Source organism: Pteropus medius, unplaced genomic scaffold (assembly GCF_902729225.1).
Source record: "Pteropus medius unplaced genomic scaffold, Ma_sr-lr_union100, whole genome shotgun sequence".
NCBI lineage: Eukaryota > Metazoa > Chordata > Mammalia > Chiroptera > Pteropodidae > Pteropus > Pteropus medius.
Genome location: NW_024349799.1, coordinates 13,347,100 through 13,491,278, shown reverse-complemented (window position 1 = coordinate 13,491,278; position 144,179 = coordinate 13,347,100). Strand labels below are relative to the sequence as shown.

General features: G+C 36.8%; 4 protein-coding genes, 1 long non-coding RNA gene, 1 other non-coding gene and 5 pseudogenes across 7 annotated transcripts in view; 4 read left to right on the top strand and 7 right to left on the bottom strand.

The window, feature by feature from the left end:
• TAOK1 (TAO kinase 1) overlaps nucleotides 1-38,740 on the bottom strand; it is a 143,682-nt gene extending 104,942 nt beyond the window's left edge. For both annotated transcript variants that reach the window (XM_039886180.1, XM_039886182.1), the window contains exon 1: nucleotides 38,605-38,740. The gene's annotated coding sequence lies outside the window, so the exon portion shown is untranslated. The remainder of the gene's footprint in view (nucleotides 1-38,604) is intronic.
• A 69-nt stretch (nucleotides 38,741-38,809) lies between these two features.
• LOC120620999 (translation initiation factor IF-2-like) lies at nucleotides 38,810-48,674 on the top strand. Its single transcript, XM_039886201.1, has 2 exons — nucleotides 38,810-39,898; nucleotides 48,213-48,674. Exon 1 carries the CDS (start codon nucleotides 38,846-38,848, stop codon nucleotides 39,605-39,607), a length of 762 nt encoding a protein of 253 aa, XP_039742135.1. The 5' UTR covers nucleotides 38,810-38,845; the 3' UTR covers nucleotides 39,608-39,898; nucleotides 48,213-48,674.
• Nucleotides 48,675-64,976: 16,302 nt separating this feature from the next.
• LOC120621381 (uncharacterized) lies at nucleotides 64,977-65,095 on the bottom strand (annotated as a pseudogene).
• A 2,241-nt stretch (nucleotides 65,096-67,336) lies between these two features.
• Nucleotides 67,337-67,452, top strand: LOC120621286 (uncharacterized; annotated as a pseudogene).
• A 16,704-nt stretch (nucleotides 67,453-84,156) lies between these two features.
• LOC120621182 (transcriptional activator GLI3-like) lies at nucleotides 84,157-91,198 on the bottom strand (annotated as a pseudogene).
• A 6,102-nt stretch (nucleotides 91,199-97,300) lies between these two features.
• On the top strand, nucleotides 97,301-97,419 carry LOC120621301 (uncharacterized; annotated as a pseudogene).
• A 478-nt stretch (nucleotides 97,420-97,897) lies between these two features.
• LOC120621003 (uncharacterized) lies at nucleotides 97,898-99,723 on the bottom strand. The gene is made up of 3 exons (XR_005658058.1): nucleotides 99,684-99,723; nucleotides 99,485-99,573; nucleotides 97,898-98,535 (listed from the first exon to the last, which is right to left on the bottom strand). It is a non-coding gene; the product is annotated as an uncharacterized LOC120621003 (long non-coding RNA).
• Nucleotides 99,724-101,213: 1,490 nt separating this feature from the next.
• On the top strand, nucleotides 101,214-127,859 carry NUFIP2 (nuclear FMR1 interacting protein 2). The gene is made up of 5 exons (XM_039886538.1): nucleotides 101,214-101,690; nucleotides 102,196-103,023; nucleotides 106,142-107,863; nucleotides 118,766-118,798; nucleotides 120,839-127,859. The coding sequence occupies exons 1-5, from the start codon at nucleotides 101,312-101,314 to the stop codon at nucleotides 120,889-120,891; spliced, it is 3,015 nt and encodes a 1,004-aa protein (XP_039742472.1). The 5' UTR covers nucleotides 101,214-101,311; the 3' UTR covers nucleotides 120,892-127,859.
• Nucleotides 127,860-129,983: 2,124 nt separating this feature from the next.
• Nucleotides 129,984-130,102, bottom strand: LOC120621397 (5S ribosomal RNA). Its single transcript, XR_005658144.1, has one exon. It is a non-coding gene; the product is annotated as a 5S ribosomal RNA (ribosomal RNA).
• Nucleotides 130,103-130,586: 484 nt separating this feature from the next.
• On the bottom strand, nucleotides 130,587-137,114 carry CRYBA1 (crystallin beta A1). Its single transcript, XM_039886204.1, has 6 exons — nucleotides 137,084-137,114; nucleotides 135,183-135,247; nucleotides 134,060-134,178; nucleotides 132,723-132,864; nucleotides 131,171-131,313; nucleotides 130,587-130,734 (listed from the first exon to the last, which is right to left on the bottom strand). Exons 1-6 carry the CDS (start codon nucleotides 137,112-137,114, stop codon nucleotides 130,587-130,589), a joined length of 648 nt encoding a protein of 215 aa, XP_039742138.1.
• Nucleotides 136,186-136,301, bottom strand: LOC120621302 (uncharacterized; annotated as a pseudogene).
• Nucleotides 137,115-144,179: the final 7,065 nt, after the last annotated feature.

Below are 144,179 nucleotides of genomic sequence, written 5' to 3'. Positions count from 1 at the left end.
TCGAGACTGAACCGCAGCCCCTATCGCATAACCCAGAGGGCCCCTGCCCCCATATCTTCCGAGACCAAACACTGCGGGGCCCCAAGAGAATATGAGCAAATGGTACCAAAACTGTCGCTAACACTGACAGGGATAGAGACTGAGGGTAATGAGCATGATTAAACATCTATAAGAAAAAAAAGGCATTACTAAGGCTTTATATAAAGCAGGGATCCAAGAGGCTTAAATGCTACCTACTAGAAACCAGAAGAAAAGCGGCTTCTTTGCAACAAGCTAAATCTTCTTTCGGAGGAGGGGTGGGGCGGCGGGGGAGGGAAGCAGAATACACTTCCATTAATGCCCAGCCAGAGAAATAGTCCATTAAACACCATGAACAACCAAGGTGCCAAAGTATCTCAGAAAGACAAAAATCTCCAGAAAATAAGCTTACAGACGTAGAAATATGTGACTTAAATGACAAAGAATTCAGGATGGTACAATATCAACAATTTCAGGAATTGAAAAAAACAATTAGATGAGCAGAATGAGTTCTTTAGCAAGGAGACTGAAACCTTCTAAAAGGACATAATAGAACTTCTGGAGATTAAGAACACACTGCAAGAGTTTAAAAATGAAATAGCAAGCTTGGGAAATAGAGTCGACCAAATAGAGGAAAGGGTCAGTGATATCAAAGACAGAAATCTAGAAATAAATAAGAAGGAAGCAGAGAGAAAATGAAGAATGAAAAATAATGAAAAAGAAATAGAAGAACTAGCTGACACCAACAGGAGAGGAAAGAAGAAGAATGGGAATTCTCGAAGATGAGGAAAAAAAGCAGCAATTAGAAAGCATTTTCAGATAAATAGTGGACTAGAATTTCCTAAATCTAAGGAATGAGCTGGAGCTTGGAAATCAAGAAGTCAAAAGAACACCCAATTATCTCAACCCAAAAAGGCCTTCACCAAGACACACTGTATTAAAATGATCAAAAAACGGTGACAAAGATAGAATTCTCAGGGCAGCCAGGGAAAAGAAGATGGTAACCTATAAAGGAAAACTCATTAGATTATCCTCGGACTTCTCAGCACAAATCTTACAAGCCAGAAAGGAGTGGAATCAAATATTTAAACTATTAAGTGAAAGGAACTACCAACCTAGAATAATGTCTCCAGATATGAAGGAGAAATAAAGACCTTTCCAGATATACAAAAAAGAAGGAATTCTCCACTATAAGGCCTGCATTACAGGAAATACTGAAAGGGGTCAAGGGGTCAGCTCACCTAAAACAAAATGACAAAAAATACACATAAGTAGGAGTCAAAGCGTCTATCAGGCAAATAGAAGCAGAAGAGTTCAATCCTTACTAAGAATGGCATTAAAAGCTTTAAACAATAAGAAGATATTTCCTACAGCAAGACAGTAATGAATGTTCAGCATAAATATGGACAAATTGAGATAACAATGACTAAAAAGGGGAGGATTCAAAAATTCAAATTCGCAAAAGGGGAATGGAGATAAGGCACGTGCAGAAAAAAAATGAACAACTGTATATAAAAAAATGTGTGTGTGTGTGTGTGTGTGTGTGTGTGTGTGTACGCACATACTACTATTCTTTAAATATTGGAAATGGTAACCACACGCCAAAGATTCAGAACTGAAGTATATAACATAAAACAAGAAGGACCAGAGGGAAAACCCATAAAAGCCAAACAAAATAAAGAAAACAAAAACACAAGGACAAAGAAGCAATGGAAACACCGAGCTACCAGAAAGCAAAAGATAAAATGGCTATAAGAAGACCTCATATTTCAATAATCACCCTAAATGTAAATGTCTGAACTCACCAATAAAAAGGAACAAGTTGCAGAATGGATAAAAAAATAAAATAAAACCCAACCATATGCTGCCTCCAGGAGACACACCTCAGCTCCAAAGACAAATATGGATTCAAAGTGAAAGGCTGGAAAACGATATTTCAAGCAAATGGCATTCAGAGAAAAATGGGAGTAGCAGTACTAATATTGGACAAAATAGACTTCAAAATAAAAAAGGCAGAGAAAGATACTAAGTGATGCTTCATAATGACAAAGGAAATCATGCACCAAGAAAACATAACACATTATATCTATGCTCCCAATCAGGAAGCCCCAAAATATGTAAAGCAATTACTAAAAGAACTAAAGGGAGATAAAGACCAAAACACTATCATAATGAGGGACCTAAATACTCCTCTGTAGGATATGGACAGATCATTCAAACAGAAAATCAATAAAAAAAATAACATCCTTAAACGACACATTAGACCAACTGGACAAAACTGACATTTACAGAGCCTTTCATCCCAAAACAGCTGCTTATACATTCTTCTCTAGTACACATGGAACATTCTCAAGGATTGACCACATACTGGGACACAGAGATAGCCTCAACAAATATAAGACGATTGAAATCATACCAACCATATTCTCTGATCATAATGCTCTGAAACTAGAGATCAACTGCAAAAAGAAATCAGGAAGACCACAAATACATGGAGATTAAACAACATGCTGTTGAAGAGATACATAGAAACGAATGATAATGATAGCACAACATATCAAAACTTTTGGGACACGGCAAAAGCGGTCATAAGAGCAAAGTTCCTATCATTACAGGCCTACCTCCAAAAACAAGAACGAGCCCAAATAAACAACCTAACACTTCATCTTTAAAAACCAGAAAAAGAAGAACAAATGAAGCCTAAAGTCAGCAGAAGGAACGAAATCATCAAAATTAGAGCAGAAATAAATGAAATTGAAAACAGAACAAAACAAAAAAACAATAGAAAAAATAAATTCAACAAAGAGCTAGTTCTTTGAGAAGGTTAATAAAATTGACAAACCCTTGGCTAGACTCACTAAAGAAAAAAGAGAAAGGACACAAACAAAATCAGGGATGAAAGCGGGGAAATTACGACAGACACTGCCGAAATACAAAGGATCATACAAGAATACTACGAAAAAGTATATAACATTAAATTTAATAACCTTGAAGAAATGGACCAATACTTAGAAAAATACAACCTTCCTAGACTGAATCAAGAAGAACTGGAAAATCTAAATAGACCGAACAGCAGTATGGAAATTGAAACAATCATCAATAACGTACCAAAAAGTAAAAGTATAGGACCAGATGGCTTCACCAGTGAATTCTACCAAACATTCCAAGAAGATTTAATACCTATTCTCCTCAAACTCTTCCAAAAAATCAAAGAGGAGGCAATGCTTCCCAATTCATTTTATGAGGCCAATATTACTCTGATACCAAAACCTGGTAAAGATAACACAAAAAAAGGAAACTACAGACCAATATCTCTTATGAACACAGATGCAAAAATCCTAAATAAGATACTTGCGAACCAAATACAGCAACATATTAAAAAGATTATACTGCACGATCAAGTGGGCTTCATCCCAGTGGCACAGGGATGTTTCAACATATGCGAATTGATTAATGTGATACACCACATAAACAAATTAAAAAATAAGAATCATATGACCATATCGACAGATGCAGAAAAAGCCTTTGACAAGATACAGCATCCATTTATGATCAAAACGCTTAACAAAATTAGTATAGAAGGAAAGTACTTTAACATAATAAAAGCCATATATGACAAACCCTCAGCCAGCATTATACTTAATGGTGAAAAATTGAAAACTTTCCCTCCAAGATCAGGAACAAGGCAAGGCTGTCCACTATCGCCACTGTTATATTTCATGTTCTTGGATTGGAAGAATCAACATAGTTAAAATGACCATATTACCTAAAGCATTCATTATACAGATGTAATGCGATCCCCATCAAAATCCCATTAGCATTTTTTAATCATCAGATTTGTATGGAAACACAAAAGACCCTGAATTGCCAAAGCCATCCTGAGAAAAAAGAACAAGGCTGGAGGCATCACTCTGCCCAACTCAAATTATACTACAAAGTGACAATATTCAAAACAGCATGGTACTGGCAGAAAAACAGACACACAGACCAGTGGAACAGAATCGTGAGTCCAGAAGTAAACCCATATTTACATGGACAAACAATTTTTGACAAAGAAGCCAAAATCATACAGTGGAGAAAGGAAAGCCTCTTCAATAAATGGTGCAGGGAAAGCTGAAAAGTCACCTGCAAAAGAATGAAACTAGACTGTTGTCTATCATCACACACCAAAAGTAACTCAAAATGAATTAAGGACCTGAATATAAGACCTGAAACAATAAAATGCATAAAAGAAAACATAGGAAGTAAAGTCAAGGACCTTGGACTTAAAGAGGATTTTACGAATTTGACCTCAAAGGCAAGGGAAGTCAAAGCAAAAATAAATGAATGGGGCTGCATCAAACTAAAAAGCTTCTGCTCAGCAAAAGAAACTGTCAACAACATAAACAGACAACCATCTGAATGGGAAAATATATTTGCAAGCAACGACTCCGATAAGGGCCTAATATCCAAAATATACAAACAACTCTTACAACTCAGTAACAACAAAAAAACAAACGATCCAATCAAAAAATGAGCAGAGGACCTGAACAGACACTTCTCCCTAGAAGACATAAAAATAGCCAACAAATATTTGAAAAGATGCTCAACGTTGCCAGCTATTAGGGAAATGCAAATCAAAACCACAATGAAATACCATCTCACACCTGTTAGAATAGCTATAATCAACAGGACAGGTCATAACAAATGTTGTAGAGGATGTGGAGAAAAAGGAACCCTCATACACTGCTGGTGGGCCTGCAAATTGCTACAGCCACTATGGAAAACAGTATGGAGGTTCCTGAAAAAACTAAGAATTGATCTACCATGTGATCCAGCAATCCCTCTACTGGGCATTTACCCCAAAGACCTGAAAACCCATATTCGAAAAGATATTTGCACATCAATGTTCATAGCAGTATTATCCACAGTGGCGAGGACATGGAAGCAATCGCAGTGTCCTAGAATAGATGATTGGATAAAGAAGCTGTAGTGTATATATATACACAATGGAATATTACTCAGTCGTAAGAAGAGATGAAATACTGTCATTTGCAACATGGATGGACCTCAAGATAATTATGGTATGCGAAATAAGCCAGACAGAAAAAGTTGAAAATCACATGATATCACTTATATGTGGGATATAAACCTAAAAGCAACAAATGAACAGGACAAACAAACAGAGACTCATGACTCATGGTCATGAACAATAGACTAGTGGTTACCAGAGGGTAGGGGAGAGGGAAAAGCGGGAAGGGGAGAGGTATACAGGATAAAGGTCAAATGTGTGGTTTCAGAAAGAAATCTAACTATGGGAGGTGGACACATAGTGTAAATATATACTGTTAAAGTATACAGCTGAACCTTATTAGATTTCGTTAACTAACGTCACCATAAAAATAAAAAAAAAACTATTACAACTAATAAATTAGTTCAGCAAAGTTTCAGAATACATCAATACATAAATATCAGTTGTACTTCTATACACTGGTGATCAACATTCTGAAATAAAATTAAGAAAAAAATTCCATTTACTATATAGGATGAAATTTATAATGACACTAAATATTTTTCTACTTTCTTAGACTTTAGACATGTGTTTTAAATGCTGTAGGCAGTTTTGAAAGTTTGTCCGGTAAAGTAATAAATGATGCCTTACTTTTCCTTTTTGACAATTTATAAATCCCAACCTATGGAAGCAAATTCAAAATATCCTATATCTTAATATTAAATAATTCATCAAAGGTCTTAAACTGAAATCTCTGCAGGAGCTAGGCAGATAACAAATTAGCAAAATGGATAGTGTTAGAAACACATCAAGAGTGTATATGCCTCTTTTAAAAAAGACAGTCCCCATATGGGTCCAGTCGGTTATTGCCAAATAAAACAGCAACACTGCAGGAACTTGTCCCAACTGATTAGGAATCATATCCTAGAAAGAACACACACAAGTCTTCTGTTTTACAGAATCTGAAATTTCTGAAAATCTCATTTTGTTACACCCTACATATTAAATCTAAAAACGTAAATAAATCCTTATTAGTAATTTGCCTGTTTTTTTGTTTTGGGGTTTTTTTTCCTCTTTTTCATTCAAGCAGACTGCAGGGAAAACCACTCACATTTGTAAACTGTAAAATATATAACTATAAACTAATGTACAACAGATATCTCTGAATGGATTATGTAGATAATCGTCCTACTACAGTTTGCTACAACAAATAATAGTATAAAAATATACAATGCAAAAAAACAATTTTTAAAATTAGAGATACTTAAGTATCCACTATTAGCAAAATATTATAGGAAGGAGAAATACAAAGGAGAGTAACATTCACAAAGTCCATTCTCTTATAAACCTTAAACTTTTGAATGAGAAATGGGCCAAGAATATACGTAACTATGAAAAACCAATACACAAGTGACTACGCCTTGAGAGACACAAAACTATAAGTTTAGAAAAGAGAGACTATCTTTCTTCCAGATGAGGGGTAGACAAGAAAGGATACATGACAAGTACAATATATGAACTTGGAAAAACACAAAAATTTTGAAGACATACCCTCCCCTCCCCCAACTGCACAGGCATCCCACATAGAGTAAAAGCATAAGAAAAAGTTCGGAGGGATGCATACATATACAAAACTGTCTCCAAAAAGATAATTTTAAAAGCTGATACAGGGGCTTGCTTCTAAGGACTGATGTTGAGAGACTATGAATGTTGTATAAAGAATTCGACCAGTTTTTCCTCCTGGTTCTGAGGAAGGGAAACTGAAACCTTGGAATTTCCCAGGTAATAAGCATAAGTCTTTGTTATTCAAGGCCAGTCTGTTGCCAGTGACTTAATCAACCATGCCCACATAGTGAAACCTCAATTAAAACTCCACATTGAAGCATGTGTGAGTTTCCTGGTTGATGGGGTGATACTTCCTGACTTGACAAAGAGAGGAAAATGGCAGCTCTGCATTTGTAACCCTCCCAGACTTGGCCCCAGGAATCTCTTCATTTGGTTGGTCCTGATTTGAATCTTTTATAATTAAACTGTAACAGTTGGTAGAGGAGTTTCCTGGGTTCTTCGATTCATTCTAGCAAATTATCAAACCTAAGGGGAGTCATGGGAACCCCCTGGATTTGTAGCCAATTGGTCAGGAGTGTGAGTGGTCTGGGGAACCCAAGAACTTGTAGCTGACATCTAAAATGAGAGTAGTCCTGTTGGGGACCATGCCCTTAAACTTGTGGAATCTGATCTCCAGGTGATTAGCATTAGAACCAAATTGTATTTTAGACAGAAAGGAAATATATTTTACATCTGATTTTATCATTCTTTCCACATTTAAGTAGTAATTTTTATGTTTTGTACTTTTAAGTTTTCATTTATTCCTTTCCAAGATGGCTACAAGGACAAGGTAGAATACATGTGAAAGTACACTATAAAATTATAAAACCCTACATAAATGTTAATACAGTTAAAGAGAACTGGACTAAAATAAGTCATTTCAAATGTATTCTGTGATATGCACCAATTTTCTTGTACCTACAAAAACTGTCTCTGGAAAGATACTTGGAAACTGATAGCACTAGTGGCCTCTGATGAAGGGACTCAAGAGCCTGAGACAAAACTGGTAGGGAGACTTCACTATTCTGTGTTTTTTGAATGGTTAATGTTCTTATTTAAAACCAAAAGTTAAAATTAAAATTCACTTTGCAGCCATAGCATTTACATGAAACTTAGTACCAAAGAAAGTTTAATATTATCTTAATTTGCAACTTTCCACATGCTCTTGCCTCTAGTGTTCTCCTATCCTCATCAACAGAGATTGAGAACTAGAAAAGCAATTGATATAACCACTAAGAATTATTTACAGTACTTGATGAGTATCTAAATGCTAACTGATAAGAGCCTCTCTTTCCAATTGTTTCTCTTTAATAAGATCATATGGCACTGCTACTTTTCCATTCTTTCATTGTTTAATAATGTAACCACTATTATAGGAGGGGAAAAGCAAGCTACAGCACAGTGTTACAATGATGCAAAATTCTGTTAATGTCTCACTCACACATATACTTTTATTCCCTCAAGTTTGGAAAGGTATAGACCAAAATGTTGATAGTTGTTATATGTGAGTGCTAGGTTTTATAGACTTATTTCCCTCATTTTGCTTATCAGTATTTCTAGTGTAGTCAGTGTAGTTTGTGTGAATTTTTTAAATGCAAATAAAATAGAATTGAAACAATTTTTGAAAGTGTTAGAAACAAATGCAAGGTAGGAATGAAGCAGAAATTTTTAAAATTTAATATCATAACTAAAAATTTATAAATGTTACAACTCTGCAAAGGAGAAAGATTTTTGCTTAAATTTTTAAAGTTTCCAGGCATACACTGAAAAACATTCTTCTAAAAAATTATTGGGTCAAAGATTTGGGGGGGGTCAGAAAAGACTGTCAAACTATTTAGATAGCTACAATTTCACGCTAACAAATTAGAAAATCTCACAGAGATGATTTTCTGTCAAAACAAAAATGAGCTACAAAACTAACCTGAATTCTTCAAAATGCCATGAAAGATAAAAAAAAGACCAGGGAAATGTTCTAGAGATTAAAGGAGACTAAAGATATATGGCGAATAAATGCAACGTATAGTCCTGGATTGGGGCAGGGAGATCCAGCTTTAAAAGACACAACTGTGACAAAATGGAATAACCTGATAAGAGTACTGCACTGTTAAATTTTCTGTCTGTGGCAATTTTTGTGCTTAAATAGGAGAATGTCCTTGTTCTCAGGCAACACACGCTTAAGTTTTTAGTCGTGGCTACAACTAATTCAAAAGTTCATTTAAAAATTGTGTGTATATGTAATATAGCAATAGTTATTACCAGTGAATCCTCATAAAGAGTACAATGGATATTCATTGTACTAATCTTGCAATTTTTCATTTAGTTTTATATTTTTCGAAATAAAAAATTGGGAAGGGCATGGAAAAACTGAAAACAATCTTAAGCCCAACAGTTTAAAACAATTACTAAAAATTGCCCAAGGGGTAAAAAACCATAAGAGAATAAACAGAAAGAATAACAAAGTGTTACTTCCAATTATCATTTAGAACTTGATAGTTTTATTGGTGAGTACTGTCAAACTCCAAAGCAGAAAGGTTAGGAAAACTTTTAATTTGTTTTGATGTTTGTGTAATCCTAATAACAGGGAAAAAAGCCAGCAAAATGAGAAAAGTCCACCAACCAATTTTACCTTGAATTCATATAATGATGGTATTTCAATAGAATATTCAACAAATACTGGAACAATGCTTAAATTTGAAATTACAGATATGAATACTGTCATTATCCTCTCAATACTCCTCCCCCATACCTATGGAAGACATTGCTAATCCACTACAGCATTCTTCAAAGTATAGATGCAGTTATACAGCCCTTATCAGCATTCATAAATTTTATTAGAACTGAAATAGAATATAAAACCTATTTCTCATTTCCAGGTTTTCTACTTCAAAAAAACTAAATTAGATTCTTATACCTTATATATCATATGACAATGAGAGATAGAGTGATGAATTTAATCAGAAACAAAAACTGGAAAAAAAGTTGAAATTTTTATTTCATACTGGAAAATATAAAAATAAGAAACCCCAAGAAAAAAGAGTAGCTAATATCTATGTAAATTTTAAAACACAGTTTTCCCAAAACACGGTTGAAAATTAATAGATAAACCACGAACTACTAAAAATATTTTCAAACTAGTTTATATTAATACAGGATAGCAATAAAGAAGTCAAATAAATAAAATAATATCAACAGGCAATCCTCAAATAAGGAATACACCAAGTAAGCTCACTTTACACTAAAAAAATCACACCAATAAAAACAAATATGAAAACAAATAATATTTTTAGAAAATTGAAATTTCAAGAACTTTTTTAATGGCAGCACCCAAGGCTCTCAAAAGTACATTCTCATACATTCATAAGAATATATGAGATATAAGAATGTATAATGATTGCTGTTTCTAGAAAGCAATGCAGGACTAAGTGCCAAGAACCTTAAAAATAGTCTGTCCTTTGACTCAATTCTACTTGTAGGAATTAAAGAAAAAATCATAATAAATATGTTCATAACAGCATTATTTATAAGAGCAAAACAATTAGAGATGATCTAAAGGTCTATCACTAGAGGGAAAAGTAAGCGAATCAATGTGACAAACTTCTATAAAGCCATTTTTTAAATTTCGTTTTCAAAGACTATTTATGGTATGCAAATGTGGTCATAATAAAAGCTTTAATAACAGATTGAATATTTTGTATAAATGCAACTTTTAAAAACTATATAAGTAACATTTATTATTATGTCCTACGTATTAAATTACATCATTTCTTTTTTCTTCTTAAAGGCACTACTAAATAGCTCTTAGGTAGAGATATGAGGATTAAGATTTTACACATAATATACAAAGTACCTGGCACATAGCAAACCGTAATGTTTACTTTCATTATCCCCATATTACTGATGTGAAATTCAAGATTCAGAGAAATCAAATGATTTGCTAAAATCACATAACTAATAAGTGGAACAGAAATCTGAACCCAGGGGTTTAATTCTAGAATTCCTATTCTCAACTACTACACTGTATATTGCCTATACATTAAAAATACAGAGAAGCAACAGTAAAGGAAATACACCAAAACGGTGATATCTCTATGTGGCAAAATCGAGGATGGTTTTAATCTTCCAAATGTTCTACATCTATACATGATTTACTTTTAAAACTTTTCCAGAGACCTTTAAAATATCAGTAACAAACACAAATACCAACATTACAATATCTAGAAGTTATAAAATCTGCATGAAAAGCTTAGTCTTGTTAGTTATAGTGGCAACATATTTTCTGATAAAGGGAAACTACTGATCTAAGCACAATAATCAAAATTCAATAAACTTAGAATAATTTTTAACTTATTTAAGAAATATTAGTCACATCTTTATTTCCAAGAAAATTTAAAGGGAATAGTTCAAACAATCGATATGCCTAAAGGTATAAAGTAATACTGTGGTGATTTATCAGTGCCGCATCAAATTAATATGATGGAGAAATAAAGAAAAAAAAACACTTTCCTTCTGGTATAACTATGCCTATTAAAGATCTACAGTAACTTGGATATTTGTAGTTTAGGTAAGCCAATAATAATTCTTTCATTACTAAAAGGAAGGAAATATTTAACTTCAATATTCAAAATAGATTGCTTTTAAATTGTTATTTTAGATTCGGATTAGCCCTTTCAGCCCTCCTTTTACTAATCTTTCCCCCAGGGTATATTCTTAGTTAGCCATTCTCCAAAAGAGAACTGTCCTAACATACTCACCTTAGTTGCTTTCTAGATTGAAGAATCTTTTCCCAGTCTCATCAGCTCTAATAACTGAGAGTCAAACTCTATTTACATGACTTTTTTATTACCAGTAACTCAAGAGATAACTGATAAAACCCTGGATAAGTATTAATCAGCTTTGTTATTAGGGACAAAAGAATGGGTAGCCCATTTATTTACTATGTAGAAAGTTCAATGGTACTATAAAATTATGTATTTGACATCTCCACTTGAGTATCTTAAAGGCACTTCTAACTCAACATAATATAGTTGCTTAAACCAATGTGTCCTATGTAAAATAAAGTGAACCAACCTAATGTATTCAATTCAACAATTTGGAACCTAAGTATTATTTTTTGATACCTCCCTTTCCTTCACTCTTAACCCAATCCATCACCATGTCTTGTAGACTGGTCCTAAATCTTTCTCAAATTGGCCCACCTTCCTCCATCTCCACAATCACCTCCTTATTCCATCCAGGCTACCACTTTATCTCATTTGACTACTTACTATAACAGCTTCCAGAAGGGTGACAATGCATCCACATTTGGCCCACCCTCCTCCATTAAGTCTACTACAACCGAATGACCTTTCGAAATGAAAATCTGATTATGTCATTCCCTCTATTTAAGTGTTCAATGCCTTTACAACTGTACTTTGGTTGAAACAAAAATCCTTAATGTAATGTTCTAGGAATTGTGAGGTCTCACCCTACCTACCCCCATTAGCCTCATCTCCTTCCAACTTCCTGTGCTCTGAAGACACAGGCCTCACAGTTTATCATCATGCTCCTCTTTCCATAGAGTCCTGAACACACAGTAAGAAAGAACACAGGTTCTGGAATCATATTATCTAAGTTACTAAGTTGGATTTGCCACCATACGAATTGTTGGCAGTTAATTTGATGGGCAAGTGACAATCTCTGACCTCAGCTTTCCCATCTCTAAAATATGGGCTATCATAATACTTGGCATGAGGATTTTGTGAGGGTTAAATGAAATCTGTGTTGAGAACACAGTGCTCATAACCCAGTAAGCATTGCATGCCAAACTCCTCTTTCTTCAATTTCTGGTTATTACCTGGTTATCATTTCCAGTGGGAAATTTTTCCCAACCCAACTCTTCTTTTAGGCACAGTTAATCAACTGTGTGTGTGTTAGTATGTGTGATGCTTCCATAAGATCTGCTTACTCAATTAGCACCTACATCATCTTACTGTACTGAATTACTTGTTCACATAACTATCTCACGCTACCACTAGGTAAGTTCCTTAAAGGCGGAGGCTATCATTTCTTTGATTCTTATATACCTAACACAATGTCTCTCGTAGATAGTAGGCATTCAAGAAATGTCAGAGTGGACAATGAAAAATATGGTTTTAAAAAGCACAAGTTGTGAAAGTATATATAAAATTTTGGTATGCATTCATATTTTATCAAAGGGTGGTCCACAGCCACCTGTATGAGAATTGCCTACTGTTTTTAAAATGCATACTCCTGGGCCCCTCATCAAGCCTAAATATGAATTTCTGGATGCATGGTGTAGAAATTTGCAAATTTTTTATAAGCAGTTTTTGATGAGCCAAAGGTTGAGAGTTGCTGGATTAGAATAATGAAAGCTAACACAATTATTAAATGTAAATTTAAGACAATGAATAACATAATGGTCAATCAGATATTATACATCAGTGTCCTTAAAAGTAACAAAGCTATTTAATTGAATCTACTATTGAATCAAAACTGATTATTTATAAGCCAAGTCTATTAGTAGGTTTTGTTCAATAATTTCTAAATAGGAGAATCTGAGGGATAAAATACAACTGTCTTAAGATTATTTCCAATATCACAGTCTCCCTAACACAGACCTAGCTTAGAAGTAGAAAGGAGCAACAATTTAAAATACAAACAATTTAGCCTATACCAAAATCATCCTCAAATCTGAGAATAACCAGCAAAATATAAACTATTTTGGATTCTTTAAAACAGATTTGCTCTCGATTATCTCCATTATAAATTCCACTATATGAAAACCCAATTTTACGTTATATTTCTAAGGTTTGTGCCCTCCCTAGTATTCTCAAAAGAAAAGGCAGATGTCCTGGTTTAGCAATATACATGTTTTATGGCTTTCCTTCCAATCATCGCACAACTAAATAGACAACTTGTTAATATTTAGAGAGAATGGGTCGAAATACAAACCCTGCCTTTTTGTCATTTTTGTTCAAATGGAAGATAAAGCTCTTGTGAGGTTTCCTAAATCTCAATATAGTTTTCTTCTAATACTAAAGTAAAATTACAAGATCAAAATTGAATTCTTTTACTGCCAACAAAATCTGGTATATTGATTAGATCTTATAATTTCTTTCCTTCAAAATAAAAATAGGCAACATTGTATATGAGATACAAACAGACTCAGAACATTAAAGACAAAAGGTATTTTAGATAACCTTTAAGTCAATATTTATATTATGGATGAGGGCCTAAAGAGTTGAATGATTTACTTAAGATCACAGTAACAAAATTGGAACTAAAAATCTAAATTTACTAAATGCAATGTAGTATCCTGAATTAGATCTTGTAATAGAAAAAAGGACATCAGTGAAAAATATGGATAAATCTGAAGTCAGAATTTGGTTAATAGTATTATATCAACATTAGCTTGCTAGTTTCAACAATTATACCATGGTTATCTAAAATGTTAACATTAGAAAAAGTAGAGAACTTTGTGCTATCTTTGTAATTTTTCTGTAAGTCTAAAATTGTAAAAGAAAAATAAAAGGCTTATTTAAAAAATTATAAATCTAAAATTAACTTCTAATCTAGAATGCTTCCCTTTCGATTCCATAAAAACCCCCAAACATAAAAGCATTAAATTCTAGTACCAAGAATTCAGAGGCAACAAAGTACTGCACCTCCCTAAAGCATCTCCTAATCAAAAAAAAAAATGAAATCTTCTCTGTTTTTGTTTAATAATGAAGGGAACATTCACATTGAATTCCTCTTATATTGCAGGCATTTTGCTTATTTTATTGAATTCTCACAACTGTCCTAAAATAATTATCAATGCAAGTTATATTTGAGGCTCAGAGAAGTAATTTGTTCACCATAACATAGCTGGTAAGTAACAGAACCAGGTTTCTGCTATACCTCATCATCACCTTTCTCCCAGTCACCTACCAGCGGTCCCCAACCTTTTTGGCACCAGGGACCAGTGCTCCTATAAGAATCCAGTGCCTGATGATCTGAGGGATGGAGCTGAGGCAGTGATGTTAGTGCTAAGGAGTGGCTGCAAATACAGATGACACTTCTGGAAACATTTTCCAAAATGCAGTACAGGGAAGGGGATTCCAAGTATGGAAGTCTCTCTAACTGAAAAGACAGAGATCAGAGTTCAGTTAGGCCAAACAACAGAAATAGAGAAAGTGGGCTTTTTAGGGATAGAATTCCAGAACTGTTTAGTGGATGCCTTCAGTATTTGACTGAATACTAAGTAACACATGCACAGGGTAAAACTCCACAATGCCAGGGAAAGAACTGTTAGGTGGCTGAATTCCCAGAGGTCACACAAGGTTGGGAGATAGAATTCCAACTCAACCACAGAGGAGAGTCCTTGTTGAAGACCTGGAGCACTCAGTAGAGACCTCAAAAGGGTCATACCTTAATAACAGAGCTAAATTAGCCCTGGCATAAAAACTTTTCTAAATTCACTTTAACAAAGCTTAAAAACAGCCTTGAGAGGATCAAGTTCAGCCACAAGTAACTGCCAATCAAAACGAAGTATAACATTTTTTAAAGATAGACAAAAATAGTCAGTATACAGAAAAGTAAAACAGACAATATATTATACTCAATTAAAAATTAAAGACATACCAAAAAAACACGACACATTAGCCATAATCAGCAGAAAATTTGTTAAATCTACACAAAGGAATGAAGAGCAATAGAAATGATAAATAACATGATATAAATATAAAAGAACTTTTTAAAAGAACTTTTAATTATCTTTAAAATATAATGGACTGTTAAAAGCAAAAACAATAATGTAATCTAGAGTTTTGAACATACATACAAGTACAAAGTATGACAACAATAGCACAAAGGATTAGAGGGGGAAATAGAAGAATGCTGTTGGAAGGTTCTTACATTATAAGTAGTATATTATTTGAAAATGAAATGTGATAGGGCCTATTGTAACCCTCGAATAACCACTTTTAAAAATTATGACTTGTTGAGCCAATAGTAGAGATAAAAATTGAATAAGTATACTCAGTCCAAACAAGACAAGGAGGAAGGGCAAAATGAACCAAAAGATGGGACAAACAGAAAATGAATAGCAAGAAGGAATATTTAAACACAGCCATATTGTTATTTTCACTAAATGTAAATGGTCTAAGGATACTCCAAATAAAAGAGATGGTCAGGATGTATAGAAAAAGCAATTTAAAAAGGCAATTTAAAAGAACTGTCAACAAAAAATTCATTTTAAATATAAAGACAAAAATAGGTTAAAAGCAAGGAAGAGATACAATGCAAACACTAAGGTTAACAATACTGGAGTAGCCCTAGGTATGTACCTAAAAGAATTGAAAGCAGGGTCTTCAAAAAGATACTTGTACACCAATGTTTGTAGCAGCATTATTCACAACAGCCAAAGGTATAAGCAACTCAAATATCTATCAACAGATGAATGGATAAACAACATGTGATATATACGTATAATAGAATATTATTTAGCCTTTTAAAAAGAAATAAAATTCTTGAGACATGCAACAGCATGAATGAGACATCAAAACATTATGTAAGTGAAATAAGCCAGTCACAAAAGGATAAATACTGTATGATTCCACTTATATGAGGTACCTAGAATAGGTGAATTCAGAGACAGAACGTGTAATAGAGGTTATGAGGGCCAGAGGAGGAGGAAATGTGAGTTATTGTTTAATGAATACATATTTTGTTTGGGATGATTAAAAAGTTCTGGAGATGAATAGCAGAGAGAATTGCACAACACTGTGAATATACTTAATGTCATTATTGTATATTTAAAAATGGTTAAAATGGTAATTTTATGTTATGTATATTTTACCATAAATAAAACAAAATGCTTAAAGAGTGCTGGAGTGGCTAAATTACCAAAGGACCATTCAGAACAAAGAATATTACCAAAGATAAAAAGGGATGTTTCATAATGAGAAAAAGACAATTCATCAAGAACACAAAACAATACTAAAAGTGTACACGCCTAATAACGAAGCTTCAAAATACATGAAGCAAAACTGAAAAGAAAAATAGACAATTGAATAATTATTGATGGCAATTCAACATTCCTCTCTATAACTGAGACAACGGTAAAATTAATAGATATACAGAAACTTAAAAAACATTCAAATTAACTTGACCTAACTCATATTTATAAAGCACTCAATCCAACAAATGCAGAACACATATTATTCTCATGCGCTTATAAACATTAGCCAAATCTGAACATACACTGGGCCATAAAACATGTCTCAATAAATATAAAAAATAATTAAATTCATATAAAGTATGTTCCCTGACCACAAAATTAAATTAGAAATTAAATCAGGAACCTTCCTAAATATATGGAAATTGAACATTCCTAAATAACACAGAGTTGACCAAAGAGTGGGACACAAGGAAAATTAGAAAATACTTTGAATTGAATAAAAGTGAAAACATGTTATATCAAACTTTGTGGTACATTGCTAAAGAAGTACTTAAAGGGAATTTTATGACATTAAATCCTTATATTAGAAAATAAGGTTTGAAATCATAATAAAATGTACAATAAAAATGAAAACAGAACAAAAGAAACCAATAGAGAAAAATCAATTTCACCAAAATCTAGTTTTTTGAAGATAAAATAGATAAATCCCTAGCCATACTGACCTAGAAAAAAAGAGATAAGATACAATTTATCGTATCAAGAATTAAAGAGAGGCTATCATTAAGATCCCATAGACATTAAAAGAATAAGGAAATATGAATAATTTTTACCATTAAATTTGATAACTTAGATGAAATGAACAAAGTCCTGAAAAACACAAACTATCAAAGTTAACTCAAGAATAGATAATTTAAATAGCTCTGTTTCCATTAAATAAACCTGAATTTGTAGTTAAAAGCCTTCCCACGAGAAAACTTCAGGCCCAGAGGGTTTCACTGACAAAAAAAAAAAAAATTTGTAACTTTACATCAATGAAATCTGGCAAACACTATATTAACCAAGTGAGGACAGCTAACATCACCAGTATCATGAGGATATCATGTACCTCCTAGACATGATACAATGAGAAAGGCACTACATTTCCATGGTATTCTCTCCCCAAAACCATCACCTCTAATTGTGAGAAAAACATCAGACAAACCTAGACTGAGGGACATTATTCAGGATAGCTAGCTAGTACACCTCAAGACTATCAAGGTCATGAAAAACAAGGACAGAAAGAACGAGAAACGGTCACATTCCAGAGGCAACTGTGACAGAAAAGAGAATATTAATGAAAAACCTGGTGAAATCCAAATACAGTCTGGAGTTCAGTTAATAATATACCCACATCAGTTTCTTAATTTTGGCAAAAGTACCATGAAATGCATAGTCTCAGGATATTAACTAATTACAAAGGGGAAAGTGGTCATTAAAATGGAGAAATGCGGCAGGTAACCACTTTAAGCAAATGAACCAGTTTAACATCAACAGTAATAAGACATACCAACATCAGATATCATATCCCTGATATGCTGCACTGAGAAGGGCACAATACCACTCTGTAGTATTCTTAACAAAAATACATACCCTCAATCTAATCATAAAAAAACACCAAATAAACACAAATTGAGACATTTTAAAATTAACTGACCAGTACTCATCAAAAGTAGCAATGTTGATTTAAAAAAGTGTCAAGATTGAAAAAAAGTGTCAAGGTCATGAAAGACAAGGTACCATCACAGTCTGGAGGAGACCAAGGACACACAATAACTTGTAGTGTGAGATCCTGGAACAAAAAAAGGTTATTAGTAGAAAAACTGGTAAATTCAACTTAGGGCTGAGGTTAAGTTCATAATATTAAACCAATGCTAATTTGCTTGTCCTGGTAATTATTCTATTATTATGTAAGTTTAGGAGAAGCTGAATGAAGGGCATATCTAAACACACCACTATGCAATTTTTCCATAAGCCTAAAATTAGTTAAAAATCTAAAAACTACATTCCATTATATCTGAATAAAGCTGGGAAAAAATATATAAAAAAATGCCTGACTCTTTAGTGAAATCTCCAAAGTTATAAGCCCTTATCTACTGAGAGCTATGTATTAAAATAATATTCTAACATTTACTTTGATTTCTATAATTAATCCTTGAAAGAATATTAAATTTTCACAATACTTATTCCTTTACAGTTAATAAATTTTATGGTATATCAGAATATTAGAAAATTGAGAAATGCATTTTATTCTAAACAATTATTTTAACAGTAAAGTAAAAAGAAAATTATCACAGAAAAGAGGGGCAAAACATCCTTTAAAAATGTAAAAATTTCATGGGAGAAATATCAGTTTTGACCATATGCTAAAATATATAATTATCATAGCAAGTCATTAACATTAAGGTTTAATAATGATCCACATTCCAACATTCAAATATATACAATAACTCATGGGGGAAGACTGACTGACTACAAGATCAGCATTCTTATTTCTATCAAGCTCGTCAGCATTCTTATTTCTATCAAGCTCGAACCAACTTGCTTTCATATGACACAACCAGACAATATCAAAAACAACCAATAAACCAAAATAAGCATAATTTGTTCAATATTTACTAGGCCTTAACCAAGTCCCATGCACTGTCCTAGATGCTGAGAATTCAGAAATGATTAAGTGGGAGAGGCAAATATAAAAACAATTATTGTCATTTATCATTTATTAAATAACAAAAGATGAGTAAAAAATACCTGCCTGCCTCGAATAAGCTTACCCCTTTTTGAAAATTAATGAGTTCAAAATTTGCCTCTCTAAAATACCAAGCATGACACTAAATATAACTCGGAGGGAAACTAAAATCTCAAATTTCATTCAACATAGCTTTAAAATTAAACCAGGCTAAAAAATGACAAATAGATACCTTCAGCTTGCATTAAGCCACTCAATATGATCTACTGTTTATGTCGTATTAATTTCTAATATAAAACCACCCCTTTTATGATGATCCAATTATTTTCTTTAAAACTTCTCATGGAATAACTAGCTTTTTTCCATTAAATCTAATAGATACTGAATCTTACATGTGACTATTTCTCTCCTTTGAAAAAAGGCATGGAAGAACAAATTCTCAGTCCACCTCTTTCAACATTAATATCATGAAGATATGTTAAAGATAACAATTCTCCTGTTGAGTGTTCCTATCATAAAAATAAAACAACAATAAAAAAAAAAGAAAATTTTCGGAGGTGATGGGTAAGTTTAGCATCTTGATTGTGGTGAGGTATGACAGGTGTATACTTATGTCCAAACTCATGAAAATGTATACAATAATATATACAATTATTTGTATATCAATAAACCTTAAGAGTAAATATCATGGATACTTTCAGAGCATTTTACTAGAGGACTCATCTTGTTATCCTACCTTTATTTTAACCTGCTTATTTTTGTTATTTATTAAATACAGGTTTTACATTACTAACCTGAAATCAAGTAATTTAATGTGTGACTTCAAAAACTGTTTTATGCATCAAATTCAATGAGCATCTTTCAGTGCCAAGTTAAAGGACAATATTCAAATATTTGAAGAAAAGCCCTAAAATTATTTCATCTGCACTGAAATTTATAACTGTATATAATGTTTGAAGGGGTCTTAAACTCTTTCAAAGTTTAAACTAGTCTACTATATCTCCTCTTTTAAATTAATCATAGTACTCTGTATTTGTACCAGTCTGGCAATTATATAGTAACACCAAATATTTTACATCTTCTAAGATTTTTCTTACCATCTCAAGTACATCTCTTTGAGAAGCAAAAGTTTATTTTATATTTTCCCAAAGAAGATGTAGAAATGGCCAAAAAGCAAATTGAAAACATGCTCAACATCATTAGTCACTAAGGAAATGCACATCAAAATCACAAAGTGGTAGCACTTCACACCCACAAGGATGGTTTATAATTTTTTTAAAAAGTAACAGAAAATAACAACTGTTAGAATAGATGTGAAGAAACTGGAACCTTTGTCCACTGCTGGTGGGAATGTAAAATGGTTCAGCCACTGTGGAACAGTTGTCAGTTCTTCAAAGTTAAACACAGAATTACCATATGACCCAGCAATTTTATTCCTAGGTATACACCGCAAGAACTGAAAACAGGTACTCAAAGAAGTACATATACACACGTGTTCAGAGGAATACTATTTACAATAACCAAAAGGTAGAAACAGCCTAGATGTCCATCAACAGATGAATGGATAAATTGTAGTATATACATAAATAGAATATTATTCAGCCATGAAAACGAAATACTAATACGTGTTACAAAGCGAATAAAGCTCCAAAACATTATGCTAAGTGAAAAAAAAAAAAACCATACAAATAGTTATACAATATATGATTCCATTTATCTGAAATATCCAGACTAGGCAAATCTACAGAGATAGAATGCAAACTGGTCGTTATCAGGGGCAGGCGAAAGAGAAGAAGAGGAAACAACAGCTTAAGGAGTAAAGGGTTTGTTTCTATGGTAAGTAAAATGCTTTACTTACTCTAGAATAGAGGTGGTGGTTGCACAATACTAAATGTACTAAATGCCACTGAATTGTTCACTTAAAAATTATTAATGTTATGTGAATTTTTTAAAGTTTATTTTAACCATTTGGGATAGAAATATTTCCTAACTGTATTAGATACTTTTATAGTTGTGTTTCCCTTTTCATAAAGCAAAGCACACTGAACATACTACTGTTTTCCTGTAACTCAGGATCATCACTGTGAATAATAATGACTGCACAAGTAAGTCATTCCGCTTCTGTCTTAATTATCTTTGAGCCTCAGTTGTCTCATCTGTAAAATGTCATATTTTGGCTAGATCACAGGAGCTTAATGTTTTTCATTTGTAAAACTTCATTTGTGCACTTTACTGTTTGTATATTCTACCACAACTGGAAAAAAAAAAGACACAAATAGTTGCCAGATGATAGTGTACCTTTGTAAGTTAGAATGGGTAACAGAAGGGTGATGTGTTAGAAGAGAAATCTTACAGTAATATGTAAGAGGAACTAAAATGAGAGCAGAAAAGAAAGATTTTTAAGTCATTTAAAAGGTAATAATACCAGCTAACACATATAACACAATGTGCCATATGCTGTTCTATGAGCTATACATATAATGGCATTGAATCCTCTTAAGAACTCTGTGTGACAGGTATTACTATCCCCATCTGACAAATGATGAAACTGAGACTCAGAGAGGTTTGCAATTTGCTCAAGGTCACAGAGCAATGAGAACATCCATGATAATAAACTTTCTCTTTCACCACTCCAAACCATATAATACCCATGAATATAAAAATAAAACAACAAAACAAAACAAACTAAAAGTGGCAATCTTAACCTACCAGTGGAAACGAGAACTAAAACAATGCTTACAGGGATGGAGTGCATCCAGCAGCAATATCCCTTTTCCCCATCCTGTTATCTTCAATGTCAGTACCATCCTCTCACCAATTTTAGTCATTATTCCCACTTGACTATAAATCTCACTCAGCAAGGGCACCATCTGCATAATCAATCACCCTTATGTCCCCTACTCCTAAAATAAGGTTTCACAAAATAAAAAGTAGCTTCTCACAAGAATAAAAATGCTCAATAGCTTCACTAGGGTGATGGTTACAGCCACTGAGCTATAGATTAAAAATGTGTGAATTTTACTGCAAGTAAATTACCTTGGTAGAGCTGACTTAAAAAAAAAAACATGTTACTAACATTGAAACAGGTAGGAAATTAAGGAGAACCTCTTGGAAGAGGAAATGAAAATGATCCATTTATTTTAGATATATTGAACCTGATGTGTCTATGGATATCCAAGAAATACAAGAAATCTCAGGTAGGCAGATGGATATAAATGAAGGGTTTGGGAGAGGCAATGGAAAGAGAGAAAGAAGACCAAAGAAAGAAACAAAGAAAAGTATCAAGTGCTAAGAGACATCTACAGTTAGGAAAAGTCAGAAAGAAGAAACAATAAAAAATATATTTTTAAAGAAAGGGGTGGTAGTGCTAAGCATTGTAAGTGGAAGACATAAAGGACCACACATAAATGTAATCTCCTTGCGAATTCTAAACCTGTCTTTCATGAACACCTTTTTTTCCCCTAGCACTTAACATAGTACTTTGCACACAGGGAGAGAGTCTCTCTAAACTCAAAGTCCCGTTCCCCAAAAATCTAATAAACAAATTAGAAAAATTTTTTACTTTTTCTGTGCACACTAGAGTACTAAGTGAAGAAAACACCAATAAGTTACATATTCTAAATTAGCCAAGTGCACCATACAGTTAACTTGCTAACAGTAAACTTTTCAGGTCTCTCCTTCTCAAACTTTTGATGAAGTAACTGTAAATGTTTACTGTTCTTCTACAGACTTACATAATAAGGGGTTATTTTCCCCTATGCCTAATCCATCATTCAAATGTTTAATGCCAACTATCTTTGAAAGGATACAAAAGAAATGTGGTTGCCTATGGGAAGGAGTACAAGTTGGGTATAGGACATGTATGACACGATAACAGTTTTCATGTTGTAACTTTTTGCTTATTTTGAATTTTATGCCATGTATAACTTATTCTAAGTAACTTTTTTCCATTATTTAAGGCTTTTCTGATTTTAAGGCAAAAGCTGATTTTCCAAAGACCAACTGGGCCCCAACGTGCAAAGATAGCTTGGATACTGGAAATGCTTTAATTAACTTCTCAAGGGTTTCCCCATTATAGAGGCTTAGCTCTACCCATTAACTTCATGTCAAAGTACTGTCAGCCTCTCAAAAATAAGCACTTTCCTTCCAACAGAGGTAAGAAGACAGTTTTACAGATCAGATTTGTTTCCTTTAATCTTTCCTAAGGCTTTCTTACAAAAATCCCTACTTCTGACTCAGGCTTCTACTTCACTTTCTATTCCTAACAGCCAGACGCCCTCTTATTCTAATTACCAACACCCCCACGACTAGCAATTCACCAACCTGAAAGGAAACTTTAAGAGTAAGAGAGAAGTAAATCACATACACTAGCATTCCATATATATAAAGAACTGATAAAAGATTCTCACACTCAAAATAGGTAACCTTAGAGAACAGGTTTAGCAGAGCAATCCAGGCAGAAATCAGATAGAAGTTGGTTAAAAAAAATAATAATAATTAATGGACAAGAAACAGCTTTTAAACCCGTGAATCTTTAAAATGCAGCGAAATAGTGTAAACTTGTGAAATTTCAGAAACAAATCTTAGAGAAAAATGTCGTTTACAAGAAGAATACATATCACTGCTATATCATTTACGTCTAATTAACAATATGTGATTGATTAGCCAATCAAAAAGGTTTTTTCTCTCTCCACCCTACTGCCAAGTAGGTGCTACTCAACCAAGTAAAGTACAATTAGCTCAGGCTTTAGACACACTTCTAGCTCCATCACTTACTGGTTATGTGATCTTAAATGAGTTATTTAACCTCATGAATATCAGTTTCCCCACTATAAAATAGGACTGCCATCTACCTTGCAGGAATGTTGTAAAAAATAAAAATATATCTTAAAGTACCTGGCATACAGAAAATGCTCAATAAATGGTAGCTCTTATTACTAAGATTCTTACCACAAATTTCAACATAATTCACTTTTTACAAGACTAAATACGCTGTAACTCAACATATGACAAATATTTACCATGGTTGAAATATTTCAGTTCTCTTCAAGACACATCGTAGGACTGCACACTTCCCTATCCCCTGTGGAATCTCTTACAGTCATATGACTTGTTTTAGCCAATGAACAATAAGCCAAAATGTCAAGACCCTCTTCTAGGTACTCACTTTAAGAACCAGTAATCAGCAACCGCGTCCTTCGCATTGCCATGGAGAACATGGAACAGTGTGTTGAGATGAAGTTTCCATCATCCTGAGACCTTGCATATCGAGAACAAGCAGAACCCCTCACCAATCCACACTATACATATAGCACGCAAGCAAAAACTTTGTCCTATTAAAAGCTACTACATTTTTGAATTGTTACCCTAACATAACCTGGTCTCTCCTGATATACAACCAAAGCCAAAATCATTATCTTTCCCTTGTTACCTTACAAAATAGTCACCCACAACATATCCTTTCCCCTACCTCTAGGAAGACCCCAATTCCATCAATTTTTCTAACTTAATCTCTCTCAAATCCATCATGTCAGCTCTAATACTTATTTAGACTTCTGTAATAACCTCTTAAGCTCCTGTTCTGCCCTTCTATTCTCTATAATACCTCCAGAGTATTCTTTTTAAAACATAAATCTTATTATATCATACATCTGCTTTTATGTAAATTTCACATCAATTAGGAATACAGCAAAAACTGCCCTTCAAGAAATAACTGTAAGATATGCTAGAAATGTTCCATATCTTCTTCTGCTTGGAGGTTACATGAGTAACCTCTGCAAAAAATTAAACACTTAATATTTATGCTCACATTTAATATTTATGCACTTTGCTGCATTAATTATGCCTCAATTAGTTAAAAGAAAAAAAAAGTCTCCAAAGTACCTTTTCAGCTTCTTTTTACCAAATTAATCCATCCAAACCTTGTAAATTGCCTATAGCCACAAACTATTAGTAATCACCCTCTTAGATATTGATTTTTCATGCTCTCAGGTATATAATACCCTTTCGCTCCTACTTTTCCTCAAGACCCATATACAATCTCACTCCCTCAGGAAACATTCCATCTAAACATCCCTTAATTCTACTTCATTTGTACTATAACAGCTCTTTGTACATTCCATTTATGGTAACCTTAGCATTCATTACACCAGTTGGTCTCAATCAGAGGTGATTTTGTTCCCCAAGGGACATTTGGTAATGTCTGGAGACATTCTGGATCATCACAACTGGGGGGAGGGAGTGCTACTGGCATCCAATGGGAAAAGGTCAGGTACGCTGAAAAATATCCTATACTACACAGCACAGATCCCCTTAACAGTGAATTATCCACCTAAAACGTCAAAACTGCCATGGCTGAGAAATCTTGCACTGCATTATTGTATGTATTTGTTTGCAAGTCTATATCCCTACTAAATTGAAGAAGGGATCAAGTTTTCCTCATTTCTGTATCCTGGCACAGTACCTAGCAAAGAACACTTAAAAATGTATACTATAACATCTATTATTCTCAAACTATTCCAAAAAATTCAAGAAAAGGGAAGGCTCCCAACTCCTTTTATGAGGCCACCATTACCTCGATTCCAAAACCAAAGACATTACAAAAAAAGAAAACTATAGGCCGATATCTCTTACGAACATTGATGCAAAAATCCTCAATAAAATATTAGCAAACTGAATTCAGCAATACATTAAAAATATCATATACCATGATCAAGTTGGATTTATTCCTGGAATGCAAGGTTGGTAAAATATCCGCAAAACCAATTAATGTGATATACCATATTAACAAATCCGAAGATAAAAACCATATGATCATATCAACAGATGCAGAAAAAGCATTCAACAAAATTTAGCATCCATTTATGATAAAAACTGTCAGCAAAGTGGGAATATTGGGAATATACCTCAACATAATAAAGGCTACATATGACAAAACTACAGCTGACATCGCACTCAAATGAGAAAAGGCTAAAAGCATTTTCCTTAAGATCAGGAACAAGACAAGAATGCCCACTTCAACACTGTATTAGAAGTCCTAGCCATAGCAATAAGACAAGAAAGAAATAAAAGGTAACCGAATTGGAAAGGAAGAAGTAAAACTCTCCTTATTAGCCAATGACATAATAGTGCATATAGAGAACCCTAAAGAATAAAGATTAGAACTGATCTATGAATTCAGTAAAGTAGCAGTTCACAAAATAAATGTTCAGAAATCAGTGGCATTTTTATACCCCAATGATGAACTTTCAAGAAAAGAATTTTTTTTATGGTGACATTGATTAATGAAATCCAGTAAGTTTCAGCTGTACAATTTAACAGTAAGGCATATATATATTTACATTGTGTGTTCACCTCCCATAGTTAGATTTCTTTCTGTCACCACACATTTGACCTCCTTTACCCCATCTACCTGCCCCCTCTCCTCCCCCCTACCCTCTGGTAACCACTAGTCTATACACCATGTCCATGAGTCTCTATTTGTCCTGTTCATTTGTTGCTTTTAGGTTTATATCCCACATATAAGTGATATCATGTGATTTTCACCTTTTTCTGTCTGGCTTATTTCGCATAGCATGATTATCTCAAGGTCCATCCATGTTGTCGCAAATGGCAGTATTTCAACTCTTCTTACGGCTGAGTAATAGTCCACTGTATATATGTACCACAACTTCTTTAGCCAATTATCTATCATAGAACACTTCGGTTGCTTCCATGTCCTGGCCACTGTGAATAATGTTGCTATGAACATTGGTGTGCAATTAAATATCTTTTCGGATTTTGGTTTTCAAGTTTTTGGGGTAAATACCCAGTAGAGGGATTGCTGGATCCCATGGTAGATCGATTCTTAGTTTTTTCAGGAACCTCCATACTGTTTTCCATAGTGGCTGTAGCAATTTGCAGTCCCATCAGCAGTGTATGAGGGTTCTTTTTTCTACGCATCCTCTCCAACATTTGTTATTACTTGTCCTGTTGATTATAGCTATTCTAACAGGTGTGAGAGGGTATTTCATTGTGGTTTTGATTTGCATTTTCCTAATAGCTAATGACGTTGAGCATCTTTTCAAATATTTGTTGGCCATTTTTATGTCCTGTAGGGAGAAGTGTCTGTTCAGGTCCTCTGCTCATTTTTTGATTGGATCGTTTGTTTTTTTGTTGTTATTGAGTTGTAAGAGTTGTTTGTATATTTTGGATGTTAGGCCCTTATCGGAGGCATTGCTTATAAATATATTTTCCTATTTGGATGGTTGTCTCTCTACATTGTTGACGATTTCTTTTGCTGAGCAGAAGCTTTTTAGTTTGATGTAGTCCCATTCATTTATTTTAGCTTTAACTTCTCTTACTTTCAAGGTCAAATTCATAAAATCCTCTTTAAGTCCAAGGTCCTTGAATTTAGTTCTTATGTTTTCTTCTATGCATTTTATTGTTTCAGGTCTTATATTCAGGTCCTAAACCTATTTTGAGTTAATTTTGGTATGTGGTGATAGACAACAGTCTAGTTTCATTCTTTTGCAGGTGGCTTTCCAGTTCTCTTTCCAGAAAGAGAAATTAATAAAATTATCCCATTTACAATTGCATCGAAAACTGTAAAATACCTGGGAATCAAATTAACCAAGGAGGTAAAAGACCTGTTCTCAGAAAATTATAAGTCATTGAAAAAAGAAATTGAAGAAGATACAAATAAATGGAAGCATATACTGTGCTCATGGATAGGAAGAATCAACGTCATTAAATTGGCCATACTACCCAAAGCAATCTATAGATTCAAATGCAATCCCCATCAAAGTACGTTTTTCAGAGAACTAGAACAAATAATCCTAAAATTTATGTGGAGCCATAAAGGACCCCAAATAGCCACAGCAATCTTGAGAAAGAACAAAACTGGAGGTATCACACTACCTGATATGAAACTATAAGACTACAGTAATCAAAACAGCATGGTACTGGCATAAAAACAGATACATTGATCAATGGAGCAGAATAGAGAACCCAGAAATAAATCCCCACCTATACGTTCACTTAATATTTGACAAAGGAGGTAAGAATATACAATGGAGTAAAGACAGTCTCTTCAACAAATGGGGTTGGGAAAATTGGACAGATACATGCAAAAAAAAAAAAAAAAAAAAAAAGAACACCTTCTTCCGCCATATACAATAGACTCAAAATAGATTAAAGACTTAAATGTAAGACCCAAAACCATAAAACTTCTAGAAGAAAACATAGGCAGTAAACTCTCTGATATTACTAACAGTAATTCCTTTTCAGATATATCTCCCCAGGCAAGGGAAACAAAACAAAAATAAACAAATGGGACTACATCAAACTAAAAAGTTTTTGTACAGCAAAGGAAACCATCAACAAAACAAAAAGATAACCAACTGATTGGGAGAAGGTATTCACTAATAATACATCTGATAAGAGGTTAATATCCAAAATATATGAAGAACTCATACAACAACAAAAAAAATACAATTAAAAAATGAGCAGAAGACCTGAACAGATACTTCTCCAGAGGGAATACAGATGGCTAACAGATATACAAAAAGATGCTCAAGGTCACTAATCATCAGAGAAAGGCAAATTAAAACCACAATGAGATATCACCTCACACCTGTCAGAATGGCTATCACCAATAAATCAAAAAACAAGTGTTGGCGAGGATGCGGAGAAAAGGGAACCCTCTTACATTATTGGTGGGATTACAAATTGGTACAAAAGCTATGAAAAAGAGTATGGAGGTTTCTCAAAAAAATTAAAAATGGATATACCTTTTGACCCAGCAATTGCAATTCAGAGTATTTATCCAAAGAAAACCAAAACAATAATTCGTAAAGATCTATGCACCCCAATATTCATGGCAGCACAATTTACAATAGCCAAGACTTGGAAGCAACCTAAATGCCCATCAACAGACGACTGGATAATGAAGTTATGGTTCATATATACAATGGAATAATACTCAGCAATTAAAAAAATGAAATCCTACCATCTGCAACAACATGGATGGACCTAGAGGTTATTATGCTGAGTGAAATAAGTCAGACAGAGAAAAGATGAATACCATGTGATTTCACTTATAGGCAGAATGTAAGGAACAAAAAGAACAAACTAATCAAAAACAGACTCATGAATATAATGGACAATTTGGTGAAGAACAGAAGGGAGGGGGTTTGGGGGTTGAGAGAATGGGGTGAAGGGTTAAAGAAGTACAAATTAGTAGTTGATAAATGGTTATGGGGATGGGGAGCACGGCATAGGAAATGCAGTTAGCATTAATATATTGACTAGGTGGAAAACCAAAGGAGAGAAGGAGCAATTAGGGGGATAGTTTTTTAAACTATATAAATGTCTAACCAATGTACTGTATACTTGAAACTAATTTAAATAAATTTTAATTTTTAATTTAACGTATAATAAATGCGTCATTACTGAACCTATTTTGATAAGCAGAGTGCTTAATGTAGCACTCAAAAGTTATATAATAAATACTTGTGTTATTACTGAATCTTATTTTGATACCAAAGCTACATAGCTTACTGGCTAAATAAACTAGTAGTCTTTAAATTTGAATTCCATCAATTACTACTTTGATTTGGTATTTTCATAGTTTCATACCGACAAACCATACATTTTTATGACACAAAGAATATTTTTTCCAGTTTTATTGAGAAATAACTGACACACATCACTATATAAGTTTAAGGTGTCCAGCATGACGTTTTGGTTTACACATTGTGAGATGATTACAATAAGTCAACATTCATCATCTCATATAAATACAATTAAAAAAGGGAAAAAATGTTCTCTGTGTGATGGAACTCTTAGGATCCAACACTTATCAACTTTCCTATACATCATACAGCAGTGTTAATTATAGTCATCATGTTGTACATTATGTCTCTAATATTTATAACTGAAGTTCGCACCTTTTAATTACCTCTTCCAACTCTCCCTCCCCCGCCGCACCCTCCTAACTCTGGTAACCACAATTCTGATCTCTTTTTCTATGAGTTTGGTGGGGTTTTGTTTGTTTTTACTAGATTCCACATATAAGTGAGATCATACAGTATTTGTACTTCTGACTTATTTTACTTAGTATAATGCCTTCAAGGTTCATCCATGTTGTTACAAATAGGATTTCCTCAGCTTTATGGCTGAATAATATTCCATCATATATATAAATATACATCACAACTTCTTTATAAATTCACTCATCAATGGACACTTAGGTTGTTTCCACATCTTGTCTACTATAAATAATGCTGCAATGAACATGGGCGGGCCCGGGGCTGGGAGTGCAGATTTTTAGTGTTTTTCTTTCCTTTATATATATTTCCAGAAGTGGAATTGTTGGATCATATGGTAGTTCTATTTTTGATTTTTTGAGGAACTTGTATACTGTTTTCCATAGTAGCTATAACAATTTACAATCCCACTGGCAATGCATAGGAGTTCCTTTTTCTCCACATCCACATCCGGCATTTGTTCTCTCTTGTCTTTTTGATAGTGGCCAGTCTTACAGGCATGAGGTGATATCTCATTGCGGTTTTAATTTGTATTTCCCTAACAACTAGTGATGTTGAGCATCTTTTCATACACCTGTTAGCCATTTGTATAGCTTCTTTGGAAAAATGTCTATTCAAGTCCTTTGCTCATTTTTAATTGGATTATTTGTTTTGTTTTGTTTGCCAAATCTTAAATTACAACCTATGTGAATACATCAAGAAAGTGATAAATTGAAATTGATTTCTATATTAAGTTAAGCATGAGTAAACCAAATAGCTCAAAAACTATGCTTCAAAAGAATTTTGAAAAGAACACTTTTTAAAAAATGTTTTAATCTTATATTACAATGCCACCTGAATAAGATAAAGTAAAATAATGGATACTAAAATGTGTGATACCATTTTACCTAATTTTAATATAATGTGTTAAAAAAAAAAACAGAATGGTGTTGTACTTTAACATATTAATGGTCATAAACAATTAAACAGTTTTTGCATTATTTAATAACATTAGAATCATTTTGTTAATGACTGGATTTACTATCTCAAAGATAGTCGTAAAACACATTTTAGATGTTTACTTATTGTATCTACTTCACCATTCCTACCATACTATATTCCATGTCATCACCTGGAAGGTTTAATGAAAATCTTTATTTACAAGCCTCCTAAATTAACCAGATGCCTTGTAAAATTTAGCCATTTAGAATTGACAGACTATAAAATATTGAGAGGCTAAATTCTCTAATTTAAGGTAAATTTTGGAAAGAATGATATATTATTAAAATATCTACAGTCCATAATTGATAAATAAAAGTTCTTTATGAGATTCCTATTTAAAGTTCTCAAAACATGACTTCCAATATAAGTTTCTTCTTGTTGATCAAAAAATTTTTTTCAAAAATCACATTTAGACCTCCTTACAGCACAAAATCCAATTCAATTCCAACACTAAAACTACTAAATGAAAAACAAAACATAACCAAAAAACTCCATCATCTTTATCATTTATTTGATAATTAAATAATAAACAGCATCTACTTCATATGAATTCAATCAGAAAAATAAATATATTTATTTGGTAACAATCCATTATTTAAGGTTTTGATGTAACATCTTTTACTATAGCAGTAAACTCTTGTAAAACTTATTCTTCTAACTTACCAAATTATCTAATACCTATACGAAAACAAAATTCATGTATCAGCATTTTAATTTTTGTCTAAAACCATGCTATTCTTGAACACAGTTCTCTCCAACCAGTTCAGTATACATTAATATGTATACATATGTATAATCAGTTCAATCAAACTGTCACATAAACACATATCCATATTCTATAATTTCTACTGCTAGCAATCAAGTTCCTCTCCTACAGGACATTTCTTCCCTACATAGAGAATTTTCACACCTTCCTTCTAAAAATCCTTTTACTCTTAAAGTTTTATGGCATTACTTATAGAAGTGAACATTCATACATAATACACAAAAATATTTTGTCAGTACCTAAACTGAAGACAAAAGGATCTTTTCATTTCTCTATTTTCAAATTATTCATGCTTTTCTGGATAATGGAAAAATTTTCAACAATAACAATTATATATTAAAGAATCTGAAAGTGGGCACATTACATTGTCCCTCTGGGACTCAGGATTCTTTAAAGAAACCTACTGAAATACTGTCCTCCTGCAATGTGATGATCCTGATAAAACATCACAATCATCATTGACCACTGACACATTTGAGATTATTTAAAACACTATATATTAAATACTCAAAACATACCATAAAGTGTTTCTGTGCCACAAGGAAGAGTAAAGTTTCCTTATCAAGTACAACACAGGTTACTTAGTAATTTTAGTCTTAACAATCAAGGATATGAATGCTTTTGGCAAAGGGATAAAGCTTTTCCAATTTTAAGTGACACTAAACTCCCAAGTATAAAAAAGGAAAAACCTTGACCTTGTTTAGTAATGCTATTCATCAACTTTTTCTGAAATCTCTCTGTGTGAATAAATCAATCCAAAATATAAACTAGAGACTATCACTAGTAGATTAAAAACATCAACTAAAACATAAAAATATGGTTAGATGTAATGGATTGAAGCACGTTGAAATTTTAAAAATACAGGTGACCCTTGAACTACACAGGTTTCAACTATGCAGATCCATTTATACGTGAAGTTTTTCTCAATAAATACCTGTACTGTTTTCAATCTATGGTTGGGAGTCCATGGATGCAGAGGGCCTACTGCATGCACTGATCTATGCCAGGGGACTTGAGCATCCACAGATTTTGCTATCCTTAGGGAGTTCTGAAACTAACCCCCCTCAGATACCAAGGGACAACTTAACTTCTGGGAGAGTCAAAAGTTATACATAGATTTTCCACTGCATACGACACTGGCGCCCTGAACACTCATGTCATTCAAGGACCAACTGTATACTTAATATACTTATTTAATACATTTAAATAGGCACATAATCTTATTAAAACATATATTGCAGTTAATATTTTTGAATCAAATCTACTGAATAAAAATAAAAGATATTTTCTTAATATGCACCAAATTGCTTTTTTTTTAATTCTGCAATTCACAAGAAACTTACACAAGTAGGATATGTCACTAGATATGGGATAACACATTTTCCTCAATACAAAAACCTCAGAAGCTACCATCATACCCAAAACTGGTGGTAACCTGCCCGAGATCTTTCTGGCAGATTCCTCGGTAACCTACAAGCTTTGAGACCTAAGAAAGGTAAATATGTACAACTACCAAAAAGACTAGCAACTAGAATCAGGAGAGACTAAAAGTATAGTTGAAAAAAAAAAGAATAAAGATATTCATACTTCAAAGACATGAGATTAAAAGTAAAAAGGATGAGTTGGAAAAGAAATTTCGAAAAAAATCAAAATACAGGGGAAAAAATGCTTACCCTCACTTACATATCACATACTGATAATTCACATTATTTTTCATTAAAAAAAAAAATTGTTATTGTGACCCACCAAACTGAATTCACAAGACACTAATGGGTCACAACATAAAGTCTGAAAAGCACTGGCTTAGAGGAACTGACAACTATAAGGTCCTTGCTTTCCTATATCTAGTTTGAAAAAACCATTCAGGAGGTGGAAAAAATGATAAGATGGAATCCCTCCAGAGCAGGGACTGTGCCTCACTGGCACATAATCATCAGTTAATGTTTGCTGAATTAATACACTGTGGAATATAAAGCATTTTCAAGGTGAGGACACACCTACAAAGGATACCTTAAAAAAAAAAAATTAGGAAAGCATGAGTACTTAGGATGCCTTCAAAACCAGGGATTGTGAAAAGAGCTTCAGAAGGTAAAGGAGTGAGATACTAAATGATTCTTAAATAAACAAATGAAGTACCAAAGGGAAAGGAAATTTCATTTTTTAGGATAGGCTTTATATCCAGCAAAGGAAAAAGAAAATCTCTTGTAGAACTGTATAGGAGTCCATTATAAGTGCAAAACGTTTGCAAGCTACCCTGGTTAGAAATTCTAACCATTTCTTTCAAAAATATGTCAAGCTCCAAATGTATAAATCCAAATTCAAATCAAATTACGGAATGCATATATTTTTAAATATTACCCCCCTCATAGTCATTTGTAAACATTTAATAAGCAGCTAGTGTGTGCTAGCCAAAAATTTACAGAGTGCTTACTATGTATCAGGCAATACATTAAGTAGTTAACAAGGGTTATCCCATTTAAATACCTAACAACCTTGTAAAGTGGATATTACCTTCATTTTATGAATGAGGAATGTCAGGCTTAAAAAGTTACATAAAGAAGTTACACAGCTAATAAATGGTAAAATTAAGGTATATTAAGTGCCAGTTTTATTATTACTGGTGGCTGCAAATCAGAATATTCTGTTCCATTCCATTATTTGGTAATGCTTTTCTCAGAAACTAAATATTGCATGTCTTTCTGAATGAAGTGATTCATCTACTTCTAAATCTGTATAACACTATTATACTGAATAATTTTATCAAAAGAAAAATTAGCCCTCAACTTTAAAGATAAATTGGAGACCAATTAAATGTAATTATTTGTAAATATCACTGACAGTGGCATTTTTAACAGGCTATATATTATGCAGAGTATTTAGTAACCTCTACTTTTATTTACGTGCCAGGTACTTATATTTTGAAAAACCTTTCCACCTTTTATGGGCCACTTATTTTGTCACTAGGTAAGAAGATGCAGCCTTAGACTGTATTTAAAAACAAAAAGCCTGTTTCTAGCATAAATGGAAGAGACTGATATAAAAATAATTGTTACCAAATGTTGACAGAACTGAAAATAATGTTTTTATTTAACTGAAAACATTATTTTCCCAACTGAAAATGTTTCTAGTCCATCGACACAACTTTGTAATTCACGTTGATTTTTTAGAAGAAATGGGACATCTCTAATGAAATTAAATATTAATTTTTTTATCTCTAAAAATTAAAATACTTTAATCCACAATGGAATATAATGGAATGAAATACAGATTTGTATCTTTTTAACATACATTTTAGAATGTGAAATCTTGAAGAGTATCAAAATACAATCAAGCCATGAACAAGTACAGAAACCTAAAGGCAAATAACATACATTGGCACTCTGTTTAATGAAACAATCTCAATTCTATGCAAGACTTGACTACGGAAATAACACTTTTTAGAAGATATTCATTTATATATGATCTTGAACAGCAGCCCTTAACTAATACTAATTTCAAAAAGGTTAAATTAGTATGAGTGCAATTATTATAAGAGACTACTGTTAACCAACATGAGACCCAATGGAAGAATTAATATTAATTGGTAATTGGAATAACAGGTTAACCTCAACTCTAATTTCAATACCAATAGCTGGTCCCTATATAACCTTAGGATTTACTAAGCATTCATATCTACTAAGTACCAGTGAATTCTTAAAATAAATTATATTCTTTATGGTTAGTTAAGAGCATCCAGTCTCTCTGGTATTCTGTAACTAACCAGTTTCTTTCTTTTTAGTGGGATGGCAATATAACATGAGACCAAATATGTATATGCCTTGATATACAGAAAGCTTATTTTATACTAACACATATTCAATCAATTGCCATATTCACAGTTCTTCCAAAATCTATATTATAGAAAATACGATAATTATTGTCTATTCAGTTCATTCATACTTTTGGTCCTATGCACTGTTGTATTTCTTAAAAACCTCTCACAGTTTAAACTTGTTTGAGAAACTATTCTTTAGTTTGGAAGGAAGTTTAGTTACTGTTAAGATAATCTTATACTATTCAAAGCCTTTAAACAAAGCTGAGTCTTAGAAATTCTTCCATCTATAAAACATAAGAATTATAGCCAAATTAACAAATCAGATATCAGAATGACAAAAATTAAGTCATTAAAAGAGAATCCAGAAAAAGGACCAGTTGTGAAAGAACAGGAAGTGATGCACACTGTCATTTTGTAGATGAACTATTTAGAAACATAAGTAGTACCATGCTAATCTGAAATCAACCCAGACTAAGAGCTCTCAGTATTCCTTTCCGACAGTGGCATCAGAGGTCAGCTGAAATAACCCTCGGGGTTTTTCCTTAATAATGAATTTATCTAATTGATCAAGAACATATTTTTACCACTTTTAGTAGAATTCCTTCCAGCTATGGAAAACAAGGTTTCTTTTCAGCTGTCCTAAAGAGTACCTCTTAGTTCTAACATGCTGAAATACAGTAGTTTACCTATATCCTGTGTACATCCTTAAGTTTTGTAGCCTTTCTTGATAAATTCTCTCTGCCTGCATCTTTCCAAGATAAAAAGTCACTCTTTACTGAACAGTATGCATGGGTTCATACATGCTAGTGTATATAAATTAATTATCAACAACAAACCATAACATAGAGGATTAGACTTTACAGAATAATTTGCCGTATGGGGGAGACTATACACCACTACATGCAGCTTTGTGCCATGAAATAGATTCAAATGAGAAGCGCTGTTAAAGTTAAAGTAAATTCAGTTGAAAATCAAAAAAATAAAGAAAACAAGGAGAATTCCATTTTGAGGAAACAGTAAAACTGATTTAATATACCATTAATGTCTCCCTATATCAAAGTTATGAAATAAGATGACAGAAACTAAATTAGTGCCTAACACTACTACTATCTTTAAAGCTCTGTCTTAAAATAGGTTTCAAAATGCAAAAACAACAACAACAACAACAAAGCTCTTATGGCCAATATTAAATGCAGATGGCATCTGAAAATATTTAAAAATAAATCACCCAAAAAATGAAGCTTAAACACCAAATACAACTTGTTAATAAAATATCAAGACAACTCGTATCTATACATATTTAGTCATCTCCATCGCTTTGTGAAAAATTTAATTCTATGAATATTCATATATTGAACATTTTGAAATCACTTCATCAGTAAATTTAAATATTTTTTTAAAAAGTTATCAACAGTAGACTTCAAGACTGCTTTTTGATCACAAAAAGCACTTGGCAACACACTTCCAGAAAGTCAAATTTTTTATTCTATTTATTTCTACTCTACTAAGGACAAAACCAAGTACTACTGTAAACCAGATAAGAAGATGTCTTAAATATGGTATGAAGCAAAAGTGGAAAAACGACTTATTTACTACAGAAAAGGGGTACAGATCTTATCACAACATAATTAGGCAAGTTAGTGTTTATTTTTTCATTTCCTTAAGAAACAAAACACTTGCAACAGAAAGATATGTAACCTAAACATTTTCGAAAAATTCCAATTTCGATGTTATACAAAACATTAACCCTAAAAATTCACAGCTCAAGAAGGAATGTCCATCAGACGGCCTGTCTGTATGCAGTAATCTTTAATAATTCTTCAAGAACTACAAAAGTCATAGGAAGAAAATGTGAGGGAAGTGAGGGGGTAGGGAGTACAAAATTATTTTACTTTAATCCTAACGAAAACGGAATATGCGCTCTTTCTCACACACACACACACACGAAACGTCAATCCAATGTTTAAAAGAGACTGAGACATAAAAACTGTTCTAACATGGCAGGGTCCCTCTCAAGAGCCCATATCCCCCAACAATAACAACAGGAATAGATATACTTCCCAGGGACAGACCTCAGGGGAAGAGTATTAAACTGATACTGTTATCGATTTAAAGCCAAAGGAAAGAGAGTAACCTTTCCAAGGAAAGCGCCATTTCTTCCCTCTCCTGCTCTCCCTCCCTTCGGGGTACACACGGGCCTGTGTATGAAGAAACTGCCTTGGACTTCTGCAGCACTGCAGTAGACTAAAGGATGAGGAAGGGGGAAGGGTAGGGGGGTGAGAAACGCTTTCATTACCCCTACAGAAAAGAGGTATAGATTTCCTGGGGGGTGAGGGCTGGAATCAACCCAGGAGGCTAACCAGAACAGACTCTCTTCCCAAGAATACACAGACACTACAAAGGAGAGGGAGGAGCAGAGGGACCAGAAGGGAAAGGGACCTCGCGCCTTTTAAACTGGGGTGCACGTCAACTCAGTCTCCCTCTGAGGGCCACACCTTCTTCGAGACATCCCCTTCCACCACTCCTTCCGCTGACCCTTAAGAAAGAGAAATGTAATTGCTCTTGTCCCTCAAAACAGGAGGGCGTCCAGCTCACCAGCGACCCACCCACAGAATCACAGACCATCCCTAGTCTCCCCACCCCACCCCACTCACATCCCTTCTTCCGCCAGAGGCCAGAGTGGGCCGAATTTCCCCGCCCCCTCCAAGTCTCTTTTCTCAAAGCAGAGGTGCCCTTACCCTTTCGCCGGCAGATCTGGGGCGGAGTAGGCAGGCGCAGCCCCCTACAGCGCTCAGGTAGCCGCTACACTGGAGGGCGAGGAGTAAGGAGGAGGAGGGGGTCTGGCGACACACTGCCGCCCCCCCCACCCCGCGGAGCCCCAGCGAGCAGCCCAGCCCAACTCTGCGACAAGGGGCGGGGGGGGGGGCCAAGGGACGACCGGGGTCGAGGAGGTGCCCTCAGCGCTTGGGCTCAGCTAAGATGGCGCGGGGAAGTGCAGGGAGCCGCTGCCGCTTCGGGGGAACCGGCCCGGGCCTCGGCCGCCTCCCGTCCGCACACAGCCGAGGCCCTGTCGGTCCCCCGTCGCGGCCCCTCGGCGGGCGGGCCCACGCACAGCCCTCTGCCACCACCACCACCCCTGGGAAGGGGGCGCTCACAAAGGGAAGAGAGGCCGCGGGCCGCCCGGCCGGCGGCGGGGCGGGGTCCCCAGGGGCCGGGAGGCCTCAGAGGTTCGTGGGTGCCTCGCGCTCTCGGCCCGCGAAGGGCGCAGGCAGGCGGGACCCCTCCTCTCTTCTCAGGCAGGCGGCGGCACCGACTCACTCTCTTTGCCACCCTCCCTCTCTCTACCCGAGCCCTGAAGCCACAGAGCCCGGCCGCTGCCCAGGTTCCCCCCCCCTTCCCCGACACCACTCCCCTCCTCCAGACAGTCATCCCAGTCTCCGATCTCGCGAGATTTCGCGCCTGACAGGCCCGACCTCGCGCGAGACCCGACTACGTACGCGTGCACGCCCTCACGGGAGCGCGCGAATACCTTCACTGGGCGGAGTCTCCCGAGTGGCCCATGCCCCAACCTCTGTCCAGCCTGGCTTCGCTCAGCTGGCAGAGCTTCTATGCCACGCGGGCGTCAGGTGCATTCATTTCACCCTGAAATCTGAGAAAAAAGAGCTTATCTGCTCTCTTTCCTTCTTCCCACTCCCAAAGATCCGCCCCAGACTAACCCTGAGATTGAGAAGTTTGCCCTGACATGTAAAATATCCCATTCTTACACACCTTAGTTAACCCCTCCGTGGAATTCAGAGGTAAAGTGGTCAGTGTAACCAGTATGTAATTAAGTTTTAGAGATTCTAATGGTTTATAATAATTTTTGGAATAGTATTAAGAGTTAGAAATCAAAACCATCCTGTATGTTGGTAATGATAGGAAAGAGACAAATTCTTGAAAAGTTTTTATGGATTTTTTTAGTAGATGAGTGGTGAGAAGTTTTTGGAACAAGAGCAGTAAACAGAGTCCTAAGAGTCGTAATGCAAGAAAGAGGTAAGCTCATTTTTTATGGTGAAAACTTTTTTAGAGGAAAACCCCTTCAGTGGACCACAAAAAGCAATTTTATTCAATAACTAAAAGGTGTGCTTAAAGAGCAGTCATAAAAAATCTCAATTCTTCAATCAATTAAAAAACTGAAATAAATAGATCTGTTGAGTGAGACTTGTGAGTAAAAATGTACTCTAGAACAGTTATTGGAAGATAAACTCAAAATAAACTGGCCATGATCAGAAAAACAAACTCTGTTTCAATGGGATATACATATAATTTGTTCTGTATATTCCCTCTCATAGTAAGTAAGAGTCCTATGAGCCAGTCATTTCTCTTTTCATGGTCAACCACTATATGGTCAATCACTGTCAAATAGCAACTGCCCCTCAGCATAAAAAATATGCCCTAGTTTCTCCTTCTTTACATCTCCCCCGCTTCACAGCCAAGCTTCTTAGAAAAGTTGCCTATCTTCCCACCTCTACAGGAACTGACCTTGCTGAGGTCCAGAGTGAGCTTCTAGTTGCCATGTCTAGTGGAGTCATTTAAATCCTTTTCTTCTTGACATCTGCATTATTTGACATAGTTGATACTCCTCCAGTCTTGAAACTGTGTTCCTCCTTGGCTTTTTCAACACCACTCAACACCAGTTTCCCTTCTATCTTCCCACCCCCAAGGCCTCTCTTCCTCCACCCATCCCTTAAATGATGCCCCTCCAATCCTTATCTTTCTTCTGAAAATGTTATAGCAAGAATATTCTCTTCTCATTATTTCATACATTTGGGAATGGAGATTCAGCTTTTCCCATGGTATTTATTCTTATTTTTTTTTACGGAAAATTTCAAACATACACAAAAGGAGTAAGATAGAATAATAAATCTCCATGTGTCTATCACCCAGCTTCGACTATTATCAATACTTTATCATTCTTTTCTCACCTATTTCTTTACAACTCCTGATGTATTTTTAAGTAACTCTCTAGTAAACATATCGTAACATTTCATCTGTAAATACTTCAGATGTATCTCTAACAAAGGCTTTTGTTGCAACAAAATCACAATGTGATCACACCTTTACAATAATTATTTAATATCATTTAATACCCAATCCATGTTTAGTTTTTCCCAATAGTTTCCAAAAATATTTTTTATAGTCTATTTATCTGAATCAGGATCTGAACAAGTTCTACACTTTGGATGTGATTGATAAATATACCTCTTAAGTCTCTTTTCATATATAACAGTTTCCCTTTCTTTTTCTTCCTTCCTTTCTTTGTCTTCCTTCCTTTCTTTTTCTTCCTTCCTTTCTTTTTTGTGTTCAGTTCATTTGTCGAAGAAATCAAATTATATATCTTGTAAAATTTTCCACATTCTGAGCTTAGCCAATTGCGTCCTCATGATGTTATTTCACATTTGCTTCATTACCCACATATTTTATAAACTGGCAGTTAAATCTAAAGGTTTAATGTTGTATAGGTGGTGTTTTTATATTTTATATCTGCTACTACCTTATTCTCACATTTACCTCTATCTCTACCACAAATTATAGCACCCCCTACCTCCCCCCCTGTTTCCCTAGCACATAGGGCATCATAACAGTCCCTGGCTATCATCATCATCATCATCATCATTATTATTATTATTATTATTATTATTATTCCAGGTCTGTGCTTATGATCTGATGCCAATAGGCCTTTGCTCCTCAGTTCTTCAGCCACACACACACACACACACACACACACAGAGGCTTATCTCAACATCACATTTGTTCAACAAGAAAGCATCATTAGTAGATATTGCAAAACTTATCAATTATTTAATTTTTAAAATTGTGTCAAAAAATTGCATTCATTAATGATAGGAAAATAATGTCAATATTGTCAATAATGTCAATGGTTACAGATATTGCTCATTCTGTGGGATGACCTTATGAACATTTCTCCGACTTGTCCTCTTCTTCATCCCCACTGCCTCTGCTATGGTGGTTCATACTTCGGTTTCTCACCAGGGGTACTGTAATTGCTTTCCAGATACTCTCCTTGATTCCCAGGGTGCCCCATTCTCTATACTAAGGTGAATGGCTTTAATCTTCCAAAGATGCAGTTTCTAAAAGCTGAGTGTGTCATTTCTCTACTTAAAACTCTCCCATGGCTCCCCAAAGTCCTCCAAATAAAATCCAGACAAAACCCCTGCATATTTCTCTAGCCTTATTTAGGATGTTCCTGCCTTCCTGAAACTGTTCTGCTAACTGCTAATATGCTGTCTCTAGGATGCAGCACTGCATTCCTCTGCCTGAAATGTCTTCTCTAGTTGGCTAATAATCCTTCCAGATTCAACTCAAGGGACACCTCCCTGACAGGCCTTCTCAAAGCTCAGTTAGGTATCCTTTGAGCCTGTATATCAGAGTCAAAAACTGTGGGGAGAATAGGTATCAACCATGTTTTGACCTTGATAAAAGTTACCCAAGCAAAGACAAAAACACAAATAAGCTCTTTCTAAACATCTTGTTTAATCCTCACAACAAACTTATGAGAAGGGTCATATTATTATTACCTCCATTTTATGGTAAGGAAACCAGGGTTCAGAGAGCTTATGTCACTTGCCCAATATCACCAACTAATAAATAAGTGGTGAACTAGAATTTGAACCCAGTTGTGAATGAATCCAAAGCACACTCTCTCTCTACCATATTGTACTCCTAGCACCACCAACCAAGGAAAGTGTGATGCCATGTACACATTTCTAGTGTGTGTAAAAGATGCTTGACCATGTGTAATGTCATTGTATTTGTTGTCACAGACATATCTGTGTATGAAAAGATAACTTGTAAATGCGTGGGTAGGTACTCTGATATAGTATCTATCCAATAAGAGTATCTTTTCAGTATTGTCACTCAGTAAGAGATCAAGTCATGTTCAGCTCCACATAACAAATACTTGTTGAATTTCTACTGTGTGTTAGGCTTAAGTAAAATACAGAAGAGGCAAATGAAAATAACGTTTATAGAGTTATTCTGTGCCAAGAACTTTATGAAGCAAGTGCTTTATGTTCATTATCCCTTTGAACTTCCCAATTACCCTAAAAGAAGCATAATGATGATGATTCCCATTACAGAGGATGAAAGCTCAGAAAAGTTAAATAACTGTGTAACATCACATGGGTAGTAAGTGAAGAACTATTAGATTACAGTTTCAATCTTAAGACCCTGTTTTTCTCGCTACCTCCTAGTCCCCTTCTTCTCCATACTAAGAACTCAAAATCCTACTAGAGAGATAAGATGTGCACACACAAAACATTTAAATAACGATGCAGAACGACCTATCAGCAAGTGATGCACTGTATCGGACCTTGATTTTACTTTTCTGGCCTCAGTTTCCTTTCTAACTGAAATGGACTAGAATTATCTCTAGAGTCCTTTTAGTTCAAAAATCTATAATTACAGGAATGATGCAAATAATGTGTACAGAAAACTCGAATTCTGAATGTGTGTGTGTGTGTATGTGTGTGTGTGTGTGTGTATACATGCGTACTTAGAAACAGAAAGAAAATACTTCTTTGGGTGTTTTACCAGACTCTTACTAAAATCTTCATTGGTCATGATGATATCTTCACCCAGCATTAGCTAGTATATATACTTTTTGCAATTACATTGTGATTACTTATGAAAATCTCTATTTCCTCACAGAAGGCAAAAACCAAAAAAGCTGAGTATATAAGAGGGTAGTTGGTGAGAAGGACATGTCTTAGAATTTCCAGTTTAGAAACCATGGGTGAGGCTGATAATCATTGAGTAGATAAATTTACTGGATGCCCATTCAGTGCATCCTGGGCTGTTATCAATGCTTCCATATATTTTGTCTTTAGGCCCCAGGACCAACTAAGGCAGGTTACAGTCTGGCTGTCATACGTCACTCAGGCATGTCTACAAATGGCTGCCTAATAAGCAAGCATGGTTTCACAGGCTGAAAAAGAAAGCTCATCAGGTACAGAGTTGTTCTTGAGCTCTGCATTCCCATGTAATTGGATCCATTTTTAAAATGCCAATCTTTTAAAAATGCCTGCACATGGAGGTAGCAGATTCTTCTATTTCAGCCTACAGGAATAATAAATGTTGGGCCAAGATCCCGTAAGGAAGATAGAATACAATTCAGTTTAAGAAAGTCCTGACCTAGAAATCTTCAGTCTCAGGTGTCTATCAGATAAGCATCTGCAGTGAGCCATGAATAAGTTAAAGCAGCTGCACCAGAGTCTAAAAAATATCCAACGCTGAAGATGTCAAGTAATAGATGTGAAGGTAGCGCAGCAGTAGTTAAAAAGATTGATGTGGAGTCCCACCTCCATCACTTTCTAGTGCCAGTGACTACGTTACTTTGTTGATTTAATAACCAGGCTGAATTCCTTTCCTCATCATCTGACATGGGATTAATATTACCTTCCTCAGATGGTTGTGTGAGGATTAAATAAGATAATATGTAAAGTGCCTAGCCCACAGAAAATGTTTTAAAGTGTTAGCTCTTATTTTGTATGTGTAAGAAGGTAAATATTCATCCCACTGCTCTGACACTACCCTCTGACAGGCACCCCATGATCAGTGCATCATGATTGTCTGGGACATCTGTGAATGTGGGAAGGGTTGGACAGCATGTTTGTGGACTGAGAGGTTTTTGAAATGTATCTTCGAGACCAATTGGTGATTTTGTCATGTCCTTCTCTTTGACTGATGTCTGCCAGTATTGAAAAAAAAACTACACAAATTTCTACTAGAGTTGTACCACATAGGATATGAAACAGAAACAGCTAGCAATTAAAACAAAATAAGTTAATATTTTATTGTCCCTGGGCCTCCTCTTTAGCTTTCTCTTTACTGGGTAGTAATTCTATGCTAGTAAGAAGTCTTTTGGTTGAATGTGACCGTTCAACTCACTTTAAAGAGAAAAAAATGGAAATTTATTAGACCCTGTAATTAAAAAGTCCAGTGCCTTAGGAATGAAAAGAATTTTGTTAGGTGCTTGTCTCTTTCTGTCTCTCCATTTTTCTCTCTCCACACACTACACCCAGCTCCCAGTCACTTGGATATTTTTCTAATAGATTAGATGTTGTTATAAGGTTGTCTGTATTTGTATTAGGAGGAGCAACTGGGGGGCTCAGGTGCTTCCCACTGCTGCCACCTAGTTTAATATAGCCCAGCACTGCTCTCATTGGTACTGTCTATACACAGGAAATGAATCAAGGAGATTTCTAATATTGCTTTTAACCAAATACTTTTATTGACATATTGTATTGTGATCACTAGTGACATGAGCCCTTGTACCAAAGTTCAGGTTTATACCACTTAAACTTGCCTGCTATGTGACCTTTCCTATACAATCAACTGTCTCCTACCTGCTGAGCAGGTCTAATCTAATTATCAGATGGTACCGCATAAATGATTATCATGACACTAATCCTTTATTTCTCTTTATAAATATTCTGAACACAGAAATGTTACATTGTAAATGTAGAAATTGAAGGCATTTGGGACTTTGTGAGGATGAGCAGACCAGAATTTGGGGCTTATGGACCACAGACATGTTTCCATAAGAAGTTTAAGCAGGCTTCAGATAGAACATGCTGAGGAGAACTTTTATTGTTGTAGTTTATTTCATACAACAGAGGGAGGCTGAACTGGGGTGGGAACAAAGTGGAGTGGAAGGAATAGCAACAGAAATTTATATTTACATCATCTCAGTTTAATGATCCTGAAGGTAAAGGAAAGCTTCTCACTCTCACATAATAATATATAAAATCCAAAGGAATAGCTCTGAGTTGTCCAGCTTGGGCCCTGTGTCATAGGTCCCTCTGTGGGCTAGTCACTTCACCAAAGGGTAAGATGTTTTGATTGCCCTTGCTGGGGTTGTGTGTCTACCTTGTGGCAAGAGGCTTAGAGTAACAGCCTCACAAGAGCAACACAGAAAGGTAGAGAGGAATTCCCCAAAAGAATATAGGATGCTTTTTGCCAGAATGAGAGAGAGAAATTCTGGACAGACAAAAACAGATATTCACTACATTAGAATAGAACTGCTGGTAAGACCAAATGATATGGTTTTGTGGGGATGCTAGCTAGAGTAGGATATATTAGCATTTGCTATGATCAGATAAAAGAAAGCAACTATCACCTGGTTACAGTAGAACTTTCATATCTATGACCTCTTTTGTTCTTCACCATAACTCTGAGAAATGGGTAGGGCATAGTCATTTTACAGAATATACTTTTGAGACTCAAGTAACAGAGAAGCACAGCAGAAAACACATGGTTCACATGTCAGGACCAGGTGAAAATCTGGTATGTATATCAGTTTGGAAAGCAGGTACCTTCCAGACATTCTTGGAACCTTAGACAACCCTGAAAATATCTGGCATATGCAGGAACCCAGAAGTTGCCCATCAGCCAGGCACATAGTGTCAAGGTGACAGCAACTTCCTGGGAACCCTAGCATGTGTGTGCATCTTTTCCTAGAGTTCTCTATCATATAACCATTGCAATTATTATCCTATACATTGCAGGCTAACTGTTTCCATTCACTCATTTTTATTTGCACTTCCCATATCTAACCCAATTTCTGGCACATAGACAACTCACAATAAATGTTTATGGAATAATTGAATTGATAGATAGCAAACATTCATCAAATGTCAATTATGTGCACTATGCTAGGCTCTGTGGATATGAAAATAAGATACTATTCCTATTTTTGAGATCATGGCCTAGTGGGAAAGGCCAACGAATAAACAGTTCTAAGTCATTTTGGATTGTAAGTAACAGAGAACCAGACCTAAAGTAGTTTAAGAAAAATGGAATATTTTGGCTCATACAAGCTAAGAGGTACGAGGTCCAGAGTTAGGGCTTAAATGTTCTGGTTTCATTTCCAGGACTTCCACTGTGTTGCCTTTGGTCTGGGGCTATACAAGAGGTAGCAGCAATTCCAGTCCTTACATCCTATCAAGGCATAGAATACAGTGGTTCAAAGTGAAAACTGGTTTGACACCTGGCCTCACCACCTACTGGTTATGAGACCTTTAGCAAGCTAATCAAAACTCTGTGTCTTAGTTCCACCATTTGTAAAAAGAAAACGATAATCATACTGACCCATCATAGTTATTGTGAGGAGTAAAGAAAAATTCAGTATTCAGAACTCTCTCTGGCATAGAATAAGCATTCAATAATGTTAATTATTACATTATTATTATCATTACTGTGCTCAGAAAATTTCAGGAGAAAAATAAGAGGGTTTTTCCCCCCAAAATGCCAGGGAAAGTCATATTGCATTATATTGGCTTTAATTGGATCATGTGCCATTCCCTAAGCCAGACCTAGGGAACTAGCATACACTGCATACATTGATGGCTTAGACCTGATAAACAAGTTCTATCTCTAGAGTGCAGAGTAAAGTCAACTTTACAAGAACCACACAGACTGTGAGTAGAGGAGAGGCTGGTTCCCAGCAACTAAGGTAAAATGACCAGAAACAAAGGCAATGGATGATAGGCAGCAAAAACAAGATGAGCAATACAACAGGCTTGCTGATAGTCTGACCAGTACTATGATCAAGGTAAGCATGAGAGCCCATCTGAGGAGCTTTAGCCCCATACTGGGAAGAACTGACGTCTTTATTCGATTAAATATGTCCCCTAATCCCAAAGTGGTTTAGGTAAAATATACATAACAAAATTTACCATTTTAAACATTTTAAAGTATACAGTTCAGTGGCATTAAGTGCATTCTCATTGTTGTGAAGCCATCACCACTATCATCCATTTCTAGAACTTTTTTCATCTTCCCAAACTGAAACTCTGTACCTATTAAACAACAATTCCCCATCTTGCCCCTGCCCCCCGTCCTAGCTCCTGGTAACCGCTATTCTACTTTCTGTCTATAAATTTGACTACTCTGTATATCTTATGTAAGTGGAATCATATAATACTTGTCTTTTTGTGACTAGCTTATTTCACTTAACATAATATCTTCAAGGCTGATCCATGTTGTAGCATGTATCACAATTTCATTCCTTTTAAAGATTGAATAATATTCCATTTTTGTTTATCCATTTGTCTGTCAATGGACCTTTGGGTTGCTTCCACCTTTTGGCTATTGTGAATAATTCTGCTATGAACATAGGTGTACAAATATCTAAGTTCCTGCTGTCAAGATTTTGGGTGTGCAGAGGTTGAGCAATGATAGAAAAAGCAACTTTATTAACTATTTCTTTCTCTTTTTGAAAACTATGTTAAATTCCCATACTACCATGCTACATCTGCCTTCCCACTTCATTGTCAAACCGTAGAGTCAGCCCTTATTGCTGAGGATATACGTGAATACAGAGTTTTCCCCATCACCACCACTGGACTCAACGATCTGCTTTGGAATTGGATACTGCACTGAGAGAGCTAGCTTTCCTCTCAGATCGGACTCTTTGAGTAAAAAGAGAAGTTTCGGACTGAGAAATTTTGGTTCCCTGGGAGAGAATATGCCAGCTGTGAGAAGCCCGGAGTTCTAAACTGTCAGATGGTGACTGCCTGTGAAACTTGTCAAGATTCCTGACAGCTCAGCTGAGAACCTAATTACCAGTTACAAAGAGAGACAGGAAAAACGTGTTGTCAGAGTACGCCTGGTCAGAGAGAATGAGGTACAGTGTCCTGGCCTCATCATCAGCCTCCTTCTTGTTTCAACTAGAGCAAAACACATTAGTATAATTGACATTACACATGTTTATTATCTGGAACAAAGGAACCATGTCAAACCACAGCCTTGTGTCAGCTGAGTCTTTAGTAATCATATAAATTGAACAGTGGCATCTGACCTGGTTGTACAAATACTTCTGGTATTCTCAGTGCCAAGAATGATACCAAACCATATTTAACCTTTCTCCTGGAGTTTACACAAACTTCAACCAATCCTCCTTTCTTGAAGTGAAGAGAAGCAGTGATCTTCTGTTCTGGTGAAGCCCAGAGAGGGATAATAACTTACCTAAAGTCACAGTCAATCAGCAACCCTGCATTTTATCTTCCAAGGAAAATAGATTAGTATCGACCATGCTCAGGAGCAACGTGAGGAAACCAGCAATCTTCACCAAGAATCCCTAAATTGGGGAAAAGTAACATTAGTATGTTCACATGCTAGTTTTTCCAAAGTCTTGGTCCACAAGTCTTACTTCAATTTATCAGCAACACCTGACCATGGATGCTAACTTTCTCAATGGGAAAACAAAAAACTTTTTCAGACCCTTAAAAGTCAGGGACCTGGCACTTACAGCAGCAGGAGGTAGGAGGAAAGAAAAAGAGTTAATATTACTAGACATATCTATCATGTTCCAGATATTATGTTTTACCTCTGTCTAATTTAATCTGTAAACCAACTGGCTAAGTAGATGCAATAATATACATCTTCAAATGCCATACCCCAAGCTCAGAGAGGTTAGGTAAATTGCCCAAGATGACACAGCTAGTAAGTGGCAGAGCAGAATTTTTTTATTTTAGTGTATTTTATTCAGTTTTTGGAACAGGGCTTGGAACTTACTTCTCTCTGGTTCTTTGTAATGCATTATGCTACCTCAGTAGAAGTACAGAAACTAAAGGGATTTCCAAGAGATAAAACTGGTAAAATCAGCCACTCTGAGCTTACAGTGCATTTGATTTTCTTATACATGTATGGATTCGAATTGCCTGGTTACTTTACAAAGAAGGCATTCAGCAAATTACTCTGTCAGATTCAAAGATACTACAAAGGATAGGGAACAGGGATGGAAAATGGGAGGAAACAATGGAGAAGACATGAAAGAGGAGAAAGAAGGACCAGGAGGGGATATGACTGGGAAGAATTTTCAGGGGCCTTCCACCAAGACCCAAAGAAACAGTGTAGAGCTGATACTCTTTTTTGCTACACTCACCATTTATTTTCTCTTCTCCTATAAAAGGATTAGCAGGATGGGCTCAGTGGGAAAAGAGGCCCCTGTGGGATCCTGTTACCAGCCATCTGTGTTCTGTTCTTTACTTTTGAACAAGACAGCTCCAAAACTCTGAACTGGAGAGGGAGTTGGAGCTGCATACAGATCAGCAGAGCTGTTGCTAACAGCTCTGACGCCTGCCGGATGACTCAACCCTCTGTGCCTGGCAGAGTCAGCTGTGGTCCCCTGGAGCCTCCTACTCTAGGGAGAAAATCAGAGATGTGGGAAATGACTTGGAGAGAGGATCAAGATCCTTGATCTTGGGCAGGAATTCAGGCTGGAAGGATAGGTAGGGGCACCTTGAGTCTTCACTTAAGAGTTCTGGCTGCTGATGGGGGAAGGAGTAAAAGTGTCAGTGAGGAAAGCACAATTCTTTATAAATTTTAGCTGCTCTGCAAGAAGAATATGCTGTCTGGAGGATGGCAGCCAGCAAAAGCCATATGGCTGTGTCACCAGGAATTCAGCCCAAGCACAAATCTCACTCACTTCCCTGGTAAATTTTACTCAGGTAGAGGCATCTCCTGCTGTTCTGTCACTTCGGAGGAACCCAAGGACTCTTTCTGTCCTTATCCAGGGCCATTAATACTTAAGAACATTATCATGATAAACAGTTGCTACCTTTAGACCTCTCCCCTGGTTACTCACTCAGATCTCTAAGATAGGGGCAATGAAGAGGAAGTTACTTGTACGTTGTGCCAGGAGACATCTGGATTTACCTTATACTAATACATAAACACTCTGCTTCACTGACAACCCCCTTCAATAACCCTAGGCTTCCTCAAAGAGCTTTCCTTTCAGTTGGCTCCTTATCACTCCCTCACTAATGAACAGCCCCCAAAGTTTGGCTTTCTGTTCCCATGGCAACTCAAAGGAACTGGTTGAAACTGCCAATAAAGGCATCTGCAAGAGCTCCCTAAACCAGGACTTCGTTCAAAACAATGGTGCAAAGTGGAATCACCACTCTATCCACTTTCCCTGCCACACCACATACACACCCTCAATTGTCAGTTTTATGGAGAGACTAAGTTATTAGAATAGCTGAGAAAGTGGTTGTTTTGGCCAATGAAAGGTTTTCATGTTCTAATACAATCTTTTCTTTAGATATTAGCCTAGAAATCTGACTAAGCTACCTGGTATTAGCACCTCTAAGGGCCTGTGAGTTTACAAAATATATCTGTATGTGCCTTCTACTTATACTTTATCTGTAACTATGGGAAAAATCTACAACTACTGGCTGGTTTCCCACAAGGGGTGAGAGGTTTCCTGATGTTCTCATATATGTGTGAAAGTGCTTTGTACCCTGTATAGCAGTGTTCAAATACTTCTATTGACTACTATTCCCTGTCCACATTCCCTTTTAGTTCAAGGCCATGTTGTGTTAGACTCTGGAGCCAAACTTCCTAGTTTGAATCCTTTCTCTACTCTTTACTTTGCACTTTTGGCAAGGCTTTCTCTGTGCTTTACTTTCTCCTTCTGTGAATTGCAGGAAATAATAGTATTTACTTCAGAGGGCTTTCATGAGAATTAAAAAATTAAAATATGTAAAGTACTTAGAACAGTACCTGGTTTTATAGATCAAGTATGCCTCTAGACAGAGTATGCTACTGAGAAACACAAACAAGATACCCTGTTCTCAAAGAGTTCACAGTCAGATATCCACATGGTAGAGATAGACAAACCAATAATTATAGGTAATGTGACAAGCACTTCTCTAAATGGAGAGAGAACAGAGAAGGGGGCCTAGAAATTCAGCCTTGAGGAATGCGTGGGTTTTCCCAAAACAAAGAAAGGCTTATCAGTTAGACACTCTGGGTTCCAAAGGACAACTCACTCCATTTAGCCTAACAGTGTTATTTTAAAGATGTATGTCACAAGAAGCCAGGAAAACTAACAGCCCAGCAGAGCATTTTAGGTATTTTCATGCTAATGCACAACCATAAGCGTGACCTAGCTATTCCTCTCCTGGCAGGGCCTCTCTTAACACTATGAACTGTTTCCTTATTCCTCACTTTGTTTTTATTTCTATTTTTCAATTATAGTTGACATTCAATATTATATTAGTTTCAGGTGTACAGCATAGTGGTTAGACATTTATACAACTTACAAAATCTTCACTTCGTACTCATGTTCTCTACCTCATAGTTGCTATTTCCTTGTAGCTGTAGCTTGCCTTGACCCCTCACGATTCTGAGCTTATCTCATGGTTTTTCTTTCTACACTATTTTAGCTCTTGTTCTTGTCATTTATAGCCACATTTTCTCCTTTTTCTAACTCAAATTTTAGAGAATGAGAAGAAATCTGATTGACCTACTTCTTTTTTGGTACCAGGCATGTTGTAAGTTGCTGACCAGGTTCTTGATTGTCCACCTTTGCATCAGATGCCAATTCTGGTTCAGTCAGCTAAGGCAAAAGTACCTCCATGAACTGTATGTAGCTATGGCTATCTAAGACCTACCTCTTCAACAGAGGCTGTAGGTTGCAAAGTTTCCCATGGCAAAGAAATATGAATGTAGCAGTCCTAATGTTCTGTTTAGAACAGAAAGAAGAAATAACATATGCACAGAGCATGTAAAAGGAAGTTCGGTGGGTCTAGAGTTGATTCAACAGATATTTACAGAGGCATTGCTAAATGTCAGTCACTATGCCAGGAGTCGATACCGAATACCATGACAAATGTTATATAGACTGCTATAGGAATCTACTGCAGGGCCACCTGACCCAGATATGCAGTGTCAAGAAAGATTTCTTAGAGGAGATAAACTCTACTTTGCAACCAGAAAGAGGAGCAGGATTTCAAAGAGCATGGCATATTCCAGGGTCTGAAAATAGCTTAATGAGGATGCCAGAAAACAAGAGGGAATAGCAAGAGGCAGGCAGGGAACACATTGTTCAGGACCTAATAATCATATAGCTACCATTTATTGAACAGAAAACTGAACACTGTGTTAACCATTTTATGTATATTACCTTATTTAATCCTCCCAACAGCCCTTGTGAGGCAGGTAATTATTCACATTTTTTTCAGATGGAGAAACCAAGACTCAGTGAGATTTAGTAACTTTCTTTTTGTTACTTAACTAGCAAGTGCCCAAACTGCTAAATTATACTTACTGTGTGGGTCATATTAAGGATTAAGAGCACTGGGAAGTCATTGAAAAGTTTTAAGCACATTTGCATTTCAGAAAGATTACTTTTGATGTAGAATATAAAATGGATTACAGGGAGCAAAGAGGGGCATAGGAAAACCCCTCCGGTTTCTATTGCAGACCACGTGAGAGGCAACAGTAAGGTGGACTAGGTTGATAACAGTGATATGGGTGTAGTCATTCATTTGTTACTTTAATCAATAAATATTTACTGAATTTCTACTAAGAGTGCTTGCTAGGTCCTAAGGCTATACAGACAAATAAGGTAGATGCGGTCCTTGCCCTCACAGAGTTTATCTGAGAGATAGAATAGACAGAAATTAGTGGAGTTGAATGTGGGAGTGATAGAAAAGGGAGAGTTTGGGATGATCTACTGGCTTGTAGTTGGCCCCAATGCCCTTGCACTTTCCACCTCACTACTTCCCCTAGAATTGTGAATGTTCAGGGAGGGAGCAGAAGACAATTTGGAAAGAACTTTGTATACCATTCTCATCAGCTCAGACTTTGTTCTGGAGACTTTAGGGAGCCACTAAAAATGTGTAAGCAGAGAAGTGGCTTAATCAGATGTACATGTTATCAAGATCAAGATTTATCCCTCTAAAACGTAGAATTCCTCCAGGGCTGAATAGCCGATTTGAGAGAGTGAGAATGCTTAAATCTTCTTTTCATATTCTACCCTCTAGTGGTAAGAGGAAAAACAGCAAGTTCCAACTCCACAGTTTTGTAAGGAGCACCCAGCTTTGATTTGCCTTGAATCTCACAGCTCCTTTGTATCTCCGTTCTGTTGCTCAGTCTTCAACAGAGACCATCTATTTACTCTGATTCCCCCAATGCCATGGACACAGCTCTGTCTCTGTATAGAGAGCCCTCTTCTGAGAATTCTCACCAGCCTGGTTTCCAACCTCCCACCACAACCTCCAAACTCTTCCTCTTTTCAGTGCACTGGCAATGCATATCTCTCAGTAGGCAGCCATTAAGAGACGGCAAAGTCTACCACTGCTGCCCTCAGGTGGGAACCTAAGGAAGTGCATGTCGCACTCCCCCTGGAACCACTTCTCAGAAAGTCAATTCTTAAACCTTGGTATCTTATTGAGCATCCGCTTCATTTACAACTGAGTTATAAAAGGATAGTGTCCCCTCCTGCTCGCCGGCTCAAATATAAGAAAGCAACGTGGAAGATAAAAAAGCAGGAGCTCCTCTCCATAAATTCAGCGTTGTCACCATGCCACTACCAGCAACAGACTCAGAAAACAACTTTCCCAAGGCTTGAAGATAGAGAGTAAGGCAGATGTAGGGTAGTCTTTTAAAGGATGTCACTGCTTTACTTGAAAAGAGATGTTTTCTTTGCCTCACACCTTTTTTCTCATCCCTTAGCCCCAGAGTCCCTGTGCTTCTAAGACGGAGCTCTGATAATGTCCATTGTAATGAGTCTTATTAGTCTACATAGCTTGGAAATAAATACTGGAATCACTTCTCAAAAATCCGGGTTGATTTAAACACCCTCTGGAGATGTTCCTTTGGCATCCCCACCAATGCTAATGAACTTGGGCCACAGTCTCCTCCACTCATTGACCCAGCACTTAGTGGCAAAGTGATTCTTTAAATCTAATCTCAGCTAAAACAGCTCTTCTACTTGCTGAAAGGGTGATTTTGTGAATTAAATGCTGGTGCCGTTTTTCTAATTTAGCGCATATACACCACCTACAGACAATTTATTCCAGAATTTCTTTTAAAGCCGAAGGCTTTAAGATTTCTGACCGACAGATCCCTCTTCCATTCAAGCCTTCTATTCACCCAGGAATTTGTGATGGAAATAGTACTGCTGGCTAGAGTAATGGCATACCAGTGCAGCTGAGAGCTGAGTGGCTGTTGCCAAGGGGGTGAGAGTGTTTGTATAGAACTGCCTAAACAAGGTGATAGGTTTGAAGACTGCTTAGATCCCGAGGATTCTAGAACTGAACCAACCCCCTCATTTTACAGATGAGGAAAATGAGGCCCAAAGACTTAGTTAAATGACTTATTCAAGGTCCTAGGGCAAATGAGAGACAGCATTGTGCTCTTTGCAATACATCGCTCTTTTTGTTAAAACACACGTGCTGGTCGAATGGATCCTCCTCCAGCCATTTCCGCTAATGCCACTGTGCTATTCTAGCACCACCAATTCCAGATAGAAGTGCCAGAAAATGCAGGACTGGCAACAATGGGTATAACCTTGCATTTGTATGCATGCACGTGTCCATCAAATTACATGTGTACACCTGAGGGTGATTGTGCTAACTAGGTATTTGTATAGCTTTGATTACCAGAATTCCTTAAACCTCATTTTTCTCATGAGCGAAATTTAGGTAAGAAAGAAACCTATCTCAAAGGATTAAATGAAATAATGAATTTAAAGTACTTAAGCACAGTAGCTGGCAAATAATGTGTTGGGCATTATGTTGTTTCTATTGTGTCTTTCTGCAATGGAATGTGTCAGGGATTGCCCTTAATGCATTAGACTAGATGCTTTAATTTTTCATTTAATTTTCACAAGAATCCTCTGAAGTAGGTTCTCTCATTTTCTATGTAGCACTGATGAGAAAATTCGGCCTAGAGAGGTCGAGTAACTTGCATAAAGTCACAGGGCTAGGAAGTGCCTGAGCAAGAATCAAACGAAACCAGGTCTGTCTAATGTTAATGTCCTCAATCTTAATAGTTAGGTTATACTGCATCTTCTATAGAAAAGCAGAGGAATAACTGGTCTGTTCTAGTGTCTTCAAATTTGTTTGCTAGAACTCTAAATCCGAATAATTAGATACATGTTGCACATGGAGTGAGCTGGCTCATACACATTAAAACGTTTTAATTAAAGCCATTGAAATATAAGCAGAGTTTGTTTTTACTTCCTTTTAATTACAGTTCTTTATAGAGACCCTATTTAACCATTTTGTACAAGAGACAATTTCCTAATGACTGAATGCTATTTTTATTCAATATCCTATTGTTTCAAAACTCCTAGTTGGTCCTGGTGAGACATATGTAAAAAATACCAATCTAATTGAAATCATGTCACCAAATGCTTAGGATACTACTTATCTAGTAGGCTGTCTATCTAGTCTTTAAGTTATCTTAGGGCTAAAGACAAAAACTAAACATCTTTCTTTAATAGATGTACTCTCGTTCTTATTAAAATACCAGTTTTAGGATCAGCCAGAGTCTAAACCAAATTTCTCTTGTGGTCACAACACTCAGTTTCTATCAGATCAATTTCAATCAGAGCTTAGTTCTTGGCTGTCCCTTTTACCTAATCTCTATTTTCTCCCTGAGTGATTTCATCCACTTCTGTACCTTCAACTACCCCTGCTAGCAGAGCTCTTGATGCATGGTATACAGTTCAATATTAATAATCAATTTAATAAATCCAGAACAGAATATCCCTAAAACAAATTCAGTTTGTCCCAAAAGCTAGTAATAAGAGACCTGGTAGGACTCTGAGAAAAAGCAAGGGCTGTGTTAACCATGCCTCAAATACCTCTTTTCTTCAAAAATCACAGAAATCCTTACAGAAGTCTCTCTTTGGATTTTCTTCCCATATGGAAAAACAGAAATCCAGGAATGAATTGAAAACTTGGTGAAATTAGGGATCCTTGGATTGACTAGTAGGGCTTTAAGAAAGTTGAGTGCTCACTAAGGAAAATGGGAATGTTACCTCTTTCTACTCCCCTTTATGGTGAAGAATTGGGTCCTACCCCCACCCCCTGACATTCTGATTTAATTGGTCTAACATATAGGCATGATATTTTTAAAAAGGTCCCTAGATGTGTAGCCAAGCATTGTAGAATGGTGTTATAGACTGAATATTTATGTCCCCCTGAAAATTCACATGTTGAAGCCCTAAACCTTAGTGGGATGATATTTGCAATCAGGGACTGTAGGAGGTAATTAGGTTTGAGGGCTCCATAGTGGAATTAGTGTCCTTATAAGAAAAGGAAGAAACCAGAGTTCATCTGCTACCTGCCTTGTGAGGATACAGTAAGAAGGCTGCCATCTGCAGGCCAGGAACAGAGCCCTCACCAAGAACTCAATCATGCTGGCATCCTGATCTTGGACTCCTCAGCCTCCAGTATTGTGAGAAATCAATGTTTGCTGTTTAAGCCAGCCAATCTACTTATTTGTTATAGTGGCCTAATCTGATTAAGACAATTGACAATCCATTGGTCTTTCATGTAGTTGTAGTGGTGAACAGAGATTCAACAAGTAACCATTATCATACAAAGCACTTTGGAACACTTCTTGGCACACAGAAAGTGGTCAATAAATGTTAGCTAGTCATAGTAGTAGCAGTATTAGCATTATCATAACCATCTTCAAGTAGGTAGCCAGGGATTGTTACATCCTATATTTCCTTAAATTTTTAGGAAAGAATTACCAATGGATTGTTTTTCTGATACAGAGATTAAGATTTAGGAGAGTTAAGTGGTTTGACTGAGATTTCAGAGTCAGGATTGAAATTATGACTGAAATCTGAATGTCTTTAATTACACCTGGTTAATGGCAGGAGAAACAATCTCCTGTTTAGTGTTACTCAGAATAACAATTCCTAAAACTAATATTACTATTTATACTTATCTTGTTTCCTTGGCCATTATCCCCTTTTGTTTTCCAGATTAAGCCCTCAAGAGAGGCTTAGACAAAAGTCAGTATGAACTAAAACCAAATATAGGTGGGCAGAACTTTTGGGCTTAAAAACCTAATGATTTCACCTGGAAACAATTAATCTTATTTACAATAACAGAGCTGCCAGCTCTTGGATTATTCTCTAGCCTTGAAGAAATCAGATTGCTAAAGACAGCCTTTTTCTAGAGGTTCACTTCTTATCTAGTACTCATGCCTTTCTACACTTGTCAATATCTACAATTGTTCTCAGAGGATAATTCCTAGAAATGAGCCCAGAAGAGGGAAAAGGTGAGAAGTGCTATGCTGACATTATCCCAATATCTCCAGGAACCCAGGTAAGTAAGGGTACTTTTTTTGTGTGTCTTGATTTTTTACTGAGTCCAAAATTAGACCAGGTTTTTGAGAGTCTGACTTTCTTGAGATGAGAGAAAAACCCAGAGATGAGCCAGATTCTGACCATTTTCACTTGGCTAATATTCTTCCTTAAAGAATCAAATCAAAATAATCTCTTTTGTGACATCATCACATTTTCCTCTCTGGCTGCACATTGGAACTACTTTCATTATAACATTTATCATTGAATTAGAATTATTTGATTACTTAACACTTTTTTTTATCTTGCTATGAAAAACTAAAAGGATCTTATCCTGTTTATATATTCTCCTAACAATAGCAATTACACAATGGCTGACACATTGGAGGTGCTCAGTAAATGATAGCTAAACAAATGGATGCATGAATAGGTCTCATTTGGGCCTGAAGTTATGATACAATTGCAGAGGATGTGTTTTGTTTTGCATTATTTAAGCTAGTATCTGTGCATTACACTAGGTGATTAACTAGATGATAAACTTTATTTTGCTCTATTCATCTTTGCATCTTCAATAGCATCGGTGTTCAAGAAATATATGTTGAGAATCTGTTCTGCTCAGAAATTTAATAGAATTCATATATTTTAACTAGGGCAAAGTCCATTATAAATCTAACAGACATTTATTGGATTCTTGCTATATGCAGAATACGATTGGAGATAGGATGTATAAAAGGTTGGGTCAGGATTAGTCTGAAAGGGGATTTGAATCTGGAACTTTATTTTTTTAAATTGTCAATTTAGGATCATAAAATAACAGGGTGTTTTGGTCTATAGGAAGAGTATAATCAAAAACAGGCAAGAATGGGTATAGTGTATTTGGGAGGCAGTGGTTGGGTGGCATTAACTTTGTAGTCATGGGTTCTTAACCAAAAAAAGATATATGAATGACTAACAAGTACAGGAAAAGATACTCAACATCATTAGTCATTAAGGAAATACCAATTAAAACCACAATTAAATATCACTTCACACTCACTAGGATGGTTATAATAAAAAAGATTGACAATACCAAGTCTTGATGAGGATGTGGAGAAGTTGGAACTTTCATACATTTTGTATTGATGGGAATATAAAATTACACAACCACTTTGGAAAATAGTTTGAGAGTTCCTTAAAACATTCAACATAAACCTACAATGAGTGAGAAATTTCACTCCTAAGAACCACCCAAGAGAAATGACAATATGTCCACTCAGAAGCTTGTACATTTGTCTGTAATAGCATAATTCATAACAGGGTTTCAAAAGTGGAAACAACCCAAATGTACATCAGCGGGTGAATTGACAAATAAAATATGGTATATTCATACAACAGATACTGCTCAGCAATAAGAAGGAGTGAAATGACACAATAAATAACATGGATGAACTTCAAAAACATCATGCTAAGTGAAAAAATTCAGACACAAAAGATTCCTTTTACATGAAATGTAGGATTCCATTTGTATGTATTCCACAAAAGGCAACTCTCTAGAGACAGAAAGCTGATCAGTAGTTGTCTGGGGCTAGGACTGGGAGCAGGAATTGACTGCAAATGAACACAAGGGAACTTTTTAGGGTGAAGGAAATATTCTAAAACTGATTGTGGCAATGGTTGCACGACTCTAAATTTACTAAGAATCATTGAATTATACACTTACAATAGGTTAATTTTATGACATATAAATTATACCTCAATAAAGCTGCAGGGGAAAAAAAAGACACAGGACAAATCCTGGCTCTATTATTACCTATGGACCAGTTATTTTAGCTCTGTAAACCTCTATTTTCTCATCTGTAAAGTAGGGATGATAAAAATAGTACTTAGCTACCCAAGGAAGACTAAGAAAGATCATGCAGTAAAGCATGTAGCACATAGAAATTTCTCAGTGAATGTTAGTTCTTGTTATTATGAGTGTTATCAGGAGATGGTGAGGTGAGCTGCCTGATGAGATGAGCACATGGCCCATACTGGAAGCATAAGTGCTGGGGTGCAACAAGTGAGGTGGGACTAGCTGATAGAGATTATGGTGTTTGTATTTATTTTCAAAAGGTGCATGGAGATTTGGGGGGAAGAGAAGATATTAAATCTCAAGAAGGAAAGAAGCTAACTGTGGAACTTTTTTTTCCTCATTTCTCTGAATTATTCCTCTTTTTAAATTAATTTATTTTTTATGGTGATATTGGTTAACAAAATCTAGTAAGTTTCAGCTGTACATTTTAACAGTAAGACATATATATATATATATATATATATATATATATATATATATACACACACACACACACACACATACATACATACATGTGTATTCACTTACCATAGTTAGATTTCTTTCTATCACCACATATTTGACCCCTTTTAGACTATCTACCTCCCCCTACCCTCTGGTAACCACTAGGCTATTGTCCATGTCCATGAGTCTCTGTTTGTTTGTCCTGTTCATTTGTTGCTTTTAGGTTTATATCCCACATATAAGTGATATCATGTGATTTTCAACTTTTTCTGTCTAGCTTATTTTGCTTAGCATGATATTCTCGAGATCCATCCATGTTGTCGCAAATGGCAGTATTTCATCTCTTCTTATAGCCTAGTAATAATCCATTGTATATATGTACCACATCTTCTTTTGTAGGACACTTTGGTTGCTTCTATGTTTTGGCCACTGTGAATAATGCTGCTATGAACATAGGTGTGCATTTATCTTTTTGGATAAATGTTTTCAAGTCTTTTGGGTAAATACCCAGTAGAGGGATTGCTGGATCATAGGTAGATTCTTAAGTAAAACTGCATCCCTTTTTTAAAAAATTGCAAATAGGTGGCAGTAAAGAACACAATGAATACTAGTATGGTTTGGTGCCACTACCTTGATTTGTACTAATACACCAGTTTTACTCACCATTGTTTTTGCACAGTTAGTGCAAATGCCAACACAGTGAAAAAGGCAAATAACATTTTGGTATTGTTATGCATATAAGCCATTCCCCTCCACCCCCAAGAGTCCCCAAATCACTTTGAATATTACTGCTCCAGAGCTTTACCATCCAAAGTATGTTCTGAAGATCAGCAGAAGTATTGTTACCTGAAAGCTTGTCAGACGTGCAGAATTTCAGGCCTAACTCCAGATATACTAAATGAGTATCTGTATTTTAACAAAATTCTTAGATGTTTTGTACTCATACTAACATTGCACAATAGAATCACCTGGTGAGCTTTTAAACCAGCCATGACCAGGTTCTCTAAGACCAATGAAATCAGGATATCTGGAGTCCCCAGCCTTGGTATTTTTTTTTTAAGCTCCCTAGGTGATTCTAAGTTAGATTGAGAAGTACTACACTAGACTTTCCCCCCAGGAAAGTGCATCTACTCATGGACACATTTTTTAAGACTCTTTTATTACAGCAATTTTAGGTTCACAGTAAAATTGAGACAATATAGAGATTTCCCACACATGCATAACTTCCTTCATTATCAATATTCCCTACCAGAGTAGCACATTTGTCACAATTGACGAATCTGCACTGACACATCATAAGCCTCCAAAGTGACACAATATTTTTGCATATGATTTCAAAGAATTTAGAATACTCTAAATGTTGTCCATAAACTCCAGATTAAAAACTTTTATACTAGATCCTTTAAATAAAAGAAGCACAGATCAAATAAAATCAGGAGAGAGTTGCTTATCTTCTGGGCAACCTAATAATAATATTAATGGTCATAGTAATAATAATAAATTTCTTTTACTGAACTGTATATAGCTGTAATATTTTCAGCTTTTATTACAGGCACTATAAGAAACAGCCCTTCAAAATTTACCTCCATGCTTACTATAAGGAGGATGCTGTTGAAGGTGACATTGTTCACCAGATTTGCAATCAGAGAAAGCACAGGAGAAATTTACGTCAAGTCTTATCTTCAGGAAGGGTGGTGATTTTCCTCAGTAAGCAGGCTGTTTTCCCCTATGAACACTGCAACTTAATCACATCCTCATCTTTTTGTTGGTTGTCAGTGAACTTAAAGTCAAAATTGTTTATTGCCCTTATTAGCAAGTGTATAGAGCTTTATGGTATGCATTTTTGAGATTCTCTCACTCTTGGCTCCATTTTACTTGGCTCCATCCTACCTTTATACTCCCTTTGCTTCACCTTTCTAACATGTAGTGTATTTTGTCTTGCTATTTGATTTTGCAACTTTCTAAGCCACCTTAAGTTCTTTGGAAGAAGACAAACTATAGATAAATGAATAAATGAGTTCAATAAATGAGTTCAATTGAAATAGGTGAAGGTGTATCCCCATCCTGGAATCTCCATTAAAGACAGAACTAGTCATTTTTTTAGGTGGGCTTTTAGATGAGATACTTTAATTATATTTAATAGTCATGAAATAAATATCTATTAAGCATCTACTACCTGTCAGGCTCTAGGCTGGGCAGGTTGTCAGGAAGTAGAGGAGCCCACTTTTCTTCTTTAACAGAAAAGTTAAACACAAAGAAAGGAGGCAGACAAGTCCTCCAAGTGAGAATAGAAAAAAATTATTGATGGCTTTAAAATCTTTATATTCCTTGACCTAATAATTTACTTCTGAAAATTATCCTAAGAAAATAATTTACTAGTAAAAAAAGTATATGTGTGAAGGTGTGTCATCTTTATAATAGTGAAAATAGGTTTTTAAGCCATGGTGTTAGATGAACAATTGTAATAGCTACTTCTTAGAGAGGTATGATGATTAAGTGAGATAATTACTTAGTGTAGTGCAAAGTAAATGCTTAATAAAAGATGGCTGGCATATACAGTCAACTAATATTTGACAAGGAGCCAAGAAGACTCCATGGGGAAAAGATAGTTACTTTAGTAAATGGTGCTGGGAAAACTGAATATTCACATGCAAAAGAATGAAATTGAACCCCTATCTCTCACCAGTCATAAAAACTGAAATGGATTAAGGACTCAAATGTAAGACCATAAAACTTCTAAAAGAAAATATAGGCAAAAAGCTCCTTTGGTATTGGCAATGTATTTTTGGATATGACACTAAAAGCACAAACAACAAAAGCTCCTTTGGTATTGGCAATGTATTTTTGGATATGACACTAAAAGCACAAACAACAAAAGCAAAAATAAACAAATGGGACTATATCAAACAAAAAAGCTTATGCATAGCAAAAGAAACAATCAACAAATGAAGAGGCGTCCTTGGAATGGGAGGCGTCCTTGGAATGGGAGAAAGTATTTGCAAATCATATATCAGATAAGGGGTTAATATCCAAAATATATAAGGAACACATAACTTAGTAGCAAAAACAAACAATAACAAAAATAATTTGATATAAAAATAAGGAGAGAACATGAATAGACATTTTACCAAAGAAGACATACAAATGGCCAACAAATACATGAAAAGGCAATCAATATCACTAATCATCAGGTAAATGCAAATCAAAACCACAGTGAGAGATCACCTCACACCTGTTAGAGTGGCTGTTATCAAAGAGAAAAGAACTAACAAGTGTTGGTGAGGATGTGGAGAAAAGGAAACATTTTTTGCACTGTAAATTGCAATGTAAATTATATTTTTTCAATGTAAATTGATACGACCATTATGAAAAACAATATGGAGGTTCCTCAAAAAATTTAAAATAGAAATACCACACAATTCAGCAAACCCACTTCTGGATATTTATCCAGAAGGAAATGAAATTGTTTCTTTATAGAGCTATCTACACCCCCATGTTCATTGCAGTATTATTCACAATAGCCAAGACATTGTAAACAACTTAAATATCCATCAATGGATGAATGGATAAATAAAATGTGATATATCGATAGATAGATACATACATACATATATACACACACACACATATAATGGAATATTATTCAGCCATAAAAAGAAGAAAATCCTGCCATTAGCAACAAGATGGACAAAATAAGAGCATTGTGCTAAGTGAAATAAGTCAAACAGAGGAAGACAAAAACTGTATGATCTCATGTGTAGAATCTAAAAAAGCTAAACTCATAGAAACAGAACAGATTGGTGGTCATTAGGGATTAGAGGTTAGGGGAAATAGGTGAAGGTGATCAAAGAGTACAAAGGAATAAGTTCTGGGGATCTAATGTACAGTATAGTGACTACAGTTAATAATACTGTGTCATATACTTGAAAGTCGCTAAGAATGTAAATCTTAAATATTCTCACCATAACAACAAAATGGTAATTATGTGATGTGAAGGATGTTTTAACTAACCTTATTGTGATAGACATTTTGCAATATATAAGTGTAACAAATCATCACAATGTACACCTTAAACTTATACATTGTTATTTGTCAATTATATCTCAATAAAGCTGGCGGGAAGGTGCCTGATCTTATGCTAACAAGCAGTCCTCACCTTTGCAATGCTGATCTCTTTCTCTTCCCCAATATTCTATGCTTACACTTAATAGAAATTTGTGCACTTGAAAAGATGCCTTAGGAAGGCAGGAGAACCATACCCAACTTCTGCTTCCTCATTTCTCAGGTAGGTCCCTACCACCTCAATTCCCCAACTTTTGCACATACATTACCTTAGAAGTAGAACCAACAATACTTGCTGATGATTTTCTTGGGCAATGGAAAGATATAGAAAGAAAAGAATCCTCCTCCTCCTCCTCATTCTCTTCACCTGAGTGTATCAAACTTAACCTGTTCCAAACTGAAGACATTGGTTCCTCATCCAGGACCTCCAATCCTGTCCTAAGTAAAAGTATATCCTTCCAACTTCCCTTTTTCGGATAAATGACACCATGATTCTAGTTACCCTTACTCAAAACACCAATATCATTGCTTTTTCTTTTACTTTTTAAAAACTAAATTAATGATACATGCCTATTGCAGAAATATAGACAACAACAATTTTTAAATTTAAAATTCTCTGTAGACAATGGTATAAATAACCTTTTTTTTTTTAATGCCTACAGCACCTGTTCTTCCTAGGTGGTCTCCCATCCAAGTACTAACCAGGCCCGACCCCGCTTAGCTTCTGAGATCAGATGGGATCGGGCATGTTCAGGGTAGCACGGCCATAGACAAATAACCATAAATAAGGAACTTATGAAATAAATTATGAAAAATCCATACAATAAAATATCATGGAGCAGCTAAATTTTTTTTTAAAAATGAGGCAAAATTTAAATTTTATATTACAGATAAAAGTCAACTTTCTAAACTATAGGTAATACTTGTAGGGAAATTCTCTTTTCCCTAGATTAGACAGAAAAGTAAAAGAAATGGGTATATTCTCTTCATTGCCCACAAACTTGCTTCTCTTAAGTTTTCAGCTTGGAGAATGGCAGTACCATCCACCTAGTTGCTGAGAGTTATCTTCAACCACTCCCCATCTCTCACTGTTGCAGCCATTAAGCAACTTCTATAACTCTTGGTTCTCTTTCATAGCTCAACAGATTCATTGTGCCTCTTGCCTAGACAACCACGATATCATCACAGCTCTCCAGGATTTTAGAATCTCCCTCCTCCAATTCATCTTCCACATTGCCTTCGTTATTATCAACCTTAGACCAGAATAATAATAGGCAAATTTTCTGCTGTTTGCTTCTAAGACCTACAGGAGGAATTTTAATTATGTAACAGACTCTGAAAAAGACATGCCTTTACTGATGCATAGTATGATGGTTTTCTTTTCTGCCTGGTGAATTATATCTCATCTTTTAATGCAGCTCAAATGTCACTTCCTCTTTGGCTCTGCCCGCATTATTCTACCTTGTCCATGCTTCCAAGTATTTCGCATATATCACTTTTATGACACTTATATTACCCGGACTTATATTGCTTAACTCTTATCTATAATACCAGGGGTCCCCAACCCCCAGGCCGCAGACCAGTAACCGGTCCGTGACCTTTTAGGAACTGGGCCGCACAGAGGAGGTGAGCAGTGGGTGAGTTAGCAAAACTTCATCTGTATTTGCAGCAGCTCCCCAGCCCTAGCATCACCGCCTCAGCTCCACCTCAGATCGTCAGGCATTAGATTCTCATAGGAGCACCAGTCCCTGGTGCCAGAATGATTAGGGACCGCTGATATATATAGTTCACTTTTTAAAGCCACCTTTCACTTCTTTATTTCCAATTTTTGCATAAAGGGAAGCATGAACATCCATTTCATATAAATCTCAGCAAATATCAAGCAAATGTTTTAATGTATCACTTAAAATATCTATGTTTACATTTGACTCAAGTTTGGGCAAAAGCAAAAAATAAAAAATGGAAACACATCCCTTATCCTCTGCAACCATTTAATTGATTTGGGGATACAGTCATTTAGTTTTATTGTGAAAAATGATTTTTAAATAGATTTTTAAAATCTGTATTTATGACAAATGTTTTTGAATAGTTTGCCAATAAAGTGTGGAGTAATGAGATGTCAAAAGAGTATCAAACATTCTACCAGTTAGAGTTTAAAATTATATCTTTCAATATCTAGTTGTAATACAGACTTTTGTATTAAGAAACACAATTTCTGCAGTTTTGTATTAAAACTTATCTATATCAGTTAGGACACTTGATGTTGCAAATGGTAGAAAATCCAACCAGAACTGGTAAAACAAACAAAGGAACAAACAACAACATCAACAAAACAATTTTATTGGTTCACATATCAGTCAAACAGTTTTTTGCTTCTGATGGAGCTGGATCCAGGGCTCAAACGATGTCTACCTCCTTAGTAATGACTTCATCCTTAGGCAGGTTCTCCTTTCTTGCTGCCATGCTGGCCGCTAACAGGTTCTGGAGTTATATGCTTCCAATTAGTAGAAAAGATTTCCCTGATTATTGGAACAAAGGTCCCCAAACTTAGTCTTATTAGCCTTGAATATCTGTTCTTGAGTCATATGCCCATTCTTGAACCAATGAAGGGCAGAGGGTGTAAAAGGAATATGAGATACGGTAATTGGTTTGAATTGCTATCTAAGAGTTGCATATGCACAGAAAGAGGAAAATGAAAGTGAAAGGAGGAAATATTGGATCAGCTATTATTTTAAAATATGCTTTCCATAGGATAAATGCTGTAATCATCAACTGCAATGTTTACGAACCTTCTAATTTTAGAAGCAGCTCGAAGGTCATTACACTAATTTTTATTGCCTCTGCTTTCTTGCTACGAGGAAATTTATTAAGAAAAAGGAGACAATAATTGTCTTGATGTTTCTTAATAAAAAATAAATTTATTTTGGACGTGGTTCCATAGTGTAGCAGTTAGCACGTCTGCTTTACATGCAAAAGGTCCTGGGTTCATGCCCCACTAGAGTCATGGTCCAAGGTCTATGGCCATGCCACCCTGAACAAGCCCGATGTCTGATCTCAGAAGTGAAGCAGGGTCAGGCCTGGTTAGTACTTGGATGGGAGACCACCTAGGAAGACCAGGTGCTGTAGGCATAAAAAAAAAAAAAGAATAAATTTATTTTTCCTTAAAAAAATTTTCTCCAATATTTATGTTTTTCATTGTTTAGAACTTTCATTTCTACAAGCAGGAATTTCATCTTACACAAATCAAATACTGGGAGTGCTGTTAGTAGGTTTCAGGGCAGTATTTTGAGCTTGGTTGGATTGTAGACTAAAGATGGCTTCATCAACCTTGACATGGAGAGACTCAGGATATTTGAGCATATATGGAATTACAGCATCATCCATCTCCAACGGTATGCCAGAGATTTCTCTAGTCATAGGTGAGTGAATGGATTGAACCAGAGGAACTGGCTTTTCACCATGATCTTCTTGAGCAGTAGCTGATGCCAACACAGATATATTTGACATACCATGCATGTCCTTGCATACAAACAGGGACAGGCTTCTGGATGGATGCTGGTCTTCCTACTTTAAATTTTAGAAGGCTGTGACACCTGCAACACCTGTAACTTTCTTGAATTTTTGGATGTGGACCTGAGGTAGAAGTGTGAGGGCAAATAGCCATGGTCTGGGTTGTTGTATTGGTGACCTGATAGGCTGACTTGACTCCTGGAACTTGCGGTGGTCTGCAGGTGCTAAATGATGGCTTAGGTGCTGCTACTGCTGAGTGGCTAGCTATGCTGAGATAGATGAGGTTTGGCTCTGACCACAGGCTTACAAAGATGTGTACTCCCATGTTAAAGCTGAGGAAGAATTGGCATGAAGTTATTTGCTGATATTGCTGCTGCCTTGTGAGAGTTAAGTATAGGATTGCCTCCAGCTCTCATAACCACCATTCTCTCCATATAGCTTTTAATGAAGAGAGCTTGATACTCCTCCTTGCTTTGTACAATAGCTACATATGGAGGTTTTGTGACCACAATTCTTCTGTTTATTGCCATGACAGCTTTATTAGGTTCTTCAAGAAATGTAAAGCAAACATGGGCAAAGTCTTTGTTGTGGCCAGCCTCCATCATGACCCTGGCACTAGTGGTTGTACCAAAGAGGTAGAATTTTCAGTCATTTATCATTAATTTTTTCATATAAAGATTAGCATTCTTGCACCTGGTGAATTTATGCTGTTTTATTTGCTCAAATTTGTATTTTAATCCAAATTGTCTTTCTACTTTGTTCTGTGCTCTACCAGAATAAATTTGACTTCTGTTAAGGACTTTTCCATTTATTCCTTTGGCAGCTTTCTGGGTATCTTCAAAATTCTCAAAACTAACAAACTCAAAGCCTTTGGATTTTCTACTTTCATCAGTCATTTGGTATCAAGTTACACCTCAATAAATATAATATTATATATAAAAACCCTAAAGACTCTATCCAAAAAATTATGAAAGCTAATAAATTAATTCAGTAAAGTTACAGGATACAAAGTCAATATATGAAAATCACTTGCATTTCTATACACTAATAACAAACTATCAGAGAAATTAAGAAAATAATCCCATTTACAATTATATAAAAAAATAAAATAGTTATGAATACATTTAACCAAGGAGGTGAAAACTATACACTGAAAACTATAAGACATTGATGAAAGAAATTGAAAAAGACACACATAAAATGGAAAGATATTCCACGTTAATGGAGTAAAAGAATGAATGTCATTAAAATGTCCATACCACCCAAAGCAATCCATCTACAGAGTCAGTGGAATTCCTATCAAAATTCCCATGGCATTTTTCATAGAAATAGAACAAACAATCTTGAAATTTGTATGAAACCACAAATAGCCAAAGCAATCTTGAGAAAAAATAATAAAGCTGGAGACATCACACTTCCTGATTTCAAACTATATTACATAGCTAGAGTAATGAAAATAGTATGGTATTGACATAAAAACAGACTCATAGATCAATGGACCAGAATAGAGAGCCCAGAAATTAATCCCTGCATATATGGTCAATTAATTTATGACAAAGGAGCCAAGAATATACAAGGAGGAAGGACAGTCTCTTTAATAAATGGTGATGGGAAAACCGTACAACCACATGCAAAAGAATGAAACTGGACCATTATCTTACACCATGTAGAAAAATTAGCTCAAAATGGATTAAATATTTGAATGTAAGGCCTGAAACCATAAAACTCCTAGAAGAAAATGTAGGTGATAAGCTCCTTGATTTCAGTCTTGGCAATGATATTCTTGGATTTGACATCAAAAGTAAAGGCAATAAAAACAAAAATAAATAAATAGGACTACATCAAACTAAAAAATTTCTGCACAGCAAAGGCAACCATTAACAAAATCAAAAGGCAGCCTACGGAATGGGAGAAAATATTTGCAAATTATGTATCTGATAAGGGGTTAATATTCAAAATATAGAAAGAACTCATACAACTCAAGAGAATAAAACAATCTAATTTTAAAATGGGCAGAGGATTTGAATAGACATTTTTCCAAAGAAGACATACAGATGGACAATAGGTACATGAAAAAATGCTCAATGTTACAAATTATCAGGGAAATGCAAATCAAAACCACAATGAGATATCATCTCATACCAGTTAGAATGGCTATTATCAAAAAGAAAAGAAATAATTGTTGGCAAGCCCTTGTGCACTGTTGGTAGGAACGTAAATTGGTGCAGCCACTATGGAAAACAGTATTAAGGTTCTTCGAAATATTAAAAATAGAACTACCATATTATCCAGCAATTTAACTTCTGGGTATTTATTATAAGGAAACAAAAACACTAACTCAAAAAATTTCTGCATCCCCATGTTCATTGCAGCATTATTTACAATAAGCAAAACATAGAAGCAACCTAAATGTTCATTGATGGATGAATGGATAAAGAAAATGTAGCAAATGTATACATATACATACATATATATGTATGTATATACACAATGTAATATAATTCAGCCATAAAAAAAGAAGGAAATCTTGCTATTCTGACAACATAGATGGACCTTAAAGGTGTTAAGTGAAATAAGTAAGGCAGAAAAAGACAAATACCACATGATCTCACTTACATGTGGACTCTTAAACAAACAAACAAACAAAAAGCCCCACAAAACTAAATCATAGTTGAAAAATAAATAAGCCCTGGGGATGTAATGTACAGCATGGTGATTATGGTTACTAATACTGTTTTGTATATTTGGAAGTAGCTAAGAGAGTAGATCTTAAAAGTTTTCATCACAAGAAAAAAAAAATGTAACTATGTATGGTGATGGATGCTAACCAATGTATTGTGGGGATTATTTTGTAATATATACAAATATTAAATTATGTTGTACACCTGAAACTAATATATGTTATATGTCAAACATATCTCAATAAAAAGCAGGCAAAATAATATTCCAAAAATATAATTAAGATCTTACTAATGAATTTAGGAGTCAAAATTCTTTGTCCATTTGCCATTCTCTCTACTCCACTTAGTGGCTGCTCAAAGTATTTTATAATTTCAGGTCCCATGTTCTGAACAGAACTTGACTTCTACCCTTTCTTCTCTTCAAACTTACTTCTAGTGAAAATATGGTTATCACTAGTTTTAATATTTTTCTGAAAATTATCTTTCTACCAAATTATCTTTCTATCTTTCTTTAAGATGACTTTAGTTCTCATTTTTTTTCTCAGTTTAAATTATTTGCTCTGCCCAGATACCTACGTTTCTGAGACTTTTCTCTCCCTCTGATCTTTTGAGGTCCTCTAAACTGCCTGACTAGTGAGAGGCCTATGATAGCTTAGGTTTTCTACTCTCCTGCCTAAAAGAAAATACACCAGGTGCCAGGAATTTGGGGGACCATATTAGAATTCTACCTAAAAAAAATTCTTATAAGCATAACTACGTGTTGAGAAATTATTTTAAACTTTATAATTTTACCTTTCCTGTCATAATATGTCCTCAGTGAAATGTTTTTTAAGTCTACTTGATATCATACACTTAGTTAGGAACGCAATGTGTTATCGTTTTTATGAGAAAATTTAGACTGCTTCATGATAATATGTTATAAAAATAGGAACTGCTAATCAATCAATAAGCCAATTAACAATTTATTGAGCATTTACTATGTAAAGGCTGATGTACTAGGTATTGAATAGAATACTAGTTTCAGATGTATATCGCAGTAGCTGCCATCAAGAAACTTACAGACTAAATAAGGAAATATGACAGAATGACCCAGTATAGTCTGGGATAAGGATAAGACAGTCTTTTATTTCTAGTCTTACCTTAACTCTCTTATTTTTGGCTTCCTGTGCCTTGATTCTCTGATCCTCAGAGGAGGAAAAGAAAATACCTGAGTAAATCTGAAACACAACGAGCTTCTCAGGGAGTTCTCTGGACTAGATATAAACTTGTTTTAAGCCAATCTCACCTTGACCAAGACCTCTGGAACAAGCTAGAACAAAGCTAGAGCTGATCTGGCTGAATTTATTTTACAGCAGTTGCCTAACAGACACTAAATTTCAAAACTATTATCCTTACCATTTGCAACAACATGGATGAACCTAAATGGTATTATGCTAAGTGAAATAAGTCAGACAGAGAAAGACAAATACCATATGATTTCACTTATATGTGGAATCTAAAGAATAAAATAAATGAACATACAAAATGGAAACAGATTCATAGGTACAGAGAACAAACTGGTGATTGCCAGATGAGAGAGGGGTTTGGGAGGGCTGAGTGAAAAAGGTGAAGGGATTAAGAAGTACAAATTGTTAGTTATGAAAGAGTTACAGGGATGTGAAGTACAGCATAGGGAATATAGTCAACAATATTGTAATAACTATGTATAGTGCCAGGTGGGTACTAGACTAATAGGAGGGAATCATTTTGTAAATTATATAAATGTCTAACCACTATGCTGTACACCTGAATTTAATATAAAATAATATTGAATGTCCAAAAAAACCCTATTACCTTATCCACAGAATGAGATATTTATAAATCATATATCTGGTAAATATCCGGAATATATAAATAACTCCTACACCTTAACAACAAAAAACAAGCAACTCAATTCAAAAATGGGCTAAAGACTTATCTATTTTGAAGAAATGTCTATTTCTTCAAAGACAATACACAAATGGCCAAGAGGAACATGAAAAGATGTTCAACATAAATAACCACACGGGAAAGGCAAATCAAAACCGTAAGATACCATTTCACACAAAGAATGGCAATTATCAAATAACAAACAAACAAACAAACAAACAAAACAGAAAACAAGTATTGGTGCATCACTGGTAAGAATGAAAAATAATATAGCCATTGTGGAAAACAGTTGGATAGTTCCTTAGAAAGTTAAGTTAGAATTATCATATGATGCAGTCATTCCACTTTTAAGTATATACTCCAAAGAATTGAAAGCAAGTACTCCAATAGATATTAGTATACCCATGTACAAATAGCAGCATTATTCACAATAGCCAACAAGTGGAAACAACCCAAATTTCTACTAACGAATGGATAAACAAAAATGTAGTATATACATACACTGGAATGTTCAGCTCTAAAAAATAATAAAATTCTGATATATGCTACAACATTCAAAAAATTGAAGACATTATGCTAAATGAAATAAACCAGTCACAAAGGACAGATACTATATGATCCCACTTATATGAGGTACCAAGGGTAGACAATTTCATAGAGTTGGAAAGTATAGTAAAGGTTACTGGGGGCTGAGAGAAGAGGACAAGAGGAGTTATCATTTAATAGGTACAGAGTTTCAGTTTAGGATGATGAAAAAGTTCTGGAAATGGATATTGGTGATGGTTGCGTAACATTGTGAGTGTGCCTAATTCCACTGAATTTCACACCTAAAAATGGTTAAGTGGCAAATTTTGTGTTATGTGTATTTACCACAATCTAAAAATATTTTTAAAAATTAGCATAGAATTTTAAAAAAATAAACCTGCCTTCTCTAGTAGATGGTGCAACCATTGTCTTCTCACTTGTATTTCATCTTTAGTGAACTTATTCTTCCCAAGTCCCCTAGAAAAGAAAGCAACCTAAGCAAACTAGACCAGTCAGATTTTCTCTCTCAGCAATTTTAAATTGAGTAGCTGAGAGAATAAGGCAATTGGTAAATGGTGGGTGCTTGAACAAAAAGGTACTGTAGAGGCTAGGTTATGGTAAATCAAAACCACATGGAAACTGAAGTCTGGTGGATGCGCAGAACCTCATCTGCATAGAAAATAGAGACAATAGACCATGCAGACCTATGAGAGGTAGAGCAAGGAGCCTCGTTTACCACTTCATAGGTTGTCCTGTTCTGAGCTGGTAGTATTTAATTTTATGTGGTAGTGTTTGTCTTATACTTCTTCGATGTCATGAATCTGTTCATTTACCTCCATTTACCATTGCTATTGCCCCAGATTGAAGCCTCATCATCTTTCACCTGGATTTTTCCAATAGCCTGCTCATTGGTCTCCTTGCTTCTACTCTTGCCATTTGCCACATTATGGTCAGAGTGATCTTTAGGAACATAAATCAGATTGTGTTACATCTCTGCTTAAAATTCTTATTGTCCGCAATTCCTTTAAAATGAAATCTGAGCTTCCTTAAACGACTTTAAAACAACTACATGGCTGAGCCCTTGACTTCCTCTCTAGTCACATCATATAGCATTCCCTTCCTCATTATCTCCAACCTCTGTAGTTTGTGTGGGATTTTTGTTTTTTCATTTGTTTGTTTTTGGTGCTGTCATCTACTTTTCCACCTGGAATACACTTCACTAGTTTTGAAGGTTTATTTTTGTATTGTCTTTCAGGTCTCAAATCAAAGAAGCATTACTTTAACACAGTGGTTCTCAACTGAGGATAATTTTGCCCCTCCAGAGACTTGGTAATGTCTAAAGACATTTTTGATTGTCACAACTGGAGGGGTTATATGTAGTGGCATCTAGCCTAGAGCCAGGGATGCGACTAAACATCCTACAATGCACAGGACAGTTCCTTGCAAGAAAAAAATTATCTAATTCAAAATGACAATAGTGCAGAGGTTGAGAAATCCTACAAAAAACACTTTAAATAACACCTATTTTAAGTGGTTCTGTTTCATTGCTCTGTGTATTTCCTTCACAGCAGTTATCACAATATGAATTTATCTTTATTTGTTTGTTTGTTAATTCTCTGTATGTCCTACTAAAATGTAAGCTCCATGATGTCAAGATTCTTATTTGCCTGGTTCACTACTGATTAACGAATGAATTCCATATACCTGTAACTACTCAAATACTATGTTTTTCCCACTAATTTAGAGTTTTATTTTACAAATTAATTGATTTTAAACAAAGCATCTACTTTTATTCAACTTCGATCAATATTTCTTGAGCACTAGCTATGTGCCAAGCAATGAGCTAAATGCTGTGTATGTAATAGGAACAAGACATGACCCTTGGTATAAAAAAAGCTTGTAAGTCAAGGGTTGGGGAGGGATACATGTAAGTGAAAAGGCCACTTATAGTTTGGGATGCTATGGGGAATCAAAGAGAATATATGTTCTCTGCTCTCAAGGGGCTAAATCTCTTTAGTGGGTGTGTGCGGGGGGTGGGGGAGGATGAAAGATGCACACAAATAACTCCAAATAGCAGAAAAGAACACAAATAAGAAAAGCAAAATCTCTAACAGCTATGGAAATCAGAGAGGGCTTATAGAAGGGGTGCTCTTTTATTTGATACATATAAGAAGACAGATGAGAGTTTGATAAAACAGGAGGAAATGGAGAGGAGGGTAGAGGGCATTCTAGGCAGAGAGAATGGCAAGAGCCAAGGCACAGAAGTGTGTGTGCCAGGAACAAGTAGACGTGTTTGGCTAAAGCACAGGAGACCAGTGAGGGCTTAGGCTGGAAAGAGACTGGGTCCAAACTGGGTCAGTTGAGTATGAATACAAATGACCCAAATCTTGCCCATTTCCTATAATTTAGAGCAGCATTTCCCTCGTGCACACTGGGAAAGGGAAGCTTAGAGAAATCTGGTGACTCGCAAGAACTTTATTGCTTTGTCAGAATTTTGGAAAGGTTTTTGGCTTACCATACCTCCCAAAAGCACGGTATGATGACACTCACGAAGGGACAGAATTCCTGATATAAAAATAGGGACACTTCCTGTCTCAGTGTATGAACAAACAATGCATTGCCAGATTTTATTTTATTTGTGTGTTGGGGGTGCGATAAGAAGGCTCAAAAAGGAGTACTTTTCCATTCATTCCAAGGTATGATAGGAATGAGTATACACTAAAGGGGGGATGTGGAAACAGGAGGGGGGCCAAATAACAAAAAGAATCGGTCAGTTTGTTTGAGAAACAAGCTATGCTGAAGTATTTATTTGCAAAATTCCAGTTGCCATAGCAATTGGATGCTACTCTTTCCATTGTTCCTCCTTTTATCCTTTCCATTGTTCCTCCTTTTATCCTTTGCATGGCCTTTAAAGAAGTTGTTTCCTAGGCAGATGTAGTTCTTGATGTTTATCTTAACAAAGATTTTGGAACATTTCTTTCCACCTGCTATTTCTTTTCCCTTTTGCAGTCTAAATCCAGCTAGCTACTCATCTGGGAAGGACTGGCTGGTGCTGGCCATTTCAAGACTAGGATCTTAGACTCAAAGGAGCATTACCAAGCCAGGTCCAAGTGGAAATGCCTAACTGCTGCCTTCTGTAGCATCTTAGCTTAAAAATAAGTGATAAGTATAGGGATTAAGTAAAATATATAATGGCTTAAAAAAATTGTGGGTGACAATATAGTCAAAATTCTCTGAAACTCAAGGTGAGAATTAGCCCTTAATTGGAAGGAACAATACTGATTATTAATGTCACACTAGTTTATCCCACTGGATCCTCACAACAACCCTATAAGCCAATCATATGTAATATTTACTGAGCACTTACTTTGTGCCAGACACTTTTTAGACACTGTGCTATCTCATCTAAGCTCTCACAAGAACCTTTGATGCAGATAATTATCCTTATTTTAAAATTGAGAAAAGAACATTGATCTAACAATTATTGAACATGTACTATGTGCCAAGGTACTGTGCTAGGCTCTTGACCTGCATTTTCCCATGGTAAACCTCTGAAGTAGGTCTGGAGATTAAAAAAGTTAAACAGCTTGCCCAAGTCTACATAGCTAAGAAGAGGAAGCAAGATTCAAAACAAAACTTTATTCCAAAGCTCATGAGCTTAAGCACTCCAAAAACAGAAATGGAAGTTTAGAGAGTTGAAGAGACTAGCCTAAGTTTACACAGCCACCAAGTTGAAGACTGATATCTGAATTCAGATCTGTCTGATTTCAGAACTGAAATGTTAACATTTCACAGTAAGAAAAATAATGGAAAATAATTAGTTCTCTCATTTGAAGCTAATTCTGAAAGCAGAGCAATCTAACTGGGTTTCACTTCACTGTACTCTTTAAATATAATTCTCTCAGAAGTTAATTTGTAAATCACTAGCCAGACTTTTTCATATCTGGCCACTAAACTGTGAACTTATGGAGCAAACAGTTCCTATTCTAAAGGTGTTTACCACCTATTTAGGGAGCCTAGATGTTTAAAAATGAGAGAAGCAAGGGAGAAAGGGAGGGAGGCAGACAGACAGATAGGAAGGGAAGAGGGAAGTGAATGAATAAAAATAATAGTATACGAGGTGAGCTAGATGAAGTATTTACTTTTATCTCCAATTTCTGGGGCTAGAGGAGATGGACTTCTACTATCTCCATTTTGTAGGTGAGACCAAGATGGATTTTGTTACTAATTGGTGAATGTTCAAACTCAGTGCTTTTCAAACTTAAATGTGCAGATGAATCACCTGTGGGATCCTATTAAATGCAGATTCTGTTTCAGTAGGTCTAGGACTGAGATTCTGTATTTCTGTCATGGTCCCAGAAGGTGCTGATGCAACTTGTTGTGGATCACACCTTGAATAGCAAGGCTCTAGCTTAAGTGGTGTGATTTATTTTAATTTAAAAATTATGGACATAAATATTTAGAAGAAAAAACCTAATTCATATTAAATTATAAGTATTTACATTTCTCTTACTATTTAAAGATGAAATAGTAATGCTTCCTTCAAACATAATCTCCACTAGCTTGTCATAGAATCCAACATTTTTCACTCTTACAATTCTCCTTTAAGTTAAAATATCCTTATGTGAAAGTTTTACTCGGAGGTAAATATATAGGCTTGCCTGCTTACCTGACTGCTTCCTTGCTTGCCTTCCTGCCCTCCCAAATCCCTCTCTTTCTGAACAATTCAGTCCAAAATCTATTAGGTGAGCAAGGTGGGTGTCTACAAGGAAGAGGGTTGAAGGGCAGTGTCAATTGGGTGCAGGTTGTTGAAGTACAAGTGGGGTGAAGTATAAGAGTGTTTGCTTGGGGAGGGGGCATCATGGATACAGGCAATTAATCACTTTGGAGAATATGGGAAAATTGATTCAATAAGTAAATACTGAGGATACTTCACTGTGGGAATCACAAACAGGGAAAGAAAGAAAACTAGACTGGCCCTTAAGAATTAGACTTATCAGTATGAACTCATAGTTTAAAATATATAGAGATAGAAATAAGAATATAGATATGTACACATACATATGTATACACAATACGTATATATGCAATATTATATATTGTATACAACATATATATATGTGTGTGTGTGTGTGTACATATATATATATATATATATATATATATATATATATATCCTTTAGTCTGTGAGTAACACACAAGTGACCATATCTTAGTTTCTAAATAGTACTCTGTTAGAAGATATCAGGATATCAGAATATGCTAGGAGAAATAGCATATTCCAATTCTGGGATATGGAAAGTACAAAACAAGCTTAGAACATCTTTTTAAATTAAATTTATTGGGGTGACCTTGGTTAATAACATCTTATTGCGCCAAAAAAACAAAACAATACTCAAAGAATGATGGGAGAATGTCAAAAAGACATAGAAGGCAACTCAAAGGGGCTAAATCTGAAACAGAGCATTAAAATAAGTAATGATAGTAATGGATTATATAAAATAGAAATCTATGAGTCCACATTGATATAAATAAATAAATGAATAAACAAATGGGAAGTCTAGAAAGTTTTCTTTGCACTTGAATGCTAACCAGTGAATGTAGAAAGAATACTGGAACTAGAAAATCACCATTTGGAAACCATTGCAGTCATAGTTAATTCAGCCAAGAAACATTGTGGATACTAAAATTAGTGGGCATAAATTTAATGAGGAACACAATATTTACATAGTCTCAAATACCTCCCCACAAAATATTTAATTACAAAGTGAAAAACAGTGGAGAAACCTGGCAAATACCACATTAATCAAGTAATCAAATTTATTACCACTAACTAGTAATGGGACAAATTGAAATTGTGTACCTCTTGATAGAGTGCAATAAGAAAAATGTAGCATTGCTTCTGTGATAATTCTACCCCAAAATGCAATACCGGAATCTAATCTTTAGGAAACATCAGACAAATCCTGATGAGGAATAGTCTACACCACCATTGACCTGTAGTCTTCAGAAATGTATGGTATTGAAAGTCAAGAAAAGATCGAGGAACTACTCTGTACCAGATTGAAGGTCGCAACTAAATGCAGTATATGATCTTGGACTGAATTCTATAGCTACAAAGGACATTATTGGGACAGCAGTTGAAACTTGAAAAGATTCTGAGTATTAGGTGATAGTCATGTATCAGTTTTGATTGTTGTATTGTGGTTATATAGGAAAATATCCATGTTTGTAAGAATTAACTTTTAAAGTCTTTGTGGATAATGGGGCATCACATTGGCAACTTTCACCCAGATACCCAGATGGACTGGCGTGGAGGAGTTATTTGTATTATTCTTGCCAAAAAAAAAAAAAAAGGAAATTTATGATGTTGAAAAAATGACTAGAACTCCATTAGAAATCAATGACATCTATGATCTGTACAGGATATTAATATCCGTGCAGTATATTTTCTGACTCTGGCCTACGGGCATGACGACATTAAGTAATCATTATTTAGCAGTGTATTGGACTCAGTATGTTGTCTACTTAACTGTTGCTCCTTGCTCCCATACTTTCTTGCTAACAGAACCACAATTTTGTCGAGATATAGGTATCCGGGTCCTTCCTATCTCTAGGAGGTGAACTTTTATTGATCTAAGCCAATCATGATTTAGGCATGGGCATGTAATATAATTCTAGCTAATAATTCATGAAAGTAGGTCTGCTGGGGTGAGGCGGGGAGGAACTTTTGGGGAAATTTTTTTCCTCACTACTCTGACATTCACAGAATGAAACAGTTATTCTCGATGTCTTCATGTCTATAGCAGTCCCCCCTTATTTGCAGTTTCACTTTCCTCAGTTTCAGTTACCTGCCATTAATCATGGTTCGAAAATATTAAATGGAAAATTCAGAAATAAACAATTCATAAATTTTAAATTGAGCGCCCTTCTGAGTAGTGAGATGAAATCTCATACCATCTTGCTCCATCCTACCTGGGATGTGAATTATATCTTTGCCTAGTGTGTCTGCGCTGTATATGCTACCTGCCTGTTAGTCATTTACTAGCTTGTCATGGCTTGATGATCCAGGATCACCTCAAGCAGATGATCCTCCTTCTGGGTATTATCAGGTCAATAGTAGCTTAATGGTATGTCACAATGTCTACATCGTTCACCTCATCTCACCACGCAGGCATTGTATGATCTCACATTGACACAAGGAGGGTCAATATAGTACAATAACAGATTTTGAGAAAGTGAGAGAGACAGCATTCATGTAACTTTTATTATAGTATTGTTTTAATTGTTCCATTTTATTAATTATTATTAATCTCTTACTGTGCTTAATTTATATATTAAACTTTATCATATGTATGTATGTATGTACAGAAAAAAGTCAGTGTATATGGTTTGGTACTGTCCTCAGTTTCAGATATCCACTGGGGGTCTTGGAACATATCTCATGCAGATAAGGGAAAACTACTGTACATGTGATGTCCTGGAACTGCAGCAGCCATCTTGCAACCATGAGACAAACCCGAAGACAAAAACCAACACACTGAAGTTAACAGAGCAGAAAAATAGAAAAACAACACTATATCCTTGACAATTAACCAACCTAGTAACCCCCCTATCTCCTGCCCATTATATAAGATAAATTTTCCTTATTTAAATAATTTGAGCTAGAGTTTTCTGTTACTTGAAAAGAAATTTTAGTCCACAGATTTTCTTAGCTAGATCTAGTTCCCCTAAGAAAAATACTCTTCTGCCTAGATAAACTAACATTCACCCTGTTTCCACGAACTTGGGTAGAGTTTGAGCTAATGGAAGAAGACAGTGAGCTGGACACTTATTTAGCTCACACATGAAGCTTGACATGAGGTTTCTAGTAACTTAATATTGTTGTGCTGGCTTGAATATAAGCTTTTAACATGACACTTCTCATGATTTGGACTATTTTGCTTGGTAGATTACAAAAAATTCCTCAAAGATTTATATGATACAGTTCATTCTTTAGCATAATACCAATGATATATACTATTGTTTACTTTTTCTCATCCCTTTATGTAGTAGCAAAATTTAAGAGTCATAAATCTTTGGTAACTGCATAATAGATTCTCACTGAATAAGCACATCCCTTCCTTACCCTGCCTCCTCAGCCATATACTATAAGTGCTTAAAAAGACTTAGTATTTCTACCTTATTTTTAATAATCTTCACTTGTTTTATTATATTTTTCCCAATGTTTGACTTACGTGCTTTTGTTATTCTTTTGGTTATGTGCCCATTTTTGGATTTGGAATAATATGGTGGTTAAAAGCTTGAGACTTGGGTTTTCTTTTTTGCTGTGTGATTTTTTTTTCTGTGTGATTTTAAATGTTACATAACTTCTCTGGGCTTCAATTTTCTAATCAATCAAATGGGGATTCAGATAGCACCTACCTCATAGGGTAATTGTGATAACTGAGTGAGAAAATAAATAGAAAGTTCCTTGTATAGCACCCAAGACATCATTTGATAACTTTTATTAAATGATAGGAATGTAATATTAAAGTATCACCTATGTATTATCTTATGTAACTTTCTGTAGAATTTTACTATTATAATTTGTTAAACTAGTTCCCATTTAATAAACTTCAGGAAATAGTAGTGGTTAAGGGTATTTAACTTTGGAGTTGAGCGGAACTGTGTTTGAATCCTATCTCTACCACTTTTCATCAGAATGACCTTGAGGAAGTGACTTAACCCCTCTAGTCTTCATTATCTTCATCTAAATAATGAAAATCATAAACCTACAGTTGATCTTCATTATTTACGGGTTCTGTAGTAGTGAATTTGCCTCTTTGCTAAAATTTCTTTGTAATCTTCAAATTGATACTCACCATGATGTTGTGTATCTTTATGGACATGTGCAGAGCAGCAAAAGATTTGAGTTGCCCAGCTTGCACGTTCCCAGCTGAGGTTGAACAAAACAATGCTTTGCCTTCTTGTTTCGGCTCTCATACTGTAAAACAAGTGTCCTTTTTATGGTCTATTTAGTGCCATGTTCTTTGCAATTTTGTGCTTTCTGTTGGCGACTTCACTATTTAAAATAGCTCCCAAGCATATTGTCAAACTGCTGTCCACTGTTCCTAAGTGCAAGAAGGCTGCTGTTATAGTACCGTTGACCATGAGTTCAATGTTAAGGAATCAACAATACATATTACATATGGTGTCTTTAAACAGAAACACATAAAACAAAGTTATGTATTGATCAGCTGATGAAAATATTATGACAAGAAACTTGCAAGAAGCTAACCCTGTATTTCCCTTAGGAACAAAGGTTTGTTTTTCACTAATTCAGTGTTCAGGACTACGTATGGAATATAACCACTGTAAATAATGAAACTTCACTATATCTCATAAGGTTGTTATAGCAGAGCTTAACTGAACTATTGTGTGCCAGTGTTCAGCATTGTGCCTGGCACATGGGGGTTAGGCCAGTGCAGAGTGGAGTAGGGGTGCAACTCTACATATATTCTTATCAGTTTGATTCTGACACTTATTTAAGTACCACATGGTTCAAAGCAGAGGTATATTTGACTGAAAACCATGAAAATCTAGAAACCGCACAACGAAATTCTCGGGCTAAGCCACTGGATTCCCCTTGAAAAAGCTTCAAATAGACCATTTTCTTGCAAATAACAGTTTACTTTCACAAAAATAGATGACCTAGCTCATGATCAGAATTAGCTTTCTGGAATTGGATGACAATTGCAAATGAATGATCCAGTTCTCTCTTTCACGAACTGATGAGTAGCTCCTATTTTTCCTCAGAATGGGTACTTTCATAGTAAAAATGCCATCTTTTGTTGATTATTACAGTCCACATATGCTTATGAAACATCATAGAATGGGCAAGTGTTTTACAGATGAAATATAACAAATTTTCACAAAAGGTTCTAAAAGGAAACCTCTAATTCTCATTTCAAAGATGCTGACACAAGGCCCAGGAACAAAGTTAAATAGTTAAGTAATAAACCTGAGTAAGACCTGTCTGCTACCACCTGTGCATTGTATCATTGAATTGTTCTCTGTTCTTACTAGGATGAGGAACAGTGGAGCCTAGACATACTTTTCCATTAGAGATTGTACTCGTCTTCCTTCAATTATCCCAAGGCTCCAAGCTTTTTTTCTACCTTATGGCCTTTGTGTATGTCATTTCTCTTCCTGGAATACTCTTACACATCCCTTCTCTAACTCCTACTCATCTTTTGGGTCCTAGCTAAAATGTCACTCAGAGAGGTCATGTCTGACCACTCCTTTCTCCTACCCTAAAACATCCTCTCCTTCAATTCTCTTTCATAACATTCTGTACTTTCCTCCATAGCACTCATCACAATTTGCAATTATTTATCTATTCGTGTACATATTTGTCTGTCTTCTTCATTAGGCTCTCAGCCCTATGCAAGCAGGGACCTCATCTGTTTTATCCTCTACTGTAAATCCAGTGCCTAGCACAGTGCTGCATACATAATAGGCTCTTAAATAAATATTAATTTAAAAATAAACAAATGAATGAAATGTTTATCACGCACTACTCTGGTGAAAAGATAGCTTGGGGTGAAAACAGATATTACTAACAATATTTTAATGATTGATGTTTGTTTTCATCATCCTTTACTCCCCCCCACCTCTACCCTCACCAACAAGTAGCATTTTTCTAGTACATCTAATCTCCTAGTACCAGATCTGGTCTCTATAAATTTGGAGACTGGTTTTTGGAACAGATACATCTACCAGTACTGATTCGATTAGTAGGATTTTAGTCTTAAAATTTCTTGCCGAAAGAAAGTTTGATTTCATATCATTTTGGAATAACTCCAGGCATTCACCATTCAATGTGAATGATTCAATATTATTCTGGAATAACTCCAAGGCATTCATCATTCAGAGGAAAGGACTTTTGTTTTGTTTTGCTAGAACTGAACTTAAGCTTTATCAAAGACACTGCTGCATTTATAGATAATTTTGTGCATTTTAGGTATCTAAGAATGGGTATTGCTTTTGGATGATTATAATATATTCTTTCTACTTGTATTATTATTCTACAAACTTTTTACTATATGTTTTAATTAATAACTTTTTTCCTAATTGTAGAAGCAACCATATTCTTTGTAGAATTTTTGGAAAATGCAGAAAAGCATGAAGGAGAAACAAAAAGTATAAAGAAACAAACAAAAATCACTCAAAATTCCACCACCTGGAGATAATCATTGTTAACATTGTGTTATAATTTTTCTTGGCCCTGTTTCTGTGTGTATATCTTCACAGGCACACACACTCATACGTAATACATATAATGTGTATATTTGTATGTATACACAATATATGTACACAAAAACATAATTTATACATATAATATATAAAATATATGCTTATAATAAATATAAATAATATACACATATATAGTAGTTATTATTTAAGGGGTATGTAAGATACCTTAATTTTCTTTTTGTATATTCTGTTTTTTGTAATCTTCTCAATAGTTTTGTGAAAAAATATTATTGTTCTCATTTTACAGATGAGTAAACGAGGTTCAGAGTAAATTTGTTTGCCTAAGGTCATTAGTAAATGATAGATCTGAGATACAAACCTAGATCCAATTCTAAAGTCTATAATCTCAACTATTATGCTACAGGACTGCCTGTACATTTCCATGTCTTAAATCAAATTGGAACTACCATAGAAGTAATTTTTATTATATTTTCTACAGCAGTTCATTTTGTTTACTAACCTAATTTTAATGGTTTTATAATATATCTTAAGATTATTAAAATAATACATGAATGAATGAAATATCGTCATCACACTACTCTGGTAAAGGATAGACTGGGTAGATGCTCTGAAGTTTGACTTTCTGTCATCTTATTTTCTTAATCTTTTTTTCACATTCTGCATGATTTTCTCTTTTTCTTTTTATGTATTTTCTTTATATGTATTCTTTGCTTTTCAAGTCCCATTTAATGCTTTGGAAGTTATACATACTGTTTTTATTCTAAAAGTGCTTACTTTCAAATTAAAGAAAAACATCTCATTTTCAATATTACAATGAAATAATAGCTCTTGATTTCTCCTATGCAAGATAGGATATTTAGCACACTTTTATTTCCACTTATTCTTTACCTCCCACTCCCTACCCCTCCCAGCCTGGTTTTTGTCCATGTAATCTGGCCTTTTCAACCTTGATTATTCCTCTTGGAAAAAGTAATTTCTTTTCTTACATTATGTATTTTCTTTTAGGAGAATTATTTTTAGATATTTAAATAAGCTTTTTTTTTAATGCATAAGTCTTTTTATGCCATGACTTTCTTCTTTATTCTTGAGCAGTTTCTTCTTTCAGAACAGATAACCTGGGTGGTGTCATTTTTGCCCCCTTTATATCTCAGTACTTATTTCTGAGCCCTTCACAATTGCCTGACAACTTGGCTGAGTATAGAATTCTTAAATTACAAACATCCTCAGAATTCTGTAGGATATACTTTATCGACTTGTATTTACAGAATTGTATAATTCTGAGGCCAGCTTGAGTTTAGTTCCTTTGGAGATAATCTGAGTTTGTTCTTGTTTTGTTTGTTACTTTTCCCTGATTGGATTCTTGAAGGCTTTTTTTCTTTATCCTTGAAACATTGAAATACGCCACCTGGCCAATCTAGATGTTGGTTTCTTTTCATTCATTTTGCCAGCACGTTTAAGTCTGAGGAGATTTAATTATTGCTTCTATTCCTACCTTGTTTCCCCCTTCTGAGATTCCTACTATATTCAATCAATTTATTCAACAAATATTTATTGAGCAACTACTCTGTGATGGGTACTATTTTAGATATTGGGGATATATCATTAAGGAACAGAAATGCTTACATTTTTGTTGATTGGATCTTCTGAATCAACTCTACATATCACCTACTTTTGTTCTGATTTTTCAAGGGGACCTCACCTTTTGAGCTGCAGCATCTTTCATTAGTCCTATGAGTTTTCTTTCTTTTTCCTTCTTTCCTTTTTCTTTCTCTCTTTCTCCCTTTCTCCCTTTCTTCCTTCCTTTCTTTCTTTCTTTTTGAGGTAAAGAGTTGTTTATTTGTATTTGGTTCTTTTAACTCATCTCAATTTCTTAATATTTTTCAGGAATTTCTGATGATAAAATATACTGAAGGTAGAAATAGTAATGCGGCCAGGTCACTTCTCAGGGCACAGAGATGTTGCTGGTTCCACACATGGCAGATGAGGACCAGATATTCTGAGCTCAGCCATGGCTTATGGCACGACAGTCCCTCAAATGAGAGGTCATATGCACCTGCTGTTCCTGGGTGTCAAACTCCTATGTGCAGCCTTCCCAGTGGCAATTTGTCTCATAGATGACTTTAGGCTCTTGCTTGCTTTTATCTTTATCCCCTTCCTCTTTCATCACAGTGGTTCCTTCTGGCTGTTCCTACTGATCCTGAGGCTCAGGGCTGAGGAGGTTCTCATTGGGTTTGATCTTGGAATGCTTGTTGTGCATCAGGTTGCCAGTGCTGCTTTCCACTCATGGGCCTGTTCTGCTATGAGGACTTAGAAGGGCAAGAGCTGACCTGGATGGGGTTCAGAACCATAGGGATCCCAAGAAGAGGCCTCTGTGTTGGAAAAGTTGGGGCAGGATGGATGAGTGGAAGGCTATGTCCAAAGACCAAGCCTAAGCTCTGTTGTCAGCTTAAGATTTGTTGATGCATATGGAGAGACTTGGGTGCAGAAGGGTAGATGAAACTCAAAGCAGGGCTGATTGCACTCACAGATAAGCAACCACAGGAGCCACTTGCTGAAGAGCTGCTATGGGAATTATTGAGAATTGTGACCAAACAGTTGGGAGACATCCTTATCATGGTCTGAAGGTCAAGCCTATGATAGGACAGTGGTGATAGGAACAGTGTATGTTTTTGGCTTGACCTGGCTGACAGCCTGGGGCTGGGGAATCTGGTGCTATCCATGGCATGAAGATATTCCATGTGGATGGCCCCAGCACCGGTGGTGGCAGCTGAGGGAATGATGTTTGCATAAGGGCTGCGTTGGCCAACTAACAGAGCCATCTGATGATAGTATTCTGCTGGACTGACTCCAGCGTGGGGTGCATCTGTGGGGCTCAGCCCCTGGGCTGCGGAGATCATGTTGAGGTACAAGCTGCTATGCAGAAACCGGATGTAGTCCATGTAAGGATTGATGTAGGGATATGGAAGGCTGAAGGGGGACTCAGAAGCTACAGTGGGGTTCTAGTGGGGGTAGATCCTAATGAAGGGCAGGCCTGAATATGTTGGGCTACTGGATAAGGCGGAAGGCACATGTAATGAAGGAATTGGAGATGGATTATAATGGTAACACCCCTTATGATGTCTTGCATAGATTGGCGCAGGAGGATGGAATGCAAGAATAAGGTGAAGAGAGCAGTAGTGAGGCTCCATGTAACCATTCCTGGGGTCCATGGCAAACACAGCCCCAGGGTATGGGACAGAGGGCTCAGCCAGGTGGGGCAGGGACCCATGGACTTCTTCCTTCTTGATCAGTGAGGCCCTCTCATCACTGGATGTTGAAGGCTCCTCACTGATCTTGCTGAGCCCCTGGACACTCTGTGGCTGCATAGTGACCATATTTCTTCTCTCTCTGTGATAGGTGTCAGCGGCAAGCTGATCGAGAAGGGAAGGTTTGATGGTGAGACACCAAGTTGGGAGAATGCACAAGAGGCAGTAATGAGAATGAAATGGAAGGCACCAACTTTATGTGGGGAGTGCAGTTCTATTGGGGGGAATACAGTATTGTGCATACTTCTGCTCCCCTTTCTCGTGCTCCCCTTCTGCTCTCCAGGAGACTGCATGGCTCCACACATAGCAGAGTACAATAGTGTCATTCAGCCACACGTGCATGATATAACAAGTTGAAGTATGTTTATATATTTTAGGCGCCCTACTACACTAATGTAACATTCCAAATCCTATTCCTAGTCGAGACCCTGGACCACAGCCAGATCTTGGAGAGAGACCCTCGCCTTGGACCAACCAGATCTTGGACCAGCTGGGCCTGACACCCACATTCCACCCCTACTGGGTCACAGCGCAGGATCTGGCCTGGAGGGCGCTACCTTGGGCCCACAATCCACTTGCCATTTCTGGAGTGGCTTAGCCCCGTATGGCATCACCCCTAGGATTCTCTTCACCTGCCATTTCTCTGGGTGCTGCTCAGCACACCAGGGGCACTGTGACACAGCAACTTGTACTTGTGCCTGCATCAATGATAGCCCCCATCATTTCACTACCTGTTTCATGGTACGAGCTATCTGTACCTCAGGCATCCTCCGGGAAGGGAGTCTGACCCTCTACATAGGGACTTGGTATGTCTCCCATCTCAGGAGGCTCCACCGGGAGCTCTGCTTCGAACTGGACTCGTCCCAATAGGGGTTGCAGTTGACCGGACAGGGGGCTCGCAGAAAACTGTGTCTGTTGCTCCAGGCAAGCCTCCCATTTCGTCAGCATAGATAGGGGTCTGAGCAATTCCCGTACCAGGAGTCTTCCTTTAAGACTGCAGCTACCCCTCCACGGGTTATGGGATTATGGCCAATGATGGCCTCACTGGCCAGCAGGGCTGCATATATGGCAGCCAGTTGCTTCTCTATCAGAGACTACGCTTCCGTGCTTATCAGAGAATACCGCGCTTCTGTGCTTTTCAGAGAATACCACACTTCCGTGCTTTTCCACATTTGGGACCAGAAGCTTATCTGTACCTTCCAGGACCCATGCTTCTGCCACAAGCCCCGTCCAAACCCTGCATCATCCACCTGCACCATAAGCAGGAATGGGAGGGCTGGATCTATAACACGTAGAGTTTGGGCTTGTGCTACAGCTTGCTTTGTAGCCTTAAAGGTTTCTTCTATCTCGGGGGTCCAATTTCACTGGGAACCCCATCGCACTAGATGGTGCAGGGGTCAAAACCCCAGCAGTCCCAAATAAGTTTGGACCTGCTTCACAGTCTCAGGTCAGGGATATGCCTGTATCTTATCAATCACTGCCTCTCGCATTACTTTTGTCTTACCTGACCAAACAAATCCCAAGAATTTAATAGAGAACCCAGGTCCCTGGACCTTGTCCTTGTTAACTGCCCAACCCCAGTTGGCGAGAGCTTCTTGCAGGTTGGTCACTGCTGCTTCTAGTTCTGTAAGAGAATCAGAGGTTAGTATTATATCATCAATGTAAGGATACAAGTGCACTGCGGGCGGTCGTTTCCACGTGGCTAAATTTTGAGCCACGAGACTATGGCACAGGGTAGGGCTAGAGAAAAAGGCATTTGCCAAGTCTACCACATAGTGGTATTGTCTAAGTTCATGTGACAACTGGCCCATGATGTACCTAACGTTCAGCACAGCAGCATGCAGGGATGGTGTAACTTTATTCAGCTCCCAATAGTCAATTGTCATGCTCCAGGAGCCAACTGGGTGCCCCAGCCAAATCCCTAATCAGGGAGATAATCAGCCAGCCACACCTCACAGGTTGTACCTTTCCCAGAAATAGGAGTGAATTGGTCAGGACGCAGCTGATTCCACAGCACCAGCAGCACTTCATTAGGTTGCCGCTCAGTCTTTCTTGCAGCAACTCCTGCCTCAAGATCAAACCACATTTGCCTATGGCTCACTCTCACAGCCTAACAGGCTGGGCGATACTCTACTCCTGCTTTTCGGCCATGCCTCTGTCTGTGCACTGGCTGGTCTGGGAGTGCAGCAGGCAGTAGGGTGCACACTTGGGTGGAACGCTCCTTGAGTTTCATTTTCATATCCCCCAACCTAGCTATAGCGGACGTCACCTCGTGGATCCACCTATCCACATAAGGGGCCAGCAGTGCTGCCATTGTGCCAAAAGTACCGGCCCGGTCAGAAGTCAAAATCAAGTCCTTTATATAGGTTGTAAATACCTCTTCATTGGGGCTTGTATACTGGGTGCGAAACATCATCTGTCACATGCCCATTTCCCTAATTATCTGGACCAGATCTAAGTACGTGGTCCATTTGCTCACTGTCTCTGGCAGCTCCCCCAGGTCAGCTCACATTGTCTGTGAAGCGGACATGAGCCAGTTAAACAAGAAGTTATTGCCTGCACCCCCACACCCTACACGCCACATTCTGGAGGCTCTGCCTGAGGGACAATATCACCGTTATGGAGGCTAGCTGAGCCATCCCTTCCGGAGATAATTCAATCTCTTCTGCCCCATTGTCCCACAGCCGAAGCAGCCACTCCGGAACTGTTTCCCTGGTTCTCTGCGGTACCTGTTTCGTCAGGTTCCGGAGTTCCGCGGGGGTATATTGGATCAAGGTGGTTTGCTTTTTAACCTGGGGGGCACCGCCAGCTTGCCCCCGGCCCCAGGCCAACGGCTGTTCCACTTCAACCTGCTGCCGTATTGCTGGCCGCACCTGCTGCGGTACCGCCGGTCGGGCTCCCAGACTGGGTCGATGGCAGCAACCTGACAGGACCCTGCAGCATACATTCCACTGCCACCAGCCGCTCTTCCAGTGCTTCTTCCTGGCGCTGTAGCTGCTGTACCCACAGTGCCTGATCCTGAACCTCCAGGCTGGCCTGCCACAGCACGACCAGAAACATCCAGGCCACCGGACCCTCTGCCTCCTGGTGAGCGGTCAGGACATTTGGCTCCAACATCTCCAGGGCTTTCTGGATGTTCTCTGGGCACGGCTTCACTGCATCTCAATCCTCCGGGGGCATCCACGTGGCCAGATATGCAGCCACGGAATACCACTAGGAGGCTGGGGGCCACATGTCCTCCACCTGGGTTTCCTCCACCCAGGGACATCCGGAGTGCTGGGAGTCATACTCATCTCATCCTGCTGGCTACGCCAAGTGTTAGCGCCGAGTTGATGAAGAAGGGAAGGTTTGATGGTGAGACACCCAATTGGAAGAATGCACAAGAGGCAGACATGAGAATGAAATGGCAGGCCCAACTTTATGGTGCTACTGGGGGAAGTACAGTCTGCTGCACAGGGCACATGGTATTGCGTGCAGTTCTTCTGCTCCCCTTTTTGTGCTCCCTTTCTGCTCTCCAGGGGACCATATGGTTCCACAATAGGTCTGTCCAGGACTTTAATTCTCATTGGAAGTGGTGCTGGAGGCCATGGCTTTCTTGCTGACATCTGTTTGAGTGAAGCATTTCACTACAGAATTCTCAACTTTTTTCTTCTCAGTGGTCATGGAACTGTGGGACTGGGCCTCCATGATGCATTCTCCTTACTTCAACTCTCTGCTACCAGGAACACCCGTCCACTACCAGGAACACCTGCCCACTGCCAGCACTGCCTGGGAGCTCAGGGTGCACTTGTATTGACTTGCTGAGCGTCTTGACTGAATGAGTTTTCTTTTTTTGCTCATCTTAACATAGAGGAGAGTCTATGTGTGTCCAGTTTTGATTAATACTTATTTAGAAATTGCAGTGGGTTCTATTAGAGATTGAAATGGGTATGTGTGTATATCCTGACTATCTCTCCATCTTCCTTCACCTAGCCTTCAACTCTGAGTAAGGAGATGCTCGTGGAATTCCATCAGGGTGATAAAGTATTTCACAGAAATGGAATCTTGAACTGGCCCTTCCTTCTAATTGAGCCCTTCTACATTCTAACTAGCAAAAATACCTCAAAGTTTGTGTATATGAAAGTTTTTGCCTCTATGTTTATTCCTTTAATCTTTTCTATATGAATTTAGAATGAGGTGATTTAGAAGCCTGTCCTTACAAAGCCATTTTATTTAAAAAACACAAAATTTTTTTCTCTATGTTAAAAGGATTAGAAAAATGCTCAAGACTTATATTTACTTTGGAAATTTTTCATAAAGGATCACAAACCCCTTGGGAAGCTGCACCGTCTATTAAGAGTCAAGAGAATGGAGGCTAATTATGACATGTAATTTCACTGTGGCTTTGAACAAATTATTTGGACTTCAGGTTCTCTAATCTCAGATCGTCTTACGTCATAGCGTGACAGGGAAGGCACCAGGAAAAAAAGTATGGAAGCTCTTTGAACTGTTCAAAGATAGACACTAAGGAAATTTGAGGACTTTTTGTTATTGTTTGAATGCTATTATAGCTTTGAGCACTTTCAAGCTAACCCAGTGTGTCTGCTTGAAGGATAGCAAATGAGGCCTGGTTGCTAGAAAGCCCGAATATGCAAAGCAGTTCTGAAGTGTAGCAGAGAAGGGACACAGCTTTGAACACTGTCATGTGGCATAAGATCCAAGAGTGGTAATGTGAACTCACTTTTCTGTTAGGTCAAATTATTATGTCAGGCTTATCTGAAATTAGTTGACCTCTCCTCTTCATGGAAATGAAGGCCTTTGGGGTGGGTGAGTCAGCCTTAGTAAACAACTTTCCTGGCCAGCATAGGCAGCAGATGTTGTCTATCTTTGTGAGATGTTTTGAAAATGTGCAAAAAGAAATATACATATGCTTATCTCAGAAGTTAAAATATCTTGATACCCCAGGAAAAACTCTCCATGTTCCACTCCTTTGTATCATTATCTGTCCTGTATTTTATAATTCAATTTATTTATGAAATTCCTAAAAGATTTAGGAATTTTCCCTAATCATGGGGAAAAAATATTGTCTTCACTATGATCTATGACACTGCAGCTGTTTGTACACTATAGAGATAAATGGATCTCTATGTCATTAGTCTCAGATAAGTGACTCTTTAAAGTAATGGACATGAAATGGAGGAATAAGAATTTCTCCCTTCGGTGCAATGTTATGCAAATGCATCACACTTGTAATGTAAAGCAAAACAGAATAGGGCACCTTGATTTGTTCTACAACTGATTAATCACCTGCTAGGTGCCAGATACTGCATTAGGAGCTAGGTATATATCAGTAAACAAGACATAGTTCTTGCCCTCATGCAGCTTCGAATCTAGTGGGGAAGACTAATCAAATATATTAATTGGTATAAGGGGTAGTTGTGCTACTAAAAGAAATACTGAAGGAAATTAAGAGGAGCATGTATGTGGTTTAGAGAGAAAATTGATAACTTATCTTTGGAACTTGTTAAGTTTAGGATACTGACTAAATTCTTGTCATTTCTACTGTGGTGCCTGGGCAGAATGTGTAAGTCCCCCTTCATAATGTTAACCCCATATTTATATTTTATTTTATGAATCAGTCCTATGATATTTCTAACTTTTCAGAATAAAACATTCCTACTCATGCCTGAGTAAGAGTATGGAATAAGAAAAAATTCTACTAAGATCTATGTCGCTGCAGCTGTTTCTGAATTATGGAGATAAATGGTTCTCCATGTCACCAGTCTCAGAAAATAAGTGGCTATTATTTCTTTTTAGTAAAGAACATGAGATGAAGAAAAAAGAATTTGTCCAATGTTGAGCAAATGCACTTTACTGATAGCACACAAGCCGAGGAGAATACAACTATACTACACATATATTGAACATCTACCATGTGGCAGGCACTATGCTAGGCTCTGAGGATAACTGAAAGAATAAGAGACAAGACATGGAGCTTACAGACTAATAAGGAGATGGAAAAAAATTAACCTATGAATAAAATAACTGCAAAGTGTGGCAAGTGCAAAGAAAGAAACAAACAAATACAGGAAATAAGTTCGGGTGACACATTGAGTCTTAGATAGGGAATTTAGGGAAATCTTCCTTTAGTAGGTGACATTTATTTAAGCTGATTTCTGAAGGATGAGGAGTCAGTCAGACCAAGATTAGGGGGTATGGCTGGCCATTGATGAACCATCAAATTGTCTTACGCAGTTTTCGGCCCTGAAAAGTTAAAGTAAACTGAATAGCTCATGTTGGAATATTCAGTAGTAGTAGGTGTTGGGAGTGGTCTGCCCCCAAGGGGACTATTTTGTCATTGGCACTGTTTAAAATTGCCCACACATGGTGATAATAAAAAGTAGACTGACATTTAGTCAGTTTTACTATTATTTTAAATTCTTTACAGACAATGTCCCCGTTGTGGGCTAAATGGTGACCCCCCAAAAGATATGTCCACATCCTAATTCCTGGAATCTGTGAATATAACTTATATGCTAAAAGAATAAACATTACCTTATGTGAAAAGTTGTGATTAAAAATTTTGAGAATGTATATCAGATTATTTTTAAGTAAGCTGAATGCAGATATTAGTCTGAGTAATTAAGTTACTCAGTTCTTAAGGTATGTATTTTAATAGATTTACCTCTGTAGAATTTGATGCTGTATTGAGAAAAATGTTTCTTACATCTGAGTTTGCTTATACCCAAGTAACTTCACCTAAGTTACCTGCCTGACCCATGTAGGCATTTTATAGTGCTGTTTCTATTGTACAAGGGCCTCCAAGCAGCTTGGGTGGGCCCTCTTAAGACTGGACTACAGTCCTGAGCCTGGTCACAAGTTTAGGTTCAGATGCTGACCAGCATTAGGGGCACTGAATTGCACTAACCAAACTCGCAAGTCTGGCAAATGACAAAATTCAAGTGTTTAAAAATATTTACTAATTTAATAAATGACGAGGAACTTATGTGTGCTGATGAGTATATTTTCCTTATAGACAAGTCACTTATAATGGGAGATTATATTCAGAATATAGATATTTGATAACATCAGAGGAATAAGTTCGATGAATGTCTTAATACTAAGCAGGCTGAGATGACCTTTAATGATCCCTTCAACAAGAGTATAATATTCATACCCTCCTGTGAGTCCTTTCCCTTGTGTGTAGGTTAGACTCACATCTAATGAATAGAAGAACAGCAAAAGTGATGAGATGTTGCTTCTGAGATTAGGTTACAAAAGGACTGTGGCTTCATCTCCAGTGCTCCCTCTTGTTTTGTTGCTCACTCTGAGAGAAGACAATTGCTATGTTGTGGGCTGCCCTATCGAAAGGCCTCTGGACAACAGCCAGTGAGAAACTGATGTTCTTGATCCAACACCTCACAAGAAACTGAATCCTTCCAAGAACCACATGAATGAGCTTGGAAACAGATGTCTCCAGCAATCTCATGAGACACCTTGAGGCAGAGGCACCCAGATATGCAGCACCTGGATTCTTGACACTCAGAAACTGTGAGATAATAAATGTTTTAAGGCATGAAGTTTTAGAGTAAATTGTTATACAGTGATAAATAACTAACACAATACCAGTCATATAACTTTTGACATACTGTACTAATTTAAAAACAATAAAAGAATAGGGTGGGAAATAAAATTAATATGTTGTAGTTTTCATAGTTACACTATTTTCTTATAGCTTCTTAGGCATTCTAATTACTCTGACTAGAATTTCTATTAGTGGTTAATTTCATCTAGTTTATCTTGAGTCTTACTAGTTCAGTTCTCAGGAAGTGACCTTTTATTCAACTTCTGGATACATTTAACTATGAACATCAACAAACTGTATATACATATTGACAACTAAATATTTATTGATTCATTTATACATAAATTCTTTTTGTCTACTGGAGACTCAAAAATAAATCCAAAATAGCATATTAATTTCGTTGGTTTTTTGGGGGGATTAATGTTCACAGGAGTCGAATGCTGAATTGATTCATTTTTTAAAAAGCGATAAGGTTTAAAGTCCAACATTTAGAGAAAATAGAGAAGCAAAAATGAATAAAGTGAATATCAACATTGAACTTGCTACTCAGAGAGGACTGCTATTGAGACAGAATGTACTACTGATTTTAGCTGACAGCATTTGCCTATCGTATTTTTTTTTTTAACATTACAAATAAGACTTTTTATGTCACCATTAAAAATCTGAATTTTAAACAAATTCTTGGACTGGTCGCTTTTCCAGAACTACTACCTTCACCATGAAGCTCTATGAATTTTCCTGATTCAAACTTAGGCTTCTTCAGCATTTTTTTTTTTCTTCCTAATAAAGACATCATGGAAGGAGAATCTGAGATCTTGCTCCCTTGCATATGTTCTCAGTTTTGGCTCAAATAAACTCTTATTAAAAAAAAAAAAAAAGATGTTATGGAGTGGATAGACTGGCAAGCCTTTTCTGTCTTTTTCAATCAATTTAGTTAGTTGTAATCAATTTATTGACTACTTTTTTCAAGTCATTTGTGTGTACCTCTTGGGTCATGATTTCCATCATCTTCTTCCAGATTTGGTGAACCTGTCAGTGCTTAGTGTAATAGATTTTCTGAATCTGAATTTTTTTTTTTTAATAAAACTAACAGAATAGATAAAGCAAATAATCACTAGCCTTGACATCAATATGATATTTTCGATCATGGTCTGTCATTGGAACACATTTCGTTATGGGTAAGATCTATGCCGTGAAAGTTAGGCAGTTTTTGCCCTGAACATCCTCAGTAATTAACTTGAATTTCCTAAATGCAACTTCATTCTGCAGATCAACAAGGTTCACTTCAAAAAGACAGCCCTAGAGGCCAACAGATAAAATTTGATTCCTTGAGTTCTAGTGACTAGTGTTTTTCCAACATTTCTTACATTAATCATAGCTGGTACTTTCATATCATACCAAACTTTCACAGAAAATGAAGTGACCACTTTCTTCTTGGCAGCTTTTTTGTTGTCTTTCATAAGGCACTTGTACTTGCAGATCACTGTGGTGCTGCTCAGAGAGCCAAAAGGCTATTTGCCAATTTTTTTTTAATTGAGAAATAACTCTTTTCTTGGTTAAGTCGATAATTGATTTCTCTAAAACTCAGTTTCCTTAATGAAATATCATGTCTGAAAGTTTAGCTTTATTATCTAATATTTAGTAATTTAGCACCATTAATATTTAATATTTAGTACCACTTACTGTTATAAACACTATACTCAACAACTTTATATACATTATCTTATTTAAACTTCACTACACCTTGTGAATTAGGCACTAATATTACTTCCATTTTTCAGATGAGTAAACTAAGGCTTTGAGAGGTTAATGATTTGTCCAAACACGGTGACAAAGCTAAGCAGTTTCAGAATAGAAGTTCCATTCCAGTTCTGTCTGATGACAAAACTTATATCACTCTACTATAGTTTCTCCCTCAAACTTTTTCCCATATCACTTTTCATAAGAGTAAAATGTCATTTTTGAAACTTTGATATTTAGAAAAATCCTCATATTCTAGTTATTAAAAGACTAACCTAATTTACCCATACCTCTGTTCAATTCCTTTGAAAGTTTTTTGAAGTTAGTGTTTCTAGGCAAAAATATTATGATCTAAAAGAAATATACATGAATAAAATTCTTTCCCCACTGAAATAAAACTGTAGATATTACCAGTGATTTGCCTCATTTTGAAATTAGAATAATAATCAGAGAGACAATTTCCATTTATATAAAACTACATAATAGTCTATGGCCATGCCACTCTGAAAGTGCTCAATCTCATCTGATCTTGGAAGCTAAGCAGGGTCCCGCCTGGTTAGTACTTGGATGGGAGACCACCTACAAATGCCAGGTGCTGTAGGAGTTAAAAAAGAAAAAAAATTAAAATAAATAAATAAATAAAACTATATAATACTGTTTCTGATAATAATTTCTATAAAGTTATAGCTAATTGTTACAGTTGAAAAACTGTATACAAAAGCTAAATTTCCCGCTATTATATAGTTTTATTATAATGAAATAAAAGAGTAATCTGGGAAGAAAAGGCAGCAATATGATCATGGAATTTTGCCCATTCTCCATATTTTAGAGAGGAGAAAACTGAGGTGTAAATAGTTAAATATTTCTGTATCTCTTAACTCATCATAGTACACAAGTATAAGATTAAAAGTGTGTGAAAAGTGATTTTCACTTGATAATTAATACAGTCTTGCAAATATATTTAACCAAGTTCTAAAACTGTATCAATAAGAGAAATAGATTTTAAAAATCCCAAGTAACAAAAAGCTTAATATGTGGTACACAAAAAGTGCCTAATATTTGTGAATGAACAAATGAATAAAAAGATTTCATTGCTTTTATTTTTCAAGTTCCCGCATGATCCTTGAATTCACATTTTATATCCAATCATAATGTATACATAATGTATAATTTACTTTGCTTTTTGCACTTGAGTTATACTGTCAACAATTTTTCATGTTGTTATAATATATGACCATAACCTTTTAAAGTACATATTGAAGTTACAACACTTCTGAGTCAGATTCCCAAATGACTATTAACAGGGGTAAATCAGGTTTTGGAGGGCCCTCATTAAGGAAAAAATTACAAAAATATGTTACTTTAAAAAATGTACACCATAATGAAAAAATATCTAAGTCTTCCAAAAGACCATTTCTAGGGTCCCTCCTGAGCCTGGGAGGGACCTGTGCATTGTGGGCCCAGAAACTTCATTACTTTCACAGAACATCTGCTTCTGTTGATAATCAAACATCATTATGGTATAGCTTAAATTTTTTTAGAAGTTTACTAGAATTTTAGAAAAGTATATCACCCTTCGATAGTGTTAGAAATTCTTTCTATCCAGTTGACCTGGAATCTTTTTCAGGTCCCACTATCAACTTGGTGGCTTTTAAATCATAAGCAATCCTCTTAATTTCTTCAGGCCTCAAATTCTTCATCTGTTGAATGAGCTTAATATCTATTTTAAAGAATTACAAATGAAAATAAAGATAAAATACTTGGTACAGCTTCTGACAAATAGTAAATGCTCAATAAATATTAGTTATTATGATTATAGCAATAGTTAAAACATTAATCTACTATATATGGGAACCACCTATCTCTCCATTACAACTTTCCACACTGACTGTAGATAAAATACGGTGTAAAATGAATTTCAAAGGGTTGTGCAGATTCAATTTTTATTATTTTAATTTTTAAAAATATTATTATGAAAATAGCTACATAGTAGAACATTTGAAAAATAGAGAAAAGAAAAAAAAGCACCCACAACTGAAAGAAAAGATACACATTCTACTGCTGTATTTCCATACTTATTTAAAAATTCATATTTTTACAAGGTTATGATAAAATAGCATTTTTTCTTACATTATATCATAAGCCTTTCTCCACACTACTACATAATATTAATGAAACATTCATAATAACTAGAGCATTTGAGAGCAAAGCTTAGTTTCCTAAACTTCATACAACTATATGTGAAGAAACTAAGGCAGGCCGAGGTGTGATAATCAGAAACTCAGAGTGAGTGCTTTTGATTTGCCTGAAACCAGAATGTAGAAAATGTAGAGACGTTAGAACTCAGGAATTCTTGCCTTCCAACTAAATGTACAAATCAGCAAAAGAATATAAAGCATTATCAATATAAACCTAATGCTATATACACTTTTATTTCTTCTTTAAGAGGTGGACAGTAGTGGAATACCATTCAATGGCAAAGACTTATTTGCCACAATGTATTATTATTGGGGTTTTAGTTCTCAAAACTGGGTAAACATACTCTACCTCAAGAGACTTTTCTTTAAAATTTAGCAAGGCAATACAAATCCTCAACATATAGAACAGGCCACAGTCTGGTCATGGTTGTCTGGATTCAGTGACATTTGCTGTTGGAAATAGGTTCTTACCTTTCAATTATGCTATTGTGTTGACATTCAATGATTTCCGAGCACAAACACTTCCTTTTAAGCTGCTTTGTTCCTTTAACGTTGTCCTGCTGGAGAAATTCAAACCACATTTTAAAAATTATAAACTATAACATATATTGAGTAAATAATTTATGTATATTCTGAATGAATGGATTAAAAAAATATGGTCTATACATACCACGGAATATTATTCAGCCTTAAACAGGAAGGAAATTCTGATACATAAAACAACATGGATGAACCTGGAAGACATTATTTTAAGTGAAATAAGCCAGACACAAAAAGACAAATATTGTATTATTCTACTTGTATGAGTTATCAAAGAAATTGAAAATACAATAGTTTACACCAGAGGACCAGAGGGAGGAGGGTAAGGAGTTATTGTTTAATGGGCACAGAGTTTCAGTTTGGGATGATGAGAAACTTCCAGAGATGAACAGTGGTGATGGTTGCATAATATGAATGCACCTGATGCTACTGAACTGTATACTTAAAAGTGGTTAAAATGGTAAATTTCATGCATTTTTTGTAAAGAAAATTCCCCCAATATACCATGCACTAAAAAGTGTATTATGCATGTATATTCAGTTTAAGAAATAATTATAAATATATTTTTATAAATATTTTTATAATTTAAATATATAAATATTTTCTTTTTATTATATATACATATATATATATATAAAATCGTCACCTAGGTCAAAAAACGTTATCAGAAGGTACCCCTGTGCCCCTCCCCATCACAACCCTTTTCTTCCACAGTAACCACTATCCTGGCTCTAACATTTGCTTTTAAAAATCTAGCTGTGATGTGATAATGCAGGATAAGTTAAATCAACACTACAAAATGCACCAGAGTATTTCTTTAAATTCCGATATTTTCCATAAATGCAAAAAAAAAATTAACGTAGTAACTTCTAAAGTGCTCTTTCCTTCTTTCGCTGTTGAAACTCTTCATATTCTAAAAACTATCTCAGTTCCACAGTTGACCTCACCTGCAGTGAAAAACAAGAAAAAAACTAATTCTGTGTAGATTTTAGATTTTGATTCCTCCCGCTCTCCACTGCCTCCAACTACAAAGAAACAATGATTTAAACCCTTTGTGTCCTTTTAGAAAATTACACAGATACCCCATTGTGGAACCCTATAATCCCTTCGTGGAAAGGAAGAGATTAGCATATGAATACAAAGCAAAATGAATCCCGAATACAAAATGATCTACTGATTTGTGAAGCTCTTGTATTCTTAAAAATGTATTTATTTCCTCTTTTTGTATTGTCCCTTTAGTGGTCGGTTAAGGGAATTGAGCTTCCCCTCTGGTTACCCGGAAAAGGATTTAAAGAAAAAAAAGCCAACAGATTCTAGGAGGTGCAAAACCAACAGATGGCTCCCAAAGCCAGTGGAATCACCCGTGGAATCTGCTACATTCGACATGAGCTTGCTTGCTGGCGAGAAGTGTAGAAAGTGCTGTTCGCAGACTGCGAGGTGAAGGAGATAAAGCGACAGAACAGAGAGCCATAGTGCTGACGTTGAAGGCCCGGCCCTGTGAGGTTGCACAGGGTAAGTGGCGTTGGCCAGGAGGCTGTGGCGAAGGGGAAGGAAAGAAGATTTGGGCTGGGGGCGGGGCGTGCGGTGCAGCGAGCTTCCTGATTGCTGCAGTGTCGCTGCCAATCTCGCAGAATCGCTGGGTTAACCAGTGCGCTGGCGAGACGCGCTCAGATATACTGAGTGAGCCTGAAGAAGCAGTCTCAGATCCTGACGGTGCAGCAGCCCGCAGCCTCAGCCAGGGAGTCCCAGCCGCTTTCAATGGAGGAGAAGCCCGGCCAGCCACAGCCTCAGCACCATCACAGCCACCACCATCCGCACCATCATCCCCAGCAGCAGCAGCAGCAGCAGCAGCCGCCGCACCACCACCACCATTATTATTACTACAACCACAGCCACAACCACCATCACCACCACCATCACCAGCAGCCTCACCAATACCTGCAGCATGGAGCCGAGGGCAGCCCCAAGGCCCAGCCAAAGCCGCTGAAACATGAGCAGAAACACGCCCTCCAGCAGCACCAGGAAACGCCGAAGAAACAGGTCTGGGAGGGAGGACGAGTGGGAAGAGGAATGGGGGTGGGGGGAGGATGGGGGTGGGGCTGGATCTGGAAAGCGCGGACCGGGTCGGGGTGCTTGCGTGTGTGCGCGCGTGTGTGTGTTTTGTGTGTGTCCTGTGGGTGCGGGGAAGCCCCCTTTCATTCTCTCAAAGCTCGGGCTGGGCCGCGGGGTTTGCAGCGCCCTCTCCTTCCCCTCAGCATGGGAGAGGCCCAACCAGGCCAGTGTGACCTTCCCGGCCCCTGCTCGGGCTGAACGGAGACACAGGGGGTCGACCTTGGAAGTCTAGTCTTATTCGTATTCCGTTTACCTTCCTCCGGCCCTGGAGGAACCTTTATTTGGGGGCCCTGAGTTGGGGTGAACCTAGCCTCCCCAAACCCTTCGGGGTGTAACTCAGTAAGGCCTAGGGAATCCCGACTCTGGTGGTGTCGCGAGACCCTTTTGCAAGCAGTGTGGAGAGGGTAGGTGGGCAGAGTAGAGGAAGTGTCCTCCCTCACCCGCCACCCCAAGCCCACCTGTGGCCTTGGGGTTCCCCGTCTGGGGGGGGTGGTTGGTACCCTTGTCTCTCGTGTCATTTCCACCCTTAGACGCCCTTTTGGGCACCGGACCCCTCAGTTTGGCCCTGCGGTTCCTCCCGAGGCCGGCGCCCCGGGCCCGCTCCCCCCAGAGCCGGCGCGGCTGGAATGTTCTCTCCTCCTCGCGGGGCCGCTTCCTGTCCGCCATGTTGGAAGCCGATTCCTGTCACCGACTCCGGCCCACTGAGGAGCGAAGGGGGAAGGGTGTCGAGGGGCACCCAGCGCTTCGGAGCCGGGTGGCTTGGGATCCTTACTGGCGGTCTCCTTGCCTGCCCCCCCTCACTGCGGGGGCGCTGCCGGCCCGCGGCCTCCCCTCCCCCCGTCGCCGGCCGGGTTGTGTAACCCGGTGGCGGCCGCGCGGCCCCGGGCGGGTCCCTGGGGTGAGGGGCGGGGGCGGTTGGGGTGGGGGAGGGAAGCGGCCACGAGGGGAGCGGCCTGCTTCGTGCCCCGCGCGCCGACCGCCGCGTTTCCCGCTCCCGGGTGCGGCGATAGGCGCGGGCGGTCCAGGCCGGGAGCCGGCCTCGAAGCGGAGCCGAGGGAGAAGGAGGCCGCGGACCGCGGGCGGCGTCCACGGCGCTCCTCGGGGGCAAGAAGGGCTGAGGTGGGGGGGCACATTTTGGGTAGAGGCGGTGCCTGAAGGCCGGGTGGGGTACCCAGCGGGAACCGGGCTCCCCGGTCACGAGTTTCTCTGCCACAGGAACCTCATCTCCTGCCAGGTTCGCTCACGATTCTGGCTCTCGGCTTTCACTTGGGCCCTTCTAGCGGCTCATTTTTTCCAAGAAAAAAGCTTGTTCCTCCCGCTTCTCCCCTCACCCCCCAACATTTACCTTCTAGGCTTGGGTACTGTTTTTGAGGAGAGAGATTTGATTGGATGGGGGAGAGGGTGAGTTTTTTTGACCCCTATTTCTTGTCCTTAAGGGTGAACCGAGGTGGCTCATCCATGAGGTTAGTTCACCTACCATCTTGCTTCGGATGAGGCTTTTTTCCCCCATGTTGAAAGATGTTTTCTCATTTTCAAATCGATATTGATCCCCAAACTCTTGTTTTTAACAAATGTTAAGTTGAAGGTAAAAGTCATTTTAGAAAACATTTGAGAAGAAATGAACTTAGACGTTTGTAGCCAGGCAGATTTTTTAAAAAATAAGGGTTCTTTGTACACGGAAGAGAAATGAAGGGAATGGTAAAATGAATGTTAAACCCAGCATGTCAAGTGTGATAAAAGCAGTTACTGAGAGGAAAAAACCCCTGCTTTTCTATTGTAGATTTAATGTGACTTGAAGACTGAAATTGGAATGTCAAACCTTCCATTTTGGGGGATAGTGTGCAGTAGAAATGAACATATAGACGTGTTCAGTGCTTAATCCTAAGGATTTGGGACACTTTAAAAACTTAGAAATGTACAACACTAGTTTTTAACGTTACATCATTCTCAAAAGGTGAGAAGATCTTATGATTGCTTGGAATATAAGGCAGGTTGGAAATTTTCTTTTATCCGTCAGGTATTAATATGCCCCTGAATCATTAAAGGTGGCATCCTTCAAATTAGTATGTCTTAACCCCAGGAGAGGACAAAGAGGAGAAACTGGGCTTATAGCAATTTTGAGAGAACATAAACAATTTAAGCTGAGAGTTTTTCATGTGTGGCCTGCTCACAGTACTGTTACCTCAACATGCATAATGCTAATTTACCAAGAAAACTTGTGAGGGTTTAAAAAATGGATCTGCGGTATGTTGAGGTGGGGCCTTATGACCCATTACCCATAAACCTATAAAGAACAGTTTTTCTTTACCCAGAGGAGGGCGCAAGAGAGCGCCAAATGTGTTCAGCAATTTCATTCAGTTTCTAATTCAAAAGCTAGATTTATCAGGACTTAAATTTTGCTGGGCCCATTTGAAGTAGAGTTAGATGCTTTAGCATGGAAACCCTAAATGATAAAGGCACTAGGAGTCTTTTGATTTCTCTCAAGTAATTCTATAGTGTTTATATTTTTCTTAAATACTTGAGTTTTTAAAAAATGTCTCTCGCAGACTTTTTGCATACCAACAAGGTTACCCTGGTAAAATTTTTATATAATTGAATGAGAAAATGTTTTTGTCATTAAAACTTGGGGGTAGAAGTATGGTGGCTTCTAAACTGTTTAAATTGGTCACTTCTGATATCAGCCACTATATGTTAGTAATTTTAGGAGTAATTTTCTCACTCAAAAAAGTCTTGGCTTTGGTCCAACTTAGTTGGGACATTGAATTTTGGGGGGGTTTGAAACTGCTTGCTTACCTTCGAGATGTGGAAAGTTGACAAATGGTCCCAAGGGTACAGACCTTTGTTTAGCCTGTTAACATGTTAAATGGTATATGTAGTTCTCTTTAATCTAGAGCTATATACGGGTAAACTTAGATATCTATTAAAAATATTGAGAGCCTTTATATTGGAACTTTCTGTGTTTCTAAAGAAAAGAAAATTTTAGCAAAGATCCTAAGCAGTAATCTCTTCTTTACTGTTTCATGGTTAGAATTTTTTCACCAAAAGTTTGACTTGATTGGCTTATGATAGCTTTTTCAGCAGTGAAAAAACTAAAATGTAACTCTACAGAAGTTAAGAGCTTTTACAAAATGTGTTCCCACCTATTTCTCTGATGTAGAATGACTTAAAATTATAGTAAACCCCGTTGCGAATCTTCCCAAATTATGTTCTATTCCACAAGTTATTCTAAAACAATGATTTTCAAACTTTTTTTTAGTATTTCTTCTACTTTTAAAATATGCAAGGAGCTTTTAATGTGGGCTATATATTCATATTTATTATATTGGAAATTAAAATGTCAAAACAATATACAAGCTCATGTGCCTTTTAACCTTCACAGGCTAAAGGCCCAAGAGAATGAATGAAAGTGACAAAGGCAAATTACTTGGTATTTTGGATCCTCCTTCCCCTGAAAAACTGCTTTAAACGTGTGTGTGCACACATGCATGTATGTGTATCCTATTGTGTATGTGTTTCTAACGAGTTAACTTCAAGATGTTTGGGGAGCATTTCATAGAAAAGTAGATAACTAATATCACTATTTTACTAGTAAGGAAATGGGAAAGGTGGTTGACTCAGTTGAAGCGCCTATAGTAATAAATTGTTTATGGAAGTTGAAGGTTTTGAATACAGTGACACTCTAAAATAAGTTACCTTTCATTGTAGTTTTACTGGTAAATATTTTCTTACTGCATCATTTGGGTAGGCAGTATGACAGTGATAGGGACCCATGTTCCAGATAGACTGGAGTTCAGATTTCCAGTTCTCTCACTTTGTAACTTGGGCAAGTTATTTTATTTCTCTGAGTCTGTTTACCTAAATGTAAAATGAAGAAAATACATCTTATGAGTTAGACACATTGGTACATAAGTGTTTTGGTTTTGTACTATGATCTAATTGGGAAACGTCAAAATTAACTATATCAAAAAGTTCACAGTTGTTAGATTTTTGGTTGGCAGAATGCAATATCAATTGCTTATGGTCACCACCAGCCACTTATGGTTTCATAGAAATGGAATCTTTATTTTCCCTGTAATACTTAAAATTCCTTTATCAATATAACTTGATTTTTCCCAGAGAGTAGCTCTGTTCTTAATTGTAAGGAAAATTTTATAACAGCCATGTGAGAATGATGAGAAGGTTGATTCCATTAGACAAGATGTATTATGGCATGCTGCTTAAGAGGTCATGTTCTTTTTGAACTTGGACTTTGGTTTGAATCCCTGCTTAGTTCTGTTTATTGCTTAGTTGACTTCCTAATCTGTAAAATGGGGTTAACAAATGTCGTCTTCTTATAGAACTATGAAGTAATAACATAAAGCTAAAGCTCATAGCATAGTGTCCAGCACACAGTAAATAAACAGTGCTTAAATGTTAGGTACTACTGTAATGTAATGCACATACTGTAATTTTAAAAAACTTTTTTTTCCTTCCTAGGCTATGGTGAACTAAATGGTAATGCTGGAGAAAGAGAAGTATCTTTAAAGAACCTGGGTTCTGATGAAGCTACCAGCCCAATTTCCAGGGTCCTCAATGGCAACCAACAAGTTGTAGACACTAATCCGAAGCAGACTGTAAAGACCAGCACCTTTGGGAAAGCAGGAATTAAAACCAGGAATTTCATTCAGAAGAACAGTATGGACAAAAAGAATGGAAAGTCTTATGAAAATAAATCTGGAGAGAACCAGTCTGTAGATAAGAGTGATGCTGTAGCAATTCCAAATGGTGTTGTAACAAATAATTCTGGCTATATTACTAATGGTTATATGGGCAAAGGAGCAGATAATGATGGTAGTGGATCTGAGAGCGGATATACCACTCCTAAAAAAAGGAAAGCTAGGCGCAATAGTGCCAAGGGTTGTGAAAACCTTAATTTAGTGCAGGACAAAATAATGCAACAAGAGACCAGTGTCCCAACCTTAAAACAGGGACTTGAAACTTTCAAGCCTGACTATAGTGAACAAAAGGGAAATCGAGTAGATGGTTCAAAGCCCATTTGGAAGTATGAAACTGGGCCTGGAGGAACAAGTCGAGGAAAACCTTCTGTGGGTGATATGCTGCGGAAAAGTTCTGATGTTAAACCTGGCGTGAGCAGCAAAAAATTTGATGACCGGCCCAAAGGAAAGCATACTTCTGCTGTTGCCTCCAAAGAGGACTCATGGACCCTATTTAAACCACCTCCAGTTTTTCCAGTAGACAATAGCAGTGCTAAAATAGTTCCTAAAATAAGTTATGCAAGCAAAGTTAAGGAAAACCTCAACAAAACTGTACAGAACTCTTCTGTGTCACCATCTTCATCTTCATCCTCTTCGTCATCTGTTGGGGAAACTCAGACCCAATCTTCAAGTCGGTTATCCCAGGTCCCTATGTCAGCGCTGAAATCTGTTACTTCAGCCAGCTTTTCTAATGGACCTGTTTTAGCAGGGACTGATGCAAGTGTGTATTCTCCAGGGGGTCAGCCACTGCTAACTACTGCTGCTAATACGCTAACACCCACCTCTTCTGGGACTGATTCAGTTCTCCAGGACATGAGTCTGACTTCAGCAGCTGTTGAACAAATTAAGTCTAGCCTTTTTATCTACCCTTCAAATATGCAAGCTGTGCTGTTGAGCACAGCACAAGTGGATCTACCCTCTCAGACAGATCAGCAAAACCTGGGGGATATCTTCCAGAATCAGTGGGGTTTATCATTTATAAATGAACCCAGTGCTGGCCCTGAGACTGTTACTGGGAAGTCATCAGATAAAGTGATGGAGGTGACATTTCAAGGGGAATATCCTGCCACTTTGGTTTCACAGGGTGCTGAAATAATCCCCTCAGGAACTGAGCATCCTGTGTTTCCCAAGGCATATGAGCTGGAAAAACGGACTAGTCCTCAAGTTCTGGGTAGCATTCTAAAATCTGGGACTACTAGTGAGAGTGGAGCCTTATCCTTGGAACCCAGTCATATAGGTGACCTGCAAAAAGCAGACACCAGTAGTCAAGGTGCTTTAGTGTTTCTCTCAAAGGACTACGAGATAGAAAATCAAAATCCTCTGGCATCTCCTACGAACACTTTGTTAGGCTCCGCCAAAGAACAGAGATACCAGAGAGGCCTAGAAAGGGATGATAGCTGGGGTTCTTTTGACCTGAGGGCTGCTATTGTATATCACACTAAAGGTAACTCATTTGTTTCCTATACAAAGATTTCTTTTTTTATGCATTTATTAGCTATTAAGGGTGAAATTTGGAAATTATTATGAAATTTCTTTAAGAATTTCAGAGCTTAGTTGAGAATAATAATGTGAATAAGCAACTGATAAACTAATTCGGGGTCTATGGAAATAGTACAGTTAAAATTTAGAAAGAATGTTCACTTTTCCAACTTGAAAGCATTTCTTTTTATACAGAGAAGTATAATTGATGTGCCTGGTTCAAAGAATAAAGGGGTAGAGGTGGAGGTGGAGAGGTCCCTAAAGGAGTGTTACATTTTCTCTTGAACATTCTTAAAAGTTCTTTCAAAAATTTTTCTTTTAACAGATATGCCTTTCTCCTTTGCTTTTTTTTATCATAATGCTTCTTTATTTGTGAGCTCACTTAATAGTTTCACTTTGCTTAAAATGAGTAGGAGCAGTGTTTCTAAGGAGGGGAGGCCAAAAAGATAGTGTCAAACTGTTTTTTTCTCTTAATAAGAAGGAAAAATGGATGCCAGATGGTAACTAGAAAATAATTTAGACAAACTACAATGGCAAGCACAATTAGCATTGTAAGGACCAGGCTCTTGGGAGGCTATACTTCTCATAGCCCCAAAGTGCATATTAAAAAGGAACCAGGTATCTTTCAAGTTCCATGTCAGCAATAACTTCTTTAGAATGTGGTTTATTTGTCATTAAAATTTACTGTATGGCATAAACTGATTTAAATTCATGAAGCTAATGGGATTTAATGAATGATACTTATAAACCTCTGTGGTTTTGAGAACAGTGGTTTTCAATCTTCCACTTTGATCCCCCCAATACCCCAATAGAAATGTATACCCCAGGCATGCCTGCACACTCCTAATATATACTCCACATTCCCATTTAAAAATTTTTTTAAAATTTATTTTCCAATTACTGTTGACATACCATATTATATTAGTTTCATGCACATTCCCATGTTTAACAGTGGCTCATTCAGGCAATCACTTGCTACTACATGTAGGTAGGATCAGCATGCATTGTGGAGGTGAGGTAATTACCATATGCTCCTTGGAAGAATCACTGCCTTAGAGATCAGTAACAAAGCTACTTATGTGCCTTTTAAGCATACTACCTAGTCTGTATTCCTTTTTTATCTGCAAACTGTAAGACTGAAATAAACAGATGTCCTTTTTCTATTTTTCTTAAAAAAAAAAAAAATGGGAGTAAGTAGAATTGTCTTATGGGAGTTTAGGAATAGAAATCTTGGCAGATAAAATTACCTGTCTTCACTTTTCTCCATCTCTGCTCTTTGGAAGTAAACATGAGTTAACCAGGAGCTGAATGTTTTTAGAAAAATTAGGGCAAAAAAAGAAATGCTTAGTTTCTTAAGATGTGGTTCATTATAAATTGAATTCTGTCAGGGAAGTTGGGTGTTTTTGGTGTTATTTTCCTTTTAGAGACTATTACTTGAAAAATTACCAATGAATTATGTGCTAGTGGTCATTGTGTGAGCCTGAGAAGACATCTGATTATGTTAAGTTCTCCCACAACTTGCAGAAAATTCTGGGACAGGTTGTTCCATTTGGTGGGTAGTTGGTGGTTTTATGTGTGATTTTTATTATGGAGAATTGTAGACCTTTTAAAATTGGAGTATTAACTCCTATTTCTAGGTATTCTTTCTGTATGCATTTTCCCTATCGATAGGCTAAGTATGAAATCAGTGGTATTTAGATAAACTAAATGCCCCTACATGGATGCAGTTTTATTTATTTATGGTGGTGTTACTGAAAGGTTTGCTTTAGTAAGGTATATTAGTTTGAGTTTTGTAGTTGAACATTATTGAAGTTAAATTGGTATAGATTGTTTTTCCCCTTAGAGTAATAGGTAATATTCAATTCAGTTAGGTCCCAAAATGGCAGATTCTTTGAATTCCTGCCAAATGTAGAGTGGTCCTTTAAATCATTTGAATTTGTTTTAAAACACAACCTTTTGAAGATCTGCAGATCTTGTTCATAAGTGAAGGCTTGCCTTTTTTTTATTTTTTAAGTTAAACTCTAAAAGAAGTAAATCACTTGGGCTTATTGGAATATCATTTATAAAAGAGCACCTATATTATTTTTTTGGTCTTTTAATGTAGTCTTTAAATGTTCAGAAGTACTCTCTTAGTGAGTTAAAGTTAGCCTTAGAATTGGAAGGTCTATGCATATCTCCTAACTTCAAAAATAAGCCCTTCAGCAACTTTATTTGGAAGTTATAGGTAGGAGGGTGCTTTATGTCAGTTCAGTTGGAATGGTGCATCTTTTAGTTTAAACAATACTTGGAGCTTTTGAAGTGCTGCAGAGATAAAAAAAAAAAATCTGAATGCTCAGTACAATGGAGCATATGAAATGAAGGTATGTTGAGACATAAATAAGGGATTGATGGAGGTTCTGGTTCTTGGGATTTTTCTTTTAGCTTTCGATATAATGCTACTAACTTTAAAGAAATAAGACTGCTAATCCGTGATATATTGGGGCATATAGTACCATTACATAGCAGTACCAGTATTTAAGGTAAGAGATAGATCTTTTCGTTTATTTAAAGTGACACTTAAGAGGCAAAGCTTTAATAAAGTGATATCTTTTTAAATTGATTATGAAAAAATTTTAAGTATACACAAAATGGAGCCAGTAATATAATGAACCCCAGTGTACTCAGCATCTAGCTTGAGCATTTAAAAATATCATTCTTGTTTCACCTGCCCACCTTCATGCTTTCTTTTTTAGGTATTATAACATTTTGCTAGTCGATACTTTGAGTCTGTTAGAGGATAGCTTTTAATGCACATGCCCAGGACATATAACTTGTCTCTTTCAAAGCAGTTACTCAGTTCTTAGTTTAGTGGAATTCTTTGATTTGTTGTCGTAAGCTTATAACACTAAATTCTAATTTTCTAAGGTGAATCTTTAGTTTTGAAATGGTCAGATTTTTGAAGCTGAGTTTGTTGAAATAAGGTAGATTGATGTGAGTTGTGCATTTTGGTCCGTGTTAATTTAAATCAGGTTGATTTATCTTGCCTGGCTAATTTAAATATTTCACTGAATATCAAGCCTTTAAAAGCTATCATTTTGGAATATTCATTAAAAAATAACAATATGGTAAATTTTACCCAGCACATATTGATTCAGGGGAGATGAATTGAGATTTAATCCTTGATGGTCAGAGTGAGTCAATGTGAAAGTTATCTAGTGTAAAATATCCCTGAGGCAACCCTAGGCTATTGTATAAAATTAACTCACTGTGGGGAGAGAGAATTGAATGGAGTAAAAGTGGAAACGAGTAAGTGCATGGTATGTTTTCGTGGAAAGCAGCAGCCTTTAAACCGGGTGTTGATAGATGGGAAACATTTTTGACTTATGGAAATGCAAAGGAGAGGAATATAAGAATAGAAAAGTTGGAGAATCATGAATAAATGTAAACATTGGAAGGGATCCACTTTGGATGTGCTGAGGGGATATAAAAAAGAAGAAGGGTAAGTTGCCGCCAGGTCATGGAGGTTTTTAATTTTAGTCTGGAGGTTGGGGGAGTCACTGAATATTAAGGAAATAGGCTGGTGGAGTGAAAGTACTTTAAACTGACAGAAGACGGGTTTTAATGCTGCTATCCCCAGTTTCTGTACTTGGGCAAATCGTATGTTACTTTTTTAAATTAAGTTTTTTAATCCACATTTTGCAACCATCACAGTAACATTTGATTCTAGCTTACTAAAACTAGTAGCTAAAAGTTTGATGAAGAAAAGGACATTAATAAGTTCTTAAATGTCTCCTCACAAATTATCAGTTTTAAAGTAAAAATAGTAACTAGAATGAAGAAACCAGGAAGACATTGTCTTAATCAAGGGATCAAGTTAAAATCATTCTGATTATGTTGCATAACTTCTTCAAAATTTGTTGGCTTAAAACAATTTATGGTTTTCATGGTTCTGTGGATTTAGTGGGCTCAGCTGGGATCACTCATGCAGTTACAGCCACCAAATGTTGTCTAGAACTTATTTCATCTAAAAGTTCAATATCGATTTGGTTAAATATTCAAGATGGCTTCTTTTACTCAGGTGTCTAATGGCTGGGATGGCTAGAACACTTGGGTGTTGGCCAGCCTTCTCTCTTTCTTCAAGTGGCTAACCTGAGCTTTTCACAAGGTGGATGTCAGTGTACAAAATTTCCAAAGACAGCATTTTAATAGACCAAGTCAGAAGCTGCATGGTTTCTTCAGACCTTCCTTGCATTTGTCTAGCTTTCAAAAATAGAGGCAAAGTTTGGTGGTGTTTCAGAGCACAAGCTTTGGGATAAGACCTCAGTTTGAATTCCAGCTCTTTTGCCACTTAATTGTTGTTTGGTCTTGGATAAGACACTTAAATTCTCTAGGACTGTTTCATTATCTGGGCTGATGACCCTCTTCTCACAGCTCATTTGTCACTTTTAAGCCTGGGTTTCCTGATTTTATAAAATCCATTATATCCGATTGTACTCAAGTGCTTTAAAAATTGAGTTGGCATTAAGCAATTGACTTGTAGATCTGTGTTCGGGTAGATTAATGTAGCACCAATTCGTAGGGCAGATTGGAAGCCATTTTTCTGATGACTAAAAGTGGAAGATCAGTTAAAATCAGAATAGTCCAGGCAGAGAAATAACAAAGATTTTTCCCTTTTGTATTTGCAGTCATGTGAATGTATTATTTATTTTTAATAAGTATTTTCACCTTCACTGCATTTTATTGCAATTGCTCTATGATTTCTCACAGTTGTCTTTCTAATAATCTTATTAAAGGTACCTGCAGATTTGACTTTGGTTTCAGCCCTAGTTAAAAGTTCTTAGATTTGGAAAAGGTTTTTTTTCCCCCCTGTATGAAATGAGATGTGTAGAGATAAGTAACAGTAGAAGATCCTTCCTTTCCCCAGTGATTTGCCATTTTAGCATCTATACTGGGTGCTTGATTTCTCATTAAGTCTGCTTTATGAGTATAATTATAATGAATTTATTTTGGTATTAGTCTGAAAGGAAACTTATCAGGAATTTGCAGAAGCTAAAATTTAACCCCCAGATTTTATTAGCTTAAGAACTGAGAGTGAGAGAAGTAACTACCCATGCTGTAAAAACAAATTGTCTATTACTATCATTTTGTAGTAGCAGTTTCATCCCAAGCAACTTCAATTTGTGGTTATTTTACCTTTAAAAGTAAACTAGATTAGAATAAGTATAGCAGTAGAAATGAGCAAAAAACAAAACCAAAAACAAACTCCTTGGGCTCTGAATTTTTACTGTGTGTATTTAGAGGTGGTCCAGACAACTCTTTTTAGTCTGGTTTGGTGTAGCTCCAAATTGGGACTATAGAATTGAAATTGATAAACTGAACCGTTTGTTAAGCATCTGCTGAAAGGCAGTGACTTCTAACTACCTTAATCAAGTTTGCTTGAAAATGTACTGCATTTCTCTGTGTGTACAGTCAATAAGCAAAAGAAGGGTAGGGAAATTTTTCTGATTTTACAAAGAAATTACTTTGAAAAGCATAAGTACAATGGACTGCTTGAAAAAGTGCATATCAGAATAGCAAAACATGGTTTTGGGATAGCCAGTAATCATCCAAAGATAGGCTGATCTGCATTAGAGAGTGGAATTGGGGGGATCCCAGAATTTAAAAATGTCACCATTTCAGTACAGGTGAAACTTACTGGATTTTGTTAACCAATGTCACCGTAAAAAATAAATTTAAAAATTTAAATAAAGTAAAATAAAATCATTAAAAAAAAAGTCACCATTCCAGCTGAATTTTACCGAGTTTGAAATAAAATGGCTTAAAGGGTTAGAAGGCATATTAGTGGTAAATTGATCTGGGGGTTCTCAATTGTGGGAGTCGGCTTGGTTGGCCTTCTATTTGATGTGATTTTGGGGGGGAAGGTGAAGGGAGCCATTATGTGCTTTTTACAATGTTTGAAAATTTTAAATGATTTTTAAATGCTCTATTTAATTTTAAAGGCATAATAATAATAAGCCTCTACTTGACTTTAACCTTCTTAGCTTAAGTCTTTTTCTTCAATGGATTTTAGAATTAAACGATGAATCTATTTGTTTGGACCATATGAAATTGCTGTTTTTGTAGGTCAAAAGGTTGAGTATCAGCAGTTTCATATGGGTTCTACCTAATATTATTTACTTATAGTCCCAACTGATTTATGAGCTGTCCATTCAAATCAGTGTTTATTCATTGTGCGAAGCATTGGTGATAAGTAGATGAAAAGAGAGGGTTCATGTCATTGGGGAACTCTAATAGGAAAACATAAATGGAAAGAAATATATTACTAGTGTGAAAGCTCTGTAGAAAAACATAAAATATGTAAAATGCAGTTAGAACAGAGAGAAACCTCTAAGGTGAAACAAGTGGAAGTTGGCTTACTTATTGTACAGAGAGTCCGAATATTTTAGGTAGAGGAAATGGAATAGTGTTCGAAGATTGCCAGTTACTCAGTTTGTTTCAAGGAAGATGAATGGTGCGGCAAGGTTAAAACTCTTTAACTTAGTCATCTTGTTTATTTATTGATGTACCAACGACTGTGTCAAATGCTAGAAATAAGTTTTATGCAAGACAAACAGATCCAATCTCCATGTAGGCAGTGAGAATTCACTAAAATGTTTTGAACATTGTGGTCACTTTCAAATTTGTATTTGTAAAAGAAGAGAATAATAACCGTGGTGTGTTTAGAAGACAAAGTAAAGTTCAATTAATGGCAAAAGAGGCCAGTTAAAAGACAACTACAGAAATGTTTATAAAAGATACCATTCCTTGAACCATGGCAATAGCATTGGGCTAGAGAAAAAGGGATAGGTGACTGAGAATTTACAAGTGTCTTAACTTTGTGTTTGCTGTAGTCGAACACTCCCTCCCTAAATTCTCTAGTTTTGCATTTCTTTAATTCTACACACTCTCTTGCTTTATACATCTTCAATATATAACCTTTCTGGTATCATTCTCTTTTCCTCAAATGATAGTGTTTCTTTAGTTTCCTTTTCATGCTACTCAAACTCTTCTGGGTAATTTCATCCAATTTTATCGCTGTGTATTAAGCTTAACACTCAAACTCCTTTTACTCTGAATTCAGAGCACTTATTTTCTGTATCATTCCAATTATATGTATATAAAATTGAATTCATTTTTGTTCAAAATCTGCTCTTTCCTGCCTTCCCTCTCAGTGAATTAACATATACCCCTTATCATTAGGTTATATGAGTCCTGTCTCCAACATCTCCATGTTTTTCTTTTCCATCTCTAATACAACTCCTAATTTTACTTTTACAGTAACATACTGGGCTCTTTGTATTGTCATTTCATCCATTCTCTTCAGTTGCCTCAAGGAATCATTACTAATATTTAGTACCTAACCTTAGATTTCTTCAGTGGCTTCCCTTCACCTATATGATTAAATAATAAACTTTTCTTTATATATGCCTTTGTGCTCCATCCTCTGTATAGCAGAAGAGCATTTTTCTAAATCTTTGTGACTTTCAGCCTTAAACTATTTGACTACTAACACATGAGTCAGCAAACTTTTTGTATAAAGGAGCAGATAGTAAATATTTTAGGCTTTGTGAGCCATAGGGTCTTTGTTGGCAATTACTCATGAGTTGATTCTGCTTTGTATACAAAAGCCTGTAAATATTACTTTTTAATCTATTTAGGATTAAGAACTTGCAGGTAATTGGCCATTAACAATAGGAAACATTATGATAAAGAGCTATGTAGAAAGTAGTCTGCTTTAGCAATTGAATATTAAATTTTCTTCATTTGGTGGAGAGAGAGGCATAACTAAATATTTGAAAATTTTGATACAGTAAAATTTAATGGTGATCTGAATTACCAAATTTTAACAAATTGCCTACTTTGGTGTATCTTGAGAGCGGAAACCTTTACTTAGAGTTAGCAGGTTTAGCCCTGTGGCCATTTTTCAATAATTATCTGTATAATTGGATGCTGTGATCCATCTTAAACTGAGAGATTTAAAGACTGTGTGTGTGTGTGTATGTGTGTGTAGAAGAGGCCAGTATTAAAGTAAAAAGGTTAATTACTATGTTATGATTTTTGTATAGTTGAATATGCCTTCTGTACCCTTATTTATACTATTCATATGTTCAGCTTCTCATGATAATTAAAACAAAATTACCCAAAGTAACCCATTTCATTTTTAGAATTTGAATCGAGACTTCATAGCTTAAAAGAGGGCAAAATGTAATTCACTATTTTCACATGTTCTCTCCAGTCTTAGTAGGGCTGTTTGAGCATGGCATGTAATCATGCAAACTTTCTATTTCCCCTTCTTATTTCAACTTTGTGTTTCATGAAAACTTTTAAATTCTAGTCATGGAAATCAAGTTGCTACTAGTTGCAGAAGTAGTTGATATTAAATAACAGGAAGAGAATTTGTGTTTATTGCATTGTAGATAATGCTGATTTATTTTTGGGGTACAAAATAGGCTGGCCCATGGCTAGTTTTTTAACTAAGTCATACTTCCCTTTTCTTAAGAGTCATGATCAGATTTACTACTTTGGAGCCCATATTTGAGAATAATAAAACTTTCTTATCAGAAATCATTTAAAATCTATGGTATTAGAGTAAAACCTAAAGCTAAATGTTCTAGTTTAAGCTAAGGATATGTCTTCAGTCCATTAAAGAAATTGGGGTTGGCAAATACAGTTAACCCTTCAACAACATGGGTTTGAACTGCACAGAACCACTTATATGTGAATTTTTTTCAATAAATACCTGTACTGTTTTCTGTCCACAGTTAAGTGTCTACAGATGCGAAGGGCTGACTGTGTATTGATCTGTGTTGTGACATTTTATGTAGGGGACTTGAGCATCTGTGAATTTTGGCATCCGCGGGTGGTCCTGGGACCAATCCCTTGTGGATACCGAGGCACAACCTAAGTTTTTGGGAAAGTAGTATGGTTGCTACTGTGACTCTTGAGTATTGTCCACCCTACCCGCCCCCCCCAAAAAAAAAAATAGGACTAGGGGCAGGTCGAGATTGTAGTGGGGAAGAAAAAAGGAAATGCTATAGCATAGGTGGGCTAAAATGAAAAGTTTGATTACTTTTTTTTTTAACAACATACAAGTAAATATAGCTTTATCTTTGCATTAAGCAAACTTAAAATAATGAGCATCAAGTAATCTATGTATACAGAACTCAGGAATTTATTTGTTGCAAAATGTGAGATTCCTGTACTTCTCTAAAAGAAAAAATGTTAGTGTGTTGGATGATTTTTGCAGTTAGGTCAACCAACGAAAGGCTTATCTTTGGTTTTCTTAAAATAAGCCATTCTGAGATAACAGAAATTTTTAAGGTAACAGCTCTAATGACTATTTCAGCTATTCCAGATTGTGTAAATTATTTTAGGGTGATAAATATGAGCACCATGACTAGAATTCCCTTCCTGGTATATCTTCTTTTTTTCCAAAGTAGATTGATTACAATTCTCTCCCCTTAGACCTTCTAGGAAAAAGGAATTTTCCTTCCCTTTTGTGGATGGATAGGCATCTGTCCAGCATTTTAAAGCCCATTCCATCTAATTGTTTAATTGCAGAATTGCTTTGATACCTTTAATGGAATTTTATCTGGATAATTAACTTTGATCATTTTGAATAATTAATCTATTGCTCCAAATATCCAATTCCAACAAATTTTCAAAATTTAGCAGCTTTTTACAAGCGAGTTTGATGGAGGCGTGGAGTGGGGAAGGCGGGTAGTTGGGCAAAGAAAGTAATTTTTCTGGTCCCTAACCTCATCCATACACATAAAACAAAAAAGTAATAATTTTAGATCTATATATCTATTTTTTATTTTTATTTTTTTTAGCCTCAGGGAGGGATTATGTTGTACCTTAACTATAACCCATGTCCAGATATAGCCTATCTTAATGAGCTCTGGTTTCGTTTTTCTTAACTGTAATTGGTTGCTGATAAACATAGAAAACAATTACACAAAATCTAGTTAAAGTCACCTTTTTATCTTTTCAAAATGGTAATTGTATGGCCACAGGAAGATTTCTTATTCTCAGTGTTAGTATAACTCATTCCTATTACTAAATGGTTTTTGTTTACATTAATATCCTCAGAGTATTTCCTTTCAAGGTCCAATTCTTAGGTTCTTGTGGTGTAATAGTCATCTACTGTCTTACTCATCAGGACTTCGAATATCCCTTCTGTGAAGCTTTCTAGTATGCTTCCAGGTAGTTTTTCTTGCCTGCTTTCTATATGTTACTATAGTTTGGTTATTTACATATTTCCCTTATTGGAAGATACTGAAGTAAACACATTGTAGATCATCACATTTGAATGGAATTGGAGCAAATGAGGATTGTGTGTTATTAATAAATGGATAAGCATTTTGACCTTATGGGTTGAAATAAGAGTAGGTGTGGTTTGAAGAACAGAACCATTTGCCTATATTGCAGTGTTAAGTAAACTTTTAATAAGGCATTTTAAGCATCAAGCATAATCAAATTTGATGAATGCTTCATTCAGAAGACTTGGGTACCTCGTTACCCAAAAATACTTGGTCTTTTTTTAATAACTGAGCTATTAAATATTATTTTATCTATATCATGCCTCTGAATACCTTTACTATTCATGTAGACAAAACTGTTCTCTTGGCAATTTGATTTCAGATAGTAATTGACTTTGTGTCATCAACACTTAAGGCAATCTGAATGACATTTTTAAAAATTATATGAAAATACGAATTGTTTTGTCTGAGCTTTATAGAACTGTGCTATTTCGTGTAAGTTTTTAAACTTAAAGTGAAAAGCATAGCTTTAAACTTTGCTCTATAAAATTTAGTGTATAAAATAATCTTTTCTTTTTCCTTTGCAGAAATGGAATCTGTTTGGAATTTGCAGAAGCAAGGTAAGAATGGTTAGGTTACCTGAAATGTTAGTATTAATCACTAATTACTGTACATTATTTTTGTGTGGGAATAATGTGAATAGTGGCCTGCCAAATAAGTAGACTTTGTCTTTTGAGTTGTTTAATAACTGCAGTCAAAAAGCACTACCTACCATACCAGGACTGCTAAGGATGGGTAACAACAAACACTGTCAGTGAAAAGAATGTATGAAAGTAGTCTTTATCTGCTAGATGAAGAACATGAACATTTTCTTTTGCCCCTGATTATGAAAGTAAGACCATATATTTTTTCATCTAGGAAATCAACATAAGTGTTTCCACTTATGGCTGGTCTTTATATTTGGTAGATGAGAGGTTGCCTAAGAACTGAAATTCACAGTTCAAAAAAATATTAGCTGTTTTAGAAACCTTATTAGGGCTGTATATTCTGAAAAACCTAAAGAATAGCAAATTAACTTCCTTCACACATACACCCCACCCCCATAAACAAGATGTGAATAGCAGGAGGGCAGAGGAACTGGATAATCCACATTTGGATTATTTAGAATTTTCAAAAAATTGATATTGGGTTATCCTAATTATTGTGTGCCTTCTTTCCAAATATATTAAAATGTAGTTGTGAAATACCTGCAACAAAGTGAGAGTTTTGGTTTGGAGAACTAGTCACTAAGAGATTTGGGCTTTCAGAACTATGTAATCGACTATCTCACTTCCCATCTGCTTTGTTCAGTAACATGATTGAATCTCGGATGAATGTGAAATTCCTAGAATTTTAGAACTTGAAGAATGTTATAAACTCTCTTCTATCTTATTTTACAAATGAGGAAACTGAGGCCCAGAGAGGTTACTATGTAAACTAGAAACTGGCAGGACTAGAATGTAGGGTTCCTCGATTTCCCAACATTGCTCCTCCTTCCAACTTGTTCTTGTTCTTAAGCCAGATCTTTTTTTTTTGTCTAACAGCTGTGGCTTGATGGTAACTAGCAAGCTCTTAAATTATTTTGAGTTGCTTTCTGTGTACCTTTTTTGTTCAAACACATGAAAGAAAGGTAAACTGGAAAATATATCCTGCAAAAGTAGACCTTTGTTTTTACTGTAAAATGGCTACTATTTAAGAATGAGCATTATCTTCATGGCAGGTTGCTAGTAGATGGCTCTTGTAGTCCTTGAAAAGATATTATCTCTGGATTAAATTAGATTGACTCTCAGGCTTAGGTGAGCTTGAGTTCTTCATTATTATTTTTAGGCCTTTATATATTTCCATTAGGTGACATGTTTTATTGATTGCCTATTTTTTATTAAAGCATGTACACTTTAAAAAGTTCTTGTTATCTACTTATCAGTAGCAATAGTATGGAATAAAATTGCCTCTTGAGAATAGGGGAGCATACAGCTAAAAATAATATGAATTTAGGAGAACACTGGAGTCTTTGCCCAGACATACTCTGTTTTATACTTTGAACCCAGGAGAACCATGGTCTTCTGTTTCTGAGAATAAAGGCTGGTGGTGCTATAGGAAATTAGGAAGAAGGAAGAACCTAAGTCATGATTAGGACTGAACTGGTAGTTTTGCCAAATTAACCTGAAGTTTTTGGTGATAGGTGTTACTTGAGCAGTTCCTTACTAGGCAGTCTACATTGGTTAAAATAAAATTCGACTTCATTTTGCTGAGAAGAACAAAAAATAAATCCAAGTGTTTGTTTTAGTATTGGATGATTTAATCTTTTTTTTTGGTCTCTTTTTTCAAATGTATTATTATGATCAGGAAAAACACAAAAACCCTTGTTAACTAAGCTCTCTAATCTCTAGGAGTCCTCATTGGCTAGAGGACCCTGTTGCTAGGAGTCTTTTGGGATTCTGAACTATTGGGTTGAGAAAAGTGGATCACACATTTGTTAATACAAAGAAGAAATGGTCTTTAAATTGTATTTTCATTCAGGTTAAATGATGGTTATTTGAGATTTGTTATTGGATCATGGATATTTGGGAATTTTAGACCTTATTTTTATTTATGTATTTATTTTTTAACCTTTTCTCCAGATCCCAAAAGGATAATCACTTACAATGAAGCCATGGATAGTCCAGATCAATGAAGGACCAGACTGCCTATTTGTAACCTTCCTGCAGCATTAGAGCCACCGTTCATGGGGGACACAAGGCTTTTATGCTCCTAGATCTTCAACGCAGCAGAGGAACCATAAGTAGAATCACAGGATAATATATACATATATATATATACATATATATATATAGTTATTTAAAAAAAGGCAACTGAAAGTAATTAGACTTCTTAAGGAATCAAATTTATTTCAAGAGACTACACATGGTTATTTAATCTCCGGTACTGAATAGTTGTTTTTCTTTTTCCTTTTGTTAATTTTTGTTTTTAAGTGTGAATGCAAGCGGTTAATGAATACAGACTTGTTAACAAGCGTGGTTCTAAAGTTCCTGCTGTCATCAACTTGGGCAACAAATGACCCACTGGAAAGGCAAATCCACTTAAGATCTCTGTATCTTGTTCTGTGACTAAAGTGATACACTAATCAGGGGGAACCCAGAATGATTCAACATTTTCCCCCACTCCTCCCTTGATGTTTTGGTTATACTTTGAGCCCTGCAAGAATGCTGGATAAATGCCTTGAAGTTTGCAGGGGTGTATTTTTTTAGCGAATATGATTTGCATGTCTTGCCAGGAGTTAAGCAGCCTCTGTGGGGTATTGGGGAAATATTTTCTTTTATTTTTTGTGGGGTGGGGATGGGGGAGGGCATTGAAGTTCTACAATTCTGGAATAGTTGGTGATACATAGTTCAGTTGGCTTTGGTTACACGTTGACTTTAACAAGTGAAGAATCCATGAGTGTCATTTAAAGAAAAGTTACAGAACAAACAATTGGCTTTAGAAATTTCATATGGAAAAATACTCCTGTGCCCATATTTTAATGTATAAGTGGGAGCAAAAATATATTCTGCTTTTCAACTGTAGGTGCTCCAGATTTGCTCTGTCACTAACACTAAATGTGCTGTTTTCATTGTTTTTCATCAAACATCTGAAGAGAAACTTCTGTACCTTTCTGTAAATTCTCTTTTAATTTCTCAGAAATACCTAAAAGGGGAAGAAAAAATTCCATGAAAATGATAAAAATTTTTCATGTTTTTAGCCAGTGAGGAGGTAATAAACCCTGCCTATAGAAGGTGTGTTTTCATGCAAACTATACTTCTGAGCTTATTAGCTTCTAATTATATCTTAATAAATATATTTTATAACTAGAGCAAAATGGTTTTTTTAAGGAAAATAATGTGAAATTCTGGAAATTTTCTTTTGGGCAGAGAAGAGCATTAGCCCTGTATCATCATCACATTGCCATCCTGTTGCACTGCAGCTTGTATATAGCATGCTAAAATAAGTTTATTGTGTGTGTGAAGAAATGAAGGGTCCAATTTAAGATTGGGTGATGTTAGTGGCATAAAAACAAGTTCTCTGGCCTGAAATAGCGTCACATCACACACACAGAAATTAGTATATCCATGTATGTCAAATACAGGTTAAAATAGCTGGGCATTTATATAGAGAGGTGTAGTCTTCTAATAAAAGTAGACTGGATCCCCTGGGGTATTTGGGGAGAAAGTAACTACTTTTGCTCAACCCCTTTGCTTAAGAAATGTCCGGTTTTGAGCGACTGTAGTATGGATGAGTTTTCTTGTTTTGTTGACTATTTGAGGCTTTTAACAAGTAGTTTGTGAAGGAAGCTGTTGGACTCAACATAGAATAGAGAAAACATCTTTATCGTCTGGATTTCTGCCCTGCTTAGATTTTAAAAGTATAAGCATGGATTGCCAATTCCACTTGATGTAAACAAAATTTTTTATACATAATATATATATATATATATAAAAAATAACTTATTGTATCAGTCCAGGTTCAGAAACTTGTGGTAGGCCAGTTCCAGATAGTTTCATTTCACCTGTAAACTGTATCACTTTTACTGATATTGTAATTTTCAAATGTATAATATGTTTACAGATGTGCCCTGCATTTAGTCTGCCTTGTTCCTATTTTGATTTTTGTTGAGTCTCCTGCCTGCTTGCCAAAAGCTAGGATGCTTCAGGCCCATGTACAATTGAAAGCAGAGGCATCCTTGAGCTTTAAAGCATTGAACAAACTGGAAAATGCAACATACCACATACTGAAGTGAAAGAAGTCTGTGTTTTTGTGTTTTTTTTTTTTAAATAAAAATTTTCAAAAAGTTAAAAAAAAAAAGATATAAGGTTGATTAAAGGAAAAAAAAGGCTCCAGTTTGTTTTATAGGTTTTAAAGTTCTGCTGTGTGTTCAATTGCCTTGTGTAACCACTTGTCGCCTTAGGGCCAGATTCCAACCCCACCCCTACTCTTGTGCCCCATCCTTTTTTTAAATGTCCATTCTGCTTTCCTGGAGTTTTAAAGCTCTTCTGTCTCACAACTCACAAGAAACTTTCTGGGTTTGTGACATACAGAGGTTGAATGACTATATATTTAAAAAGGAAGAACAACAACAACAAAACAAAAAAAACCCAGCCCCATCTGACTTGGGCTTTTAAATCAACACTTACAAACTATCTCGAAAGCTGTTGTTGCTTTTCTACTTCCCTTCCATATTCCTCAGGCCTCCATGTTTAGAGAAGCCAAAAAGAGAATGTATCCCTTCTCTGTCCAAAGGTTTTTGAGAGTCTCACTTTTAACTGAAACAATGCAACATTTCACTTTGATTTCTCCACCGAAATTTCCTTGATTATATGGTTAGAGGTATAGAATTAGGAATGTCTCTTAACCTTCTGGGAACCCAGTGCCCCATAATATTAACTGTCAGTATTTTGGGGGCATTGGGTTAATGGATTTAATTGCCTAGGTACAAGCAGGACTTTGGGACAGATATTTTTTTTTGTGCTGTTTGGTAACACTTAACTCCCTACTTGTCGCAATCTTTCTCCTTAGGTCCTCACACAATTCCTTACAGAGCACTTATTAAAAAAAAATCTTAAGAGTTGATCTGTTTTCTGATTATTTTTGTGTAAGCTTCTAAACTTCAGCTGTGATTAATTTAGCACATTTAAATAACATTAATGTGTTATTGTTTGGTATAAAGAATTTTCCTTCAACTCAGAGTATTAGTACTGTAGCATAAACCAAATACAGTCGAGGGGATTTTTAACATCCCTCCATTATAAAGACTGAAAAAGGTGTGTGTCTGTGTGTGTGTGGAGTGCTTGTGTGTGAGGGAAAGGAGATATTAAAAATTAGTAAATGAATGTGTGTAAGACATTATATTAGTATTCAAAGAATGAACTTGTATTTATTTTGTGCCATTTGTTTTCATTACACAGAATAAAGTCAGGTGGTTTTAATCCTTTTTAAAGGGTAGTATTTGAAAAATGGCACTAAGAATGAAATCATGACCTATTTTTTTAATAGCTATGAAGATACTAATTATGGGTGAAGATTTCTTTTTAAATTTGTCTTAATTGTAGGCTTCTGTGTCACATACCACTCTTGTAGATGTCTTGAATAATTTCCCTTCCCCACAAAAGACAGGGTGTATTTATCTTTCTCGCTATTCACTCCCACTTTGCTGAACTGTAGTTAATTGCATAGCCTTTCCCCTGACCTCCTAGTAATGAACTTTCACATAAAGTGTATTTACAGCATCTGTAGTTTTAATCCTTCTTCCTCTGCTTTCTAGGAGGGGATAGATAATAACTAAGAATTTGTTAATGCCAGTTTTTTTCCCCCTCGAAATAAATGGCTGGAGAGGTTCTCTCCATTTTAGAATTTTGCTGTTCTCCTTAATCATCTGCTTACCTAGTCATCACTCAGAATCTGCAAAAACTTTATTAAGGAAAAAAAGTGCTGCATTGTTTTTTCAAATAACAGTTTTTAGGGAAAATATAACAAATCTCAGTTATGAGTGTTGTCCATTATACAAGATATGTTTATTCACAAAACATTACATGGCAGCAGTAGTTTCATACTTGGTCGTTAGGTTTGTTGCTAACCCAGTCAGAGGCATCAAATAGTTTACCTTTCGTTGTAAACTTTTTTAAACATGAAAAAGCCTTTTAGTGTGAAGTTGTATGTCATGTACCAAATGGCCACAGGCTTATGAAATCCGTGAGAGAACTTTACTTGATTTTAAATTCTGCTAAATAAGAGGGAGTCATTCTTTCACGGCTTTCTTATTTAGAGAAATTAAGTCTCATTTCCAGGGATTATGAATATAGTTATACCACTGGACCATATTCTCAAATAACACATGATCCCTCTTGTATAAACCTATGCTAACTGTGCAAAACAGACCATATAAGTGGGACAAATACATATTTTGGACAATAGTTTTTGTGATGAGGTATGTTGATGCTATACTAAGTTGAGGTAGATTCTAGTCAGGCATTGTCTTTTATTAGGTTCTACTTAACTGCTGGATTTTGAAAGAGTAGGATTGTTATCTCACCCCAAAAAAGTATTCATATTTGTTTAAAGGAATGCAGCAAAGGACACGACTAAAAGTATAATAGCTGCCCTAAGTTTGCAGAGACACATAGGTTATCCTTAATGCTGATGCTATTTTTATTAATGGAATTAATGGATAGTACCAGGATTCCTTTATGATAAAAGGTGGGCTTTGAGTATCATTTCAAATTTCTTTTTAAATATATTTAAATCTGTTCAGATGTATGAGAACCAGATATACACCTGAGTTAATTTAAAGAATGATGAATCATTGGCTCCACTCAAAAAACTGCTTTAATGAGTTTTAAATTTCACACGGTTTTGCTGCTCAAGAAAGGTCTTATGAATAAATAGTGTTTTAAATTGTCTGCATAATCAAAGCACCCAGTGAAACATGAGTGGTATGTTGATTTTGCATTACTAGGAGTGTCAAATAGCAGTTATGAGCTAGAAACCTATGGAACAGCTATCCTCACATGATGGGATTGTGATGGGATTGTTGATTCGGACTTCCCTATTTTACCATACAATTTTGTTTATGTCCACAGTTCTAAAGCCATTTTATAATACTGCAGTATCCCTTTTCTACAGCCTTATTAAAATAGCTACAAACATTTTTCCAATGCAGTAACCCTTTTCTACAGCCTTATTAAAATAGCTACAGACATTTTTCATTTCAGTTTCACTTTTGTTGTATATCGAAGTTTTATTCTACAGACCAACAAACGAACTTGAGGTAAATTATATAGCTTTCCATTTATCCTTTTTCCTCAGGTGCTAAACAAGGCTCCAAAAATGGATACTGTTTTAGCAATGTCTGCTTTATTCTTGAAATACTTCTTTTGCTAGATGTAAAGATTTGTGTTAACAAACAAGGTTTTAATCTGTAAATATGAATGGATGCCTTTAGTTTGCCCCTGTTTATTATTACGCTTTCATTTATCCTCTATAGAAGAGGATTCTTTCATGATCTTGAAGATAATTCATTAGATATTGTTGCATTTTTAGGATGAAAATACAACTTTTCTGTCTTAGATTAATCCTGCTGCTGCTATGAGAAACTGAAAATCAAGAATGTGATGCACTTTTTACATTACTATATACCATACATTTATTGGTTGCTTTGATACATTTCCTGTAGCACAGCCACTAACAAAAGTGAGTGAATTAAAAATTCTCTTTGGGAGGGAATCAGTACAAATAACTTTATGGTATTGGCCTATCAAGGACAATAACTTAGGAAATTAAAAATTCTGTTAGTATACTTTTTGGCCTTAAAATGTCTTCTACTACTGAAAAATTTTTAAATCTTAGTTTTGTTTTTATTAATTCCTCTCTGCCTCAAAAAAAGGAGCTGGGAAGAATGGCTTAATGCGAGTGGTATCCTTGGTTTGTTGCTAATCTATTTTAGGAAGAAAACAATTGTCTACTTATATAAGCTGGGGACTTATTTTTTTGTTTGTATACAGAAGAAATAGTGCTACCCTAAGCCAATCAGATTTATTTTAATCGAATCAATTTCAACTATTCTGCTTCTCTAGTATATTTTTACTTAGCAAAGTTAAATATAGTAGGAATGCTACTTAACAAGAGGAAAGTCATTTCTCAAGCACATACCCAAACTTTAAGGAGATTGAACCCAAAATAATGGAGGAAGAAAACACCAAATGGGGTGAAGTATGAGAAAGATACGTGGTCCAAAGCTATCTGGTTATATTTTGATGTTGCCAATAATGCAAAGCCAAAATTTTAATTTGCTTATTTAATATATTTGTTGGCCAGAGATCTATTTTTATATCAATGTGCCTTGCATGTATATTAAAAAAATAAACATTGGAAAGGCCATGTAGTAATGCCTGAGATAGTTAATGGTTCTTACCACCTCACTAATTTTTATGCAGTATGAAATGCTCATTCTATCGCCCACTGGTGCTCTCTGTTTAAAGTTACAGATCTTGTCACAAACTGGAACTATTTTATAAACTGGGGAAATGATTTAATTTACTTTTTTGTTGTTTCTTTTCGTTTGTAGTCCGTTAGTGGCTGTTCTGTAGTGGGAAATAGTAAAAGGATTCTTCACTTCCTTTCCCTTCCCTCTCAGCACCTTCTTCAAGTAATGTGATGACACCATTTCTTGTGTGCTTTGAAAAAAATTTTAGCTTGCTGTTTCCTTTAGTGTTGTTTAAAAAAGTGTTATAAAAAGCATTGTTTGCAAAATCTAGGGAGATAATGGAGTCCGCTTTAATTTGGAATTCTATGTGAGCTATGATCCAAGTTATTGGCTCTTTCAACAAGTTTTTTATTGTTAAAGCACCTTGCCTAGAAAATTTTAAATACTTATGTCTGCAACAATTGTCTCAAAATAATGAACTGTGCAATTCTTGTCATTAAAAAAAAGATCTGAACTCTCCCTAATGTGACTTGTTAGTTTCTCTGTATTTCCTGCAGTGTAAATGTGAAAAGCTTTGCTTGCATTACGTTTTAGAAATGCATTTTGCACACTAGAATTTTGCTGAAGCTCCATGAAAAGGTTAGGTCTAAGTAGATGAATAAAGCTATGCACATGTTTTGAAAGTTTAATTTGTGTGTCATTATCAAAAGTGACCTATCCTTATTTGCTGTTCTTAGCATCACCATCTTTAGAAACTTAGCTCAAAGATACAGTTCTGAGCTAGCTCATGAGTGGAGCTAGAAAAGAAGAAGACTGACACCTTTTTAGTAAACCAGTTTAAATGAGAGCTTGACTTGTATCCACTAAAGGGCTTTTCTTGAAAGAGGGCAGTTTCATCAGTTTTACAAACTGTTGGATGCTCTACTTCCTCAGTGAAATTTTTGGTTTATTTGATCAAATAGAAATGGGAAGTAATTCAAAGTGAAATGAAGGAAGGTCCTTTGCCACATGGAGTTCTGTGACAATTTTATGACTTAAATCTGGTTTAAAGGAGGATAACCTTTTTACCATGATCACTTTAGTATAAATTTAATTTAATAAATGAACGATTGACTTGAGATTATAATCATTAGGTTGTTTAAAGATCTAAGCACAGCTTGTTTTAAAGATAATATGTGTCTTTTAAAAATTGCCCAATTAGAACAAGTGTAGAATTTGGGCAAATTCGGTGAAATTGCTGCAGTCTGCATGTACTAAATAGCCTTACTTCACATGTATGTGTGCTTAAAAGATTGTGTAGATGTACTGGCCAGGTTTTGTCAGTCATTTTTAAAAGATTGTTTTATAATCTCTTCAGGACCTTTGTAGAAGAGGCTAATAAGTTTAAATAGAAGATAATACTCATGATATTTTTCCCATGCTTCTAGATATAAAAGAAATTTGTTTTATAGCTTCCTATGTGTAGAAGAGGGTTACTTCTCTGTCATCGAGTGTGCTCTTGATGTGTGTTGACTTTGAAAACACAGCAAAATCCTGTATCTTCACTGAAAGTGACAGTTAAAAACTAAATCTTAACTAGTCAAGACTCAAAAGGTTGCCTCTAATGCATGGCCTTAAAAGGCATAAATGTAGGGATGTAGCATCATCTTAGGTGGTTATGGCTACTACTCAGAATCTGCAAGTAAGTAGTTCACTTATATTCAGTCTAGAACACATTTGAAGGAGCAAAGTAATTTCTGTGTCTTGTGTGCATTGGCATTTAGGAGCTGAGTTACCTCTTAATCTAGGGGAAAGGATAATTAGTGGACTACAATTATGTTAGAGGATGTTTTTCCTTCCCTCTCCCAGTTAAAATTTTTCCAGTATTTGTTTTGCCCAGTCAAAAAGGCCTTTTTTAGGTAAAAGAACAGTGGCCAGAAATTTACCCTTTTGCTAAATGCTTAAGTATTTGCCATAGCTGTTTCTGATGTCATGGATTCTGAGGAAGTGTCGGTACGTGATGATCTTCCTTTATTGATGTCTTACTTCATGTTCAGTGTTTTAAAAATATAAATTACAAACACTACATCCATACCCAGATTTACTTATTTTACCAGAAAAAAATTGAGAAATTTGTAGATCAAATTAAGAGACAATAAGTGTACATTGTTGAATAAAAAAATTTAAAGTTTCTGAGGTGTTTGTGTTATCTTTTGTGTGCTTTAATTAACCAATTACTGAAAACTAAGTCAATATTGTGATATTGATAATGGTATATTTTCAACGAGTCAGATGTATAAATTTAAGTCTTAAATGTACCATGGTCATATGTCATGGGTTTTTTTTGTAAGTGCTAAGATACTTCCAGGCACCATGCTAAGCTCTCTGCATGGATGTCTCATTTATTCACGGCAACTCTAAGAGTTAGGTGTGTTTTTATGCTCCCCTATTAAGATTATATGAGTCTTAGGTTAATTGACTTGCTGAAGGTCACCTGGTTAACATGAAAAAGTCAATATTTGAACACCAGTAGTCTGAATACAGAGCCATGTGCATGAAAAAAAAATCACCTGGCAACTTTGTTTAACATACAATTCTAGGCCCTACCCCCAGAAAGTCTGATTCTATAGGTCTAGGGTAAACAGGTTATTAATTTGCTTAGAAATGGCATGTTTATTGAAAAGTTAACTGTGAGAGCAGCTGTCCTCCCTTTTTGCCTGACATTGAGCCTTATGTTCTTCCAGTTGAAATAAGAAACCAAAGTTGAGCTAAGCAATTAAGCAACTCGTAAGTTGCCAAGATTCTGGATTTATTCATAGCTTTTTTTTTTTACACACCTACAGCACCTGGTCTTCCTAGGTGGTCTCCCATCCAAGTACTAACCAGGCCCAACCCTGCTTAGCTTCTGAGATCAGATGGGATCGGGCATGTTCAGGGTAGCATGGCCGTAGACTATTCATAACTTTTATATAGAAATATATGGCGATGCATATTTGAGAAACTTCCTAAGTTTGCTTAGCATCGATTTGTCGCAAGATAAAAAATGCAGATGTCTACGTTATTAGAGGATGAGGAGAAAAGATGCAAAAACAATTACCAAAAGTGTGTCACTATATAGACTGATACATTTGGGTTATATGTTTAATGTTATTTGAGATAGGGAATACTTGTTCTTGGCCTGGTAAGTGACTTTAAAGTATACAAAGGAATTTGAGGTTTACTACAGATTGTCTTTAAAAATTCTCACCCACTTAACTGTAATTTATGTAAAACATGGTAGTTAATTCAGCCTGCAACTTTTTTTTTTTTTAAATGACATTTATTGTAGATTTCAGCAGCTAACATTTGGAAGCAATGTCTGAGTAGAACATAAAACTCATTCTAGATTGTTTAGCAAGGTCTCATGCTTGAGAAATTCTCTTGGAGCTTTTTATCCACTACTGTTGGATACGGCGAATTGATTGAATCTGGGAAGTCTGGGCATGAGAACCCCACTCTCTCCAGTGTTTATAGTCTCCTCCATGATGGTCACATTCCAAGATATACTGATAGCCACGGTATCCAGGATACTGGTAGCAAACCCAGCTAGAAAATCCAAAGCACATTGGATTGTTAAAACCAGTTAGGAATGTGATCAACACCCCCAAACTGGATCCTCTTTCCTCAACGCAATTGGTACAGAATACTTTTAGGCTTAGAAAATGTGCCAGGCACCGCTTGTGAGCATGATATGGCTACAGTGAGTTGAAAATTAACCTTGATCATGAAAAAAGGTGTAAGAGTAGTCAACATAAATGGTTCCATAGAAGTCTGTTATGGGGGAGAAAAAACTGACCTTAAATGGTAGTTGGTACCAAGAATTCAAGATTCAGAATTACTAATAACTAGACTGACAGCCATACCAATGTGATGTTAATGTATGAAATTTGATAAGACATGACCATTGACACATTAATAGTCACAAGGTTTACACCTACAAGAGTTATTCTGAAATGTGCTCCAACCCTGTTTTCGCACTTACGCCCCACACTGTATCTTCATGGAACCAACTTCGTTGTTGAACCAACCCATGGCTTGTAAGGAGGGGTAGTCATCACAGATCTCCCACTGGCGTCCAATAAAGTTTTCTTTCTCAAAGATGGTAATCTTGGACTCCTTATGATTCTGTAACCCAGAATTTTTTTTTTTTTAAGTTTAGTACAAGCGTTATGGCTATCTTAATTTTATAATTACCATTTTTTTCAAAATCAAAACACTCCTGTTTTACAGAAGGAAGTACATGATCTTGATTATAAAAATATTTCAGGCAATACAGAGATTTATAAGAAAAATTTTACCCATAATCCTGTTTAATCCAATTTAATACAACATTTAAAATGTACAAAAAATTGATATAGTACTTTGGAACATGAAAGACTAATGAAAATATAAGAGCAGAAAAAAATACTTGCAATACGTAGCCAACCAAGGGATTAATATTCACTAATTTGGAAAACGATCCCACAAATTAATAGGGCAAGTAAGTCTGTGTGTGTGTGCATGGTATTGGAAATAACCTAAAGACCAGCAGGGGATGTGAATACTATACATGCATTAAGAAGGTAAAGACTAACCTGTATGAAGTACGAAAAAAAAAAAACAGTCAAAACTAGTCCTGGTGATAGAACATAGGGAAGAGCAATTGACTGGAAAGGGAACTTTATGGGGTAAGGGAAATGTTCTATCTCTGAGTCAGGTGTTGGTTACATGGGTGTACATATTTTTCAAAACTCATTAGCATGTACATTTAGGATCTGTGCATCTTATTATGTGTAAATTCTACCTTAGAGAGAAAATGTGAAGTTAGAGTGAAATGAAAACATCCAGATAGGTCAGTACTTTTTATATATAACTGTTCAGGGTACCTTCACTCCTTGAATTTTGGTAGGACTTTAAGGTGAGATTATTAACAACTAAAATCATGAGAAAAATCACATGATGTAGACTAATTTTGGAAAATTGTTTCCTAATATAGAGATCATTTTCAACAAACTCTTGAAGATCATCTTGCTTCTGCTTGAACTCTCTAAAGAGCTTAGAAGCATTCTCATCTAATGTAGAATTGAATAATGCTTAGTTTTAGAAACAAGGTTATTATGAATCAAATATAAGAGACACTGGAAGACTTGCCTATTTCTTTAGTCATCCCACTTACTGAAGATAACTTCAATAATACCCTGTTTCTCAGCAAAATGTTACACGGGTTGAAATTTAACTGGTCAAGGATTTACTTTTCACTACAAAGTAAGTCCTCTCACTAGTTATCCTATTGCATTTTTGATAGTCTGGGCTCTTGAGTATCCACTTCCTGCCACCTATAAGGAGGCCTTTACGTCTAGCTTAATCAAAATACCATCTAGTAGAGGAAAATCAAATGACAGTCTTAGAAGCAGAGGAGGCAGTGTTTTTTTCTTTTATTTTTATCTTTCTTCCTGCCACATTTCAGCATAACTGATAAGTAACGTGTCAGTCTATATGCACCCTCTTTTGCCCCATTCCCCACATGCACAGAAGTGAAAATTTCAGAGACTCACAGCTGAACAGATGGGGCGGAAAGACATGAGGCGCTCAATGTGGTAGGCATTACTCCCACTCCAGGCATCCCAGCGAGGGTATTCTCCTCTCTCCAGGATAAACTGTTGCCCACAGAAGCTGGTATGCTCATAACCAATCCAGCTGCCAAAGACAAGTAGTGGCATTTGTTCGCAGTGTTCAGAGCCTATGTGTCCTCATGGAAAAGGCATCTTTTGTTTTAGGTGTTAATAGCAGGGTAACATATCAAGCCAATTCCAATAGAGCCATACAAGTAACACATTTATCTCAAAAGGTGGAGAATGAGCTGGCAGCTGCACTAAGCAAGTTTGTAAATGTGATCTTTGTTTTGGGATTATCTACTGCAAGGGTCTACTTCACTGGCCTGAGTAATAAGTATTAGCAGTCAGTCTAAAGTTATATTTCCTTTCTCTCCAAGTTACCTTATTCTCTACTTGGAGCTCCAGGTTCAGGGCAAAGTGACTGACTATTGCTTTGGCTCTAGCCAAACCTATTGGCTTCTTCCTAAGGAAGCAAAGGGATGAATAGGCAGCTGATGGATTGCCAGTCTCTTGTTTTTTTCTCCTGCTGTCATATACCTATACCTTATTTATTAAAACACCTCAGGTGAATTTTTCACAACCAGGTCTCTTAAAGTATTACTCCTTTTAAAGGGTTAAAGAACTCAACTGTGGCGGTGAGCAACTTGTAGAAGCCTATCCACCTGCAAAGCCAGTTGGGCAAAGGAGAGTCCTTTCTTCTGTGTTTTCTGGACTGATGATAAAGGCCTCAACTACCCTACCAAGAGTCAGAAGACAAAGTAAGTCTTGGAAGACTTACGATGAACCAATATGGCTTTCAAGTCCTGGTGTTGAGCTCCTTTTTACACAGATAAATCAACTAGTGGTGTCTGCTCTGGGATATGCAGGAGGGGAATTAGCTATAAAGAGGCTGCAGTTTGACAGTTACCTCTCTATTCTCTACAGGCAAGAAAAGATCAAGGGTCCTGTGGCTGTTCTGAGAGAATCCTAAGTAACAGCCTATGGGCTCCAGAAGTACAGATTTAATTATTGTCACTGCCCTACGCCATGGTGTATATTTCTTTAATTCCCCTCAAATCTAGTACCAAGCCACTAAAAACCTCCTGTTTCTTCTAACTTTGAGTTACTAAATTACACATGTAGTGATCTCTTTTAAGATTACATCAGTATGGAGGCCTCTCTCACAAATGATTAGAGTCTGGGGGAACATCTTTCTTCTCCAATCTCTACCTTTATAGTCCCATGTCTGAAGGGACTGGAAATAAGGGGCCTGAGGTTCTACTGAGGTCCATACTCACGCGCCACATTCCACCTTGAGAGATCGAACATTATCAAAACTGCGCTCAGAGACATTTGGGCAGGAGCTTGTAAACTCCATCCTCTTGCCCTGGAAGTTCTCCTGGTCATAGATGGTTATCTGAAATGGGATTGAATAGGAAAAGAAAGCAAGAATGTGGTACATCAGGAAGAACAGACAACCTGGTAAAAAATTTAGCTTGTGTCTGACCCTGTGTTTTCTATCACTAGCTGTAGCCCAGGATGCCTGATGAGGTCTCTGCCAGTAGAGACAGCGTAAGTAAGAAGGGATTTGAATACCACTGTTTGGTGGTGTTAACATGCCCAGGCTAAGGATGAGGTGTGGGAGACTAGTTTATGATAGGAATGGTCTGCCATGGATGATAGCTGACCCATTGGACAGACCAAGGACTCATGAATTTATTCACCATGCTTCCTATATAAGTGTGACCCAGGAGCCAGGATTCTGGGAGTCCCAGGGCTCCCTGTGGATTATTTCTTAGCTTCTCCAGCCACACTTGCTATAGAAACTTAAGGAGTAGAAAGAGTTGTAATGAATCCCTTTTATGCCTTGAACTAGAACTTGGCTCTTAAACCTTACTAGAGGGCTAGTCCCAAAGTGTAAGCTGCCCTCAAAGTTGACTCAATGAAGAGGGTAAGAGTGTTGGGAAAAACAATGAAAAGCCTGAGGATCGGCCACTTCAGGCAATGGTTACGACCAACTTCAGGATGTGAGTCAGGAGATCTGGATCCTATCACTTATTTGGGACCTGCCGGCAAATCTCTCTTCATTTCTGGGCCCTCAGTTTCTCCATGGAATAATCCATTCTGGGCTGCTCTACTTTAAGATGATTTTAACAGTGTAGAGGAGCGTTGAACTAGAAAACTAGATGTATATCCCACCCATCATGGGCTTCCAGGGTCATCCTTCTTCTGTCTAAATGGGACATCCTGAGAGATCCTTCCTGCGAGAGCATCTGGACCTTGATTGGATTCTTCCCCTGCAAACTGGTGTTTTATTGGTCGGTCACTGTCCCATGGAAAAGCACAGCCAGCTCTGTGGCAGCATCTCACCCCCTGCTCTGTTGCAATTCTCAATTTTCCATATAATGGGGGTGAGCTTACCTTCCATGGCCCCACGGACCCTGGCATGGGGTTGGTTTGAGCCATCTTGGTGGTTGGAAGGGTTTCTAGAAGACAGAACACACACTAATGACATGGCCTTTGGGATGGGGGATGAGGTGGTGGAGCATAGGGGAAAGTAAAGGAGGTTTGAAGTCCAATTGACTTGGGTTGGGATCCTGGCTCTGCCTTTCACTAGCTGAATCTCAATTGTCTTCCATCACTAAAGCTTCTATGTGCAGATTTATTGTAAGGATTAGAAGCAATAATGCAGATAAAGCACTGCACAGTCATGGTGACCCCTTGATAAATGTAGCTCCTGTCCTCTTGCCTACCTCCAGGCACCCCCTACAGGTGGCAGCATTGCCTCAGTCTCACATACCCCAATATAAACTCCTTGGCAACCATCTAATTGTTACCCCTTATATTACCAGTGTGTAGTCTCGCCCTCACCATGCTACCATTGGTACACACTGGTAATGTGTACGCAATGTGTACACACCATTGGTACACACTGGTAATGATCTTGGTGAGGGCGAGACTACACACTGGTAATATAACACAGCCCTCAAACTAACAGCCCTCAAACTAACCAGTGGTGCATCGCCATGCTACCATTCCTTCCCTACTTCTCTGTTTTCTGGACCTACCCAGCTTTGGTCTTGCTTCCTCAGAGAGACTTTGTTGCTTTCCCCAGCCCGCAGTGACTTGCTTTCTTTCCTGATTTCTAGCACTCATCACGGTACTGATATGTGTTCCTACTGAATGTGTCCTGGCGAGTATCTCAATGGCAGGACCCTGGTCTCCCGAGTGATGTAGCACCAAGCTGGGTCCATGTTGGAGCAGTGGTGAATTGGAAGTGGGGGGATGGGCACAGTTGAAAAAGACTTATTAAAGGAAAAAGAGGAAGAAAAGAGGTTAGTAAATAGCTAACATTTAACAATAGATCACTCTATGCCAGGCCCTGTTCTAAATGCTCTACATGTATTTTTGTTGTTGTTGTTCATACCTACAGCACCTGGTCTTCTTAAGTGGTCTCCCATCCAAGTACTAACCAGGCCTGACACTGCTTAGCTTCCGAGATCAGACATCAGGCTTGTTCAATGTGGCATGGCTGTAGACCATGCATGGACTGTGGCTCCACTGAGGCACAAATCCAGGACCTTCTGCGTGTAAAGCAGACACGCTAACCGCTACACTATGGAACCACATCTTCTACATGTATTAATACATTTAATCTTCACAACGAGCATGTAAGATAAATACTATCATTATCCCCATTTTACATACTGAAGCTCATAGATTAGGTAGACAGAAAAGATGGTAGGAAGAGTAAAGAAGGGAAAGATAAGGTGAGAGAGACGGGGGAGGAAGGGAAGAAAGAAGTCAAGAAGGGGTGCATCAGGTTTCTTGACTCAGAACAGCCATTCATGGCCCTTTTCTCTGGCTGCTATCAGGCCCAGGGACTGATGCGTGTAAATTCTATAATATATCTTTCCATTCTAAACCTCTGAACAAGCATTTCCCAGCTCCTACCCTGCATACCTTCTCCCTATACCCCAGGAGGCTGTTATTTCTTGAGACCCCCTTCCCGCTCCCAGCCATGACTTCTAGGGCAGTGGTTATTGCCATTTAAGCTAAATAGCAGTTTGGAGAGAGAAAGAAACTTTTCCCAGTGATGTTCTCTCAATCCCTCTGCCAATCTCTCCAGCCTATGACTTAAGGTTCATAAGTGTCTCCTGTTGGGGTGACAAGAGAAGGTTGCCTCCCCACAGAGTTCTCCACTTTTCTACCTCATCGTAGGAGACTCTGACCACAAGGCAGGAAAACTAGACCCTCTCCTGGGCATGTCTCTGCAGGAGAAAGAAAGGAAGGGCCAGAGCACCCCTTAGGACCTTACTCACCCAGCTCCTGCTGCACAGTCTGGGTCTCCATCTGGTGCCACTTTCTCTGTGGCCCTGCTCTTTATAGCCCTGCAGACTGATGGCCTCTGGCCCTGTCAGCACTCTTCTTTCCCTCTGCTTTTGTTCCTCCTGATCCCTAGAGCTTTGGTGGCTCAGCTTGCTGGGCAGGCATCCCTCAGGCCTTTGTTTAAACTAGGGAAACAGAAATCCAGAGAGGCCCCACTGCTGTGGGCGAGGCTGGCGGCTGCAGGCCTTGCTGTGATCTTGATCTCAGAGCAGCTGGGAGGTGAGCACAGGTCTCTGCGTGAGTGTTTGTCCACTATCCTCCAGGTTCCTCATGCCACCCCAGGACCTTCCTAAGACCCTGTGTCACAGTGAACACATCAAATTGCACCTCGCTTCCCATATAGAAAACGTATTTTTTTTGTCGTTGTTAAAAAATGTGAAGGATCGTTACAATTCTGAACTTGATTAAGAAAAAAAATTGTTCACTCTGTTCTTGGGAATCTTTGTTATACTATATTTATATATAAATATGTAAGAGTTAAATTCGATTACAGTTGACTAGTAGACATGAATCTCTGCAGCTATTTTATTAAATATTTATTCATTTTAATTTTGCAGTTTTCTTTTTAGAATTTGGAGTCAATGAAACTTTTTTGGTTTTTAATATACTGCTTTAGGACCTTGGCGGTCTCACAGGCACAAGGTGCTATACCTATAGTACCCTAAAGGGTAAAATTATTTCTCTTTGAAATGCCAGGGCACTTGCTGATGGTAGTGTAGGGGAATTGTGGGCTTACCCAGGAGCCCTGAAGGGGAGGATCTCAGCTACTGTGAGAAGTAGGAGGGTGCAGTGAATGGAGAGGGCTTTGAGCCTGGCAGGTGCGGATTCAAATCCCAGCCCCCCTGCCTGGGTGATTGAGGAAGTTACTCAGCCTCAACACTGCCTCCCCACCCCCCCCCCACCCCTCACCCCACCTCTGCCAAAGAGGTAATATCTGTCTGATACATTGTAGGTTTATTATTACTTATTACCCTACTCTCTTCCTGGTGACAGATACTGAAGAAAATCTCATAGCAGTTTGGAGAGAGAAAGAAACTTTTCCCAGTGATATTCTCTCAATCCCTCTGCCAATCTCTCCAGCCTATGACTTAAGGTTCATTGGAGTCCCCTTTTCTCATAATCAAAAATCGGGGGTGAGTTCTGGTATGTACATAAGTATTTTGTAGATTTGGGTGGAAATTTTCAGATGTACAGATATGATGCTAAGCACGATGCACTACCCCAGAATGTTTCTGCTGCTTAATTAACTGATGATGTCTGGATCAATGGTTGGCAAGGGACAGAGTTGCCATGGGGATGATCATGGCAGACTCTGGCCAGCTGGTAGCTATGCAAGGGCTTAAGGCATCAGCTGTTATGGCTGGTGGCTCTTCCTCACTTTTTCTTCTCTTCCTTCACAGAATGAGGGTCCTAGGGAAACAGTTACTTGGTCATGTGTTCATTTATTCATTCATTCTCTAACTCTTGGGCTGCCTTAGGTACTCCCTCAATGTGCTCCCATGGAACCCTGTACTTCCCCAGTTATTGCATTAATCATGCTATAGAACTTACTTTAGAAACTGGAAATATTGGGCTCAACAGAGGGGAACTGAGGTGCTTGGGGCTCAGGTATAGAACAGAACTTTTCACTGTATATTTTTCTGTACTTTTTTAGTTTTGAACAATGTGAACATATTTTCTATCAAAATAAAGTTTATAAAATGATTCTCCCCAATTGCTCCCTCCCTCCCCTGGCCCTCCTCCTAGCCGTAATATTAATGCTAACTGTATTCCCTCTGCTGTGCTCCCCATCCCTGTGACCAACTATCAACTACTAATTTGTACTTCTTTAACCCGTCACTCTTTTCTCTCAACCCCCCAAATCCCCTCCCCTCTGACCATCACCAGATAGTCTTCTGTATTTGTGAGTCTGTTTTTGATTAGTTTTGGAACCTGCATCTTAATCAAGCATGCTAGGTGATTTTTATTTTTTTTTAAATAAAGAATCTGATTGCTTAATTATCTGCTTCTTCCATTAGCCTTCATGCTCTATGAAGGCAGGGACTTCATCTGTCTTGTTCATCGTTATATCTTCGGCATAACTCCTAGCTCAAAAAATGTTTTGAATAAATGGGTGACAAACTATGATCGCGTTTTGTGACTCTGGAGGCACAGATATCCATGGTATAGTCCTTTCTTGCCCTACCCATAACTGTGCTGCTTGTGTTGTACTTGTGCTTCATATACTCTCAGCATTTTAATTTGGGAGCTTTACACCCTACTGAAGAGTTAGTACAGTAAAGACTGACTGAGCCAATTTTTTATTTTTACAGAAAAGTGGGGCTTTTTTAATGTTTGATTGAAAAGCCAGACACACGTGAACAAAACTATTGTGTGTTGGGGAGGTGGGAGAAATCATAGTTATTGTGCAAACAATTCACCAATATCCATCCAATATTCCTGGAGTCGTACGCAAGCCCAGCCTGTCTTCCCCACCTTAAGTCTGAGGAAGTTGGAGAAGGATTGTCAGATGTCCAGCGCTAACCATCATTCTTTCTAAATATCACTGCAACATGGTTTTTAACCAAGTTCTAGAGGATTCCCCCTCTGGACAACGTCAGAGGGGGAATCCTCTAGAACTTGGTTAAAAACCATGTTGCTTTGCCTGCCCTTTGTTGATTCTGGCCTTGGAACTCCAATCTCCACCATCTCCTCCCAGGAAAGTCCAGACACAGCCACTTCAGGAGTGGGAATGTAGAGAGCTTATAATCCCTTTTCCCAAGCTGAGTTTTGATCTTTCCTGTTCAACCACTATTAACAGTAACTCCAGCTTACTGAGCATTTACTATGAACCAGACAGTGCTTCCTTTATCCTCACAACAACTCCATTAAGTAGATCGTTATCATACGCATTTTATAGATGAGTTAACCGAGGTTTTGAGGGGCCAAATTCTGGGCCAGGAAACCCAGCAGGAACTTGAATATATGCCTAAGCTGACTCAAAGCCCATATTCTCTCTTCTGGGCAACGCTGTCTCTCTGGCATAAAGTAGGATGATAATATCTACCTGACCAACTGCTGTCAGATGAAGGTAGATAAAGGCATTTAGAGCATCATTAGGTACTCAGTTAGAGCTCAATAAATGGTAACTACATTACTAATTGTCCAAAGCAGATACCCATCTTCTGCCAGGTTTTCATAGAGACAAATGGGAGCAAGCAGCAAAGATTTTAGAAAAATTATCAGATCAAAAACGTTTTCTTTGAATTTGGAAAAGACCATATTCATTCAGCTTTTCTTTGTTTCCAGTATTTTTCTTTGTTCAATTTTAGCAGTGTATTCTGTCAGTCTAATTTTCCAAAGCGCGCTAATCTACTGGGGACATGGATTTCAAACCATGTTCTCAGTCCACACGCTCATTGCACAAGCAGTTTGGGCAACTGGCTGTCTAGTGGGATAGGCTATTAGATTTGGTGGTGATGACTGACATTAAGGGGAACGAGATGACCCCCCAAATGTTACATGGTCAGTTCGAACCTTGGGCTCCTCAGCACTAGGGCTATATACCAAGCATAGCAGATGCTTGGTAGAATTTTATGGATGGCTTGAACCCTCTGGCCTTCCCTCTGGCTCAGGGAGCCTCACAGGATGAGGCCCAGTGTGGGAGGGTGAGGTCATGGGGCCAGGACAGCTCCTGGACTCAGCACTTTGTGGCAAGAGCATAATGAGGCTGACCAGGCGGCTGAGTAGCACTTCTGTTGTTTGGGAATAAGCAGGATGGGTACAAAGCAAAGGGCCCAGTCAGCATTCAGGCAGCACCTACCTCCCCCACAAGGGGCTGCTTCTGGGGGACCTTTTTTGCCTTGTCCCTTGCTACCCCTTTAAACAAGCAGAAGTGCCAGCGCCCAGGGAGCCTGAGAAGGTGCAAGAACTGGGAGAGAACTTGGGCGGCATCTCAAACCTCCAGTGCTTTCTGAGATCTTTCTATTGTCGTCCATTCCTCCACTTCCAAGCATCAACCGATGCTCACCTCTTGGGGAGCTGTTGTCCTAAGGGCCTGGCCTCCCTAACCTGTTTCCTCTGTATGTAATTGGCTTGAGGGGATTTCGACTCAATTCGGTCAACTGAATTTCTTGATACTGCAGCTTAAGTCATTTCCTCTTAACTGGAACCTTATAAAACTGTTAGAAAAATAAGTACGAGGATGACTTATCCTACTGGGTGATGTTCGGCCCACTCTCTCCACTATAGCTGAGCAGTCCGACTCTGTCTCATTTAGAGTGAACAGATTTAGCAAATAAAAATACAGGACACTCAGTTAAATTTGACTTTCAGATAAACAATGAATATTTTGGAGTATAAATAGGTCCTAAACATTTTTTATACTAAAAAAATTATTTGAGTATTCTGCATTTTATCTGTCAACCCTAGTCTCCTCCTACTTTTGTCTGGAGCACCCTGTGATGCCCCTTGCCAATCTGCTTCTCTTTTGTCCTCTAGAGATGACGGTATAAAAAGCAACCGTCTTCAGAAAGCCTTCCTTGGCATACCCAGGCCCACCAGCCACCCCACAACATCCTACAAGAAAAGGGAGAATGGAAGGGAATCAATGTGTTTTTAAGTGTTTTCCCAAATCTTATTTTATTTAATCCTCTCAAGCCCTGTGAAATATGCTTAACTAACCCTATTTTATAATAGGAAAAAAAAAAAACAACAGACTCTGGGAGCTAATGTTACCCAAGGTCATATAGCTAGGAAGTGACAGAGCCAGGTATCAAACTCAATTCTTTTTGGTACCAAATCTGTATTCTTTACCATGTGGCTTATAGGAGTCCCTTACCCTTCATTTGTGTGCCAGGCACGACTCACGGATAGTAGCCATAAAAGCAACTTTATTTTCATCTCCTCTGCCCCTTTTCTTTCTTCGGTGCAGCTAGTTTCTCTCCCTTGTCCTGGACGTAAACTTGGACAGTCCCATAATTTTTCCTGGCCATATTTAGTTAACAAAAAGTTGGATGGTTACTTTAAATAACAAAAGACAGTCTCAATTTTCAATCAGAATGTTCACTCCACTGTAGTAACCAAAATTTCCATCTCGATTCAAAGATTATCTCCCTGCTACCCCAGATAGGATCTGCTTTAGGCAGAAAGACCGCACCAAGGGAAAGTGTACTCTTTTTTCTTTCTCCCACTTACTCACTGGTTTCTGATCCTTCCAGGGCTGAAAGGAATGGGAGAAGGAGTGCAGAACATTTTTTACTTGCTGGTCCTGTTTGATAAGATGGCTTCACACTGTGCCTGCTAACTCTTTAGAGCTACCTATCTAATGAACACTTACTGGTTCTTGTGAGAGCCCCACCTGCAGTAACCTTGACCTAGGCCTGTGCATCTCCACTATGGCCATTGTTCCTTCAACACCCCTGGGCACCTTGTGGTCTTCTCCTAGCTTCACTCTGCTGAGGACTCATCAACTCTCCAGGAGTTCTAGTGGACTAAATCTGCTCCAGCCTCATGCCAGTTCCTTCTGAGGCATGACCCATCTCTGGTCCATGAGAAACATTCACGTGAACTTTACCATGGCAAATTCTGATGTGTAGGCTGACTCTTACTCAGCCTCCTCCGCTTTGCCTTTTTAATTCTTTCCCCTGAAGGGTGGTGTGGTTCACAGCGTAGCTTTCTTCAAAAATTCTCTTCACAGTTCTGTCTCTAATCTCTCCAACTCCTTATAACTTTGGGGTAAGAAGGAGGATTAAGAGCCATCAAATCGGTTCTCAAACACCTTTGAAATTTCTGTATAGTGGTCTGTCACATCATTCACTTTGGTTTTTGATATCTACCATTTTAATGTCTTGGCCAAAATCCCATGTTTATATCCTGTTACTTGCGTGTGTTACTTCACTGCTCCCTTCGTGCTGCTCACCCACCTATGCTCCCTTTACTTCCAGAAGGAGACCTTACATCCTGTTTCATCAAGCATGTATTTCCTCAACTTCCTGACCCTGGAACCTATAGTACCTGTGCCACCATCTATTTCCACACCCACCCTCACATCTTCGCTTCCAGTCCCAGATGTCCACCACTTCCTGTCCTGGATATCATACATTTCCACCTTCCAAGGAATGTCATTTAACCAATTAGGCCCTTCAGGTCTATAGTATTTAAAAAAAAAAAACTCCTATATTTTATTACAAAAGTATATGTAACTTCAGAAGTCAAATGTTAATAAAAGATGTATAATAAATATTTTTAGAAACCCAGCAGCCTGGTACTCAGGGGTTACCATTTTCAGCTCTCTTAGCTTTTTTTCTGGTATTCATTGATTTTAGACAGTATGTACTGATTTGCTATCTTGGCAGGTAGGATTTTAGCTCTCTTCCCCATCCCCTCTCCCAAAGATATATTACAAATTTTGCTTAAATTCATATTCAGTGAATCCATTTCTGTGATTTTGTAAATACTGTTTCCTACTAGACCAAGTAATTCATGATAACATTTCCTTCCTCAAACATGTTTTGCTTTTCCTGGAGTTAAAAATTGCCTAGTTTTTTCATAGGTTGTTTTCCAGCACATTCATTAAATACCTCTTAATACCATATTCTACGTGCTCAAACCTATCAGATCATCTGTTGTCTCCATCTTTTCCTCCTAGATACTTCTGTCTGCTCCAGACTGAAGAAGTTTCTCTATATGCAGCTGCACAGGTATTGCCCAGAGACTTCTCTTGCTGACATCCTAGGAATTCCTTTTGCTTTGTTCAGGGTTGAATCTGTCTGTCTTTCTCATAGTTTACCCTCTTGTTTTAGTGAAGCACATTCTGTAATAGTGTTCTGAGAAATGGTGCATGGAGATACATTTTTAAGATCCAAATATCTAACACTGTATTTTCGTACAGTGACATTTGATTGAAGGTTTGGCTGTGTATCCTTTGTCTCCTATGTGCAATGTTGCTATTGAGAAGTGCAATGCCATTCCTGATCCTTTGTAAGAGACTTTTTGTCTTTCTGGAAGCTTTTGAAATTTTTTTTTTTCTTTTTCCTTTATCCCCATTGA

Bases quoted from the DNA above. Each gene is read 5' to 3' on its own strand.
- LOC120620999 (XM_039886201.1), top strand. From the start codon at position 38,846: ATGGCGCGGGGAAGTGCAGGGAGCCGCTGCCGCTTCGGGGGAACCGGC.
- NUFIP2 (XM_039886538.1), top strand. From the start codon at position 101,312: ATGGAGGAGAAGCCCGGCCAGCCACAGCCTCAGCACCATCACAGCCAC. The intron at 101,691-102,195 runs GTGTGTGCGCGC...TTCCACCCTTAG, and splicing joins GACCGGGTCGGGGTGCTTGC to ACGCCCTTTTGGGCACCGGA. The intron at 103,024-106,141 runs GTACTGTTTTTG...TTTCCTTCCTAG, and splicing joins CATTTACCTTCTAGGCTTGG to GCTATGGTGAACTAAATGGT.
- CRYBA1 (XM_039886204.1), bottom strand. From the start codon at position 137,114: ATGGAGACCCAGACTGTGCAGCAGGAGCTGG. The intron at 132,865-134,059 runs GTGAGTATGGAC...TGTCTTTGGCAG, and splicing joins CTCAAGGTGGAATGTGGCGC to CTGGATTGGTTATGAGCATA. The intron at 130,735-131,170 runs GTAAGTGCGAAA...TGGATTTTCTAG, and splicing joins ATGAAGATACAGTGTGGGGC to CTGGGTTTGCTACCAGTATC.